This window comes from Thamnophis sirtalis, unplaced genomic scaffold, assembly GCF_051295495.1.
Source record: "Thamnophis sirtalis isolate CommonGarterSnake01/CBP01778 unplaced genomic scaffold, rThaSir2_p1.2 scaffold_11, whole genome shotgun sequence".
NCBI classification, from domain to species: domain Eukaryota; kingdom Metazoa; phylum Chordata; class Lepidosauria; order Squamata; family Natricidae; genus Thamnophis; species Thamnophis sirtalis.
Window position 1 is genome coordinate 5,570,640 of NW_028261391.1, and position 143,494 is coordinate 5,714,133.

At 42.2% G+C, this 143,494-nt stretch overlaps 6 protein-coding genes across 9 annotated transcripts; 1 reads left to right on the forward strand and 5 right to left on the reverse strand.

Annotated features, from left to right (window-relative positions):
* Positions 1-3,583: 3,583 nt before the first annotated feature.
* LOC148043469 (cytochrome P450 2J5-like) lies at positions 3,584-18,014 on the reverse strand. The gene is made up of 9 exons (XM_087725117.1): positions 17,207-18,014; positions 16,380-16,542; positions 13,870-14,019; positions 13,000-13,160; positions 11,004-11,180; positions 10,094-10,235; positions 7,002-7,189; positions 6,009-6,150; positions 3,584-3,801 (listed from the first exon to the last, which is right to left on the reverse strand). Exons 1-9 carry the CDS (start codon positions 17,375-17,377, stop codon positions 3,617-3,619), a joined length of 1,479 nt encoding a protein of 492 aa, XP_087581243.1. The 5' UTR covers positions 17,378-18,014; the 3' UTR covers positions 3,584-3,616.
* A 1,297-nt stretch (positions 18,015-19,311) lies between these two features.
* On the reverse strand, positions 19,312-28,373 carry LOC106552300 (cytochrome P450 2J2). 2 transcript variants are annotated; one of them, XM_087725109.1, is made up of 7 exons: positions 28,224-28,373; positions 26,739-26,899; positions 23,643-23,819; positions 22,259-22,400; positions 20,561-20,748; positions 19,794-19,935; positions 19,312-19,692 (listed from the first exon to the last, which is right to left on the reverse strand). In XM_087725109.1, the coding sequence occupies exons 3-7, from the start codon at positions 23,793-23,795 to the stop codon at positions 19,508-19,510; spliced, it is 810 nt and encodes a 269-aa protein (XP_087581235.1). In that variant the 5' UTR covers positions 23,796-23,819; positions 26,739-26,899; positions 28,224-28,373; the 3' UTR covers positions 19,312-19,507. The 2 variants fall into 2 exon arrangements, with proteins under 2 accessions (XP_087581235.1, XP_087581236.1); XM_087725110.1 differs by having other exon boundaries at positions 23,612-23,819.
* A 12,298-nt stretch (positions 28,374-40,671) lies between these two features.
* On the reverse strand, positions 40,672-56,710 carry LOC148043470 (cytochrome P450 2J5-like). Its single transcript, XM_087726117.1, has 9 exons — positions 56,540-56,710; positions 55,477-55,639; positions 52,195-52,344; positions 51,220-51,380; positions 47,254-47,430; positions 45,072-45,213; positions 42,466-42,653; positions 40,950-41,091; positions 40,672-40,856 (listed from the first exon to the last, which is right to left on the reverse strand). The coding sequence occupies exons 1-9, from the start codon at positions 56,708-56,710 to the stop codon at positions 40,672-40,674; spliced, it is 1,479 nt and encodes a 492-aa protein (XP_087582243.1).
* A 2,259-nt stretch (positions 56,711-58,969) lies between these two features.
* Positions 58,970-70,879, forward strand: LOC148043471 (cytochrome P450 2J5-like). 2 transcript variants are annotated; one of them, XM_087726118.1, is made up of 9 exons: positions 58,970-59,140; positions 60,358-60,520; positions 61,450-61,599; positions 62,271-62,431; positions 63,230-63,412; positions 65,685-65,826; positions 67,042-67,229; positions 67,992-68,133; positions 70,695-70,879. In XM_087726118.1, exons 1-9 carry the CDS (start codon positions 58,970-58,972, stop codon positions 70,877-70,879), a joined length of 1,485 nt encoding a protein of 494 aa, XP_087582244.1. The 2 variants fall into 2 exon arrangements, with proteins under 2 accessions (XP_087582244.1, XP_087582245.1); XM_087726119.1 differs by having other exon boundaries at positions 63,230-63,406.
* A 5,762-nt stretch (positions 70,880-76,641) lies between these two features.
* Positions 76,642-104,049, reverse strand: LOC148043472 (cytochrome P450 2J2-like). Its single transcript, XM_087726121.1, has 9 exons — positions 103,876-104,049; positions 92,711-92,768; positions 92,196-92,330; positions 90,534-90,694; positions 88,000-88,176; positions 83,631-83,772; positions 81,146-81,333; positions 78,608-78,746; positions 76,642-77,221 (listed from the first exon to the last, which is right to left on the reverse strand). Exons 1-9 carry the CDS (start codon positions 104,044-104,046, stop codon positions 77,031-77,033), a joined length of 1,362 nt encoding a protein of 453 aa, XP_087582247.1. The 5' UTR covers positions 104,047-104,049; the 3' UTR covers positions 76,642-77,030.
* A 23,043-nt stretch (positions 104,050-127,092) lies between these two features.
* Positions 127,093-142,647, reverse strand: LOC148043473 (cytochrome P450 2J6-like). Of its 2 annotated transcripts, none has more exons than XM_087726123.1 (9): positions 142,477-142,647; positions 139,482-139,641; positions 138,619-138,768; positions 137,079-137,239; positions 134,392-134,568; positions 131,797-131,938; positions 129,587-129,774; positions 128,053-128,194; positions 127,093-127,296 (listed from the first exon to the last, which is right to left on the reverse strand). In XM_087726123.1, the coding sequence occupies exons 1-9, from the start codon at positions 142,645-142,647 to the stop codon at positions 127,106-127,108; spliced, it is 1,482 nt and encodes a 493-aa protein (XP_087582249.1). In that variant the 3' UTR covers positions 127,093-127,105. The 2 variants fall into 2 exon arrangements, with proteins under 2 accessions (XP_087582249.1, XP_087582248.1); XM_087726122.1 differs by having other exon boundaries at positions 138,619-138,773; positions 139,481-139,641.
* Between the last annotated feature and the right edge of the window lie 847 nt (positions 142,648-143,494).

The following is a 143,494-nucleotide window of genomic DNA, read 5'->3' on the forward strand; positions in this document are numbered from 1 at the left end:
CACTCTTTGTTGATACTGTGTTTTGCCTTATGGCCCAATAGTTCTATTATTCTTTTATTTCTTATCACCAAACTACTGGTTGTCTTGCAGTGTCTCCTTCTGAGCATAGCCTGAAAGCTGCATCTTTGAAAGACTTTTTAAAGCTCACCTCTGCTGTTCCTGGCCTCCAGATCTTTTCATTTTTTTCCCCTTGGGTCTACAGCAGAACTCTAAGAATGACTCAAGTTTCACTTGGTTACCAGGGCCATTCCACAATTACCCCTTCATGAGACTTCCTTTATGGTAATTGGGTGCCAGGCCCATGCTTCAAGGATAAGAATCTGATTTTGCTCCCACCCCACCATGTCCTTGAATTTTTTTAAAAATGACTTCCTCTGCTACTTAAGGATCACATGGTCGGAAGTATGAGAAAGAATGTGGTAATCTCTTGTTGACAATATGCCAGTGCTAATTACACAGATCATTAAAAGACATGTTGAGTTGCATTATCAGGCTGAGGTACTTACATGTGTGGAAGAATGAATAAATTTGAGGCATAGATGATAATTAACACTGGAGGGACTTTACAAAGGTGTTTAAGCATATGTCTGCTAATTATTACGTATAATCAGATACCAGATTCATACTATCACATGTGGTGGACATGCCCAAAGGGAGAAAAATATTGGAGAAAAATACATACATGGTTGGAAAAAGTAGTGGCACAACACATAAATCTTAAACCAGAAATCTTTTTGTTGGGTATTCTACCAGAAAAATATAATAAAATGAATACATATTTAATTTTACATGGGTTAACTGCAGCTAGAATTCTGTTTGAACAACAATGGAAAAATTAAGAGATCTTTACATATGAAAATGTTATTAAAATATTAGAATGTGTAGAAATGGATAGATTAACACTTAAAATTAAGGAGAAAGAAGAAACTGAGTACTTTTGAACATGGGATTTGTTCTATCAATGCTAATTAGTAGAAACAGAAGTTAGAAACCAAAAAGCATAGGGAAAAGATTAATAACACTGAAGATTTATTAAAATGGATATGCAAATATTATTATTATGTGATCATTAATGATATGAACAATACTGTTATTATATACTTCATTCATTAAACATGAAACTCAGCCAACTGAACATTCAAAAATGCATTACAAATACCAGTGACTGGTGCTAATGGTGGAAGTGTGCAGGGTTAATAACCAGCTCAAAACTACCTGTGCCTTCTCCTAAGGGGGGTCACCTCACTCGGTGGAGAGAAAGGAGGGTGACTGAAGATGAAGAGGAGGATTGGAGCTACTCCACTGCCTTGAGTAGCCACACTATGAATTGTCTGAGGGAGTAGTTTGGGGAGGCCAGCTTCCATGACAGTGGGTCTTGTCATCACGAGAACAGAGGGGATAGCCAGTCAGGTAGCAGGAATACATCATGGCCCCCTTCCCAGCCTATCCCTCGCTTCCATCTAGCCAGTCCAAAGTTGAGGTTGGGTGCATCCCAGAAACATACACAGGCCAGTGGCGGGGAGCTGGACCCACAGTTGCCTTCGAGGCTTCCAGCCCAACAGAAAAGGGATCCGCTAAGTGGCGACATAAGTCAATGTTGGCTGCCACAGGTGGTATCTAGTGCCCATCCAGTCTATACTTGGCCAACTGGAAGTGGACAAGGCCAGGCTACAGTGGGTGGTCCTTGGGAGCCTCCCTCCTTAAAGGTCTCTTTCGACAGTAACCCAGACAAAGTAGCCATTTTCTTGGGTCACGTAATAGAGCATATGGACCAATTTGGCCATTTGTACAGTTCACAATGGGCCATAGTGATGGCCATTGTGGGGGTCTTGGAGGGAGAGGCCGCAGATTAGGCCGCAGACCTCTACAGTGAACACAGTCCAGAGTTGCGGCATTGTGGTCTCTTTTTGGATGCCCGAGAATGGTTTGAGGATCCAACATGGGTACAAAGGGTTGAAGGGGAGTTGATGGCATTACATCAGAAGGGATGGCTGGTTGCTGATTATATATGGGATTTCCAGCGGTTGTCGGGAAAACTAAGAGACTGGCCAGAGAGACTGTTAGTATATCAGTTTAAGACCAGCTTAGATAGATCAATGTGGCAGGCATCTGTATATTGATGCCTACAACCCCGCCTGTGGTCGTGGTATCAAGCTGCTACAGAGCTAGAAGTGGAGTTGAGGGACCTTAGACGCAGAGATGAGGGAAATGCTAGACAACGCCATTTCCCGACCGTACCGTGAGCCGTCCTTTGGGATCCTTGACATCGGCGGCAAGGTTAACAGAAAAGACAATAACAAACAGACCTTCCATTATATGTTTCCGGTGTGGAAAACCCAGGCACAGAGCAGCAGACTGAAACATGATGATCCCAGCCGCACAACCTAAGCCAGTCCAAGCGAGTCCGATTCCATCATCGATACCCTGATAAACCTATAGAGGATACTGCTAATAGCGCTTTTTGTCTTCCAGAGTCGTCTCCAGTGGTAGGGGGTGGCATGTCAGCCCTCAGGCTGCCATTCAGGGGGGAGCCCATCCATTACTATGCCTGCTCGGCCATGCCAACACTGCCACGCTGATGTTGACTCTCTGATGTTGGCGGAGTCTGTAGCTGCATGTGGCTCTGTAAGGCTTCCCTCACCACTCTGCAGAGTAACCCTTCTACTTGGGTGCAGCTGCCTCCTCAGAAGTCATTCTTCTTCTTGGGTTCAACTTCCTACTCTGACGTAACTCTTCTGCTTGGATGCGGCTAACCAAGAAGGAGGCTATGATGGCACTGAGTGGGGGTGTGGCTGAGGGTGTGGGTCATTGTGATTGATTATGGTGGTTAGGTGTCATCTGAGTGGAGTTGTGGGTGGAGCTGGGTGGGGTAATGGTATATGTATATGAGTGATGGTGTTAACTTGGTTAGAACTGACTTGGATTTGCTTACCTTTATATCATGGTCATTTAGTGCTGGTTATCACGTAATATTAGATAGAGATAAAGTTTTTCACCAAACAAACTGACCCCCTGTTTGCATTCAACGTGAATGCTGGAACGTGATAAATAGTGGTGTTCATGCAGCTAATTAAAAAAGTGCTGCATGAACATCAATATAAAGGGGTACTTGTCTATTTAGACGATATCCTTATATATACCAAGACCATGGAGGAACCTGTTACTCTTGTACGTCAAGTGTTTAAAAAACTGCTCGATGCAAATTTATACATCAAATTGTCTAAATGTGAATTCCACAGGACACAGCTGGATTACATTCATAGAACTAAAAGTACTAGAGGTAAGGGCATGTTGGCAGAATGTTTTCAGGTGTAGTTCAAGGTGTTGTTTCTCACCTGTCAGCCCTTCATGGCTTGAAACTGGAGCACTCTATAAGCTTCCCAATGCCCTTTTTTGACAAAAAATATGTTTATTGGCAGCCAAAAGGAAACTAAGCTAAAATGTAACAAATTTACTTAGCATATCGTTCACACACAACCACTAGTTGAACTGGTGAAGTGTGTTTGTGAATCCAGCAATAGACTGAAAAAGTTTTAAAGTACAACAAATGAAAGAAAATGATTAAATTAAGCAAAGAAGCATATAGGAAACAGTTTCATGCTTTTTATTGTGCTTTTTATGCCTGTGTGGAAATAGCACACAGTTTGTAAGGGTGTGGGTGCATTGTCATCTTTGCAACAGGTGCTTCATTGAGTTCTTTCACTCCTTCAGGCAACCGGAAACGGAAGGCCCTCAACAGGCTGGTCAGAAAGACGAAGGTCTCAATTCTTGCTAGCTGTTCTCCCACACATACACGTTCACCTGTAAATGAGACAAAGCATGCATAAAGGTGATAATAATCTCTTCTACAGAGTATACCCCATCATGATAAAACCTTTAAAAAACCCTAGTAAGACCACACCTAGAATAATGCAACCAATTTTGGTCACCACATTATAAAAAAAAAGATCTTGAGATTTTGGAAAAAGTTCAAAGAAGGGCAACTAAAATGATCAAAGGCCTGGAGGGGTGGGCTGCTGCAGGTTCGCACGGGTTCGGGAGAACCTCTAGCTAAGAATCTGCCCAGTTTGGAGAACCCACAAATCCCAACCTTAGCTGGTCCCACCCAACCTACCCCGCCTCTCCCAGGAATCCCCATGCAGCCCGTTTGGGATGCCAGGTAAGTACAGGGCCTGTGTGGAGGCTTGGGGAGGACAAGAAACGGACCTCCTGGAAGTTCTGGAAAACTGGAAATGAGAAGCCGAAGCCAAGGGAAGTTGTTTTCACCCTCACGGAGGAACGCTTCCAAAGCTCAGGGAGGTCGAAAATGCCCCCCCCCCTGTCATGGTGCAGGAAGCCGACTAGGCCACCCTCATCATGGTCACGGCCACCCAGCAACCAGGCAGAGAACCCATTGCTAAATTTTTTGAAGCCCACCTCTAGATTAAACCATAATCTGCTGAGCGCTGCCGCTGAGGGCTGCCGTGGCTGAAAATACCACCTCCCCCCAGCTCTGTTTTTGCTGGCTGAGGGCTAGCAAAACAAAGTAAAAACAAAGGAGAAATGTTTCCCCTTTCATATTTCAGCATCCAAGAAGGGACAGGAAAGAAGAAAGGGAAAGAGGAAAGACAAAGAAGGAAAGATGGGAAGAGATCAAGGAAGGAAAAAGAAGGAAAGAGAGGAAGGAACAAGAAAGGAGAATGAAGAGGGAGGGACGGAGGGAGGGCGGAAGGAAGGAAGGAGATTATGAGAAAGAGGGAGGATCTGAGGGAAGTCCTGCCTTAGCACTTGGCCACCACAAGTGCCTGCAGCACGAGTGATGTTGAGCTGGCCCTGGCCACACCCACCCTGGCCATACTCACCCCAGCCCCACAAGGTCAAACACAACCCTGATGCAGCCCTCAATAAAATCAAGTTTGACACTCTATTCTATTCCATTCCATTCCACGAAATCTGAAACATTTCGTAACAGCCAAAATAGATTTCCATGCTTAATCCTACTCTCTTCCAGCAGATTCAATTCTTAGGGGTGTTTCCTCCCATTTATGAGCCGTGCTGGCACAGTGGTTAGAGGTTGCTTCTGGTGACTGCTGGCTGCCAGCTGCCTGAAATTTGGCAGTTCAAATCTCACCAGCCTCAAGGTTGACTCAGCCTTCCACCCTCCTGAGGTGGGTAAAATGCGGACCCAGATTGTTGAAGGCAAATATGCTGACTCTGTAAACCGCTTAGAGAGGGCTGTAGAGCACTGTGAAGTGGTATATAAGTCTAAGTGGTATTGCTACTGCCCTTCCCTCCATCCTTCCTTCCTTCCCTCCCTTCTTCCTTCCTTCCTTCCTTCTGGTTAACTCAGCCTTCCATCCTTCCAAGGTGGGTAAAATGAAAAGCCAGATTGTTGAAGGCAAATATGCTGACTCTGTAAACCGCTTAGAAAGGGATGTAAAGCACTGTGAAGTGGTCTATAAGTCTAAGTGCTATTGCTATTTAACTCTGTTGACACCTATCAGGGAGATGACTTTAACTCAGGTTGTACTAGATGGTGTACCATTTCAAAGGGAAAGCTATGCACCCATGAAAAACATGATCTCATATATTTTTCCAGTGATTGGCTGACAAGAGGGAAGTCACTTTCTCACCTTCTGTCCAGCAACTTATTTTATGATGCATCAGTAAGTAATTCGACCTCATTTGACTTTTTTTTCTTTTTGGCCAGGGATAAATATTATTATTTATTATTATTATTTATTAAATAATATAAATATTATTATTAAATATTCATGCTCATATTGTCAGGAATGGTCCTGAATGTCACGTTTGCTATGGATCTGCCCCAACTGCTGGAAGAAATTAAGGTGCCTTGATTTCCTATTCAGAGCATGATGGCCTCAGAACAACTCGGGCGATGTGGTGGTGGGAATCCGTAAGTTGTAAGCTGCCCAGAATCACTAATGAGATGAGGTGGAATATAAATGTAATTTAAAAAAATTAATGAAATAAGAAATGAGTAAGCTGCTTTGAGCTCACGGATTTACCCATTCCGAAGGGCAGGAACTCTTCTCGGTCAATGAACTTCCCATCCTTATCTAAAAAATGATTTGGATTGAATTCTTCCGGCATCTCCCATTGCTCAGGATCAAGAAGAACAGAGCGAAAGTCTAGGATGATAAAGGTCCCCTGTTAAAAAAGAAAAAGAAAGAGATGATTAAGCAGAACAGTTTCATAAAGTAAATAAGTTTAAACAATATTAACGAGACCTTTGAACACAGCTTCCCTTTACAGATCCATGTTTGTTTGTTTTTTGGAGCAGTTTCTGAGAGCAGAGGATACGTGGTTGTGGTTGTAACTCCCACACAGAAACCAGATCACTGATTTTATACTTCCTCAGTTTCCAATCAATGGAATAAATTGACAAGGTCTGGCTGCCGAGGTGGCGCAGTGGTTAAATGCAGCACTGCACGCTACTTCAGCTGACTGCAGTTCAGCAGTTCGGCTGTTCAAATCCCACTAGGCTCAAGGTTGACTCAGCCTTCCATCCTTCCGAGGTGGGTAAAATGAGAACCCAGATTGTTGTTGGGGGCAATATGTTGACTCTGTAAACCGCTTAGAGAGGGCTGAAAGCCCTATGAAGCGGTATATAAGTCTAACTATTGCTAACTATTGCATTGCTCTTCCTACTGGATGTGGAATGAGGCAATGAGACAGCTTAGCTTCCTTTCTCTTAACTAAAGTCACCTTGTCTCTTGAAGAATGGGACAAAGAAACACGGCTATACTTGACTACAATTCTGATCTCAAGTTCAGCTCCTAAACTCTCATCTTCCTATGATTAAAAAATAAAACGCTTAAGGTTGTAATTTTAAAATCGGAGAGGTGTTTGGGTTTAAACCCATAATTCATCTCTCAAAAATGTTTGCTATTCTTGCTTATTCAGTTTTGCACAACTGATTGGCGCTTCTGTCCAAGTTCCCTATTCTCTTTTTCCATCCATGTTGGGCTACTGCAATTCAGCCTGAACACGTATCTCACCTTCGGAATGTGATATCCCCTCATCTTCACATCCTTTGTACTCAGCCTTGGAATCCCATACATTAATATATATTTTACACGCTGCATTTCATGAATCACGGCATTGGTGTAGGGCAGCTTCTTCCGATCCTGATAGGAAATTGACGCTGATGAGCCAAACGCATCTTCCATCTCTTTCTGGACTTTCTCTAGAAAACAATGATAGAAGCAGAAATTTCGCGTTCAATATTGTGTGTTTTTTTTTAATTCCTTTAGTTTGTTCATTTATTTATTCATTTTCCCATTTCAATCCTCAGAAATACAAATCAATCCTTTATTATGATGACAGACCAGAGTTAAAAAATTAAAACTTTTAAAACAATTAGAACAAGACCAGTGGTGGGATTCCAATAATTTAACAACCGGTTCTCTGCCCTAATGACCTGCTGGGTAGGCTTGGGTCAGTGGTCATGTGACAGGGTGGGCGTGGCCAACTCAACGTCACTCAGGTCAATGTGCGCTTCACCTTAGCTGTTACAATGTAATTTTCAATGGCGTGGTTAACCGGAGAGGCAGTTTCTGTAAGCAGGGCAATAGAGATGAGGCTAGAAACAACACCAGAATATTTCCGCCCTGCCTTCCTTACAGGATTAGCCCTGTAAAGTGGAAAAAACAAAAGGAGATTTCTTCCAACAAACGGTTCTCCGAACTGCTTAGAAAGTTAACAAGCGGTTCTCTCGGGTCGGTGCGAACCGGCTGAATCCCACCACTGAACAAAACATAATATCACATTACGGCTTATGGTGAGATCATCAAGAAGTGGCCTAATTTGACCTTTTTAAAGAAGAATTTAGCTACATTCAAAGAAACCGTGTTATACTGATCCAATAGTAACACCTGTTCATAAAAAAAGATAAGAATTTCCCAGAATATTTTACCAGGTAAGGAGTTTAAAAAGGAGGGCAGAATCTTTATAGAGGGAATAATATAATAGGACCTGGACTGCAGTTTTAGTGGCCCCTTTTCCACCAGGGGACAATGGGAGTTCATAAAGTGGAAAGATCAAGATTTCTCCTGTCCAGTTGTGTCTGACTCTAGGGGGCAGCAATGCTCAACCCTGTTTCTTACTTAAAGCAATAGCAGTAGACTTATATACCGCTTCATAGGCCTTTCAGGCCTCTCTAAGCGGTTTACAGAGAGTCAGCATATTGCCCCCAACAATCTGGGTCCTCATTTTACCCACCTCGGAAGGATGGAAGGCTGAGTCAACCCTGAGCCGGTGAGATTTGAACCGCTGAACTGCTGATCTAGCAGTAGCCTGCAGTGCTGCATTTAACCACTGCGCCACCTTGGCTCTACTTAAGAGATCCAGGATGTCTGAAGACATTTCCATGGCCATGTGGCCAGCATGACCATACACCAAGGCACGCAGAACACTGTTGCATTCCCATCAAAGTGGAACCTATTTTATATAGTATAGTTTGACCATACAGCATGTTTAATGGTGTTGTGGAAAATCATGTCTAAATATTTAAAGATTTTTATTTCTTCAATATTCAGGATGTTTATCCTCCAGCCATGCTGTTAGGTCTCTTTGCAAAAATCAAGATTTTAGTTTTGTTATTGTGAATTTCAAATGCTACCTTGGAGCAATAACTGCTTAGGGCTCATTGGAGTCCAATTAATGTTTCTGTAACGGAGTGAGCTCCCGTGACTTGTCCCATCTTCTGCCAACCTAGCAGTTTGAAACCATGTAAAAATGCAAGTAGCAAAATAGGAACCACCTTTGGGGGGAAGGTAACAGTCTTCCGTGCACCTTTGGCATTTATTTATGCTGTCTACATGACCATGGACACGTCTTCGGACAGCGCTGGCTCTTCAGCTTTGAAATGGAGATGAGCACCGCCCCCTATAGTCAGGAACGACTAGCACATATGTGCGAGGGGAATCTTTACTGTTACCTTTTAATGTTTTTGTGAAAGTACTGCGTTGTCTGCATACAACATACTTGTAATATGCCTGTTTTGGAGAGTGGTTGATAACCAATTCATTTTGGTCACAATTGGGTTAATATATATTATGCATTAAAGAACAGGGGACTAAAAATCTCCCTGCCTCATTCTTTGTGAGTTGGTATCCTGTTGACATGGTGGCCTTGTATCCTGAAGGGAACACTGAATCTAGAGTTCTTGCAAAGATTATGCCTAAGCAGTATTAACCATCTCTTAATGGTGTCCTCAGTATTACAGCAGTCCTTGAGTTACCACCATAATTGAGCCCAAAATTTGGGTTCAACATTTGTTAAGTGACTTTGGCCCCATTTTATGACTTTTCTTGCCACAGTTGTTCAGTGAGTCTGGATTCTCCATTGACTGTGCCTGTTGGAAGCTCACAAAAGGAGATCACATGACACCCCCCCCAAGACACAGCAACCATCATAATTTTGAACCAGTTGCCAAGCGTCTGAATTTTGATTGTGTGACCATGGGGATGCTGCAACGGCGGTGTGAAAAACGGTCATGTCACTTTAATCAATGCCATTGTATCTTTGAATGGTCACTGTTCTGACCCTTCCTCCGTCCAGTAACGAAAGCCGAGACAAGCTTAACTGGAATGTACTTTAATATCAAGAAACCAAAAACTCGGTGGCTGAAAGCCATTCATAACAAACAGATAAAGACCTTGGCAGCAACTCATACAAACCTTGGCAGCAATCCAGCCTGCCAAGTTAGTTACAACAGTTCTCTTTAGTCAATGCGTTGACTTCTGCAAGACAGGCGTGTGCACAAGCAGTCTTTTTTATAGTCTGGAGAGGAGCCTAATGACCACCAGCTGAGCACAATTACCTCCTGTACTTGCGTAACTGTTCCTGATGCCTATTAGCTCTTCGATTCCGGGCATCCAGGAACATCCGTATGAACAAGCTATACTTTCTTTTAATCCTGTTAAGTTCCAATTTAGATAAATTCAGGAATCCACATAGGAAAAATATTATGAAGAATAGATTCAGTTCATCATTCAATAGCCCTTAACACTTCAAATACCTTCAAATAATTCTTCTGTGTTCTAGAACCTGAGACTAGCCCTTGTTCTCACAGCCCAGATTTGCTCACCTTGAATGTCAGGGTGATTTGTCAAGAGAAGCAGGGCCCACATCAGGGTACCAAAGGTTGTCTCTGTTCCAGCACCACAAAAATCGACAATACACTGAGCCAAGTTCTCTTCATCATAGGTAGAGTCAGGGTCATTCCTGCTCTGGAGATTCAAAATGGAAAATGGATATTAAAATGAATTCTCTGTAGCTTTCCTGAGGTTATCTTTGTTTCTGGAGGTTCTCCTAGACCAGTGTTTCTCAACCTTGGCAACTTGAAGATGTCTGGACCTCTGGAAGTTGAAGTCCAGACATCTTCAAGTGACCAAGGTTGAGAAACACTGTCCTAGACTCACAACTCCTGCTTGAACACAAGGTGGCAGCCATGGCTAAGAGAATCTTTGTGCAGCTTCACATGGTGCCTTTTCCTAGATCGTGAGGCTGTAAATCACTGTGAAGTGGTATATAAGTCTCAGTACTATTGCTAAAGCACTTCAAATTGATACATTCAAAAATCATTCTGGGTCTTTCCCCAAAAACATTGTAAACATTTTTATTTTAGGTCAATGCTATGAAAATATCTGTCCTTTTCCAATCATTTCAGGGACTGAGTGGGAATGAATCAAAATCCCTACCCTGTTAATTCTCTTTCCTTCATAATGGAACTTCTTTAGAAAAAGGAGTGGCAGGGGAACATGAGAGGCTAACAAACAGAAGCCATTGATTTCTGTTTCCCCCCACCTTCATGTCTAACAAGAGCAGAAGTATAATATAGTTCCCATTTAAAAGTGTGGGATATATTCACAATGGGAGCTGAATAAGAAAGAAAAATCCAAGCAGGAGAAACACATGATCAATAGCTCTGCTCGTTTATTTACAGAAAGGAATATAATAATTCCTTGCCCGTGTATTGAACCACAATAAACCCAAACCTTTTCCATCTGAAGAAGATAGTAATCAATGAAATCTTGCGGCTCGTGCAGAGAGTGAGATTCCTTGTGTTTCTCTATTTCCTGCTTTATAAATGCAAGGATAAAATCCACAGAACCCAGGGCTTCCTTGTGAGGGCCTGGTAGGTACTTCATTAATTTTGGGAACAAATCATACACCTAACAGAAAAAGAAATGGAACAGTTAGTTATTCCCCGCCATAAGTAAAGCAGGGAAGGGTCAAACACATCATCAGTCAAGAGTCACTGTGTGCCCACAAGAGAATGCCTTAAATGCCTTTCTTTACTCCCACAAATTTCCCTAGACCTTTAGTAACTCAGATTCTTGTAGAGAGCTTAAGCTTGCAATAAATCTTTACACTCATTTGAACTGCCTGAATCTCCTGATTTCTCTGGCACTTCACAGGAGGGTAGGGATGACTTATAGGCTCAAGCTCTTAAATGGATTGAAATAGACAAGTTATAGATTCATGGAAAAAGGACTGTAATACTATTCCAAGATACTGCGTTGGAGAATAGTCCCAATGTAGACCCATACACTTGTGTGGAAAGGAAATATATACGTATATATGTATATATGTATATATGTATATATGTATATATGTATATATGTATATATGTATATATGTATATATGTATATATGTATATATGTATATATGTATATATGTATATATGTATATATGTATATATGTATATATGTATATATGTATATATGTATATATGTATATATGTATATATGTATATATGTATATATGTATATATGTATATATGTATATATGTATATATGTATATATGTATATATGTATATATGTATATATGTATATATGTATATATGTATATATGTATATATGTATATATGTATATATGTATATATGTATATATGTATATATGTATATATGTATATATGTATATATGTATATATGTATATATGTATATATGTATATATGTATATATGTATATATGTATATATGTATATATGTATATATGTATACTGCATACTGCTTCCTTTCTCTGTCTATCGGCTCATCACAAGAGACCATCCAGACGGAAAGACAATATTTTTACTGTTGCCTTTGTTACATTTGTGTTGTATTTGTGGTGATAAATAAATAAAGGGAGACTACTATAGATCAAATACAACATATACATATACATACATACATACATACATACATGTATGCATACACACACACACACACACACACATATATATATATATGTGTGTGTGTGTGTGTGTGTGTGTGTGTGTGTGTGTGTGTGTGTGTGTGATTTTTACAACCCCTGGTAAGCCCCAATTATGGGAGGAAGCTAACTGCTTCCATCATCTGTCAATCGGCTCATCACAAGAGTCCATCACGACAGAAACCCAATATTTTTACTGTTGCCTTTGTTATATTTGTGTGTTTTTTTATTTGTGCTGATAAATAAATAAAGGGAGACTAGCATAGATCTATTTCAAGCTATTTAGCTCTCATCAGCTAGCCATACCCTTACTGGGATTTGAACCTGGGCTATATTACGTGTGTGTGTGTGTGTGTGTGTGTGTGTGTGTGTGTGTGTGTGTGTATATGTATGTATGTATATACAACTCCCCCCCTCTCCCTCCTTCTCTCTAGTCCTCCACAGGGAGACCCACTTTGGTATAGTGGTAAAGACACCAACCTAGAAACTAGGAGGCAGTAAGTTCTAGTCCTAATCAGGCCCTAGAAAGTCAAATGACCTTGAATCAGTCTTTAGGAAGTGGCCAATGCTGAACCACTTCCAAAATCATGACAAGAAATCTGGACAAACCTGTCCAGGCCCTTGCCAGGAATCAAGACTCACTCAAGGAACATACACACATATACTGGGAAGAAGAGTAGATGAGAGGATTTCCAAAACTTACTGCATGCCACCCATTCTTGGATGCCATGAAAATACTGGTGGAAACATAGTTAGTTTGGAGGGCTTTCCCTCCTTAGTAGAAAAAATGACTCACCGCATGAAAAAAGTCACCAAAGAATTTAAAAATAATTTTAAGAGCGTGAACCAGCTTCTGGAAGTCTTCATCTTCTTCAGAAAACTGATGTCCAAAACTCAAAGCACATATGACATTAGCAACCGCATTTAGGACTGAAAGTGAAGGGTCAAATGGTTGCCCTGAAAAGGAAGATATTTTATCATGAATCCAGCCTCACCTGTTAACTGATTTGTACTAGAATCAGAATCATAGAGCTGGAAGGATTTCGGATGTCTTCTCGTTGAATCCCCTTCTCAAGGCAGGAGTTGTATACCATCCCAGCCAAATGGGTATTCTGTCTATTTTGAAAACTTCCAGTGATAAGAGCACCGACAGCCAAGGAGGAAAAGCTCTTCCGTCAGAAAATTATGGTACTCCTTACTTCTAGGTTGGTTCTGTCTTCAACCAGCTTCCACACATTACTTTTTGTCCTGCCCCAGAGAATAAGTCAAATGCCTCTTCTTTGTGACGGCCCCTCAACTACTGCAAGACAGTTATTTTTTATAAAGTTTTTTATTTTATTTTTCCCTTTCAAATTCATTCACAGATATACAGATCACGACTTCTAAGGTGATGTAATGAAATGTGAGAATGACCTTGGAAAACAGGTGGGGGAAGAGCATAGGTTATGATTATATAAAAGTGGGAAGAGTTCAAACTACTCAATAATTTTTCTGTTTCCTGTTACAGTAATATAGTTGAGCAGTAAAACACATGGTGATTGTACTCTTTGTTTGCTCTATGTAATACTTTATATAAATAGAATTTCTAATAATTTTTATTTAAAATACTCAAAATGGGAAAGATTTTGGCAGATGGGGATTTGAATTGTTACCCCAAATGACATACCTTTTGTTTGTTTAAAGATCTCCACCAAAGTCTGAGCCGCATCTTCTATCTGATGCTCAATGCTTTTCTTCCCCAGGCCCAGCTTCCGCAGAGAAGTGATGCCAATACGTCGCTGCTCTTTCCAGGTGTGGCCATTGGAGAAAGCAATTCCTGAGGGCATCAACAGACAATGATAAATGATTCCTGATTATCTTTGTGTTAAAAAAACAAGTCCAGTTTTTGCCAAACATCTCTCTGAATTTCAGGTCAAACCCTTGTTGCCATTTTTGTAAAATTCTGGACATTTTATGTTTCCTTTAAAAAATATCTATTCATTTTGGGATCCACAATGGGACATATATGCTGTAATGACCACAGGTGCAGGGCTTGCCAACTTCTGTCATATGATGGATATCAAAACCTTCGAAGATGATTTAATTCAGTGGTGGGTTCTGGATCTCTCCTTGGTCAGTTTCAGTGGTGGGTTCCTACCAGTTTGCACCTATTCGGTAGAACCAGTTCATCAAATCTACCGAACCGGTTAGAAGAGGTTCCACCAGTGGACCTGGAAAGCAGGCCATACCTACAGAAGAGGTTCCAAAAAATTTTGAAACCCACCACTGGTCCTTGGATATGATTATTCTACACTATCATGCTCATATTTATAAAACTCAGTGCCTCTGTGAAAGGTAAGGATGACTACTGCGTTTGTGGTGCAATCAGAACATTGCGTGTGTTGAAGTTGTTTTAACGCAACCAAAGATGCCTTTTAAAAAACAAGTTTACATCATATTCTTATGCATGCCAGTGCTGTGTGTGAGGTAATTTAAGGTGGTTCTGACAAGTGTCGTCAGCATCTTCACAGAGATGTGAAGATCTCTGTCACACCCACAGAGTAGGTTCGAACAATTTTTGAAACCAACCACTGGTCAGTTTCCATCCATTATTCCTTGTCTGGCCTTTGGGTGCCTTGGAGCATAGCTTGACCTTCTCCTCTCTGTGACAACCCCTCAAATATTGGAACACTGCTATCATGTCTCCCCTGGCTCTTATCTTCACTAGACTAGCCATGCTCAGTTCCTGTAACTATTCTTTATATGTTTTAGACTCCAGTCCCCTAATTATCCTGGTTCCTCTTCTCTGCACTTTTTCTAGAGTCTCAACATCTTTTGAATAGTGTAGTGACCAAAATTGGATGCAGTATTTTAGGTGTGGTCATATTAAGCCTTTTTAGAGTGGTATTATATCATGTCTGGATGACATCTTTTTCCAGATGGACCTAATATCTGCCACCAATTATTGTTGCCAACAGCCTGAGACCATGCCTACTAGCAATCCAACTTCTTTTACCCAAGAAATACTTATCAGGTAATGGGGAACTGCACCAACTGTGGATAAGGTATTCTATCCAGGCCAGCTCTAATCATCATTTGATTGCCATAGAAACCTGGCCCATACTTCATAACCCCCAGATCATTTTACCTGGTTTTCCCCATCCCTTTTCATTCTATCTTACGTAAACCTCACCTCACATCACCAATTTCAATCAAATATTATGCTATGCTCCAACACAATAGCAGATTATAAGAATGTTTAACAGCCACAATCCCATAAAAAGAGCTTTTTTTCTTATGAAAATAAAGAAAACTGGAAATTCAAATTTTATAGAGAAATACTACTGTAATTTTGATTGCCAGTGCTAGATATCTGCGATGGAATAAGAAATAAGTGTTTAAAAAATATTGGGGTTTATGTATCTTAATAAATCCAATTGAATATTATGATTTTACTATGCATTTAATATTACAAAGATGTTGTGAATAACATTTAACCGGTTTTGGGTAACCTGATTAGAGTTGCCGATATTATTTAAATTTTAGATCTTTTAGCACCTTGGAAAAGATCCCAACCACACCTAGTTCTTGTATATGGAAAATACTGAAAGCTTATCACACACACAGACACACACACACACAAAAACACACACACAGATATGCAGTATCTGCAATAAAAATAAATATTTTCCATTCTGCATCAGAGCACTTTTCAAATTATTTAAGGGATAGGTGATTAATAAGTATATATACATGTTGAATATACATGTTTGTGTGGCCAGCTGCTATGAAACTGGGGCAATTGGACATGCTCCTTAAATGGAGAGAATGAGTAAAAATCAAATTCGTAAAAACAGAAATATGAAAGAAGAGGACAGAGATCCAGAAGAAGGGGAAGATGTTGAAACATGTATGAAGTTGATGAGATCCTCAAAAAAAAAAAAAGAGATAGAAGTTTATTGAAAAAGGCAATATCTAAATCAATATATGAACGTAATAGTCCAGATGGAAAGTTATGGATATGTATAATATTTTGGTGTAAATTGGATTAAGCAAAATTTCCTTTCCTGATCTCACTCCTATAAATGTTTTTGTTTGCTACATCTTATTCTTTTTTCCTATGCTATACACAAAATTACCACAAATTGGAAGAGTTTGATGGTTATTAAAATAGAATTTCTTATAATTTGCACTTACCTCTTCCTTTCCCAAAATCCTTCAAGAAAGGATCCTCTGGTCGATATGAGAATTCATCTGGGAAGTCGGTCAGTCCTTCTTTCACAGCTTTGAATCCAGACAGCACTATCATAAGTTGTTGCCCAAACCACAAGCTGTATATATTTCCATATCGTTTTACCGGCTGTCAAGTGAATCAAAGATGAGAAATGTTACAATCAAATACACGGATTATTCCCATTTAATCCTGTATGCCATCTGCTCAGAAAGTTAACAACCGGTTCTCCCAAACTGGCTGAATCCCACCACTTCCCCCACCCTCTCTCTGAAGAATTGGTTCCATGATCAAACATTTATTGGTAAGATTGAACTAGAATCTGCCTTCTTAAAAATTCAGCCCCATTATTTTACATTTGTTCTCTGTGAAGCAACTATAAACAAGACTTAGCTGAATATCGTGGCATGATGAATTATACCCTAATTTTGGTATATAGAAACAATTGAGAATTATCATGATTATTACTGGTTAGAATAGAATCCAAACTCGATTGCAGAAAATACGAATTCAGCAACAGAGTGGTCAACGCCTGGAATGCTCTCCCTGACTCTGTAGTTACAACCTCAAACCCTCATAGCTTCAACCTTAAACTGTCTACCGTGGACCTCACCCCATTCCTAAGAGGTCTGCAGAGGGGGTTTGCATCAGCACACCAGGATGCCCACCGTCCCTGTCCTACTCTCCCCATTTATTTGTATTCATTTCTTCCGTTCATGTCTATGTTTATATTGATACCTGCTATCTTGTACATGTTTGACAAACTAATAAATACAAATACAGAATTAAATACCTTACGGAAGTAATCTTCGCGGAGTGAAAGCCCACCTGCCAATAAGGTCCCAATGAATGGCAGAGGCAAAGGCCCAGGAGGCAAATTTCTTCGGGACCAATGTTGTTTCAGGAAGAAGAAAATCAACAAAACAAGCAGCAAAAAAACCAAAATTATCCCTATCACCGTCATTGTTCTGCTAGTTCTTTTTCTTTGATGCTCACTAGTAGATCCGGAGATGGTTGCATCCTTTTGTCTGATGCTTTTTGCTCTTCCTCCTATTTACATATTCAGTGGATAGCAAATGAATAGCAAGACATCTTTTGATTATATCCTTTGACTACATCAGCGATTACCACTTCGTATTTTGTCAACAAGTTATTGCATTAATCCACTTGACTAAGATTATCTCTGAGCATGCGTCACTCAAATAATAAAGATATTTCTATTAAAAAAAAACTAGGACTGAATAACCCAATAGGTTCCTAAAAAGATACTATGCCAGCATTATTTGAAAATCATGATGAAATCATGATGAAAATCATGGTGTCCCATATGTCCATGAAATCTAACCGAATATACAGAAGAATCTTGTTGGGTCACAGAGATATTATCTCGTCCAAGATTATGTGTCATACTTAGCCTTGGAAGCCCAGCATCGGGACTTTGGCATGAAGAACCTCACTCAACTTCGCTTACAAATATGGGAACGTCTTCATGAAGGCGTCATACTGGTGAGTATGTCTCTGGTGCTGTGCAGCCTTTTACAACTAAAATAACTATAATCTCAATGCTAATAAGGAGACTTGTTGTAATAGATTCTGCAGCAGCTTTTAATGATGGCCTAAATCCAAGCAGTTAATTATAGGTAGAGAGCTGTGTGTGTTTAGAAAAACCTATTTAAAAATGATGTCAACAATCCAACTGATTAACCCATCAAATCTGAAAATGACCCATGGTAAAGCTTTACCTTTACCTTGATAGCCCAACTCTGAAACATCATGAAACCCAATAAGATCAGGGGGCTTGAGTAGCACCTAACCACCCTTTGTTGATACTGTGTTTTGCCTTATGGCCCAATAGTTCTATTATTCTTTTATTCCCCAATTACGCCTTCATAGGACTTCCTTTATGGTAATTGGGTGCCAGGCCCATGCTTCAAGGATAAGAATCTGATTTTGCTCCCACCCCACCCCATGTCCTTGATTTTTTTAAAAATGACTTCCTCTGCTACTTAAGGAGGACATGGTGGAAAGTATGAGAAAGAATGTGGTAATCTCTTGTTGACAATATGCCAGTGCTAATTACAGAGATCATTAAAAGACATGTTGAGTTGCATTATCAGGCTGTGGTACATACATGTGTGGAAGAATGGATAAATTTGAGGCATAGACGATTATTAACACTGGAGTTGCTGCCAGTTCAGATCAGATTGGTGGAACCAGTAATAGCAGTAGCGGGAGGCTCTACCCACCTGCCCGTCACTTCTGCGCATGCGTCCAAACCAGTAGTAACAAAATTAGCAACACCCTACTGATCTATATCTATATCTATTGCTTCTGCTCAGGCAGGAAACCCTATACCATTTCAAGTCCAATCTTTTCTTAAAAACTTCCAGTGATGGAGCACCTACAACTTCTGGAGGCAAATTGTTCCATTGATTAATTGTTCTCACTGTCAGGAAATATCTTCTTAGTTCCAGGTTCAATTTCTCCTTGATTAGTTTCAACCCATTGCTTCTTGTTCCACCCTCAGGGGTTTTAGAGAATAGCTTGATTCAAGGGGTGGGTTTCTCGCCCCGTTCCAACCGGTTCAGTTGGAACGGGGCCGGTGGCGTCCTCGTGCACGCACGCAGTGCACGCATGCGTACTAGCGCCTGTGCGATGCTCCAGCTGCTCCTGGAGGATCGCGCAGGCGCTGTATGCGTCCTGCGCATGCGTGGAAGCGCAGAACTCATCAAAACCAGGTAAGAAATGCGGGCGGGCGGGTGGACCCTTCAGCGTTCCCGGAAGTTAGTTACTTCCGGGTTCGCCAACCAACCGGTTCGCGGGGACCGCCGCGAACCGCCTGAAACCCACCCCTGCTTGATTCCCTCTAAGGCTATGCAAAAAGAAAGATTCTAGAACTATATGGAAAATAATAGGTTTATTGGCACCAAACCTAACAAATTTACTTAGAATATTGTTCATACATCACTGGTTGAACTGGTGAAGTGTGTTTGTGAACCCAGCAATAGGCTGACAACAAATGAAGGCAAAAGATCAAATTCAGTGAACAGGCATACAGGAAAGAGTTTTATCCTTTTTAGGTGTTTTTTAAAATTTAATCCTGTGTGGGAATAGCACACAATTTGTAAGGGTGTGAGTGCATTGACATCTTTGCAACAGGTTCTTCATTGAGTACTTTCACTCCTTCAGGCAACCGGAAGCTGAAGGCCCTCAACAGGCTTGTCAGAAAGATGAAGGTCTCAATTCTTGCCAGCTGCTGTCCCACACAGGCACGTAGACCTGTGGATGAGACAAAGCATGGATGAAGCAGATAATAATCTGTTCTCCAGACCATAAATGAAATAATAAATGAGTGAGCTGCTTTGGGCTCCTGGATTTACCCATTCCGAAGGGCAGAAACTCTTCTCGATCAATGAATTTCCCATCCTTATCTAAAAAATGATCTGGATTGAATTTTTCAGGCGTCTCCCATTGCTCAGGATCAAGAAGAACAGAACGCAGGTCTGGGATGATAAAGGCCCCCTGTTTTTTAAAAAACGATTAAACAGAACAGTTTCATAAAGGCAACAGGCAAAGAAGGTCAAACAATATTGATGAAACCTTTGCTCATAGCTTGCCTTGACGGATCCATGTTTGTTCATTTCTCTGTTTCTGAGAGCAGTGGTTGCTCAACAGCTTAGCTTCCTTTCTCTTAACTAAAGTCACCTTGTCTCTTGAAGAAGGGGACGGTTCCACCACAAAACCGCGCTCGACTAAACTGCGCCCGACTAAACCGCATCACTGACGTCATCAACAGGGTGAGAACAGTGCGGAGACAGAAGCACGCTGTAAACCCTAAACCTAAAATTAACCCCTAAACCTAACCCCCCTAAACCTAATCCTAAACCTAACCCAAACCTAACCCTTAACCTAACCCTAAACTCCCTAATGATTGTAAGCCGCCCTGAGTCCCCTCAGGGAAAAGGGCGGCCTATAAATCCAAATAAAATAAAATAAAATAAAATCAAAAGTTTTTATTATACTGGCTTATTCAGTTTTGCATGACTAATTGGCACTTCCCAAACAGAGACACCTTCTGTCCAAGTGTCTTATTCTCGTTTTCCTTCCATGTTGGGCTACTGCAATGCAGCCCGAACACGTTTCTCACCTTTGGAATGTGGTAACCCCTCATCTCCACATCCTTTGTGCTTTGCCTTGGAACCCCATATAGTAAGACATATTTTACACGCTGCATTTCATGAATCACGGCATTGGTGTAGGGCAGCTTCTTCTTATCCTGATAGGAAATTGACCCCGAACAGCCAAACACATCCTCAATCTCTTTCTGAACTTTCTCTAGAAAACAAGAAAACAAGAATGGAAATGGAAACTTCATATTCAGCCCTTCATGGTATTGGACCTGGGTACTTGAGGGACCGCCTGCTGCCAATCACCTCCACTAGACCTATTAGATCCCACAGATTAGGCCTCCTCCGAATTCCATCCGCAGGCCAGTGCCGACTGGCAACTACCCGGAGGAGAGCCTTCTCTGTGGCTGCTCCGACCCTCTGGAACGAAGTCCCCGTGGAGATTCGAACCCTCACCACCCTCCAGGCCTTCCGCAAAGCCGTTAAAACCTGGCTGTTCTGACAGGCCTGGGGCTAAAGAGCTGTTGCCCCCGTCTCGAATGGTATGACTGTTGTGTGTTTTTAAATTATGTATTGTTATGTTTCGTCTTTTATTTTTTGTCTGTACCCCCCCCCCTTCCCTGATTTGAATTGTGAGCCGCCCTGAGTCCCCTTTGGGGGAAAAGGGCGGCATATAAATATAATAAAATCAAATCAAAATCAATCAATCAATATTGTGGGGTTTTTTAATTCCTTTGTTCATTTATTTATTCATTTCCCAATTTTAATTCTCAGAAGGATCAATCAATCCTTTGTTATGATCACAGACCAGAGTTAAAAATTAAAACTTTTACAACAATAAACAAGACATAATATTACAGAGGTGGCCTAACTTTATCTTTTTACAGAATAATTTAGCTACATTGAATGAAACTGTGTCACACTGAGCCAAATAGGAACACCTGTTTATAAAAGAGATGAGTGTTTCCATATTACCAGGTAAGGAGTTATAAATGAGGTGCAGAATCCTTGCAGACTACAGGGAATAATCTAATAGGACCTGAACTGTAATTTCAATGGCCCCTGGTCCACAGGGGCACAACATCAGCCCTAAAGATCAAGGTTTCTCCTCTCCAGTCATGTCTGCCTCTTCTCCGTTTCTTACTTGAGAGACCACCTCCTGCCAATTACCTCCCTTCGACCTATTAGATCGCACAGATTAGGCCTCCTCCGAGTTCCATCCGCCAGTCAGTGCCGACTGGCGACTACGCGGAGGAGGGCCTTCTCAGTAGCAGCTCCGACCCTTTGGAACGATCTCCCCGTGGAGATTCGTATCCTCACCACCGTCCAGACCTTCCGCACAGCCCTTAAGACCTGGCTATCCCGTCAGGCCTGGGGATAAGGACTACGCCGCCCCACCTGAATGTTGAATGACTGTTGTGTTTTATTGTTATTATTTTGTTTATTCACATATTATGTTATATTGTCTTGCACTCTCCTTCCCATGAATTGTAAGCCGCCCTGAGTCCCCTCAGGGAAAAGGGCGGCCTATAAATAATAAACAATTCTAATTCTAATTATTCAAGAGAGCCAGTTTTGCCAAAAGACATTTCATGTAGAAAATTACTATGTAGATTCAGTTCATCATTCAATAGGGCTTAATATTTCAAATACCTTCAAATAATTGGTCTGTGTTATAGAACCTGAGGCTGGGCCTTGTTCCCACAGATTTCACTCACCTTGGATGACAGGGTGGTTTGTCAAGAGGAGCAGTGCCCACATCAGAGTAGCGAAGGTTGTCTCTGTTCCAGCACCAAAAAAATCAAAAATACACTGAGCCAGATTCTCTTCACTGTAGGTAGAGTCAGGGTCCTTCCTGCTCTGATGTTTAAAATGGAAAACGAAAATTACATTGAATTCTATGTAGCTTTCCTGTGGTTGTTTTTATTTCTGGGTTTCTGGAGGTTCTCCTAGACTCACAACTCCTGCTCGAACTGCAGGTGGCAGCCATGGCTAAAAGAATATTTGTGCAACTTCACACAGTACCTTTTCGTTTGATTGTGAGGCCCGTGTAGTCACTCATGCCCTGGTCAATGTCTTGGTTGGATTATTGGAACATGTTCTACGTGGGGCTACCCTTGAAGAGCATTTGGAAGCAATAACTGGTGTAGAATTCAGTGATGTAGACAGTTCCTGAGGCCATTCAGATGGCCCATGTAACATCTCTGTTGTATGAGCTACACTGATTAGGTGGTTCCTAGGTCCAATTCAAGGTGTTGAATATTTCCTGTAAAGCCCTTTATGGCATGGGTCCAAGGTATCAACCCACTGGGGGTGCCCTATCCCCCTCAATCCAACAGAAGAAACCTACTTCAGATCTCAGCTGCCAAAAAACTACCAGGAGGAGAGCCTTTCCTGCTGTGGTCCCTGCCCTATAGATTATTTTCCCACTGGAAGGGAGGCTGGTCTCCAGTCACCTGATCTCCTGGTAAGGCTAAAAATGTGGCTCTTGTTGGCTGGCCTGGAGCCACAACTGGAGTGCGCTACTTTGGGAGTGACTGATGGTGTAGAAAAAAAATTCCCATCCCTCTATGTCACCTGTCTCCTCTTTATTACTGGGCAGTAAATTGCCCAGAATCTCTCTAACGATGAGATGGGAGGCATATAACTTTAATAAATAAATGTTATGCTGATGAGACTAAGATAGAAAGTAAAATAGGAAGCAGCATTGAACCACTAATATAAAGGTGGAAAATACATCTTCATATATTTAGGAATGGGGAGCAGTATTAAGAAGACTGTATATCTTGAGTGTGATGACCAGACCAATGGTAAACTCATAACTGATGGTATCAAATTAAATAAAGGGACCCAGTTCAGATACTGGACTCTTACTTCTGATTGTGATGCATCGCTGAATTACCATGCCTTGTGACTGTAGAGAAACTAAGACCATGTGCAGAGGTGGGTTCCTACCAGTTCGCACCTATTCGGTAGAACCGGTTCGTCAAATCTACCGAACCGGTTAGAAGAGGTCTAAGACCATGTGCAATAATTGACAAGTTACTTCTAAAAAATGAGTAATCCTTTGCCTGTGTCAATACAACCACAATAAACCCAAACCTTCTCCATCTGAAGAAGATAGTAATCAATGAAATCTTGTGGTTCATGCAGACAGTGAGATTCCTTGTGTTTCTCTATTTCCTGCTTTGCAAATTCAAGGATAATATCCACAGAAGCCAGGGCTTTCTTGTGAGGGCCTGGGAGGGACTTCATTAATTGTGGGAACAAATCATACACCTAAGAGAAAAAGAAGAGGAAAGGTTATTTATTTCCTGCCACAAGCAAAACAGGGAAGGGTCAAATGCATCATAAGTCATGAGCCCCTGCGTGTCCACAATAGTATCCAATGAGAACCTGTTACTTGCTTGAGATGCTGACAAGTATATCACAAGGCTACATTCGAAGCCTTGCATTATTCTCTCTCTTTCTGAAAGGACAAAAAAATCATGGTGGCCATAAGGATAAGAAAACATCTTAGAGAACAGGAGAGTCTTGAAAGGAACACATCCAAAATCTTACATACGGGTAGGAAAAATTTATTATTTATTTATTTATCATTATTTGTTTGTTTATTTATTTATTTATTGTATGCCACCCACTCCCGGAGGACTCCAGGCGGCTCACAAAAGACAAGGGAGAGGGGGGAATGAGACAAAGACAACATATTAAAAATAAAAACCAACTTTCACAATTTCTGTGGAGGTAAATGCTTCTCAGCTCCTCCCAGCCTGCTGGAACAGCCAGGACTTGGTGGCTTTGCGGAAGGCCGGGATGGTAGTAAGGGTCCGGATCTCAACAGGGAGCTCGTTCCAGAGGGCCGGAGCTGCAACAGAGAAGGCTCTCCCCCGGGGAGTCGCCAGCTGACATTGGCTGGCAGATGGAATCCGGAGGAGACCAACCTGTGCGATCTAATTGGTCTGAGAGAGGTAATCGGCAGGAGGCGGTCTCTCAGGTACCCAGGTCCGATGCCATGTAGAGCTTTATAGGTAGCGACCAGCACCTTGAAGCGGATTTGGGGACTAATAGGTAGCCAGTGCAGCTCGCGGAGGATAGGTGTAACGTGGGTGTACCTTGGTGCACCCACAATCGCTCGCGCGGCTGCATTCTGGACTAATTGGAGTCTTCAAACACTCGAAATCAAAGGGATATAAATGCATTATGGGAGATGGTACATGTGAAAATGATCTAGCTGTCTTGTTGGATCATTAGCTGCCTGCAATGTGATGGAGCTCAACAATGGCTTGAACAAATATATTCATGACTCTTCCTCCAAGATATGACTGCTACACCATTCTATGGTCACATTATTACATTTTGGATGCTTGGAAATTGGCTTCCATTCATGACTGGTTGCAGCCTCCTGATTTCACTTCACACTTTACAACTTGCCACATGCTAAATAAACAAACTGTCAGGTTTCCAAAAGATGCCCTAATTGATTCATGAGCCTCGAGTCAAGTTTCAAAAGAAAATCAGTCATTTATGAGGAGCATTTTGTCAATACCTTTTTTTTTGCAGTCAGATCTGATTCTCATTTGAATTATAGCTGGACTTTACCCCCGTTCCTTCCCTCCCCTCAGTCTGTGTCATAAATCACATTCACCAATGAGGCGCACTCCTCACAAACCTGCTGTAGTAATCTGAGATCTGGCTCTGGCCGAAGGTATGCGTGGAATGCGCTCCCCCCACCTTTCCTCACCATGGCAACTTTATGAGTTGACACAAACAAACTTTACAACTTTTCTGTTTTTCAGCAAAAAAAAAAAACATGTCAGGGCAATAATTTAAGAGCTGACCAGCTGCTATGATGATGTAATACTGGGAATGAGTCAGCAAGTTTTGGGGCTGATATCACTTTAAGAGTCTGTAATAAGAAGAGGCCCTGTTTGTATTTAAAGTACAAACCTCTGCTTTCTGTATTTGCTCCTGGTTTCTCACATAGTCACACTGTGCGAGCTCTGACAAAACATCAATCAGATAAGCTGGATTCAAACTTACAAACATGTGATTCACTTAATAACTATTAATAACTTATGCTAATAACTATGCTAATTTGCTTAACAGCCATTGTAAAAATGGTTGTAATATCAAGTCCAGTCACATGATGGCTCAACCTGCAACCACAATGAATTATGATCAAAAATCCAGGCTCAATTGTGCTTGTAAGTCAAAGACTATGCGTATAGTTTCAACAGATCCAGAGAAATCATTCTTCATCTTTCTTCCTCACTATTCAGACGCTACTGGAATATTGCTTCTAGATTTCTACATTGTACTTTAGAAACAGTTTTACAAATTGAAGTGTATTTTGGAAGAGAATAGCTGACATGATAGGGGTCCTGGAAGGAAATTCATAAATTCATAAATCAATTATTAGACCAAGAAGGGAATATTTGTTATCAAAAGGAAGAAAAGGAAAAAAATACTAGAAAATTATAAGGAATTATACAAGCAAGAGACAGTGGCAGAGGAAAAGATAAAACATAAAATATTTCAACTAGATAGAGATAAGAGCCAAGAGATGAGTAAGGAAGGCAAGCCAAAAAAATGACTAAGAATTGAAGTATTAAAACAGGCAAAAGATGACGGATAGAAAGGAAATGGCTTATAAACAAAAAATAGAGAGGATATTAGTGTACACATTTTTATGCAATAGAAGAAAAGCCAGATGGAAAAATTAGAGGTTGAAAGATGGTATTACTATACATGTTCAACTAATATTGTGATTGGCATTAGAGTGGCATACTGAAACACTGAACAATTAAATAATGAAGGATTATATTTTAATACAAATATTTGTATCAACACTAAGATGATAAAAGCTTGAGTAACATAACAAATATTATTAATATCATTGTTCTTTGTATCAAAATGAATGACACAGAGATGCCATACTGTTGATGTATTGATGTTGATGTATATCTAAAAATAAAATAATATATACGTGTCCAGGCTCTCACCAGGAATCAAGACTCACTTAAGGAATACACACACACACAAACACACACACACACACACACACACACAAAAGAAGAGTAGATGAGAGGATTTCCAAAACTTACTGCATGCCACACATTCTTGGATTCCATGAAAATACTGGTGGAAACATAGTTAGTTTGGAGGGCTTTGCCTCCTTAGTAGAAAAAAATGACTCACCGCATGAAAAGAGTCACCAAAGAATTTAAAAATAATTTTAAGAGCATGAACCAGCTTCTGGAAGTCTTCATCTTCTTCAGAAAACTGATGTCCAAAACTCAAAGCGCATATGACATTAGAAACCGCATTTAGGACTGAAAGTGAAGGGTCAAATGGTTGCCCTGAAAAGGAAGATATTTTATCATGAATCCAGCCTCTCCTGCTAACCGATTTTTACTAGAATCAGAATCATACAGCTGGAAGGATTTCAGATGTCTTCTAGTTGAATCTCCTTCTCAAGGCAAGAGTTATATACCATCGCAGCCAAATAGTCATTCAGTCTATTTTGAAAACTTCCAGTGATAGAGCACCCACAACCATGGAGGCGAATTCTTCTGTTGTTTAATTGTCAGAAAATTTCTCCTTACTTCTAGCTTGGTTCTCTCTTTGACAACCTTCTACACATTACTTTTTGTCCTTCCCTCTGATGCCCTAAAGAATATGTCAAATACCTCTTCTTTGTGACAGCCCTTCAACTACTGGAAGACAGTTATCATCTCCCTGCTGATCCTTCTCTTCTATAGACTTACCTAAGGCATTGTTCATATGATTTAACCTCCAGATGTGTTGTCCTCTTTGTTGTTGTCCTCTGCACACATTTCAGAGTCTCAACATCTTTTTTGTATCATGGTGACTAAAATTGGATAGAGTATTCCAAGTGTAATCTCACCAGCATGGCATAAAGCAATATTATCATTTCTTGTTGTTTTGACCCTATCCCTCTGTTGATGCAGCCTATGAGTGTATTGGTCTTTTTGGTAGCTGCAGTACACTGCTGGCTCAAACATAAGATTTAGGACAGCTAAATCTACATCTAGATACTAAAGAACAGGGCTCCTAAATTGATGTAATGGAATGTGAGAATGACCATGGAAAACAGGTGGATGAAGAGATGTTACAGAGGAAATGACTATATAAAAAGGGGGAAGAGCCCAAACTGAGTAATCAGTAATGAGTAGAAAAAGAAACTTCAAAGGGTTCCCATCTAACTTATCAGGCTATAAAAAGAAACTGCACCAGATCCGTATTTTCAATCTTGCAAGATTCAGTTAATGTAACCTTACAATGAATAGAATTAGTTCGTCTTATCATATCCCATGACTAATCAATTTCAGAGACTGAGAGGGAGTGAAAGAAAAGAAATGGGAACTGTCTGTTTTAAAAAAAAATCAAATACATCTATTTTTGTTGGAATACATATTAGAATGTATTTTGTATTGCAACAGCTACAGAATTATTTAATAGATTGCAGTGTTTAGTGTGCATCTATGATTATAGTCTATGGTTTCTTTATGTTCTGAGGAGAGTTTTCTGTTTTCTGTCCTGTTTGTTTGCTCTATGTGATGCTTTATATAAACAGAATTTCTAACAATTTTTATTTGGAATAGTCAGAATGGAAAAGATTTTGGCAGATGGGGATTTGGGGTGTTATCCTAAATGACATACCTTTTGTTTGTCTAAAGATCTCCACCAATGTCTGAGCCACATCTTCTATCTGATGCTCAATGCTTTTCTTCCCCAGGCCCAGCTTCCGCAGAGAAGTGATGCCAATATGTCGCTGCTGTTTCCAGTTATTACCATTGGAGAAAATGATTCCTGAAGGTATCAGCAGACAAGAAGAAAGACTCCTCATTACCTTTGTCTTCAAAAAAAGGTCAAGTTCTTGGCAAACATCTCTCTGAATTTCAGGTAGGACTACCAAACTCTTGTGACACATTGCTATTTTTGTAAAATTCTGGAGATGTTACATTTTCTTTTAAGAGCATTTCAACAGAAAACAGAAATAAAACAGAAATATTAAAGAGGAGGAAAGAGATCCAGAGGAAAGGGAAGATGGGAAACGTGTAGATGAAGTTGATGAGATCCTGAGAAATAAGGTAGAAGTTTAATGAAAAAAGGCAATGTTAAAATCAGTATATGAATGAAAGGAAACTTTCCACATGGAAAGTTAAGTATAATATTTTGGTACAAAATGGATTAAGCAAAAAAAAATTTGTTGATCTCATGCCTGTAAATCAATTTAATTACTACATCTTACTCTTCTTTTTCTTTGCTATGCATAATATTAAAGGTAAATGTTCCCCTCACACATATATGCTAGTCGTTCCCGACTCTAGGGGGTGGTGCCCATCTCTGTTTCAAAGCCGAAGAGCCAGTGCTGTCCGAAGACATCTCCGTGGTCATGTGGCTGGTATGACTAAATGCCAAAGGTACACAGAACGCTGTTACCTTCCCACAAAAGGTGGTTCCTATTTTTTTACTTGCTTTTTTATGTGCTTTTGAACTGCTAGGTTGGCATAAGCTGGGACAAGTAACGAGAGCTCACTCCATTACACGGCGCTAGGGATTCGAACCGCTGAACAGCTGACCTTTCTGATCAACAAGCTCAGTGTCTTAGCCACTGAGCCACCGCATCCCTTATGCATAATATTACTATCACATAATATCACATTGTGGACAGCCCCGCAACCTGTTAGATGTCAAGGTCCTTTTCGAACATGATTGACGAACATCAGTAATATTACTACAAATTGGAAGAGTTTGATGGTTATTAAGGAAGAATTTCTTACAATTTGCACTTACCCCCTCTGGTGTGTACCAAGGACCCGTGGGTAGCCAGAAGAACTGAGGCAGAGACAGGAATAAAAGGCTAACAAGTTTATTCCCTTAAAGTACAAGCTAACACTTCAGAACCGGCTTAGATAGGAACGCGCCCTGCTCGTTTGGACAGCTCCCTATTTATAGAGGAGCTGTCAAACGATCAGCCAATCGGCTGTCGAGCGCTTTCCCGCTCAAACCTTTAGTCAGCGCAAACTCAGAACACAACACTCCTCCCCCCTTAAGTTCGCGCAGGCGTAGTCCTGCAAGTAAGCTGGACGCCGCCTGATGCGGCCTGATGCCCTAGGCCCTTCTGCTTCGCTTGGAGGCTCTGGCTGTTCGACCGAGGACTCTGCATCGGAGGACGGCGATCGCCTGGGCCGCTGGAGAACGCAGGATGGTGCTGGCCCACCAGGTAAGTCGCCGCTTCGGGTTGGGACTGAGGCTGCCGGATCGCGGTTGACCTCCTCGTTTCCTGGCTCTGCGTTGGTTGTCGTGCCCGTCTGGGTTGGCAGGTCGGTTGACTGCTGCTGGCTTGTTGGAGGTTGGTGCCTGCTCCGCAACTGGTCGCAATGGCGCTTCCAGACTCTGCCGTCGAGGAGCCTGACCCTGTAGGAGCAGGGCCCGGTCTGATCGGTTATTATGCCCGGTAGCCACAAGGGATGTCCTACATAATTCCGGGCATACACTGCCTCCCCCTGGCTGAAGGAACGGGGTCCCCCCCGGGAATCTAACGGGGTGGCCACGGAGTAAGTGGGGTGCAAACGGTCTAAGGTTGTCCGCAGTCGGCGTCCCATAAGGAGCTCGGCCGGGCTAGTGTTAGTCTCTGGCGAGGGAGTCGTATGGTGGGCGAGTAAAAAAGCGTCAATCCTTTCCTGCCAGGGAAGGTGGTCTAGCTTGGCCAGAGACTCTTTGACGGAGCGGACAGCGCGCTCCGCCGAGCCATTGCTAGCGGGGTGGAACGGGGAGGTGAGGGCATGTCGGATGCCTTGGGAAGCAAGGAAGGCTTCAAACTTGGCAGCTGTCAGTTGCGGTCCATTGTCGGACACCAACACGTCGGGCAGGCCATGGGTGGCAAATAAGCGACGCAGGGTCGCTATTAGCGCATCTGCAGTGGTAGTGGACATGTGGACGACCTCGAGCCATTTCGAGAAAGCATCCACAACGACAAGGAGCATGTGGCCGTGAATAGGGCCAGCAAAATCAATGTGAATGCGGGACCATGGAGCCGAAGGTGGCTCCCACGATCGCGGCTCAGCTTTTGGTGGCAGCGCCTGGGCACTTTGGCATTTCAGGCAGCCGGCGACATGGTCGGCGATGCCTTGGTCTAGCTTAGGCCACCATACATAACTTCTACCTAAGGCTTTCATGCGGACAATTCCCGGGTGAGCGTGATGAAGCTGCCGCAAGACAGTAGTCCTCAGTGAGGCAGGTACGACAACCCTATGGCCCCATAGCAAACAGCCGCGCTGAACGGAGAGCTCCGCTAGGCGAGATTTAAAGGGAAGGTAAACGGTGTCTACGGGGTCCTTTGGCCACCCCCGCTTAACCCAGTCTAGCACCCGGGAAATTACCTGATCCCTTGCGGACTCCCGGGCGATGTCGGCGGCAGAGAGAGGAAGATTGAGGTCGTCGATTAGGAAGACCGGCGCGGCAGCAGCAGGGTCGTCCACGGCCTCTGGCAGGGGGCAGCGGCTAAGAGCATCAGCGTGGGCGATCTGCTTCCCTGGTCTGTAGTTCAGCTGATAATCGTAGGAGGCCAGGAACACAAACCAGCGGGTCATGCGTGGGGAGAGAACCTGTGGGGCAGGGCGATCTCCTGCCATCAGCCCTAGCAGGGGCTTGTGATCGGTGACAATTTGGAATGGGCGGCCGTACAAGTAATGGTGGAACCGGCGCACCCCAGCCACAATGGCAAGAGCCTCTTTATCAATTTGGGCATAGTTACGTTCAGCGGCAGAGAGCGTGCGGGAAAAATAGGCAACTGGCACCTCTGCTCCGCTGGGTAACTGATGGGACAGGACGGCGCCCACCCCATAGGGTGAAGCGTCACAAGCGAGCACAAGGGGCAAATGCTCGCTGTACTGCACCAGCACATCGTTGGAAACAAGCAGGTGCTTGACTGCTATGAATGCGGATGCTTCCCGGCGGCCCCACACCCAAGGGGCACCCGAGTCAAGGAGGCGATGCAGTGGCTCAGCGACTGTCGCCTTGTGGGGAAGGAAGACAGCGTAAAAATTAAGTAGGCCTAAAAAGGCCTGTAATTCAGCTCTGTTTTTCGGAGTAGGGGCCTCAACGATGGCTTTGGTTTTGGCAGCCGTGGGGTGGATGCCCTTGCCATCGATGAGGAACCCTAAGAATTCTATCTGGGATACCGCAACCTGGCATTTGTCTCTCTTAACCTTCAGGCCCACTTTCTGGAATCTTTGGAGAACCATGCGCAAACGTGCCATGAGTTCCTCCATGGAGGTGGCTGAAACAAGGACGTCGTCGAAATAGGGGACGACGCCTTGTAGTCCTTGGAGCAGCCTCTCCATTAAGCTCTGGAACAGTCCCGGGGCAATGCTGACCCCAAACTGCAGTCTGCGGCAACGGAACGCACCTCGGTGCGTGACAATTGTCTGTGCTTCAGCGGCTTCATCGTCCACGACCAGCTGTTGATAGGCTTGGGCGAGGTCGAGCTTCGCGAACACAGTCCCCTCGCCCAAGGTGTGCAGCAGATGTTGAACCACCGGGACTGGGTATGCGTGGGAAGGCAAGGCACGGTTGATGGAGCAGCGGTAATCAGCGCAAATCCTCACGCTGCCATCCGGCTTGATGGGTAGCACAATGGGTGTTTCCCATCTGGCATGGTCCACTGGCTCCAAAATGCCCTGAGCCACTAACTTGTCCAGTTCAGCGTCCACTTTTGGTTTGAGGGCGATGGGCACCCGGCGAGGCTTCATCCGCACCGGCTGTACGGACGGGTCGAGGTTAAAGGAAACCGGCGTGCCCGTGTACTTGCCTAATCTGCCATCGAAGACTTCGGGGAACTCGTTGACCAGGCAGTCGAGTGCGTTGGAGCTGAGGTGGTGAATTCCATTGATCTGCAGACCCAGGGACTGGAACCAGTCGAGGCCGAGAAGGCTGGGCAGCCGTCCGTCGACTACGATGAGGGGTAGGCGGCCGTCAAACCCCTTGAACTGCACTCTGACCTTGCGGGTGCCAATTATTGGGATCAGGTTGCCCTGATAGTCTCTCAGTGTGATATGGCAATCGTTCAGCTGGCGTTTCGAAAGCTGCGGCACGATGCGTTTGATGGTGCTCCATGACACGATGGATGTGGCAGACCCAGTGTCGAGCTCCATCTCGCAGGGCTTCCCCTCGACCATGACTGTCAGTTGAATTTTCTTCTGAAGTTGGTTGCACGAGAGACTATGGTGAGAGTTACGGAGAATGGAATGGCAGTCCACTCTCGCTTTCTTAGGGCCCTCTGTTCTGGGACGATATGGCCGCGACCTCTCAGTCTGTGACTCGGACGAGGACATGGGCTGTGCGGCTCGGCACACTCGAGCGATGTGACCTTTCCTGCCACAGCGCTGGCAGAGGGCTTGCCTGAATCTGCACTCAGCTCTTTCGTGGTTACCTCCGCAACCACTACATGCAGATTTAGGCCTGCCCTTTTTCCGTTGCCAGCTCTTTCTGCTCGCCTCATCAAGGCGGTTGATGTCCTCATTATCTGCTTCAGCATCGGAATCTTCGCTTTCCGAGTCTGGCTGGCTGGTTACTGTGTTAAAGGCATTGGCAGGCTGCGCGGCGTTGGCGGCCCGGGCTTTCGCGATGGTGGCTAGGGAAGCAGCAGCTATTTCGGAGGCTCGAACTTCTTCGAAGGCCTTCTGGAACGACAAGTCTGATTTTGTTAGCAGCCTCTTCTGTAATTTGAGGTCGCGGAGGCCACACACTAAACGGTCGAGAAGGGCTTCATCTAAGTCCCGGAACTCGCAGTGCAGGGCGGCGGATCGTAGGGCAGCAACGTAGGCACTCACAGACTCCCCCTCAGCTTGGCTGCGCTGATGGAAGGCGTGCCGGCTGGCTATCTTAGACGGGGACGGAGCGTAATGGCTCTTCAGTTTGGCCATTAGCTCAGGCCACGGAACGGCCTTTATCGGGTCAGGAGCTGTCAGAGCTCTGGCTGTGTGGAAAACGTCTGAGCCACACACCGACAAGAAAAACGCGCATTTCCTCTCATCTGTCAGCTCGGTAAGGTCGTGTGCGACCAGGAAGCATTCAAATCGAGCCGTGTACGACTCCCATGTCTCGGCTCCATAGTTGAATGGCGCGAAATTTAACGTGGCCATTCCTGTCAGAACCAACGACGTCTCGTCGCGGTATGATTAAGCGCGGTTCTAGTGACTCAGCGAGTGACTTCAGCTATCAGTGACTTCAGCTTCTCGTACCTCAGTTTGGCAATCCCATCCTCGTCGCCAGTGGTGTGTACCAAGGACCCGTGGGTAGCCAGAAGAACTGAGGCAGAGACAGGAATAAAAGGCTAACAAGTTTATTCCCTTAAAGTACAAGCTAACACTTCAGAACCGGCTTAGATAGGAACGCGCCCTGCTCGTTTGGACAGCTCCCTATTTATAGAGGAGCTGTCAAACGATCAGCCAATCGGCTGTCGAGCGCTTTCCCGCTCAAACCTTTAGTCAGCGCAAACTCAGAACACAACACCCTCCTTTTCCTAAATCATTCAGGAAAGGGCTCATTGCTCGATCTGAGAATTCTCCTGGGAAGTTGGTCATTCCTTCTTTCACAGCTTTGAACCCAGAGAGCACTACCATAAGTTGTTGCCCGTAGAACAAGGAGTAAATATTTCCATATCGTTTTGCAGGCTGTCAGTTGAATCAAAGATGAGAAGTGTTGACTATTGATAATTCCCATTTAATACTATACACCATCTACAAGTTTACTTACATCCTGAATTCTAAGATTTTTTTCACCGTATGCAATTCTCCCTCTTTAGAATTCTTTTTTTCTCTCTCTCTCTCTCTAAGATTCTTGTCAAGAATTTCTTTCTGATTTTCTGAATTATTTTTTTAAGATCACATCCTTTTATTATTATTTTTTTAACCAAGGAGAGAAACAACTAGAATTAAGGACAAATTCAAATCAACCATTGCAACAATTTACCTCCAGAGGTTGTGGGTGCTTCAACTCTTTAGTGGAAGCCACAATACAACTTTCTTTCCTAGGCAGAAGTATGTTACATTGCTCTACCACATACAAAGCAGACATAAGTGTCTCTTAGGAGAAAACTGTTCTATTCCTGCCTTCTCCAATCAGCTACTTGAGTCAGTATCTAAAATAGAAATTACTTTTCGGAACTCAAATGCAAAACATTTTTAAAATTATTTTACAATTCCAGAATTAGAGGGGCCATTTAGATTATAATGTTCTACTTATTGTCAACCATAGGAACATAGAATAAAGCATCTTCAATAGAAGAACATCTAGTATCATTGGAACAAAATGAAGGTGAATCCAACCTCTCTCTGAAGAATTGGTTCCATTATCAAACAATTATGGGCAAGATGGAAACTGCCTTCTAAAAATTCAGTCCCATTATTTCACATGTTTCTCAGTGAAGCAGTTAGAAGCTTGAGAATTGAGAATTATCATGATTAGTATTGATTAGAATTAAATACCTTACGGAAGTAATCTTCACAGAGCCAAAGTCCAACTGACAAGAAGGTCCCAATGAATGGCAGAGCCAAAGGACCAGGAGGCAAATGTCTTCGGGTCCAAAGTTGTTTTAGGAAGAAGATAAGCAACAGAGCAAGCAGCAAAAGAACCAAAATTGTCACTGTTGTCATCATTGTCCTGCTAGTTCCTTTTCTTTGATGATCACTAGTAGATTTGGAGATGGTTGTATCCTTTAGTCTGATGCTTTTTGCTCTTCCTCCTGTATTTCATTGATGGGGATGAATAGCAAGACATCTTTTGATTAACTCTTTGATTACCACTGGTATTTTGTCAACAAGTTATTATATTAATCCACTTGAATGAGGTTCCCTCTGATATGCAGCACTCAAATAATAAAGAGATTTCATTTAAAAAAAACTAGGACTGTATAATCCAATAGGTTTCTAAACTGATACTATGCCAGCATTATTTGGAAAATCATGATGAAATCTTGATGAGAATCATGGTGTCCCATACGTCCATGAAATCTACCAGAATATACAGAAAAATCTTGTTGGGACACAGAGATATTATCTAGTCCAAGATTATCTCTCATACTTACCCTTGGAAGCCCAGCATCAGGACTTTATCATGAAGAACCTCACTCAACTTCACTTACAAACATCGGAACCTCTTCATGAAGGCCTCATACTGGTGAGCACCGTCTCTGGTGCTGTGCAGCCTTTTGTAAAACAATTGTAACCACTCTGCTAATAAGGAAGGGCTGTTGTAATAGATTCCGCAACAGATGTTCCTGACAGAAATGAGTCATAAATCAAAGCAGAAAATTATAGGTAGAGAGCTGTGAGTAGCACCAAGCCCCATCCTTTGTGATATTCTGCTTTGCCTTATGGCCCAATATTTTTATATTCTTTTTAGTCCTTTCCATCAAACTACTGATTGCTTTGATATGTCTCATTCTGAGCATAATTCTCCCCTTGAAATCACCTTCTTGTTCCTATTACATGACTTGTTTCCCCTTACTGCTTACCCCACCCCATGTCCCTGATTTAAAAGAATTATTTTCCTCTGCTACTTAAGGGGCACATGCTCAGAAGTATGAGAATGAATGTGGTAATCTCTTGTTCACAAAATCCCAGTGCTAATTACACCGATCATAGAAAGAAACACTGTTATTAGTTTCCATTCAGTGAAGTAGGAAAAAAGATATAAATAGAAAGAAAAAGGAACAAAACATGAAATAAATATATCGGGCGATACATGATTACAATAGGGGGAGGGGAAATAAGAAAATATCAAAATGTAAATATAGAGGCGGAAAAATGATTGAATTGACATACTGTATATACTCGAGTATAAGCCTAGTTTTTCAGCCCACTTTTTGGGCTGAAAAAAGCCGCCTCGACTTATACTCGAGTCAGTGAAAAAATTTGCCCGAAATGGAGGAGAAAAAGGGGCGGGGCCATGCCGCTGGGTGACACTCGTGAATGGCCCAGCGCCCCTGTGAGTTTCCCCTCCCTCTGTGTCAGTTTGCCGCGCAGCGTGCACCGCACCATCCCCCCTCCTCACGTTCTAATGTAATGCAGGGCTGTCTTACGATTCCCCTTCCTCCCCCTCCTGCCGCTCTGCAACGATGTCCCACCTCCTCCTTGTTATGGCAAGCAGCCACATAGCGATGTCCCACCTCCTCTGGTACAGTGATCCAATGATAGGAATCACTGTGCCGTGTGTCATAGGAGGCGGGACATCGCTCCCGCGGCTGCACTGGACATCATCATCACAGCGGGACATCAGCATCATGAGGTGAGTGAAGTATTTCATTGAATACACCGCTAGTTTACTGTTTTTCTTTGAAATAAATATTCAAAAACATTATTGGTATCTATTTTTATTTTTGAAATTTACCGGTAGCTGCTGCATTTCCCACCCTAGGCTTATACTCGAGTCAATAACTTTTCCAGTTTTTTGTGGTAAAATTAGGTGCCTCGGCTTATATTCGGGTCGGCCTATACTCGAGTATATACGGTATGTTAAATAACAATTATAAGAATGTATATCTAAGAATGAATTTGAAAGGAAAAATAAAAAACTTTTTACAACAAAAAAACCTACTGGAAGACAGTTATCATCTCCCTGCTGATCCTTCTCTTCTATAGATGACCTAAGTCACTCAATCATTCATCATATGATTAAACCTCCAGATGTGTTGTCATCCTTCTTACTGTTCTCTGCACACTTTTGAGAGTCTCAACTTCTTTTTTGTATCATGGTGACCAAAATTGGGTAGAGTATTCCAAGTGTAATCTCACCAGCATGGCATAAAGCAATATTATCACTTCTTGTTGTCTTGATCTTATCCCTCTGTTGATTAATTGTCAGAAAATTTCTCCTTACTTCTAGCTTGGTTCTCTCTTTGACAACCTTCTACACATTACTTTTTGTCCTGCCCTCTGATGCCCTAAAGAATAAGTCAAATGCCTCTTCTTTGTGACAGCCCCTCAACTACTGGAAGACAGTTATCATCTCTCTCCTGATCCTTCTCTTCTATAGACTAGACTTACCTAAGGCACCGTTCATCATATGATTTAACCTCCAGATGTGTTGTCCTCTTTGTTGTTGTCCTCTGCACACATTTCAGAGTCTCAACATCTTTTTTCTATCATGGTGACTAAAATTGGATAGAGTATTCCAAGTGTAATCTCACCAGCATGGCATAAAGCAATATTATCACTTCTTGTTGTTTTGACCCTATCCCTCTGTTGATGCAGCCTAGGAATGTATTGGCCTTTTTGGTAGCTGCAGTACACAGCTGGCTCAAACATAAGATTTAGGACAGCTAAATCTACATCTAGATACTAAAGAACAGGGCTTCTAAATTGATGTAATGGAATGTGAGAATGACCATGGAAAACAGGTGGATGAATAGATGCTACAGAGGAAATGATTATATAAAAAGGGGAAAGAGCCCAAACTGAGTAATGAGCAGAAAAAGAAACTTCAAAGGGTTCCCATCTAACTTTATCAGGCAATAAAAAGAAACTGCAGCAGATCTGTACTTTCAAATTTGCAAGACTGAGTTAGTGTAGCTTTACAATGAAGAGAATTAGTTTGTCATGTCCCATGTCTAATCAATTTGGGAGGCTGAGAGACATTTTGTTTCTCATCCAAGAAGCTGAGCTTGGATAAGGCGTGAAACACCTTAAAAAAAAAAAAGCCCGAAAATCCAGTTGGCCCTTGGAAAAAACAATGTTCTGCATTATTTGAATATTGTGGCAGGATGAATTATACCATAATTTCGGTGTAAAGAAAACAAATGAGAATTAACTTGCATACTACTGGTTAAAATTAAATACCTTAAGGAAGTAATCTTCACAGAGCCAAAGACCACCTGCCAAGAAGATTCCAAGGACTGGCAGAGCCAAAGGACCAGGAGGCAAATGTCGTCGGGTCCAACATTGTTTCAGGAAGAAGAGAGTCAACAGAACAAGTAGCAAATAACCAAAATTATCCCTATCACTATCATTGTTCTGTTACTTCTTTTTCTTTGATGCTCACTAGTAGAACTGGAGACAGTTGTATCCTTCTCGTCTGATGCCTTTTCCTCTTCCTCCTGTTTTATGCATTTCATCGAAGGGAATGAATAGCAAAACATCTTTTGATTAACTCTTTGATTACCACCGGTATTTTGTCAACAAGTTATTATTATTTTTTTTAAAAAACTTTTATTATTAAGAAAGAAAACCTTCAACATGGTGAATCTCTCCACCACACAGCAAATAACACACGTTTCTAGTGAATTCACAAGTTTCCTGTGAATTCAATACACATTGCTACTTGCTGATTATATATACATGCTTAACCTCTTCTGTACGATTGCAATTACAATTATAATTAGGTAATATACTACCTATATTGCCTTATGTTTCAATCTATGCATCCTTGTGCTTATCCATTCCGACTTCCCTTCCTTAAATCTAACCACTGATAAAATCTATCCCAAATCTCATGGTACTCAACAAGTTATTGTAGTAATCCACATGAATGAGGCTCCCTCTGACCCTGCTTCACTCCATACAGAAGTGATTTCATCGAAGGGAATGAAAAGCAAGATATCTTTTGCTTAACTCTTTGATTACCACTGGTATTTTGTCAACAAGTTACATTAATCCACATGATTAAGATTACCTCTGACCATGCGTCACTCAAATCATAAGCAGCAGGACTTTATCACTGAAGAACCTCACTCAACTTTGCTTACAAATACAAGAACGTTTTCATGAAACCCTCAAACTGGTGAGAACTGTCTCTGGTGCTGTGCAACCTTTTGTACCTAAAATAAGTGTAACTACTATGCTAATAAGGAAGGGCTGTTGTAATAGATTCTGCAGCAGCTGTTATTGATTGAAAGGCCTCCTAAATCCAAGCAGAAAATTATAGGTAGATTGTATTGTATTGTACAGGGCGGGGCATAACCTTTTCCTAGGGGGTCACAGCAACACTTGTAATAACAACACAAATAATTCATACACCATTCGAAAGCCCATCAAAAACTGAGTTTATTGACACGATTTAATAGTCAGTATGACCACCATTAGCCCTTCGAACAGCATTCAAACGAGGTGGATAAGAACACAACAAATCTTCAAACAGTTCCGTTCGATTTTCCAGATTTTTCAACACAGTTTCCAAATTCATTCTCAAAGTTTCAACCGAATATCGATTTTGACCTTGCTCCTGAATCATCAGAGCTTCCACTTCATCCTTAATCCTTAATTATGGCCCCAATGTTCTCTGCCGGATTGAGATCTGGCGAATTTCCCGGCCAGACGTCATTGCCCCAAAATTCGACATTGTTTTCCTTTAACAATTGCTGAGTCGCATTTGCATTTCCGAATCGAATTTTCCAGCCATTCTTAAAGCAAATTTAACATTTAATAGCTCATTCAATTCAGTTTTTTATGGGCTTTAAAATGAGGTGTCGCGGAAGTTGTAAACTGCTGTCGATCTTGCTGTGACCCCCTAGGAAAAGGTTATGCCCCACCCTGTATTGTATTGTATTGTATTATTTGTATGCCGCCCTTCTCCGGGAGAACAATTCAAGGGGGGGGAAAGGGAACATAAAAGACAAAATACAAATAATAAAAGTAGACAACAGTCGCACAGCCATACATGTCGAGAGGGGAGGGAACTCATCAACCCCAAGCCTGCCGACACAGCCAGGTTTTGACGGCTTTCCGGAAGGCCTGGAGAGAGGTGAGGATCCGAATCCCTGCGGGGAGTTCGTTCCAGAGGGCCGATCACAGTATATATGTGAGTGTATGAAAATGAAAAATGGAAAATAAAAACATTGTAACAATTGGAAAAAAAAAAAGTAAGATTCTGGGAGTAAATGGAAAGTAACATCTTTATTGGCACCCAAAAAAAGCAAGGTAAAATGTAACAAACTTACTTAGGATATCGTTCACACACAACCACTAGTTGAACTGTTGCAGTGTGTTTGTGAACCCAGCAATAGACTGAAAAAGTTTTAAAGTACAATAGATGAAAGAAAACGATTACATTAAGTGAAGACGCGTATAGCAAACAGTTTCATGCTTTTTATGGTGTTTTTAAAAGTTTATGCCTGTGTGGGAAAAGCACACAGTTTGTAAGGGTGTGGGTGCATTGTCATCTTTGCAACAGGTGCTTCATTGAGCTTTTTCACTCCTTCAGGCAACCGGAAGCTGAAGGCCCTCAACAGGCTGGTCAGAAAGATGAAAATCTCAATTCTTGCCAGCTGCTGTCCCACACAGGTTCGTTCACCTGTAGATGAGACAAAACATGGATGAAGCAGACACTCTCCAAACTATAAATGAAATAAGAAATGAGAAAGCTGCTTTTGTCTCCTGGATTTACCCATTCCAAAGGGCAGAAACTCTTCTCGATCAATGAATTTCCCATCCTTATCTAAAAAATGATCTGGATTGAATTTTTCAGGCGTCTCCCATTGCTCAGGATCAAGAAGAACAGAACGCAGGTCTGGGACAATAACGGACCCCTGGTTTGTTTTTTTAAAAAAAAAGATAATTAAACAGAACACTTTCATAAAGGAAACAGGCAAAGAAGTTCAAACAATATTGATGAAACCTTTGCTCACAGCTTGTCTCTACCGATCCATGTTTGTTCGTTTCTCAGAGCAGTTTCCGAAAGCTGCTCAACAGCTTAACTTCCTTTCTCTTAACTAAAGTCACCTTGTCTCTTGAAGAAGGGGACAAAGAAACATGGCTATAGATGACTACAATTCTGATCTCAAGTTCAGCCCCTAAACTCTTTTTTAAAAAAAATAATTTTTATTAAACATATTTAAACATTAAAAAAAACACCAAAAATTCTACTCATTACAGCATGTCTGTATCAGTATCATTAATATCATTTGTATTTACATAAGCTCTATTTCTATACTTTTTACTTTTATATTATACAGTCATTTAGATTATAATAATATCTACAAATATATACAGTATTGTATAAATACAATTGCCTTGATGGATCTGTTTGTTCATTTCTCTGTTTCTTTTTTTTAAAGATTTATTAAATTTTATTTCTCATATATACATTCACAATTATATGATCTCATAACTGTTATTAATATGTATTTGTAACAATATTTCTCCCCTACAGTTGACAATATAATTGAAATTGCTTTCTTACCATCCCATAAACCCATCTTATTTTACAACAATTCTCCTTCTTTTTCCTTCCTTCCCTCCTTTCTTCTCTCCTTCTCTCCTTCCTTCCCTCCTTCCTTCCCTCCCTCCTTCCCCCTTCACTCCCTCCTTTCTTCTCTCCTTCTCTCCTTCCCTCCTTCCTTCCCTCCTTCCTTCCCTCCTTCCTTCCCTCCTTCCTTCCCTCCTTTCTTCTCTCCTTCTCTCCTTTCCTCCTTCCTTCCCTCCTTCCTTCCCCCCTTCCTTCTCTCCTTCCTTCCCTCCTTCCTTCCCTCCTTTCTTCTCTCCTTCTCTCCTTCCTCCCCTCCTTCCTTCCCTCCTTTCTTCTCTCCTTCTCTCCTTCCTTCTCTGTTTCTGAGAGCAGGGGCTGCTCAACAGCTTAGCTTCCTTTCTCTTAACTAAAGTCACCTTGTCTCTTGAAGAAGGAACTTGGCTATAGATGACTACAGTTTTGATCTCAAGTTCAGCTCTTAACTCTTTTCAACTTCCTAGGATCAATATAAAACATTTAAGGTTATAGCTTTAAAATATGAGAGGTGTTTTGTTTTAAACCCATAATTCATCCCTCAAAATGTTTGCTATTCTTGCTTATTTAATTTCGCATGACTAATTGGCACTTCCTGAACAAGCAACTTCTGGCCAAGTGCCCTATTCTCTTTTTCCATCCATGTGGGGCTACTGCAATGCATTCTGAACATGTTCCTCACCTTTGGGATGTGGTAGCCCCTCATCTTCACATCCTTTGTGCTTTTCCTGGGAACCCCATATAGCAAGGCATACTTTACACGTTGCATTTCATGAATCACAGCATTGGTGTAGGGCAGTTTCTTCCGATCCTGATAGGAAATTGACCCCGAGAAGCTGAACACATGTTCAATCTCCTTCTGGACTTTCTCTAGAAAACAATGATAGAAGCAGAAATTTCACGTTCCATATTGTATTTTTTTAATTCTTTTGTTCATTTATTTATCCATTTTCCAATTTTAATCCTCAGAAATACAAATCAATTCTTTATTATGATTATAGACCAGAGTTAAAAATTAAAACTTTTCAAACAATTAAAACAGATCAAGACATAATATCACATGACAGCTTATGGTGAGATCATCAAGAGGTGGCCTAATTTTACCTGTTTATAGAATAATACAGTTACATTCAAATAAACTCTGTCATACTGATCCAATAGTAATAGAGATGAGCATTTCCCACTATATATTACCACGTAAGGGGTTAAAAAAGGAGTGCAGAATCCTTGCAGACTACAGGGAATAATCTAACAGGACCTCAGGGGTGGGTTTCAACCGGTTCGCGGCGGTCCCTGCGATCCGGTTGGTCGCCGAACCCGGAAGTAAGTAACTTCCGGGAACGGCGAAGGCCCCCCGGTGCCCGCGCGCCCGCGCGCACCCGCACCCGCTCCTTACCTGGTTTTGCCGAATTCTGCGCTTCCACGCATGCGCAGGACGCATACAGTGCCTGCGCGATCCTCCAGGAGCAGCTGGAGCATCGCACAGACGCTAGTACGCATGCGCGCGGCACGCACATGCGCGAGGACGCTGCCGGCCTCGTTCCAACCGAACCGGTTGGAACGAGGCGAGAAACCCACCCCTGCAGGACCTGAACTGTAGTTTCAGTGGCCCCTTGTCCATAGGGGTACACCGTCAGCTCATAAAGTCTAAAGATCAAGGTTTCTCCTCTCCAGTCATGTCTGCCTCTAGGGGGCAGTGCTCATCTCTGTTTCTTAGTCAAGGGAGCCAGTGTTGTTTAAGACATTTCATGTTGGAAAATTACTATGTAGATTCAGTTCATCATTCAACAGGCCTTAATATTTCAAATACCTTCAAATAATTCTTCAGTGTTCTAGAACCTGAGACTGGCCTTATTCCTGAGGTGGGTTCCTACCAGTTCACACCTATTTGGTAGAACCGGTTCGTCAAATCTACCGAACAGGTTAGAAGAGGTTCTACCAGTGGACCCGGAAAGTAGGCCACACCTACAGAAGAGGTTCCAAAAAATTTTGAAACCCACCACTGCCTTATTCACACAGCCCTTGAATGTCTGGATATAAAGATCAAGTATTCTCCACTCCAGTCATGTCTCACTCTAGGGGGCAGTGTTCATCTCCGTTTCTTAGTCAAAGTACCCAATATTTTCTGAATGCATTTCCATGGTTATGTCGCCAGCATGACTCTACACTGAGGCTCACAGAATACTGTTATATTCCCACCGAGGTAGTACCTATTTATCTACTCTCCTTTGCTTGCTTTCAAACTTCTAGGTGGGAAGGAGCTGGAGCAGGTAAATGGGAGCTCACCCTGTCGTGCAGGGCTCGGGTCTCGAACCTAGGTTGTTCACTTTCCAGCTGATAAGCTGAGCATCTTTAACCTCTGAGCCATCATGACCGTGTCAGCTCACAGGGGATTATTTTATATCAGCCCTCCAGAACTACTTTGAGCCCTACAGCATGCTAGTTTTAGTGCCGTTAGACATTAGGAAACCATTCTATAAAATAGGTATCTTGTTGGTTTACAAAGGGCAGACTATCTGCTTAAGAAGATGTTCTGGGATAGAGCAGAAAGGTCCTATTTCACTTACTGTCCTTAATACATTGTTCAAATGTACTGAATGCATGCTGGTAGCCCATCAGTTGAAACACCTCCTTGGAGAGGCCAAAAAGAGGGGTTTTTTATTAAATAGTTCTAACCCTTATTGGTTTATTGTTATCCTCTGTAAGAAAAGAGCTCAACGCTGTGGGAAAGAACAGTAAATTCAGCCAGTGTGCAATGATGTCAGTCCATGCATCAGTTTCAACTTTAAACAGTCCTTTATCCCTCCTTAGTTCAGTGGTTGAAACACAAAGGGCTACCTGAAACATACGCCTTAGAAATTTGAACTGAAGCCATTCGAGAGAGGTCAAGGAGCAATAAGGTCCTAGCTGGGCAATGAAAGTATGAAAATATTCATGACTGGGAGAGACAGTCAGCCAATGGGAGCTTAAACAGATCTGAGTCCTTGTGCAGAGAATTGAAACAGAAACTTAAGAAGAAAGCAGTCTGCTGCTCTGAGAAGTAAACTAACAGTCTATCTGGGCTTGTCTGCTGAAATGAAGCTAACTGCTTGTGTTTGACTGAATTTATGCAACAAACTCTGACGGAAAGTGGTCCTGTTGATCACCCCAGATTGAATCCTGCTATAAACTTAGTTTTCAATATTGTTTTTCATTAATGTATTCATTTTCTAATGGTAATACTCAGTGGTACATAATAATTTAGAACCTGAGACTAGCCCTTGTTCCCACAGCCCAGTTTTCGCTCACCTTGAATGTCTGGATGATTGGTCAAGAGGAGCAGTGCCCACTTCAGAGTAGCGAAGGTTGTATCTGTTCCAGCACCAAAAAAATCAAAAATACACTGAGCCAGGTTCTCTTCATTGTAGGTAGAGTTGGGGTCATTCCTGCTCTGATGTCAAAATGGAAAATGGAAATTACAGTGAATTCTATGCAAGTTTCCTATGGTTACTTTTGTTTCTGGGGGTTTGTCAAGGCCCTGATGATTTAATCGTGGCACGACAAAACCGCGCTCCACTAAAGCGCGCCTGATTAAACCGCATCGCTGACGTCATCAGCAGGGCGACAACAGCAACTGCAGAGAAAAAAGGGCGTTTTAAATAGCGCTTTGATAGCAAGCCGATTCAAGTTAAGGTAAGGGTTAGGTTTAGGGTTAGATTTAGGGTTAGGTTAAGGGTTAGGGTTAGGGTTAGGGTTAGGGTTAGGGTTAGGGTTAGGGTTAGGGTTAGGGTTAGGGTTAGGGTTAGGGTTAGGGTTAGGGTTAGGGTTAGGGTTAGGGTTAGGGTTAGGGTTAGGGTTAGGGTTAGGGTTAGGGTTAGGGTTAGGGTTAGGGTTAGGGTTAGGTTAAGGGTTAGGGTTAGGGTTAGGTTTAGGGTTAGGTTAAGGGTTAGGATTAGGTTTAGCGTTAGGTTAAGGGTTAGGGTTAGGGTTAGGGTTAGGGTTAGGGTTAGGGTTAGGGTTTGGGTTAGGGTTAGGGTTAGGGTTAGGTTTAGGGTTAGGTTTAGGATAAGGTTTAGGGGGGTTAGGTTTAGGGGTTAATTTTAGCTTTAGCGTTTACAGCGTGCTTTTTTCTCCGCGCTGTTGTTGCGCTGTGATGACGTCAGCTACACGGTTTCGTCGAGCGCGCTTTAGTCGAACGCAGTTTTGTGGTGGAACCGATTTAATAGCTGCCAGCTGATGTAAGATTGTAAGAGGTAATTTGTAAGCTGAAGGCTAGGCTGATGAAACAAGGTTGATTCACTGCAGCTATGGTATAGCCCTTTTAAGACTCTGATGGGAAGTCCACATGTCTATATATAGGTGGCTATTAGAGGGTGTTTTTTCTTCTTCTCAGTGTGTATTCAGTTCTCTCCTTGTGTCTGTAGTGAATGGTAAGGGACTTTATTTTCTGCATGTGTTTGCCTGCATGTATTTGTAAATAAACCACTTAATTGTCTTAAAGCTCTGTGTGCTGTGTTATAGCTCCTGGGTGTATCACGAAATATTAGTCATGCTGCCAAAAAGCTGACAGGGTTCTCCTAGACTCACAACGCCTGCTTGAACCCATGGCTGAAAAAAAGCTTTGTGCAACTTCTCATGGTGCCTTTTCGTGGCTCATGAGGCCAATGCAGTCACTCGTGGCCTCATCATCTCTTTGTTGGCCTATTGGAACATGCTCTACATGGGGCTACCCTTGAAGAGAATTTGGAAGTGATAACTGTTGTAGAATGCAGCAGTGTAGACAGTTCATGGTGGCCCATATAACACCACTGTTGTATGAGCTGCACTGATTGCCAGTTTGATTCCAGGTTCAATTCAAGGTGTTGGTTATTTTTCTATAAAGCCCTTTATGGTATGGGTTCAAGGTGTCTAAGGAGACAACTCACCCCAATGGGATTTCCCTATCCCACTCAATCCAGCAGAAGAAGCCCACTTCAGATCTCATCTACCAAAGAAGTTCAGCTGACAAGTTTCAGAGGAAGAGCTTTTCCTACTGTGGTCCCTGACCTATCAAATATTTTCCCCCTGGAGGTGAGGTCAGTCTCCTGATTTCTTAAGAAAAAATGTGGCTTTGTTGGTTGGCCTGGGGCAGAGGTATCAAACTGGATTTCTTGGCGGGCCAGATCTAGTGGTGGGGTTGAGCGAGTTCACACCACGTCGGGAGAACGGCTTGTTATGTTTCTGAGCAGTTTGGTGAACTAATTGTTGGAAGAAATCATTAGAGCAGAGAACCGGTTCTTAAATTATTTGAATCCCACCACTGGATAGATCAGCACTGTAGTTGTCCTCCACAGCCTGGCTGGAGTGGGGAGAGACAGGATGGACACCATCCTGCAGCTCTATGCTGGGCAAAGCTGTAGAGAAACTAAGACCATGTGCAATAATCGACAAGTTACTTCTAAAAAATGAGTAATCCTTTGCCTGTGTCAATACAACCACAATAAACCCAAACCTTCTCCATCTGAAGAAGATAGTAATCAATGAAATCTTGCGGTTCATGCAGAGAATGAGATTCCTTGTGTTTCTCTATTTCCTGCTTTGCAAATGCAAGGATAATATCCACAGAAGCCAGGGCTTTCTTGTGAGGGCCTGGGAGGAACTTCATTAATTGTGGGAACAAATCATACATCTAACAGAAAAAGAAGAGGAAAGGTTATTGATTTCCCACCATAAGTAAAGCAGGGAAGGGTCAAATACATCGTAAGTCTTGAATCACTGCATGCCCACAAGAGAATGCCTTGAATGCCTTTCTTAACTCCCACAAATTTCCCAAGACCGTTAGTAGCTCAGATTCTTGTAGAGGGCTTAAGCTTGCAATAAAACTTTACACTCATTTGAACTGCCAGAATGTCCTGACTTCCTTGACACTTGACAGCAGGGTAGCAATGACTTATGAGCTCAAGCTGTTGGAAGCTTGAGAGGGACAGTCCAAGCTATTAGACTGAAATAGTTAAATTATAGATTCATGAGAAAAAAGGACTCTGTGTGTGTGTACCAGTACCATAAGTTCTCTTTCTTTCTTTCTTCCTTTCTCTCTCTTTTCCTTTCTATCTTTGTCTCTCTTTTTTTCTCTCACTCTCCCTCCATTCCTTCCTTTCTTTCTTGTGTATATCCTTCCCACTTTCTTTCTCACTTCCCTCCTTCCTTCCTTCCTTCCTTCCTTCCTTCCTTCTTTCTTTCCTTTTCTTTCTCTCTTTCTCTGTTTCTCTCTCTCTCTCTCTCTCTCTCTCTCTCTCTCTCTCTCACTCACTCACTCACTCTAAGGTTTGATGAAAGCAGTCACATTTAGGGTGAATTAAGTCTTTCTCCAAAACTTAAACCAGGATTCCAACAAAAACTCTAGGTCAGCATCAAACTCAGGTTTTGACTTTTATCCAGAGTCCACCCCACCAACTTCAAAAGTTCGGGACAGACCACGTCTCTGCAGCCCTCTCTCAACAGAGGGGGAGGAATAAGACACTACCTATGTCTAGTCTACAATGTACCCCTTGTAGCGGTTCCAAGAAGATCCCACAATTTGATTCAGGAGATCCTGAGGGCACAGATCAACCCCCAAGTGGCTTCAATAGCTCTCAGAGACAGTTAGTGAATGACCAGATAGCTGCAAAAAAATACAATCCTTCCATTCTCCCCTTCCCCCCAAAATCTGGTCAGAACCTATCTTCCCCCTACCAACCAGCCTCAACCAGTACATATCCTTCCTCCCCATCACACACACACACACACACACACACACACACACAGAGCCATCACAACTGATGAAGCTTCTTCGATGAGAAGCGAAACATTTTGTTGTTTGTAACTTTGAGACATAAAAGAGCTGTCATGGGGCAAAGAGCTTCCCACTACAGGTGCTGTCTACCTGGCAGCCACGAATGCCTGCAAGCAGCAGCTTCAGGCACCTGCTCGCAGCTGAAGCACGCTGTTTGCTGCAAGGAGGCAAATTGCTGGGAGGCAGAGGAAGTTTTTTTTTCTTCTTTTCTTTCCCAAAAGCTAGGTGCATCTTATACTTCAGAGCGTCTTATATTCCGAAAAATACAGTAACTATCGTGCTGTTGTTGCTCTCTAGCCCCACTTAGTGATAGGAGAGACAGATAGGCCCAACTACATTGTCTGAAGTTGGTTCTGCCCATCAACTCACACTCAGGCTGGGTGTATGCTGGAAAGTCGGACTCCCATTTTCCTTCAGCATTTGGAGAAGACAGATACAGCCATTTTGATCTGTGACACATAGTCATCCGGAGATGGGCCTACATCCCTACATGGAGCATCACTGGTGAGGTTTAAGCTACTTGTGTTTGTTGGTTGTTATGTTTAGCAGTCGCTTAACTACTGCTAAACAAGTGGCCAGAAAGGCCCAACAGAGACGCCACTTCCTCAGGGTTTTGCGAAAAAATAAAGTTGAACAACAACTGATGACTTCCTTTTACCAGTCCACAGTAGAAAGCGTCCCTCACTCATTGCATTACAGTGTGGTATGCTGGCTTGACAGCTGCAGATAGACATTATGTGAATGTAACAGAATGACTGTTAGCTCTCCGTTTGCTAGCAGTTGTAAAACTTACCATAGCTCACGGCACGCAGATCAGATCATTCTGGCTCCCTCTTGTGGCCGATTGAAGAAAACAGCAACCAATCACATTTTACAGTATGATTTAAAGAAACAGGTACAGCATTGTTACATGATTTATATATTGCCAACCCAACCGTTAGAATTATATTCCTAACACAGAGGATGGTGAGCGCAGCCCAAAACATTGTGGGCTGTCCCCTGACACCACTAGATGACATCGCTAGGGCTCGCTGCCTTAGGAGAAGTGAGGAAAATCTTCAGGGACAACTCACACCCTAGTCAGCCCTTCTTTATTGTCCTACCATCTGGAAGGAGATATAGGAGAAAAGTCAACCGGACAAACAGTCTGAAGAACAGTTTTTATCTGTGGGCTGTCAGACTCTTGAATGAAAAATAACCCTGCAACATATTACGATTGACTTGCGGCGTGATTTTCAATAAGTTCACATGGCGCAATAGGACCGGGTGTTCGTTAGTAGGATTTAGCAATAGCAATAGCAGTTAGACTTATATACCGCTTCATAGGGCTTTCAGCCCTCTCTAAGCGGTTTACAGAGTCAGCATATTGCCCCCAACAACAATCCGGGTCCTCATTTTACCCACCTCGGAAGGATGGAAGGCTGAGTCAACCCTGAGCCAGTGAGATTTGAACAGCCGAACTGCAGCTAACAGTCAGCTGAAGTGGCTGCAGTACTGCACTCTAACCACTGCGCCACCTCGGCTCTTCCGGATTTGATGGGCTAGGGATTTTTTTGTCTTTCAATGGGAGTTTTATTGTGTTGCGAGAGTGCATGAAGGGAAGCTCAGCCAAACCCATTGTACACATGTTGTACTCTGACAATAAAGGATTGGATTGAATTGAATTGAAGTTTGAATTGAATTGTAATGCTGTCTATCTTGTATTTGTATCTTATATCTCACTGTCTGCATCCTTATCTTCCTAGTTTCACCATACCCTGTTCTCCCAATAAAGCTTTCAGATTCATACACACAGTCTGTTTCATTGGAGAATAGGTGGGTTTAGCTGCCTGTAGAGCTGCACACAGTCTAACATGCAGTGGGGACAGAACAGTTGTCTTAACTCACATTAGGCTTTTGAACATCTCTATTCTGCGCCGAGGTGGCGCAGTGGTTAGGGTGCAGTACTGCAGGCCACTTCAGCTGACTGTTATCTGCAGTTCGGCAGTTCAAATCTCACCGGCTCAGGGTTGACTCAGCCTTCCATCCTTCTGAGGTGGGTGAAATGAGGACCCAGATTGTTGTTGGGGGCAATATGCTGACTCTGTAAACCGCTTAGAGAGGGCTGAAAGCCCTATGAAGCGGTATATAAGTCTAACTGCTACTATTCTGACAATATTATGCACATATTCATATTTGTGCCAGAAAGTAAATCTGCCTTTGTCTGAAATGGCTGTTTTGAATGCAAAGGGGAAAAAAGCATCTTGAGCCTGTGTTAAATGCCCACCATGGCCATGCCCATCCCAGCTATGCCAACCATGGTCACACCCACTCCAGCCACACCCACCATGGCCATGCCCACCCCAGCCCTCCAAGGTCAATCCTGATGTGGCCCTCAATCAAATTGAGTTTGACACTCCTGCCTTAGTGGAAAACATGACTTATCACATATATGAGTCCAGGTTCTCACCAAGAGTCAACACACACAAACACACACACACACACACACACAAACACAAACACACACAAACACATCAGAAAGAAAAATTGATTAGAGGATTTCCAAAACTTCCTCTGTGATTCCCATTCTAGTGGTACCACGTTCTGGTGGTAATGTAGTTTGTTTGGGGAGGGGACTTTGTTTCCATAGTAGAAAACATGACTCACCACCTGAAAACTGTCACCAATGAAATTCAGAAAAATTTTAAGGGCTTGAACCAGCTTCTGGAAGTTTTCATCTTCAAGATCAAACTGATGTCCAAAGCTCAAAGCACATATGACATTAGAAATTGCATTTAGTACCGAAAATGAAGGGTCAAATGGCTGCCCTGCAAATGAAAACATTTCATAATAAATTAGATAGAGAAGAGCCCAAACGGAGTAATCTGTAAAGAACAGCAAAATAAACTTCCAAAGGTTTAAGGTTTAAGGTTTAATTTTATTTGTATGCCGCCCTTTTCCCTGAAGGGACTCAGGGCGGCTCACAACTCAAAAGAGAGGGGAAATACAAACAGAGTAACAAAAACATAAAAAACCATACATAGTTAAAAAGCATAACAATCATACCATTCGAAGTGGGGTAGCGAGTCTTTAGCCCCAGGCCTGTCGGAACAGCCAGGTTTTAAGGGCTATGCGGAAGGCCTGGAGGGTGGTGAGGGTACGAATCTCCACGGGGAGTTCGTTCCAGAGGGTCGGAGCAGCCAGAGAGAAGGCTCTCCTCCGGGTAGTCGCCAGTCGACACTGGCCGGTTGATGGAATTCGGAGGAGGCCTAGTCTGTGGGATCTAATTGGTCTAGTGGAGGTAATTGGCAGTAGGCGGTCTCTCAAGTACCCAGGTCCAATACCATGAAGACCTCAGCTAAATTATCAGTAAGCAAAAACAAACTGCAAGAGGCTCGTACTTTCAAATTTGCAAGACTCTGTTAATGTAGCCTTACAATAAAGTGAAATTAGTTCCCCTTGTCATATCCTTGCCTAATCAATTTGGGAGACTGGCAGAGGGTGAAGGAGAGAAATTGGAACTGTCCATTTTTGGAACTGTCCCCCCCAAAAAATCAAATACAACTATTTTTATTTAAAATACTCAGAATGGAAAACATTTTTGGCAGATGGGGATTTGAGTCATTACCCTAAATGACATACCTTTTGTTTGTCTAAAGATCTCCACCAAAGTCTGAGCCGCGTCTTCTATCTGATGCTCAATGCTTTTCTTCCCCAGGCCCAGCTTCCGCAGAGAAGTGATAGCAATGCGACGCTGCTGTTTCCAGGTGTGGCCATTGCAGAATATAATTCCTGAGGGCATCAGCAGAACATCATAAATGATTCCTGATTACAATTGTGTGTTTGCTTTTAAAAAGAAAAACCCCACTGAGGTCCAGTTCTTGTAAAACATCTCTCTGAATTTCAGGTGGAAATACCAAAAAACCTGGGACATGTTGCCATTTTTGTGAAATTCTGGACATGCTATTTTTTTTTTCTTTACGAAATATTTATTCATTTTAGTTTAGTTTTGCCTTTATTTGTATGCCGCCCTTTTCCCTGAGGGGACTCAGGGCGGCTCACAATTCAAAAAGGGGAGGGGGAAAGACAAACAATAGACAATACAGCATGTTAAAAAAAGAAAACACAACAATCACACAATTCGAGTGGGGCTAGAATCTCAACCCCAGGCCAGCCGGGACAGCCAGGTCTTTACAGCGGCGCGGAAGGACTGGAGGGTGGTGAGGGTCCGAATTTCTATGGGGAGTTCGTTCCAAAGGGACGGAGCAGCCACCGAGAAGGCCCTCCTCCGGGTAGTTGCCAGTTTGCACTGGCTAGAAGATGGAATTCGGAGGAGGCCTAATCGATGCGATTGAATCGGTCTAGTGGAGGTAATTGGCAGTAGGCGGTCTCTCAAGTACCCAGGTCCACTACCATGAAGGGCTTTATAGGTGATAAGCGCACCCGGAGATCAACAGGTAGCCAGTGCAGCTCGCGGAGGGATTCACATGGACATTGGGAGACATACATGCTGTGGTGACCACTGCTGCAGTGCTTACCAACCTCTGGCATATATGATGGACATCAAAACCTTCTAAGATAGTGTATTTGCTTATGTACAAGAACACATCACCAATATCAATTTAAAAAAATATTGCAAAAAAGACATTTCCTGGTGAAAATATAGGCAACTGGAAATTCAAATTTTGTAGAGAAATACTAATTTTGATAGCCAGTGCTCAAAATCTGTGGTGGAAACAAGAAATAAGTGGTTTTAAAATATTGAGGATTGTGTATTTTAATAAATCCAATTGATTAATTACTATCTTACTATGCATTTAATAGATATACTTTACAATATACATTGGTTAAATGGAGAGAATGAGTAACAATCAAATTTCCAAAAAAGATATGGGAAAGAAGAGGAATGGGGTCCAGAGGAAGGGAGAAATGGAGAAACTTGTAGTTTGAAATGAGATCCTCAAAAAAAGAGATGGAAGTTTAACTTAAACTAAATAATTAGGCCCACAGATTACCACCCATTTCTACTACTACATGTAGGGATAAATCACACAAAAAAGAATTTGAAAATGAACTTCCAGTTTGACATCACAGCAATGCAATTGTAAGGAGAAAAGTGTTGAATACTGCATCCAATTTTGGTCACCACTCTTTAAAAAAGATATTGAGACTGTAGAACAGGCTATCAAATTCACGGCTCATGGGCTAGATGCGTCACATGTTGGCCACACATGTTTGCCTGATTTAGCCAGGGGCCGGAGTCGCAATATGTCCCGTGACACTGCCGTGATAATACAAGTTTGACACGCCCACTCAAGAAAGAGTGCAGAGAAGATCAACCAAGATGATTAGGGGACTGGAGGAATGGTTGCAGGAACTGGGCATGGCTAGCCTAGGGAAGACAAGGACCAGAGAAGACATGATCACAGTGCCCCAATATTTGAGGGGCTGTCACAGAGAGGAGGGAGTCATGCTATTTTCCAAAGGATCAGTAGGCCAGACAAGGAATATTGGATGGAAACTGATCAAGGAGAGATTCAACCTAGAAATAAGGAGCAATTCTCCAACAGTGAGAGCAATCAACCAACAGCTTGTCTTCAGAAGTTGTGGGAGCTTCAACACTGGAAGCGTTCAAGAAGAGAGTGGGCTCAGGGGCTAGATAAGATTTTGTTTGGCGGAGACAAGAAAATGTTATCGAAGATTTATCAATTTTTGACCTGCCAAGATGCTAATGAAGAGATGGATAAAAGCCTTCTAATAGCATGGGAGAGAAACTTTGGCTATGAGATTGAAATGGGCAAATGGTGGGATCTATGGAGTAAGACCATTAAACTTACAATATCTACAGCATTCAAAGAAAACATATACAAGATGGTTTATAGGTGGCACTTCCCCCCAACGAGGTTAGCCAAAATGTTTCCTAGGTTATCTCCACTGTGTTGGAAATGTGGAAGAAAGGATGGCACATTCTACCATATTTGGTGGTCCTGTACTGAGGCCACGAAATACTGGAAAAGGATTTAAAAAATGGCTAAAAGAGGTTACCGGGGCAAGCATGGAATGGAGACCTGAGAACCTTCTACTAAGCATTAAACCAGAAAACATGAGCAATTCAATATGGCATTTGAGCCTACATATAATTGTGGCCGCAAGAATAACTTATGCACAATTTTGGAAATCCACTACCATACCATCGGAAGATGCTATAATTAAAAAGATCTATGGATGTGCAGAAATGGACAGAATGACGGGTTGGCTGAGGGACAAAGGAGAAACGGAAAATTATCTTATCTGGAACTTATGGTATATGTGGGCGACAAGGAGAACAGCAGGTACTTAAAACGGGGAAAGTTAAAAGTGAACGTGGGTATTGTAATAGATCCCTGAATTTTGTAATGAGAAGATGTGGCTTAGAGACCTAACAATGAGGAAGGAAAAAAAAGTTGGGCTGTGAATGACTGTCACCGCGGCGGGGGGGGGGGAGTTGTACGTTTAAAATTGTATTTGTATTTGTATGTTTTACCCTTAAAAAAATGTATAACTAATAAAGATTACTTTATAAAAAAAAAGAAGAGAGTGGGCTGCCATCTGTGGGAAACGGTGTAGGGTCTGCTTGGCAGGATTAGACTAGAAGACCTAAACGGTCCCTACCAACTTTATTAATCTACACCTATATCTGTATCTGAAAATGGCAATGTCTAAATCGATATCTGAATGTAACAGCTCGGATAGAAAATTATGGATGTGTACAATATTTTGGTACAAAGTGGATTAAGCAATTTTTCTTTTGCTTGTCTCGTGCCGGTAAATCATTTGATTTACTTTGACTTAATCTTTTTTTTTTACTGTGCTATGCATATTGTTACCAAAAATGGGAAGAGTTTGGTGGTTAATAAGGTACAATTTCTTACAATTTGCACTTACCCCTTCCTTTTCCAAAATCATTCAAGAACGCAGTCTCTACCCGAACTGAAAATTCTTCTGGGAAGTTGGTCATTCCTTCCTTCACAGCTTTGAACCCAAACAGCATTATCGCAAGTTGTTGCCCATACCACAAGGAGTAAATATTTCCATATCGTTTTGCAGGCTGTCAGTTGAATCAAAGATGAGAAGTGTTGACTATTGATAATTCCCATTTAATACTATACAGTACACCATCTACAGGTGTTCTTAGATCCTGAATTCTAAGATTGTCACCATATGCAATTCTCCCTCTTTAGAATTCTTTTCTCTCTCTCTCTAAGATTCTTGCCAAGAATTTCTTTCTGGTTTTCTGAATTATTTTTCTAAAAAAAATCAAAGCCTTTTATTTATTTTTAATTTTTTTTAACCAAGGAGAGAAACAACTAGAACTAAGGACAAACTTCCTAACAATGAGAACAATCAACCAGTGGAACAATTTGCCTCCAGAGTTTGTGGGTGCTCCAACAAAATAGTGGAACCCACTATATAACTTTCTTCCTTTGGCAAACGTATGTTACATTGCTAAGAGAACATGGAGCTGGAGAACTTATAAATTAGACTTTATAAGTACTGATATCTAGGTCATACTCTACCACATACAAAGCAGATATAAGTGTCTCTTAAGAGAAAACTGTTCTATTCCTGTCTTCTCCAATCAGCTACTTGAGTCATTATCTAAAATAGAAATTACTCTTTGGAACTCAAATGCAAAACATTTTTAAAATTATTTCACAATTGCAGCATTAGAGGGGCCATTTAGATTATAATGTTCTACTTATTGTCAACCATAGGAACATAGAATAAAGCATCTTCAATAGAAGAACGTCTAGTATCATTGGAACAAAATGAAGGGGAATCCAACCTCTCGCTGAAGAATTGGTTCCATTATCAAACAACTATGGGTAAGATGGAAACTGCCTTCTAAAAATTCAGTCCCATTATTTCACATTTTTCTCAGTGAAGCAGTTAGAAGCTTGAGAATTGAGAATTATCATGATCAGTTAGACTGGTTAGAATTAAATACCTTATTGAAGTAATCTTCACGGAGCCAAAGTCCAACTGACAAGAAGGTTCCAATGAGTGGCAGAGCCAAAGGACCAGGAGGCAAATGTCTTCGGATCCAAAGTTGTTTCAGGAAGAAGATAAGCAACAAAGCAAGCAGAAAAAAACCCAACGTTGTCCCTATTATCATCATTGTCCTGCTAGTTCCTTTTCTTTGATGATCACTAGTAGATTTGGAGATGGATGTATCCCAAAATTTTGAAACCCTCCACTGATCTGGAGGTGGTTTTATCCTTTTGTCTGATGCCTTTTGCCCTTCCGGCTGTTTTACGCATTCATCGAATAGCAAGACATCTTTAGATTAGCTCTCTAATTACCACTGGTATTTTGTCAACAAGTTATTATATTAATCCACATGAATGAGGTTCCCTCTGATCTGCATCACTCAAATAATAGAGATTTCTTTAAGAAAACTAGGACTATATAACCCAAAATATCCTTAATATGATACTATGCCAGCATCATTTGAAAATCATGATGAAATCATGGTGTTTCATATATCGATGAAATATACAGAAAAATCTTGTTGGGCCACAAGCAGGGGTGGGTTTCAACCGGTTCGCGGCGGTCCCTGCGAACCGGTTGGTCAGCGAACCCGGAAGTAAGTAACTTCCGGGAACGGCGAAGGGCCCGCCCACCCGCCCACGGTCCTTACCCGGTTTTGATGAGTTCTGCGCTTCCACGCATGCTCAGGATGCATACAGCGCCTGCGCGATCCTCCAGGAGCAGCTGGAGCATCGCGCAGACGCTAGTACGGATGTGTGCACTGCGTGCGTGCACGAGGACGCCGCCAGCCCCGTTCCAATCGAACCGGTTGGAACGGGGCGAGAAACCCACCCCTGGCCACAAGATATTATCTAGTCCAGTGTTTCTCAACCTTGGCAACTTGAAGACGTCTGGACTTCAACTCCCAGAATTCCCCAGCCAGCACTGGCTGGGGAATTCTGGGAGTTGAAGTCCAGACGTCTTCAAGTTGCCAAGGTTGAGAAACACTGATCTAGTCCAAGATAATGTCTCATAATTACCCTTGCAAGCCCACCATCAGGACATTATCATGATTTTTTAAAAATTCTCAACTTTACTGACTAATAAGGGAATATCTTCATGAAGGCCTCATACTGGTGAGCCCCGTCCCTGCTGCTGTGCAGTCTTTTGCAACTAAAGCAAGTGTAACTACTATGCTAATAAGGAAGGGCTGTTGTAACAGATTCCTCAGCAGCTGTTCTCAATAGAATGGTGTCCTGAATCCAAGCAGTAAATTATAGGTAGAGAGGTATGGGTGTTTAGAAATACCTATTTAAGAATTACATCACCAATCCAGCTGCCTAACCCATGACCACATCTGGAAATGATCTCTGCTAAAGCTCTATTAGGAATAATTGCCCAACTCTGAAGCATCATTAAACCCAAGAGAGGTCAGGTGGTTGAGTAGCACCAAGCCCCACCCTTTGTGATATTTTGCTTTGCCTTATGGCCCAATACTTTTATTTTTTATTTTTTATTACTTATCACCAAACTACTACTACTAAGAGCTGAGGTGGCGCAGTGGTTAAATGCAGCACTGCAGGCTACTTCAGCTGACTGCAGTTCAGCAGTTCGGCTGTTCAAATCCTATTAGGCTCAAGGTTGACTCAGCCTTCCATCCTTCCGAGGTGGGTAAAATGAGGACCCGGATTGTTGTTGGGGGCAATATGCTGACTCTGTAAACTGCTTAGAGAGGGCTGAAAGCCCTATGAAGCGGTATATAAGTCTAACTATTGCTATTGCTACTGATTGCCTTGATATGTCTCACTGGGTGCCAGGCCCATGCCCGCAGGATAGGAATTTCCCCAATTCTCCCCTTGAATCACCCTCTTGCTTCTTATTAATGTAATCGTTTACTTCATGTAGAAATTGTCTCATTCACCAAAGTGATTGTAGGTGGTGTACAACAGTGGTCTCCAACCTTGGTAACTTTAAGACTTGTGGACTTCAACTCCCAGAGTTCCTCAGAGTTCAAAGCTGGCTGAGGAACTCTGGAAGTTGAAGTCCAGAGGTCTTAAAGTTGCCAAGGTTGGAGACCACTGGTATACAATACATGGCTTTGTTTCCCTAACTGCTTTTACTCTCACACTCCCTCCAGGTCCTTGATTTTTTTTTAAAAAAAAAAACACCTCTCTTCCTCTGCTATTTAAGTGGCACATGGTCAGAAGTATGAGAATGGATGTGGCAATCTCTTGTTGATCAAATTCCATCGCTAATTACACAGGTCATCGAAAGAAAGACACGTTGCTATTATTTTCCAATCAATGAAGGACAGAAACCAGGAAGGAAAGCAAAAAGTGTTAGATAAAAGGAAACAATCACCTCAGGATCAACTTGGAAGCATCAGAGAGAAAGTTCTAGAAGGACAATGGTGACAGTAGGGATAATTTTGTTCGTTTTGCTGCTTGCTCTGCTGATTCTCTTCTTCCTGACACAATTTTGGACCCGAAGACATTTGCCTCCTGGTCCTTTGGCTCTACCTTTCATTGGGACCTTGTTGGCCAATGGGATTGGGCTTCAAGAAGATGTTCTGCTCAAGGTATTTCATTCTAAATAATCAACCATAGTTTTAATTATTTTCTTTGTACTATAATTATGGGTTTTATTAACCTCATTTATATTATCTTAAGGCAATATTCTTGCATGATGAGGAATTTAATGAAGTGATAGTGATGATACTTGATTGTTTTCCTCATCATGCCAGAATATTCAAGCGGCGACCTGCTTTCCATCGTTTCACAGGGCAGGAGGTGAAATAATAGGGCAGGAGGTGAATTTTTGGCAGGCAGATTCTGGTTCAATCTTACCAATAAAAAATTGATAATGTATCCAATTTCGCTAGATTGAGATTGTCTTGGCAACATTTCGGCGAGGTCTCACTCAACATCCTCAGGCTGGTGGTTGGAGCTTTAAGCCAAAAACACCACCCTGAGGATGGTGAGTGAGACCTCGCCGAAACATTGCCAAGACAAGAAACGTTGCCAATACAATCTCAATCTTACATGGGAAAAGACCCGAATACAAGACCAGCATATATATATAGCTGATGAGCTAGCTGATGAGAGCTAAAATAGCTTGAAATAGATCTATACTAGTCTCCCTTTATTTATTTATCAGCACAAATAAAAAACACAAATATAACAAAGGCAACAGTAAAAATATTGGGTTTCTGTCGTGATGGACTCTTGTGACGAGCCGATTGACAGATGATGGAAGCAGTTAGCTTCCTCCCATAATTGGGGCTTACCAGGGGTTGTAACACTAAATATATATAATCTATATATATATAGATTTTTACATATATATATATATATATATATATATATATATATATATATATATATATATATATATATATATATATATAGAGAGAGAGAGAGAGAGAGAGAGAGAGAGAGAGAGAGAGAGAGAGAGAGAGAGAGAGAGAGAGAGAGAGAGAGAGAGAGAGAGAGAGAGAGAGAGAGAGAGAGAGAGAGAGAGAGATGTATGTATGTATGTATGTATGTATGTATGTATGTATGTATAAATTATATATATATATATATATGGAGCCAAGAGATAGGAGATGGTGTGTATTAAAAGTAGATAGAGAAGGGCTTGGCAGGAGAGAGAGGGGGGGAGGGAGAGAGAGAGAAGAATTCTGAAGAGCAGAGAATTGCATAATTCAGGGTTTAGGAAAACTGTTAGTAGCATATCAGTTGCACATACCCAGTTTTGTTTGATTGGAATATTTCTCATCTTTGATTCACTTGGCAGCATGTAAAACGATATGGAAATATATATTCCATGTGGCTCGGACCTTACCTTGTGGTAGTGCTGTCTGGATTCAAAGCTGTAAAAGAAGAAATGACCAAGTTCTCTGAAGAATTCTCTGATCGGCCAGATGATCCTTTCCTGACTGCTTTAGGAAAAGGAAAGGGTAGGTGCAAATTCTAAGGAATTGTATCTCAAAAGCCATCACACTATTATAATTTGTGATAATATTATTCATAACAGAGGGGAAAAAAGAGTAAGACATAACAAACGCATGCACAGAAACATACCAGCAATGGCAGAAGAGACTGGGGAACTGATTCAGGGGCATGGCCAGCCTGCGTCGCTGCATGTTCTGTGACCCAGGCCAGATCACCACTATCAGTTCAGCAAACTGGGCCAAACTGGGAGCAACCCACCTCTGACCTATCCATCCTGAAAATTCCCTCCATTTGTTTTACAAATTCACTCATATGTGTATGGCTTGAAATAATCCCACATAACTAAACATTCCAAAAAATATTTTAAGGGGGAAAATAATCTCTTATTTCATTTGGTTTATGAAAAGTAAATCCACGAAATGAAGGACAGGACTAGGGGAGACATGATAGCAGTGTTTCCATTTCTCAGGGGCTGCCAGAAAGAAGAGGGAGTCATGCTATTCTCCAAAGCACCTGAGGGTAGAACAAGAAGCAATGGGCGGAAACTAATCAAGGAGAGAAGCAACTTAGATTTAAGTTTTAGTTTCCTGACAGTTAGAACAATTAACAACTGTTGAACATCTTGCCTCCAGAGGTTGTGAATGCTCCAACACTGGAAGCTATTAAGATGATGTTGGATAACCATTTGTTTGAAGTGATATAGGGTTTCCTGCCTAAACAGGGGGTTGGACTAGAATACCTCCAAGGTCCCTTCCAACTCTGTTATTCTAGTCTATTCTAATAAAGTTATTACTGACTAGAGAAAATAACCATTGCTTGTGATTAGATATTTCCACCTGAAATCTAGAGAGAGGTTTGGCAACAACTAGAGCTAAGCATATTTTAACATGAATATTATCAGGAATAACTTATAACTGTCTGCTGATGCCCACAGGAATTATTCTCTCCAATGGCCACACCTGGAAACAGCAGCGACACATTGGCCTCACTTCTCTGCGGAAGCTGGGCCTGGGGAAGAAAAGCATTGAGCATAGAATAGAAGATGTTGCTCAGTCATTGGTAGATGTCTTTAGAGAAACAAATGGTAAGTCATTTGGGGTAATGACAATGGCTCAAGTCTCCTATCTGCAGAAATCATTTCCATTCTGAGCAGTGGTGGGATTCAAATTTTTTTACTGCCAGTTCTGTGGGCATGGTTTGGTGGGAATGACATGGCTTGGTGGGTGTGGCTTGGTGGGCGTGGCAGGGGAAGGATACTGTAAAATCCCCATTTCCTCCCGATCAGCTGGGACTTGGGAGGCTGAAAATAGATGGGGCGGGGCCAGTCAGAGGTAATATTTACCGGTTGTCTGAACTACTCAAAATTTCCGCTACCGGTTCTCCAGAACTGGTCAGAACCTGAGAATTGTGGTACAGTGATAGTAAAATACATAAATTTTCTTTTTTGATTAAAAATGTACAATTCAATATGTAAGGATTGTGGAAGAAACGCACAAAATGTATTTGTAACCAATCGACACGCTTTCTACAAGATGTAACGAAAGATGATTCTTTTTTTGTGTTTTTCTTTAATTAAAACAATAAAACTTTTTTTTAAAAAAAAGAACCTGCTGATTCTGAGCATTTTAAAAAAGAAACCCTGTATATTTGATTTGATTTTTCTATTTTTCAAACAATTAGTTCCAAATTCTTTTCCTTCATCCCCTTAGAAGTCCTGTTCCCTAAACATTCAGTATAAAATGTCTTCATTTGCAGGAGAGCCATTTGACCCTTCATTTCCAGTACTAAATGCGGTTTCTAACGTCATATGCGCATTGAGTTTCGGACACCAGTTTGCTCCTGATGATGAAAACTTCCAGAAGTTAATTCAATCCCTTGGTATTATTGTGCAATTCACTGGCGGCTTTTTTCACATGGTGAGTCATTTCTCTACAAGAGAGACAAAACTCCCCCACCACCACCCCAAACCTATATTTCCATCAGTATTTTCATGGTCATGTAAGAACTTGGAAGACTTGTCGTCACTTATAAAGCCCTTCATGGTATTGGACCTGGGTACTTGAGAGACCGCCTGCTGCCAATTACCTCCACTAGACCGATTAGATCCCATAGATTAGGCCTCCTCCGAATTCCATCCGCCGGCCAGTGTCGACTGGCGACTACTCGGAGGAGAGCCTTCTCTGTGGCTGCTCCGACCCTCTGGAACGAACTCCCCGTGGAGATTCGAACCCTCACCACCCTCCAGGCCTTCCGCAAAGCCCTTAAAACCTGGCTGTTCTGACAGGCCTGGGGCTAAAGAACTGTTGCCCCCGTCTCGAATTGGTATGACTGTTGTGTTTTAATCATGCATTGTTTTTTTATGTCGTTTTAAATTCTTGTTTGTATCCCCCTTCCCTGGTTGAGTTGTGAGCCGCCCTGAGTCCCCTTCGGGGGAAAAGGGCAGCATATAAATAAAATCAACATTCAACAACATTCAACATTCAAGAAGACTTGCAAATCATCTAACGTACTCTTCTCCCAAATATGTGTAAATGCCCTCAAGAAAGTCTTGAGGGCTTTTAAGATTTGACGCTACTATTTATTGTTTACCATGTTTTAATCTGTTTATAATATATATATTTGTTTGATTAGATTACTTCTGTTCTATCAGCTGCTGAGAGTCTTCTGTAATTGTGGTGGGAAATAAATAACTTTTCCTCTTCTTTTCCTGGAAGGTCTATGATTTGTTCACCCCATTAATGAACTACCTCCCAGGCCCTCACAAGAAAGCCCTTGCTGCTACAGCCTTTACCCTTTCCTTTGCACAGCAAGAAATACAGAAGCACAAGGAATCCGGCTCACCCCATGAACCACAAGATTTCATTGATTACTATCTTCTTGAGATGGAGAAGGTAGGGGTTTACTGTAGTTCAATACATGGGCAAGAAAACAAGGGAGCTACCATATTTTTCGGAGCATACAGATGAAACTCAAAAAATTAGAATATCCTGCAAAAATTCATTTATTTCAGTATGTAATTATGACAAATCACGGCTAGAACTGTCTTGCTTTGCATGTAATGAGTCTATCTCACATATTAGTTTCACCTTTTAAGTTGCATTACTGAAATAAATGAACTTTTGCATGATATTCTAATTTTTCGAGTTTCACCTGTAAGACGCTCCAAAGTATAAGACACACCTAGCTTCCAAAGCCAAACCTCTCTTTGATCTGGCTTACTTTAACACAGAGTCTTACTAAGTATAAATCTACCACTATAATTATTACTCTCTTACATTGTTTTTCCTATACAACTACCAAGAACATATTTATGCTCATGATTTGCGACACAGAAGCAAAAATAACCAAAGAAAAGCTGCGTAGAATTCATCATAAATTACATATGTAGCGGTTTGATAGGAATTAATTGGATATGAATGGTAAATGGTGACTATGAAAGGATGATTAGAAATTTTGTTATGACATAAAAGCTAATAATAAAAAATTAAATTAAATATAGTTAAACTTTGAGTATTAGGTCAAAAAAAATGTTATGATAATGGCCATAATCAAATAAATGATTGATAATGATAATAAATGATAATAATGATAATAAATGATAATAAAGTGTGTGTGTGTGTTATATTTAAGTCACAACCCCTGGTATGCCCAAATATGGGAGGAAGATCACTACTTCCATTCTCTGTCCTTCGGCTCGTCACAAGAGACCCTTTATTTATTTATCAGCACAAATATAACATGTGTGTGTGTGTGTGTGTGTGTTGTATTTGTGCTGATAAAAAATGTATGTATGTATGTATGTATGTATGTATGTATGTATGTATATGTATATGATGTGTATGTATGTATGTATCTATGTATGTATGTATGTATTTAGTGTCACAACCCCTGGTATGCCCAAATATGGGAGGAAGCCTATTTATTTATAAGCACAAATACAATACAACACACACACACACACACACACACACACACACACACACACACACACACACACACACACACACACACACACACACATATATATATATATATATATATATATATATATATATATATATATATGTTACATACCTCTTTCCCTGGCTCAGCTGATAATAGGAGGAGAGCCTGTGGCTTAGTGGTTAACACATCTGCCTAATATGTAATACAGCCCAGGTTCAAATCCCAGTAAGGGTATGGCTAGCTGATGAGATCTAAATAGCTTGAAATAGATCTATACTAGTCTCCCTTTATTTATTTATCAGCACAAATACAACATATATATATATATATATATACATACATACATACATACATACATACATTCATATTACATACCTCTTTCCCATATATATATCTCTGTGTGTGTTTGTGTGTGTTTTATTTGTACAAATAAAAAAACACACACAAAAACACAAAAACACAAATATAACAAAGGCAACAGTAAAAATATTGGGTTTCTGTCATGATGGACTCTTGTGACGAGCCGATTGACAGAGAATGGAAGCAGTTAGCTTCCTCCCATAATTGGGGCATACCAGGGGTTGTGTCTTTATATATATATATATATATATATATATATATATATATATATATATATATATATGTGTGTGTGTGTGTGTGTGTGTGTGTGTGTGTGTGTGTGTGTGTGTGTGTGTGTGTGTGTGTGTGTGTGTGTGTGTGTGTGCTTAATAAAAGGAAATTGGATATAAATTGTAAACAGTGATTTTGAAAGGAAGACTAGAAACTTGGTTACTAAATATTATTGATTTTTATTTAGAATAGGTCATAAGGATTTAATGTTAGAGTTAGGGGTAGGGGTAGGGGTTGGGGTAGGATTGGATGATATTGGAAATAGATAACAAAATGCCATTATGTGGTTATGTTTTAAACTTTGGAATATTCTATGCAAAAGGACGTTAAAACAATTATAGTCAAATGAAAATTGAGGTATGATGATAGTAATATCTATAAATGTATTTGATTTAAAATATAGGATTTGATATGAATTATAGGTGATGACTTTGGAAGAGATGCACAAAAGCTTTTTGTAACCCATTGACACACTCTCTATAGTATGTAAAGAAAGGGGATTCTTTGTCTTGTGTTTGTTTGTGTTTATGCAAAAATAAAAAAAAATAAAAAAAGAATTCATCATAAATTTTACTTTCACATTTTAAACGTCAGAACAAGAATGACCCCGACTCTACCTACAATGAAGAAAACTTGGCTCAGTGTATTTATGATTTTTTTGGTGCCGGAACAGACACATCCTTTGTTTCTATGAAGTGGGCACTGCTCCTCTTGGCAAGTCATCCTGATATCCAAGGTGAGAGAAATCTGGGCAGTAGGAACAAGAGCCCCCCGCAGGATCTAAAACCCACGATTGTTATGTATTCAATATATATTGTGTTAAGCCCTGCTAAAGTGAAACTAACCTTTAGATGACCCTAACTGTTAATTGTTTTGGAGGGAAACTTAGAACATTTACATTTGGGCGGGCTTTTTCAAGTATTACGATTGCTTAAGACCCTGTGGCAGTGGTGAAATTCAATTTTTTTTTACTACCGGTTCTGTGGGAGTGGTGTGGTGGGCTTGGTGTGGCTTGGTGGGCGTGGCTTGGTGGGCGTGGCTTGGTGGGTGTATCAGGGGAAGGATACTGTAAAATCCCCATTCCTTCCCCACTCCAGGGGAAGGATACTGTAAAACCTCCATTCCAGGATTAGTGGAAATCAAGAATAGATGATAGATGATAGATAGATAGATAGATAGATAGATAGATAGATAGATAGATAGATAGATAGATAGATAGATAGATAGATAGATAGATAGATAGATAGATAGATAGATAGATAGATAGATATAGAGATATAGACTACTCACTACTCCTGGAAACACCAAACCTGAAGTAGTCTGAAGCAGCCTGAAGATGACGAATGAGACTTCGTCGAAACGTCGCCAAGACATCTCCAATTCTACGCGGGAGAAAACCCGAACAACTAGAGACCTACATACTAACACCCGCGAACAGTGAAAATATTGGGTTTCTGTCGTGATGGTCTCTTGTGACGAGCCGATAGACAGAGAATGGAAGCACTCTGCTTCCTCCCATAGTACTTGTAGTACTTAGTACTTGTTCTCAGGACTTGTTCTTGAATGTAGAAAGCCAAATTAGCGTATGACAATCAACAGAAGAGGGCTGGTGCAAAAAATTGGTTGCGAATATTTTCAAGACAGCTATTGATTTTTTTTTTAACTGAATCAGATTTCCAAACTGGTTGTAACTGGATTCTGACAACTGAATTGACTGAAGGAGATTCAATGAAGTAAATCAACCATTTGCATCCATTTGGACCATTTCTAATCATTGCTAAGAAAATGCATTTTTAATCCTTCTTCATGACACTCAAAAGGAGAGTGAAATTACATTTAAAGGCCTCAAAGGTTATTCTACATTACTACTGAGGATTAATATTAGGAAATAAATAACTGAACCACAATATACTGAAAATGAAGCTTTTATCTCCATCATTTTTTTCCCTAGAGAAAGTCAAGAAGGAGATTGAAGATGTGTTTGGCTTCTCACGGTCAATTTCCTATCAGGATCGGAAGAATCTGCCCTACACCAATGCCGTGATTCATGAAATGCAGCGTTTTAAGTATGCCTTGCTATTCGGGGTTCCTAGGCAAAGTAAAAAGGACGTGAAGATGAGGGGATACCACATTCCAAAGGTGAGAAATGTGGTGAGGGTGCATGCCAGTACTCCAACATAGAAGGAAAAGCAGAATAAAGGAAGTTCTCAACTTATAGTCACTTAACAACTGTTCAAAGTTACAAAAGACCATTGGTGGGATTCAGCCAATTCGGGCCGGTTTGGACGAACTAGTTGTTAAATTGCTGGCTGGCCCCACCCCTTCCAGGAGTCCCCCCCCATCACCCATTTTTGCTCCCAGGGGGGTGCAGGAGGCCGAATGCTGCCTGTCACACTCCCTGGCCACACCCACCATGGCCACGCCCACCCAGCCGGTCATTAGGGCAGAGAACTGATCGTTAAATTATTTGACTTTCACCACTGCAACATACTCCCCCTCTCCCAAAGCTACTTATGTCTCAGTGTCAAAGTTACAGTCACTACAGCACCCCCACAGGCATTTGTCCTTATGACCAATGTCAGAGACACTGAAATGCACCTGTCTATTCCCACCACCACCACCACCATCTTTCCCTGCCAGTACCGACAAACACTGGGCCTATTTTACCACCCCACTGAATTCCACATACTCCTCACCACTTCCTTTTAACCATACACCTCCTTCTGGAAGCTCCACAGATTATGCTAAGGAAGAGAGCACGCTTCCCTTTCCCGTAAGTGTTTTAGACAAATATGGATCCATAAAGGCCAAACTAGGAGCAAATATTTCATCCATATTCTTGGAACTTCTCTGCTGTTTCCCTTATGGAACTGCTCTGTTTAATCAACTTTTTTTTTTCAGGGGACTTTTATTGCCCCAGACATGCGCTCTGTTCTTCTAGATCCCGAACAATGGGAGAAACCTAAGGAATTCAACCCAAATCACTTTTTAGACAAGGAGGGGAAGTTTGTTGAACGGGAAGAGTTCCTAGCATTCGGAACAGGTAAATCCAAGAGTGCAACACAGCTGATAACAAACAGATTCCCAATCATCACCCCTGAGTTGTTCTGAGATCATCATGGTCTGAATAAAAAATAAACAGCATTCCTAACTCCTTCCAGTTCCAAAACTAAGAGCCTGAAATTCCCCTTAGGGAATTTGTGATGTACGAAGAAATACTCATTTTATTTCTTTATTGTATCCCATTTTTATTATTTTTACAAATGACTCGAATGGCGAATATATCCAATACCCTCCTCCTCCTATTGTCCCCACAACAACAATCTTGTAAGGTGAGCTGGTGTCAGCATTCCAAGTATCATGTAGAATTAAATCAGAGTCCAAGGCAAAACGATCCTTAAAGTTCCAATTTAATAAATTAGACATCTTAGCACATCTGTGTAATCCCAATTCTGGAAATTACATCAGAATCCAGTTAAAAGTTCATGATCTTGTCCCCACACCCACAATCCATCACATGGTCCAATCTTCTTCTTCCACGCTGTCATCTGCACCCAGCTACTTCCGGTCAGGTGTAAAAGTGCGGAGACAAAAGATGACCTTGGCTTCTAGAAAAGAATGACAACAACACATTCCACAATCCTACTCCTGTCTATTCCCCCCTCCCATCAACTATACTAATGAAACAGCATAATGAAATAAGAGAAAGTGTGGCAAGCCAAAATCCTAAAAGGAATATAATTGCAGGCCTGATTTCTGATTTATTAAATTGGAACTTTAAGGATCGTTTTGCCTTGGACTCTGATTTAATTCTACATGATACTTGGAACGCTAACAGCTGGACTGCGAGAGAGGGACTGACCTAAGAACACCCAGCTGGCTTTCATGACTAAGGCGTGACTAGAACTCAAAGCCTCTCAGTTTCTAACCTGGTGCCTTAACCACTAGACCAAACTGGCTTTCTTACCCAGTAGAACTTTGTAAGAAATGTACAAGACTGTATAATTATCTTCAGTGCTTGGGGGAGAATTGCTAGATAAATCCAAAGAAAATTAGCCAAGTTACAGCTTCTTACTGATGGAACTGGACCACAGGGTTATAGTGCCAGACAGGGAGGATTATTAAAGACCAATATGGGTCCCCAAAATACAATGTGCGTGCCTCCCTGTGCATGCCCCCCTGCCCCCCATGATGTGCATGACCCCACCTGCACACATCCCACCCACACACACACATGCATGCATGACCCCCCCGAATGCACCCCCTGCGCATTCTGCAGGGGCACAGGGCATGCAGGGGGTGTCATTGCTTTGCCAAAAACCCAGGAGGTCACTGTTTCAACTTCCGTGTCAATATCTGCAGTTATTAAGTGAATCACATGACTGTCCTCCTTTTCCCCTTCATGGGCAGCCTTTGAGTTCCATGGGCCCCAGAACAATGTACCGGCTGCACACTCTCCTTAGGCCTGGTGCCAGATGCATTAAGCACCACCATTTTAATGAATGCAGAGTTCGTGCCACCACAGTGCTTCCACTCCTGTCTGTTACTTCATGTCAGCTCCGGCCAGCTCAGAGGCCTGGAGTCTGCCATTCAGGGGAGAAGACCGGGCCAGTGTATACCAGTGAATCCTTCTCCACTGATGGTATGGATAGCAAAGGGCATAAAAACCATAGCTTCAACCATGGTAGATTTGAAAACTTATGACTCTTGCTATCTGCTGTCCCCTCAACACCCACAATTCCAGAAATCCTATCCCAACTCATTGCCATCCCCATTTGCCACTGCTTCATGAGTATCCTCTCCTTTCATTCCTCCATAGCCAACCCAGTTATTATAAGCAGGAAGTGAGCCCCTACAATAAGAATCTAAAAGTCATTCACTTATTTACCACTCCTGCAACCCAGAGGTGAAATGCTACCGGTTCGGACCGGTTCGCCCGAACCGGTAGCAAAGATGCCAGCTGTTCGCCCAAACAAGTAGTTTTTAAAAATGCTACCAGTTCAGGCGAACTGGTTTTTGCAACGATCAGCTGTCTTTGTCTTTGCTTGCCTTTGAAATGATGTACCATCTAGTACAGGGGTGACAAACTCAAGGCCCGCAGGCCAGATTCGGCCCGCGGGGTGTTTAGATCTGGCCCGTAGGATCGCCCTGGAAACAGTGAAGGAATGGCCCACAGTGCCTCTGCCAGAGAAAACAGAGCACGGGAATTTTTTCACTGGCAGAGGATTGCAGGAGTCCATCGCCACCAAAAACTGAGCTTGCAAGGGTCCATGTGCAGCCCTCCTGAACTCTGTTTTAACTGGCAGAGGGTTGCAGGAGACTGTCACAGCCGAAAACAGAGCTTGGAAGTGCTTGGACCACAGACACCCCTGACACGAGTGACATTAAGCTGGCCACGCCCGCCCCCCTCAGCCATGCCTGCCATCCCCCACCGAGGTCAAACAAAACCCTGATGCAGCCCTCAATGAAATCAAGTTTGATACCCCCCCCATCTAGTACATCTTGAGTTCAATCCTGCCAAGGGGATTTCCTTGCTTATGGGGTATACTCTCGAGAACAGATTATTATCCCCTTTATGCATGCTTTGTTTCATTTCATCTACAGGTCTCCGTGCATGTTTGGGAGAGCAGCTGGCAAGAATTGAGATCTTCATCCTTCTGACCAGCCTTTTGAGGGCCTTCAGCTTCCAGTTGCCTGAAGGAGTAAAGGGATTCAACGAAAAACCTGTTGTAAAAATAACATTGCCTCCCCAACCTTACAAGATATGTGCTATTCCCCACAAATCTTAAACTTATAAAAACATCACACAAAGGATTAAACTAGCTACAGTACACGTTCAATGGCTAAATGCTTCCTATATGCCTATTCTCTTAATTGGAGCTTCTGCCTATTCTACACATCTTTAACCTACCGTATTTTTCAGAGTATAAGACGCACATTTTTCCTCAAAAAAGAGGCTGAAAATCTGGGTGCGCCTTATACATTGAATACAGCATTTTTTGCCTTTCAAAGCCCCTCCTCTTCACCAAAATGGCCTTGCATACCCTTATGGAGGCTTTCAGAGAGCTCCTGTGGGCTGGGGAGGGCAGAAATGAACAAATAATTGGCCGTCCACCCCCCAGCCCCCAGCAGCACTCTATAAGCCTCCATAAGGCTATGCATGCAATATTTTTTTTGATGAAAAACGGGCCCATTTTTGCGAAAAACAAGCCGTTTTTTGCTCATCCCCCCCCCAGGAGCCCTCTGCAAGCCCCCCCTAGGCTATTCATACCTTTTTTTGAAAAAATGAGGCCATTTCCGTGAAAAACAGGCCGTTTTGGGGAGGTTTGCAGAGTGCAAAAACCTTTTTTTTTTCCTTTTGGAAAGCTCTTTAACTGACTGATGAGAATTACATTGATCAAGTGCTGTGCCAGCAGAAACACCTAGCTATCTATTTATTTCTCTCTCTATTTCTCTCTTTCTATCCCTCTACCTACCTAACTACTCTCTCTCTCCCTACCTATCTACTGTATTTCTCTCTCTCTCTATTTCTGTCTCTCTCTATCCCTTTACCTACCAACCTACCTACTCTCTCTCTCTCCCTACCTATCTACTGTATTTCTCTCTCTCCCTTTCTATTTATCTCTCTCTATCCCTCTACATACCTAACTACTCTCTCTCTCCCTACCTATCTACTGTAGTTCTCTCTCTCTCTCCCTTTCTATTTATCTCTCTCTATCCCTCTACCTACCTATCTATACACTCTCTCGCTTCCTACCTACCTACTGTATTTCTCTATTTCTCTATCTCTCTCTATTTCTCTCTCTCTATCCCATTATCTACCTACCTAACTACTCTCTCCCTGCCTACCTACTGTATTTCTCTCTCTTTCTCTCCCTCTCTATCCCTCTATCTACCTACCTACTTTTTTAAAAAAAAATGCCTCTTCAAAATCCTGGTGCGTCTTATACTCCGAAAAATATGGTATTGCTGGGTTCACATAACATAGGGACCAGTTCACATAACACAACTTAACCAGATCAACAAAAGACCTGGAAGTTATGGCTGAACAATTGCTAAGTAAGCTTGTTTAGTTTTGCCTTTGTTTTGTTTTGAATGCCAATAAAAGATATTCATTTCAATTTACTCTTAGTATTTTTTTTTTACTTTTAATACATTTCTTCTGTTGGCTTCAGCCAGAACAGAAGGTAACATTTCTTAAAATTACACTTTTAAATCATACGTCCCTCAAAGAGAAAAGAGAAGCATTTTCATTGCAGATCATCTTGGTAAAGTACGTGTGCTATTTTATAAAGCATCCAACTCAGAGTCTTTCTTAAATTTTACATTGGCTGCTTTTACAAGCCACTTAAATTGCAGTTAGTCTAAAACACAATGGCCCATGTTAAGGGGATGGAGGCTAAAACATATGAGGAACGGTTGCAGGAACTGGGTATGTCTAGTTTAATGAAAAGAAGGACCAGGGGAGACATGATAGCAGTCTTCCAATATCTCAGGGGTTGCCACAAAGAAGAGGGAGTCAAACTTTTCTCCAAGGCACCTGAGGGCAGGACAAGAAGCAATAGGTGGAAACTAATCAAGGAGAGAAGCAACTTAGAACTAAGGAGAAATTTCCTGACAGTTAGAACAATTAATCAGTGGAACAGCTTGCCTCCAGAAGTTGTGAATGCCCCAACACTGGAAGTTTTTAAAAAGATGTTGGATAACCATTTGTCTGAAGTGGTGTATGGTTTCCTGCCTAAGCAGGAGATTGGACTAGAAGACCTCCAAGGTCCCTTCCAACTCTGTTATTCTATTCTATGTACTAACTGTACCTATCCAACTGGCCCTACACTGACTGCCACTTATTTTCTGGATGTAATCTAAAGAGATGGTTTTGACCTCTAAATCCCTTTATACTGGAATGCCTTAAACTCACAGAATTGCCTGCTACAAGCAGGATTATTTCAATTTATTAGGGTCCTCAGAAGAAAATGTCTTGTAGTGTCTCACTTTCCAGAAATTAAAAGATCTTGAAATGAGGATAGTCTGTTCCTCACTTGCTGTGCCAGTTTTCTGGACAGACTCTTGGTAGATAAGTAAATTTATTGTTAAAAGTCTGTAGAGATTCTCTGACATCCAGGTCATGGTTGTCCCAAAGGTGCTTTTTCTGGAGGCAACTGGACTTTCTTGTTGTTGTTGTTTTTCTTTGAAGACATTTTGCTTCTCATCCAAGAAGCTTCTTCAGCTCTGACAGCATAGTGGGGTATGGAAAGATTTATAAATAAATCAGGAGCACCATAGGTGACTCTGAGGATGCAGATAAATCTCCAAGTTTTTCAACGACCCTCTAAAAGGATGCAAATGACCAGCTGTCTGCAAGGAACATAAATCCTTCCATTCCCCACTATCCTGTCAGATCTGAAGAAGTTTCTTGTATGAGAAGTGTCCCTAGCAATGACAAATGAAGCAAAAATGTAAATCTGTAATCCAGACATGTGTTTATGATATTTTAGATTTTATATGTCATATTTTGGATCTTTATCTCTTGCATTTTTATCGAATTGTGTGATACGAATGTACAATATACGATTATACTGTTCTAACCAAAGGTTATGATTTATCATGTGCCATAAAATAATAGTAATATATGGTAAAATAAGGCGATAAATGGGCTTTATGGCTTTAAATATTGCAAGTGCCCAGAGTTGCCTTGAGGCAAGAGGAGTGGCAAACAGAATAATAAAATAAAAGAATAAAAGAATAAAAGAATAAAAGAATAAAAGAATAAAAGAATAAAAGAATAAAAGAATAAAAGAATAAAAGAATAAAAGAATAAAAGAATAAAAGAATAAAAGAATAAAAGAATAAAAGAATAAAAGAATAAAAGAATAAAAGAATAAAAGAATAAAAGAATAAAAGAATAAAAGAATAAAAGAATAAAAGAATAAAAGAATAAAAGAATAAAAGAATAAAAGAATAAAAGAATAAAAGAATAAAAGAATAAAAGAATAAAAGAATAAAAGAATAAAAGAAATAAAGAATAAAAGAATAAAAGAATAAAAGAATAAAAGAATAAAAGAATAAAAGAATAAAAGAATAAAAGAATAAAAGAATAAAGAATAAAAGAATAAAAGAATAAAAGAATAAAAGAATAAAAGAATAAAAGAAAATAATAATAAAAATAAAATAATAATAAAAATAAAATAATAATAACATAAAATAATAAAAAAATAATAACATAAAATAAAATAATAAAATAAAATAAAAAAGTGTTCATGTAAAAAGGCTAGATAAAAATTAAGCCAGCACTACAGCTAAAAACTTAAATATGCCCTCAAAGCCCTCCCTTTGTCTTAATCTTTAACATTTTTAATCATTCTTGCCTCTTTTTAAATTTTAACTTTTATACATTGTTTTTATATTTTAATAAATATGATTTTAATAAATTTAATTTAATTTAATTATTTAATTTAATTATTTAATTTAATTATTTAATTTAATTTAATCTGGCAGTTCCTAAATGTGATTGATAAAATAAATAAACATTTTCCTCCCCCAGAGAAGAGGCCAGACCCCATTCTCCTGGCTTTTAGGAAATGTTTGAAGACTTGGCTCTGCTGAATCATTTTGGACCTGCTGAGGTACGTGCAGCCAGGCGATTGTCTAGCACCTTGAAGGTGCTCCCTTGTTTTTTTAATTCTGAATTAAAATGTTTTCTTCTTGTTTTCATCTGCCTTGCATTTTATATTTATATCTTTCATGTTTTAAGAAAGCATGCTGGCTTGTGAACACCCTATTTGTCTTCCTCAGGTTTTTCATAGAAGACAAATATGGCTGCTGGGTGAAAAGAAGGATGGACAATTGCTACGTTAAGTGTGGTGGGTTCCTTGAGTCAAAAAAGACTGGATGGAACCCAGACCCAATGAGACGTCAAATGTCCTGGATGCCACCTCTTTCCCCTTTTATCTCTTTCCATTAGATTGGACAAAATTAAATTTCCTTCATTACAAATGAAGGAAGTTGTATCAGAGGTGGGTTGTTCCCGGTTCGGCCCGGTTCAGCCAAACTGGTAGTGGCGACAGCGAGAGGCTCCACCCGCCCTGACGTTTCTGCACATGCCCAAGTGAACCAGTAGTAAACCGATTAGCAACCCTCCACTGAGTTGTATGCTTCTCTTCATTTTACAGACCACATTTCTGGGATTGTATTAAACTGACAAAATCTATTCAGCTCTTCTCCTCATGACCAAATATAATGCGCATTTACATTCTCCTCTTTATTTATATTGTTGTGTTCCCCTACTTTTATATTTTATACTTTTATTGTGTTCTAACTTTTAGATTTTTATTTATTTATCCCAGCTTTATTGTTTTTATTGATAATTCAAGGTGATGAAGATGCCTAATACTCCATCTTCCTCCTATTTTTCCCACAACCAGCACCCTGTGAGGTGATTTAAGCTGAGAGGGATTGACTGGCCCAAAGCCACCCAGCCAGTTTTCATGCCTAAGGCTAGATTATAGCAATAGCAGTTAGACTTATATACCCCTTCATAGGGCTTTCAGCCCTCTCTAAGCAGTTTACAGAGTCAGCATATTGCCCCCAACAACAATCCGGGTCCTCATTTTACCCACCTCGGAAGGATGGAAGGCTGAGTCAACCCTGAGCCGGTGAGTTTTGAACAGCCGAACTGCAGAACTGCAGTCAGCTGAAGTAGCCTGCAGTGCTGCATTTAACCACTGCGCCACCTCGCCTCCTAGAACTCCCAATCTCCTGGTTTCTCATCCAGCACCTTAACCACTACTCCAAACTAGCTCTGTTGTATTAGAAAGCTTGTTTTTATACCTGTTTCCTCAGAAACATTGCCACGATTCTTTGCTTGTTTCTATTTTAGTCTCTGTGCTCTTTCTTCATACTTAATATACTTTTACTATAATATTTACAACTGTCAACACATAGTAAAGTGAATTTTGATTAATCTCGAGGCTTAATTATGCATTATGTTAAAAACAAAACAAAACACTTTTTCCCTTTTCCTCATCTTTGGAGATGCCTTTTCTAATTATTTCCAAAGTACTTCCATTCTAGTTGTTATTATTGTATTTTTGTAAGGTGTGCACCGCCATTGAGGGTGTATGTGTCATAGTAAGACTAAGACGGTATTACTTTTATTCTTCTCTTCCTTCCTAGTACCTATCTCTTCCCACTTGTGACTATAACCATGTTGCTTTATCTTTAAAATTTATATTGTTCTATTTGTTTCCTAGTATAAGTTGATTGCTTATTAGTAACCTATGACTATCACTAAGTGTTGTATCTTATGATTCTTGATGAATGTATTATACTGTATTTTTCTTTATGTACACTGAGAGCATATGCACCAAAGACAAATTCCTTGTGTATCCAATCACACTTGGCCAATGAAGAATTCTATTCTATTCTATTTTATCGACGTTTTCTGAAGATAGATTGCTCTTAGTATGTAAACCTCAATGTGATCTACTAATCGACTTGTAAAAAAGAATGTACCATATCCTGAATGCTACAATTTATTTAATAAACTCCCGCAAGATTTTTTTCAAAGAGACCAAGAGAATTTATTGCTATATATTACAATACAATTAGTGCACCAACAGATACCTGAGAGAACAGGTTAGGGATACATTAATTATCATGGAGAAAATCTATCTTTCTGGTCACTCGAGTTAAACATGACTTCATGGCACATAATCAAAAAGTGCTATGCACTGCAAAGAAACAAATATTACACATTGAAGTAGTAACGTCTAACAAGGCAGAATGTGTCAGGCAATCTCCACCAACTCAGCAATCCAATCCTTCAAAGAGGCAACTCGTTCTGCGAATTTCTACTCAAGATTGAAGTGAGCAAGTTGAGATTGAACCTCACAGTGGGGGAAAGCTACTATAAAATCAGAATGTGCCATTGATAATTGGAATTTATGATGTCTTGCGGTGAGGAACAGCACAGATTTTATAAGAATGGGGACACGTTGTCCACCCCATTCTTGGTTCTTCGCTGGTTTTCTTCCCTCCTTCTGGTAACTGGAAGGTGAATGTCTTGAGCAGATTTATAAAGAAGGTAAAGGACTCAGCTCTTGCTAATCTATCCTCTAAAGACCCATCTGACTCTGTGGAGGAAAAGGGAAGCGTCATTACAAAATAATCATGAAGCAACAATTCATGACGACATTGAGAAAGGAAGGTAGCTGAGGTTAAAGGTTAAAAAGCCAAATTTAAATCCAGAGCAAAATCCTGTCAATAATTATTATATGGTTTGATTATTAAGCTAGCATTTCTGTAGCCCAGTTCATGCAGCACTAGGCTCAGTGGTGGGTTCCAGCTGGTACGGTGCCATAAGGGCATACTGGTAGTAGTCAGAAGCAGCTGACAGCGTACCGGTACGGTGGCTTGTTTGTCCCACCCGCCCGTCCCCATTCTATACCTGTTTTTAAAACAACCAGCCTATTGCGCACACGCGCACAGCATGTGGCGCCTACGCAACCTCTGACAAGCAGCTGGGTGTCACAGGAGCAGTGGAGTGCATATGCGTGCACAGGGCACATGCACAAACAGGACTCTCGGCCCCCTGAGCAGCGCACCAGTAGCGACAGGGAGAGGAACCCACCCCTGACTAGACTATAATGGCACAAATTTAATTCCAGCTTACTGCGCATAATATTAAGCCACATGTAGAATAATTTGTAAGTTGTACTTATATAGTAGTTTAGTGTGTTGTTGAAAATCTAGCCAACTAGCGTATGACTCATTCAGTGAAAAATAGTTTAGCATGACTCATGAACCTTGTCCTGTCCCTGTTTTTGCAACACACATACAAAAAATGTACTTTCACTGGCCAAGTTATAGAATGTTTACAAATTTCAAGTTGTATATAAGAGACAGATAAGACAGGGACTCGCAACTGATCGCCAAGTCTTGCGATATGATCTAAATGTGCTTTTTGTTTTTGAAAACAAGACATAGCTTTCCTATCTATCTATCTATCTATCTATCTATCTATCTCGTGTGTGTGTGTGTGTGTGTGTGTGTGTGTGTGTGTGTGTGTGTGTGTGTGTGTGTGTTCCAGCATAACTCTGGAACGCCTAAAGCAATTTCAACCAAACTTGGTACACAGATGACTTACTCTCTGGAAAAAAAATACTGTGGGGATAAGACGCCCCTAACACCCCTCAGAGTGTGTGTTCTGTTAAGATGCAGCCTGTTGTGCCTTAAAATGGCTTCTACCATACTGCCATAAAATGGCTTCTACTGTTTAGCACAGTGGAGTTGCCATGGTAATGGCTTCACAGTACTCCACAAGGGGGCTCCCTCTGGTAAGGGGGAAAATCCAACATTAGAAATTACATACATTTGGTCTGGACATTTTCAACAACATCAGGGCTTTTCCTGTCTAACACAGGATTAGGATAAATAAATACCTGGCCAACACTAGGCTATCAGCTAGTTTAAAATAAAATCACATCATCTACATGACAATAAATCACTTTTATATTTACCACCAGCAAGGAGCTGATATTCTTTTTTGGCAACAAATTCTCCACCATCCAAAAAATGACTTGGGTTGAATTGTTCAGGTTTCTCCCATAGTTTGGGATCAAGCAACACTGAATTCAGATCTGGGTTAATAAAAGTTCCCTGGAAGTAATTAGAAAAAAGTTGACTCAAAACATCCAAAAGATCCCATTTCAAATCACTTCCTCACTTTCCCAGGACCAGTTTTTGAGCACTTTCACACATATGTGTGAAAACTTCGTCAATTTGAAAACTAATCATTACCCTAACTAGGTAACATCATCAGTGCTAGCATCATGTATAAGATAAAGATTCCCCTCTCACATATGTGCTAGTTGTTCCCAACTCTAGGGGGTAGTGCTCATCGCCGTTTGAAAGCTGAAGATCCAGCGCTGTTGTCTCCATGGTCATGTGGCCGGCATGACTCAATGCCGAAGGCACATGGTACACTATTACCTTCCCACCAAAGGTGGGTCCTATTTTTCTACTTGCATTTTTACATCCTTTCGAACTGCTAGGTTGGCAGAAGCTGGGACAAGTCACGGAAGCTCAATCCGTTATGCGGCGCTAGGGATTTGAACCGCTCAACTGCAGACCTTTCTGATCAACAAGCTCAGTGTCTAGCCACTGAGCCACCACAACCCTCTCAACTTCATGTATAAAGTAATATTATACTTTTCCTGGGTTTTTTTTTTAATCTCACGAAACCCACGAATTATAGGTGGCCACTGTTGAAAAGAAAAAAGAAGCTACATGGAAATTTCAGTACAGCTTCACTGGAAGTCTTCAAACAAAGTTTGAGGATCATCTATCTGAGATCCTTCTATGAATGCTGCACTGAGAAAGGCTTGGATTAGATGTCTATAGTTGGCCTATAGCAGTGGTAGGATCCTACCGGTTTAACAACCGGTTTGGTGATTGCGTGTTTTGTCTGATGTATGCTCTGCACGTGTGCACAGTTTTAACAAAGCTTCCCTTCCATATTCCTTCTGGGGAGTAACACAGCTGAGGTGTGGCAATCCACTCTGCTGCACAAATCAGCTGAGAGGATATAGGTAAGTAAAGCACAGGGGTGGGCAGGTGGGCTCATCTGATCGTTGGAGCGAACCGGTTCGCTCCCAACTGATCATCGGAGCTACCAGTTTGCCAGAACCAGTCTGAACTGACTGAATCCCACTCCTGGCCTATGGTACTTTATACCTCTGGGATTCTATGAAAAGAAGAAATCAGCAGCTGTTCATGAACTATTTTAGAAAGTCTTTGAAAAGTATCACTGTTTCTTCTTGACATGAATCTCATTAGTGATTCAATAGCCGCTATGAATAGTTATTTACTTAGAATATCTTGAATATCACCCATTCTACATGCCATAATCTTGTAGATTAAAGATCAAAGGCCATAAAATTATATCAAAAACGCCCAAAACCCCAAAGGCAAACACTCCTCCATCTTTCAAGCTTCAATTGTGATTGCCCTACCTCACTGTAGGTGGAAAGAGCCAACTTTTTAAGGCCTTCAAGAAAGATAGGAGGATTAGAGGCCTACTGGATCTTGGAGAAGGAATGTTTCACAGAGCTGCAGAGTCACCGGCAGAATATAGAATAACAGAGTTGGAAGGGACTTTGGAGGTCTTCTAGTCCAACCCCCTGCTTAGGCAAGATATCTACACCACTTTAGATAAATGGTTATCTAATCTCTTCTTTAAAACTTCCAGTGTTGGAGAATTCACAATTTCTGGAGGCAAGTTGTTTCCTTGATTAATTTTCTAACTGTCCAGAAATTTCTCCTTAGTTCTATGTTGTTTCTCTCCTTGATTAGTTTCCACCCATTGCTTTTTGTCCTACCCTCAGGTGTTTTGGAGACTACTTTGACTCCTTCTTCTTTGTGGCAGCCCCTGAGATATTGGAAGACTGCTATCATGTCTCCCCTAGTCCTTCTTTTCATTAAACTAGACATACCCAGTTCCTGCAACCATTCTTTATATGTTTTAGCCTCCAGTCCTCTAATCCTCTTGGTTGCTCTTCTCTGCACTCTTTCTAAAGCAGTGATAGTCAACCTGGTCCCTACCGCCCACTAGTGGGCATTCCAGCTTTCATGGTGGGCAGTAGGGGTTTGCTGTAACTCTGCTTTATAAATTTTATAAAGTAAAGTTACTTCCCTACTTTATAAATCACGATTACTGTGGAACTGGTGGGTGGTTAGAAAATTTTACTACTGACAGAGATAACAAAAGTGGGCGGTAGGTATAAAAAGATTGAGTACCCCTGTTCTAGAGTCTCAACATCTTATTTTTATCGTGGCGACCAAAATTGGATGCAGTATTCCAAGTGTGGCATTATAAAGTGGTACTAACACTTCATGTGATTTTTTTAACACTTCACGTGTTAAGCAATTTCTACTGTGGGAACACTGGAGGCAGGCCTGAACACCCAATGGCTTTCAGGTCTGACAATATGATGTTTATGTGATATATAGGAGCCATGTAGTCATTCACTCATTGCTATATCGCCATTCTTCTATACCTTGGGAGCAAGAAAACCAAAGATATTCAGGTCCTTTGCACATTGTTTGATGATTCTGAATAAGAATGCATGTTTCGTGCGCTGGATCTCGTGAATCACAGCACTGGTATAAGGTAGCTTCTTCCAAACTTGGTGGCTAACAGCATTTTCAGAACCCAAAACATCTTCTATCTCCTTATGGACTTTATCTGGAAAAAAAAATGAGAGTGGAGGGTGGGGGAGAACATTTTACTTTGGGAAATGCTTGTGGCTATGTCACATTTGCAAAGTAAGTCAGGCATAGTTAGGTTTCTCCCCATAACAACAGCCATAGAAGGTTGGACTGAAAGAACCTCACAGAGCAATGTCAGTGAAGGTGGATTTGAACCTGGGTCTGTTGGGTCTAGAGGTGGGTTCCTACCAGTTCGGACCGGTTCGGCCAAGTACAGTATTTTTTGGAGTATAAGACGCACTGGAGTATAAGATGCAGCAAGGTTTTGAAGAGGAAAATTTAAAAAAAGGTTTTGCACTCTGCAAACCTCCCCAAAACAGCTCGTTTTTCGTGAAAATGGGCCTGATTTTTCCCCCAATAAAGGCACAAATAGCCTTTAGAGTGCTACTGCAGGGGGGGGGAATGAACAAAAACTAGACATACCAAGTTCCAGCAACCGTTCTTTATCTGTCTTAACCTCCAGTCCCCTAATCATCTTGGTTGCTCTTCTCTGCACTCTTTCTAGAGTCTCTATATATTTTTACATCGTGGTGACCAAAACTGGATGCAGTATTCCAAGTATGGCCTTACCAAGACATTATAAAGTTGAATTAGTTTATCTGGTTATAATTCCAGTCTGATCCAATTGATAAGGCTGACAGACAGCCTGAGACATCCCATCGAGTTCTTGGTTTAGCCTGTATTTATAAAAGATGTGGCTACTTTCATAGGTAACTTTCCAATGTCAGGGGTGAACAACACATGAAGGGTCCAATTTAGGCTGTTTTGCTCAAACTGATGCATAAGGACTTTCTCAGACTAACAGTTTGCTCCTGGGTAAAACTCTAACAAGGTTCAATGGCATTCAAGGGGGATTGGACTTCAACCTATATAGAGACTCTAAGCTAATTCCCTATTTGACTCTTCTCCCCAACTCTGCACTGCCAGATAGGTTAGTAGTTTTGGTTTGTTCTTAATCTATTATGTGAATCCAATCCAATAAGCTAAGGTGGAGTCGGCTATATTATTCAAACCCAGAAAAAGAATTAAATTAGTGTGTGGTGTGAAAGAAACTCTGGGCTCCCATTCTGTGGAGCTACAAGTATCTCAGAAGAAAAATGAGACCAGAAGGAATTATTAACATTAATCAAAAGTTCTCCCATTAGATAAAGTCCCCCAAAAGTTGGTAAAGAATTTCTGTTCTTATAAGAGGTGAGTGAAAATGACAACATTTTAAGGTGGTGGGGAATTATGTAGAAAGGTAAAGGTTCCCCTCGCACATATGTGCTAGTCGTTCTCGACTATAAATGGTGGTGCTCATCCCCGTTTCAAAGCCGAAGAGCCAGCGCTGTCCAAAGACGTCTCCATGGTCATGTGGCCAGCATGACTCAATGCCAAAGGCGCATGGGACTCTGTTACCTTCCCACCAAAGGTGGTTCCTATTTTTCTACTTGCATTCTTACATCCTTTCAAACTGCTAGGTTGGCAGAAGCTGGGACAAGTAATGGGAACTCACTCCATTATGCGGCGCTAGGGATTCAAACTGCCCCACTGCTGATCTTTCAGCTTAGCCACTGAGCCACAGCATCCCTCTTATGTACAAGGAGATCGCCAAAACTATATTTACTATTTCTTCTGCTCTTTACACATACGCAAAATAGCTAAGCCGTTCCTCCAAGTTGCGGCTTGTCTGTGCTCTAATACTCATGTTCAGGGTTATTTCGTAAAATCACTCCAGGAACAACTCTTCGGAAGCTACCAGAGCAATCATTTTCTCATCAAACGCCACTCCACCCTCTAAGAATGCTGCTGGGAGCAAGTATGTGTTTTCACTCGCTGCAATTCCCTGCGAAGTTTAGGCTGCCAAGCCCAGCTCAAGCACTATTTAGAGCAACGGTTTCCCTCTTAATTATTATTATTATTTTCAAAGTGGAAGAGATTTCGCCGTCTTTGGGTGCTGCGTTGAAATGAAACCCCTCCCCTCTGATCTACCTGGGATCGATAGCAACCTTCTTCTATCGATCCCACCTTGAGCCAAGGTGGCGCAGTGGTTAAAAGCAGCACTGCAGGCTACTGCTAGATCAGCAGGTCAGCGGTTCAAATCTCACCGGCTCAGGGTTGACTCAGCCTTCCATCCTTCCGAGGTGGGTAAAATGAGGACCCAGATTGTTGGGGGCAATATGCTGACTCTCTGTAAACCGCTTAGAGAGGCCGGAAAGGCCTATGAAGCGGTATATAAGTCTACTGCTATTGCTATTGCTATTGCTATCTTCCTGTGGTCTACCCCTCTCTCACCTTGAACTTCTGGATGAGACGCCATCAGCAGCAGTGCCCACTGGAGAGTGATTGCAGTTGATTCTGCAGCCGTGATAAGGAAGTTAAAAATACATTCAGCCAGGTTCTCTTCATTGTAGGCAGCATTCTGGTCACCTTTGCTCTGATGGGGCAAAAGAAAAGAAAATGTCCTTTAAAAGGTATCGGCCTGGTTTTCCAAACTTTGCTATATCGTCTGTGCTGCTCCCTGTTCTACAAGATGATACGTTCATTAAAAATGTACTGTGATCTTTGGTGCTCTCTGAGCTTGGTTGGTGGGTTGTTGTTTTTTATTTTATTTTTTTGCATTTTTGCAGATTTCATTCATTACCCAACTAGGTAACATCATGAAATATCAGCAAGCCAACAACCAAACTCAAGAGCACCAAGGATTCCACAATCTTCAGCTCTCTAATGCATCTTTTTCCAGAATCCACATTAATCAACACAAATCAGATTAACAGAGTTGGAAGGGACCTTGTAGGTCATCTAGTCCCACTCCCCACCCAAGCAGGAGGCCCTGCCTACATTGTTTCTGACAAATGGCAGTCCAACCTCTTCTTGAAAGCCTCCAGGGATGAAGCTCGCACAACTTCCAAAAGCCACTTCTGTTCCATGGGTTGATTGTTCTCACTGTCAGGAAATTTATCCTTATTTCTAGTTGGAATTTCTCCTTGATCAGTTTCCATCCATTATTCCTTGACTGGCCTTCAGGTCCCTTGGAAAATAGCTTGACCCCCTCCTCTCTGTGGCAGCTGCTCAGTTATTAGAACAGTGTTATCATGTCTCCTCTGGTCCGTCTCTTTACTAAAGTAGCCATGCCTAGTTCCTGCAACCATTCATTGGCCGAGGTGGCGCGGTGGTTAAATGCAGCACTGCAGGCTACTTCAGCTGACTGCTAGATCAGCAGTTCAGCGGTTCAAATCTCACCGGCTCAAGGTTGACTCAGCCTTCCATCCTTCCAAGGTGGGTAAAATGAGGACCCGGATTGTTGTTGGGGGCGATATGCTGACTCTGTAAACCGCTTAGAGAGGGCTGAAAGCCCTATGAAGCGGTATATAAGTCTACTGCTATAAGTCTAATGCTATTGTACGTTTTAGTCTCCAGTCCCCTCATCATCCTGGTTGCTCTTCCATGAACTTTTTCTAGAGTCTCAGGGTGGCATTTGGGGGTTTGCCAAACTGGGCAGAATCCTAGCTACAGGAACACCCGAACCCGTGCAAACCCCCAGCAGCCCACCCCTGCTGAGTATGGATGTAGTTATTCATACCTGACCAATGTGATGTAACTATCTTTGGCTATGGGCCCCTCGGTTCCTAGATTGTTTGGTAGGAACATTATATCCAGATCCCTCCATTCCCTCCTCTTTTGTTGACCAGCTTTGTTCTCCTCCTCCAAGTGCTTCTTTGCATCTTACAAAATGGATCCTGGGCTGTAACATTAAATCCGTATCTATCTGGTCATAGTTACGACATAGCCAGCAGCCAATTAGTGGCAGAAACCTTGGATGAAGCACCTATAATTTGGATATCTTGTGTTCTCCTATGATTACAGCTTGATTGAGAACATCGCAATGAGTAAGCGAGAATGACCTTGGGAGACAGGGGAAAGAGCCACAATCAGGGAAGAATCAGATAAGAGGCAGCTGGATCCAGAGAAGAAACGCAGACCTGACAAACATCTCAGAAGGGACCTTCCTTAGTTTCCTGGACTGTAAAGGCAAGGGAGGAAAAATGTACTTTCAACTTTTCAGGATTCTGTTCAGTGGCGGGATCCTGCCGGTTTAATAACAGGTTCGGTGACTGCTCGCGCACACGCCTGATGGGCACTGTGCGCGCATGCATAGTTTTTTAAAAAAAAATTACTGTCAGGCCTGCAGCCATCTTTCCTTTTGGATCTTTGGCCTGCAACACTTTCTATTATTCTATTATGCCATTTCTATTGTGCGAAAATGGGAGCGGGGATTGTATGGAGTGAGATGCTATGTAGCCAAAACAAAATTCCTTTTAGAAAGCCAAGGTCATCCTTTGTCTCTGCACCTGACCGGAACTGGATGGGTGGAAATGCCAGCATGGCAGTGGGAGATTGGACCATGTGATGGACTTGTGGGTGTGGGGGAAAAGATCTTGAACTTTCAACTGGGTGGGGAAAACCGGGAAGCTTCAGATTCGGGTTTTCCCACATGTGCCAACATGGCTCTCTTCATAAATTGGAACTTTGAGAAATACTTTGCCTTAGACTCTGATTTAATTTTGGATACTATTTGGAACCCTGACACTTACCTTCCCCGTTACTCCTGGGGAGTAACACAGCTGACTCATGGCTATCCACTCTGCCACGTGAATCAGCTGAGGAGATATAGGTCAGTAAATTTCAAGGGCAGGTGGGCCCACCTGATCATTGGAGGCAAACTGGTCCGAAATGGCTGACTCTCACCCCTGATTCTGTTAAAGCCATCTTACGATAAAATAGAATTAGTTCTTTCAGGTGTGTTTCCTGTCTGGACTACCTTACAAAGGTTAACAAGTGTGTGTTAACTCAATCACATCACATTTTAGGAAATACGGCAGTGGCAAGGGGAAAAACACTTTCTGCAAGTGTGCAATGTTAAAAAAACGCTTCCACCACAAAACCGCGGACGACAAAATCGCGGTCGACGAAAGCGCGTATGTGACGTCATCACAGCGCGACGAAAAAGATAGAAAAATGTAAAAATAAAGCTAAAACCTTCCCCTAACCCCCCCAAACCTAACCCTAAACCTAACCCTAAACCTAACCCTTAACCTAACCCTAAACCTAACCCTAAACCTAACCCTTAACCTAACGAAAAACCTAACGCTAACCCTTAACCTAACGCTAAACGTAACGCTAACGCTCTAAACCTAACCCTAACCCTTAACCTAACGCTTACCTTTATGTGAATCGGCTTGCTGTAATTTAATTTTTATTTCAATTTTTCGATCTTTTTTGTCGCGTTGTGATGATGTCACATACGCGATTTCGTCGACCGCGCTTTTGTGGAACGCGGTTTTGACGGGTCACGAAAAAAACAGCATGACTAAATGCTTTAGTTCTCAATAAAATCCTTAAATACCAACCAGCTGTCATTTAAACTTCTTGGTTGTTCAATAGCATTCACAACTCCTGTTCTTCAATGCCCTTCTCAGGTATCTACAACTTTTGATGCTTTCCCCAAGTATTTCCAATCCATGTTTATTTGTGAGTAATCTTCCATTGTAATGGCAAAGAGAAATGTGGGAAAATATAACAAGCAAGAGTTCCCAAAATAAATGTAATATGGAGAAGGTCAGATGACCTATTTTGCATTTAAAGAAACTCAGTGTACCAAGGAATGTATCGATGCCTTTGACTAGCCCCTTTTGCAAAATACACAGTAGTAAGAAAATAAGAACAATGGAATAACAGAGTTGAGACCTTGTAGGTCATCTAGTCCAACCCCCACTCAAGCAGGAGATCCGATGCCATTTCAGACAAATGGCTGTCCAATATCTTCTTTAAAAACCTCCACTGATGGATCACCCACAACTTTTAAAGGGAAGTCATTTCATTGATTAATTGTTCTCACTGTTGGGAAATTTCTCCTTAGTTCGAGGTTGCTTCTCTCCTTGATTAGTTTCCAACCATTGCTTCTTGCTCTGCATTCAGGTGCTTTGGATAATAGGTTGACCCTTTCTTCTTTGTGGTAACCCTTTAGAGATTGCAACCGCTATCATTTTATCCCTCGTCCTAAGGGACCTTGGAGGTCTTCTAATACAATCCCCTACTCCAGCAGGAAACCCTATATCATTTCAGACAAATGGCGGTCCAATCTCTATTTAAAAGCCTCCAATAATGGGGCACCCACAACTTTTAAAGGCAAGCCATTCTACCAACTAATTGTTCTCACCATCAGGAAATTTCTCCTAAGTTCTAGGTTGGTTCTCCCCTTGATTAGTTTCCATCCCTTGTTTCTTTTCTTGCTTTACTAGGGCTTTGGAAAATAGGTTGAACCCTATTTTGTAGGGTTGTAGGTCATCTAGTCCAACCCCCACTCAAGCAGGAGATCCGATGCCATTTCAGACAAATGGCTGTCCAATATCTTCTTTAAAAACCTCCACTGATGGATCACCCACAACTTTTAAAGGGAAGTCATTTCATTGATTAATTGTTCTCACTGTTGGGAAATTTCTCCTTAGTTCGAGGTTGCTTCTCTCCTTGATTAGTTTCCAACCATTGCTTCTTGCTCTGCATTCAGGTGCTTTGGATAATAGGTTGACCCTTTCTTCTTTGTGGCAATCCCTCAGATATTGGAACACCGCTATCATGTCGTATCTAAGTAACTGGCACTTACTTTCTCCATTTGTGACAAGTAAAAATCAGTGAAATCTTGTGGCTCCTTCCCTGCCTTTGCTTCTTTATGTTTCTGTATCGCCTTCTTTATAAGGGAAAGCACCATCTCCTTGTTGGACAGGGCATTTTTGTGTGGCCCTGGGAAATATTTCATGAACCACGGGAACTGTTTATGTATCTACAGAGAAAACATAAGAAAAGTAATGTCACTATCAATGTTTGAATGTTTGAATGTTTATTTTATTTATATGCCGCCCTTTTCCCCCAAAGGGGACTCAGGGCGGCTCACAACTCAACCAAGGGAGAGGGATGCAGACAAAAATTAAAACGACACGCAACAATACATAATTTAAAACACACAAGAGTCATACCATTCGAGAAGGGGGTAGAAGCTTTTTAGCCCCAGGCCTGTCGGAATAGCCAGGTTTTAAGGGCTATGCGGAAGGTCTGGAGGGTGGTGAGGGTTTGAATCTCCACGGGGAGTTCGTTCCAGAGGGTTGGAGCGGCCATAGAGAAGGCTCTCCTCCGGGTAGTCGCCAGTTGACACTGGCCGGCGGATGGAATTCGGAGGAGGCCTAATCTGTGGGATCTAATCGGTCTAGAGGAGGTAATTGGCAGCAGGCGGTCTCTCAAGTACCCAGTATCAAGGGTCCCATGCCTGGGACCAGCCCACCCTAGGCCACAAATTTCTTAATAAGAGCTCATCCAAGTCATGGTTGTCCAAAGGGAAACATCTTCAAGCAAAATCATCCATGGTTGTCCCAAATCAAAACCATGGTTGTCCCATAGCAAAACATATTCAAGAAAAACCATCCATGGTTGTCCCAAAGAAAAACCATGGTTGTCCCAAAGCAAAGATCTTCAAGCAAAACCATTCATGGTTGTCCCAAATCAAAACCATGGTTGTCCCAAAGCAAAGATCTTCAAGCAAAACCATTCATGGTTGTCCCAAATCAAAACCATGGTTGTCTCAAAGCAAAGCTCTTCAAGCAAAACCATTCATGGTTGTCCCAAATCAAAACCATGGTTGTCTCAAAGCAAAGCTCTTCAAGCAAAACCATTCATGGTTGTCCCAAATCAAAACCATGGTTGTCCCAAAGCAAAGATCTTCAAGCAAAACCATTCATGGTTGTCCCAAATCAAAACTCTTGGGTTGTCCCAAAGCAAAACATATTCAAGAAAAAACATCCATGGTTGCCCCAAAGAAAAAACATGGTTGTCCCAAAGGGAAACATCTTCAAGCAAAACCAAGAAAGTCCAGTTGCCTTTTCAAAAAGCACCTTTGGGCAACTGGACTTTCTTGGTTTTGCTTGAAGATGTTTTGCTTGTCATCCAAGAAGCTTCTTCAGTCCTGAGGTACCTTTGGGATTCTCTGATGAAGCTTAAATGAAGGAGAGCAATGATAATCATGAACTAGAAAACGCCTTTTCTCCTCCTCCCTGTCCTTCTGCTGTCTTATTTCCTCCTCCTTTTTCTTTTTCTCCCTTTTATTCTCTTGTATACACATTTCTGTCCACTGATCTATATCTACCCTTACATCTGGGCCCATGTCTAGATGGAATTCTGTCACTCCACATCTTCTATCTGCCGATCTTTATGAATACGATCACACACCAATGAATATAGGTAGTCCTCAACTTACAACTCATATTTATGATGGTTGCAGTGTCCTGTGGTCAAGTGAGCTCCCTTTAAGACCATCTGAGAAACAAACTTGAACATGTTATACCTTCTCTTCTACAAAGTCACCAGGGAAGCGAGATTTATTTAATGTTGTGGCCCGCCAGCGGCCAGCAGAGCTGGCAGCATTCAGACAGTGAGGAGGTTGGGGAGGAACATGGGCCAGTTCTGGAGCCTGGTGATGGCTTTGCATCGGAGGCAGAGTGAGGGCCAGAGCCGTATGCCAGTTATCAGCTGCCTTCGGAGTCAGACATCAGTGGGGCAGAAGAACAGCTGGAGCCTGTTCCCAGTGTGCGCATACGCAGAGTTGCCAGACAAAGGGAACAGCAAAAAAACAGAGGTTGACTTGGGAGTAAGGCCAAAAATGAATGGCCCCTCAGAGAGGAATTAAAAGAGGAGCAAAAGGGGAGTGGAGTTTGCAGGAGACATTTAGTTCGCTTAATTGGTTTGTGACTCTCCAAGATTCCTTGCAAGGTTTTGCAGATATCAGCCTGTCAGCTCTCCAGGCCAGAGAAGGTCTGTGGCTGTAAATCCTCCCTTGAAAGACTTGGCTGGATGTGAAGGAGCAGAATTCACTGTAAATTAATAAAAGGGGGTTTCGTCTGCCTCAATGATGTCCAACTCTGAAGGCAGCTCATAACTGTCAGACGGCCCTGGCCCCCTCTCTGCCTCTGATGCAGAGCCCTCATCAGAGCCTTCTCCAGACTCCAGGACTGGCCATGTTCCTCCCCAACCTCCTCACTGTCCGAATCTGCTGCCAGCTCCACAGGCCATTGGCGGGCCACAACAGCAGTGGCTCTCCAAAAGTTTTATAGGGAATGGTCTGTCTCAGTAATAAAGCAAAGAATAACTTACACTGTAAACAAAGCTCCCTCCAGATTTTACAGCAGATTCAATGGCGTCCATCAATTGTTGGCTGTCCTTGTCTTCAAGAGGGGAACGGTCGCTGAAACTCAGAGTCCAGATGATTTTGCAAAGGGAAGCAGTGGTGGCCTTCAAAGGGTCAAATGGCTGCCCTATAAATGAAATGATTGATCAATATTTTCCACTTTCTTCTTAATACAGGGAGTACCCCCATTACATCTGCAACTGAGCCCAAAGTGTCTGTTGTTTAGTGAGTCAGTTGTTAAGGGAGTTTTGCCCCATTCTGCCCCATTCCTACCTCAGTTGTTAAGTGAATCACTGCAAGAATAGAATAGGAATGGGAATGGGAATGGGAATGGGAATGGGAATGGGTAGGGAAGGGAAGGGAAGGGAAGGGAAGGGAAGGGAAGGGAAGGGAAGGGAAGGGAAGAGAAGAGAAGAGAAGAGAAGAGAAGAGAAGAGAAGAGAAGAGAAGAGAAGAGAAGAGAAGAGAAGAGAAGAGAAGAGAAGAGAAGAGAAGAGAAGAGAAATAACAATAGAGTAGAGTAGAGTAGAGTAGAGTAGAGTAGAGTAGAGTAGAGTAGAGTAGAGTAGAGTAGAGTAGAGTAGAGTAGAGTAGAGTAGAGTAGAGTAGAGTAGAGTAGAATGGGAGTGGGAGTGGGAGTGGGCGTGGGCGTGGGAGTGGGAGTCGAATGGAATGGAATGGAATAGAACAGAACAGAACAGAACAGAACAGAACAGAACAGAACAGAACAGAACAGAATAGAATAGAATAGAATAGAATAGAATAGAATAGAAAATATTTATTGGCCAAGTGTGATTGGACACACAAGGAATTTGTCTTTGGTGCATATCCTCTCAGTGTACACAAGGAGAATAAAATACATTCATCAAGAATAGAAAGAGACAAAACTTAGTGATAGTCAAGGTATCAAATTGTAGTAGGAAACAAATAAAAACAATATAAATTAAATGATACAAGCAACATGGTTATAGTCATAGGTGGGGAGCAAGAGATACTAGGAAGAATGAGAAGAATAATATTAATGCAGACTTAGTAAATTATTGACAGTGTTGTGGGGATTATTTGTTTAGCAGAGTGATGGCATTCGGGGGGAAAACTGTCCTTGTGTCTAGTTGTTGTGGTGTGCAGTTGTTGTGGTGTGCAGTTATAGTGTGGAGTGCAGTGCATGTATATTTGTATATTTGTATATATGTATATTTGTATATTTGTATATTTGTATATTTGTATATTTGTATATTTGTATATTTGTATATTTGTATATTTGTATATTTGTATATTTGTATATTTGTATATTTGTATATTTGTATATTTGTATATTTGTATATTTGTATATTTGTATATTTGTATATTTGTATATTTGTATATTTGTATATTTGTATATTTGTATATTTGTATATTTGTATATTTGTATATATGCATATATGCATATATGCATATATGCATATATGTATATTTGTATATATGCATATATGCATATATGCATATATGCATATATGCATATATGTATATGTATGTAGAGAGAGATTAGAATATAGATGTACCACATTTTATTTCAAAGCATGTGGAGACTCCATGAACCCTTGAGTAGGGCAAAATAAGAGCCAATGTAACCTCCTAGTTCTACTTACCATTTACACGCGCGAAAGTCTCCACCAGACGAGGGGCCTCCTCTTCCACCAGGCTCTCCACTCCTTTCTTTTCTTTCTCGTGCTTTAACAACATAAGCTGCCCAATTTCTTTTTGCTGCTTGCGTAGTTCGCCACCTAAAAATACCAGATTAAAAGAAGTAAAGACATGACTGATAGCGAAAATCAATCAATCAATCAATAATGCAATGTATTTTGTTAACCCCCCCAAAAGCTAGTTCATATCCAGGACAAAAGAGTCTGTCAGTTAAATTTTCTCACAAATGTTCTGTCTTAAATTTATATTTCAACTCCCGGAATCCCGCAACCAGCAGCGTTTCTCAACCATGGTAACTTGCGGATGGGTGGACTTCAACTCCCAGAATGTCCGAGGCAGTTTCATAATGGCTGTGGAATTCTGGGAGTGGAAGTCCTCACATCTCCAGATGCCAAGGTGGGGAAACACTGATCTAATGTTTCCAAAGCACAAAATACTTCCATATTTTATAAACACTTACCATTGTCACTGAAAGGAGTCGTGGAGGTCTTAGAAGTGCCATTTTCATCTTTCACCTGCTGTTTGGGTCAAGATAAAAAGAAAGTTTTAGTCTTGGATGTTGTTGTTTTTTGTTTTTTTAAGTAAAAATTTTCAGCTTCTCACGCTGCGAAACTTTCAGTCCTCCTCATCCCTTCCTCTCTGTCCATAGCAACAAAAAAAAACTTATAAAGGTATGAAAATATTATTTCCTAGTTTAAGTTTTAGAGAACAAATAAACACGATTGCAGGATATAACAGAATAACAGAGTTAGAAGGAACCTTTGAGATCTTCTAGACCAACCCCCTGCTCAAGCAGGAAGCCCTGTACGATTTCGGGCAAATAGCTGTCCAGTCTCTTCTTAAAATCCTGCAGTGTTAGAGCACCCACAACTTCTCAAGGAAGCAATTCCACTCACTGACAGACACTCACTGTCAGAAAATGTCTCCTTAATTCTAGTTGGTTCTTTCCTTGATTATTTTCCGTCTGTTGCTTCTTGTCCTGCCTTCAGGAGTCTGGAGAATAGTTTGACTGCCTCTTCTTTGTGGCAACCCCTGAGATATTGGAAGACTGCTATCATGTCTCCCCTAGTCCTTCTTTTCATTAAACTATCCATGCCTAGTTCCTGCAACCCTTCTTCATATGTTTCAGCCTCCAGTCCCGTAATCATCTCTGTTGCTCTTCTCTGCACTCTTTCCAGAATCTCAACAAGGCAAGAAAGGTTTTCCCATGTTCATTTCATACAGCAAATTCGGCAGATTAATTTACTTAGTTGACTCTTTTTCAACCTACCAATAGATATCATATGAGTACCAAATATTTTAATTACTGCGACAGGTTCTTGAAGGCAGCTTCAAGAAAGCCCATAATTCATCTTCCTCTCCCACCTAATAGTTTGTTCATGCCCCTGTTTCACTAATAGTGGTACAAACTCAAAGGCACCTCATGACCTATTAGGTACAAGGAGGCAATAGAATTATAGATAGCATTAAGGATTTATTTTGGCGTTCCCTCTTAGACAAAGAGCAGCCAGAGAGGTAAACAAAGTTAATTCTATGCCTTTCTTCCCTGGAATCCATCCACACGTTCACTCTGCTCCAGGCAAGATATAAATACTGGACTTTGCCTTTCTCTATACTAGTACTTCACAATGTCAGCACATTGTGTGGACTTCAACTCCCAGAATTCTTCAGCCAGCCATCGTTGGCTAGGGAATTCCGGGAGTTGAAGTCTATAGATCTGCATAAAAATTCAGAAGTTAATTGATTGTTACCGGTGGTGGGATTCAGCTGGTTTGGGCCAGTTCGGGAAAACTGGTTGTTAAATTGTTGGCTGGCCTGCCTCTTCCTGCCTTGCCCCTTCCAGGAGTCATCCCCCCATGGCCTGTTTTTGCTCCCAGGGTGGGTGCAGGAGGCCGAGTGCTGCCTACTACACCTCCTGACCATGGTCACCCAGTCAGTTATTAGGGCAAAGAACCTGTTGTTAAATTATTTGAATCCCACCACTGATGGTTGCTCAGCTGACTCACACAAATGCTCAGGTGCACAAACAGAACATTTCCAGTTCCAGCATTCAGGTTGATGTAACTTTCAGATGGTGAAGAGAAGACGGATCAAACTGGAGCACGAAAGACTCACAAGCTTCCTCTTCTCCAGCCCTAGGAGCTATGGGTTATAAATCCACACCTTCAACCCTATGCTAGCCCTTCAAGTATGTAAAAATTGCACTCCGGTCTCCTTTTAATATTCTCTTGTTTAAGCTAAGCAGTCCCCACAGTATTGATCATAGAAAGCTATCATCTAGTGCAATAGAAGCATTGAATGGATTGAGTCCCACGGCAAAATATGGCATAGTTTTTCCTATATGGGAAGCCAGCCACCCCTCCTAGAAGAATGAAATATTCTCAGGAATATTTCTAAAAAGGCAGAATATCATATTTCCTTAAAGGAGAAATGGAGAAACGTGCTCTTGGAGGCAGGAAGCAGCCCCCACTCTCCTTAATAGCCCACAGCAGATGTCAGCACTTAAGAGCTTATTGGAAACTAGATAGCTCTATTCAGAGGCGAAGCAACTACTGCAGCCCTCTAGACATCCATTCCATTTTGAAACTCCCTGCAGCAAAGTCTGAACAGAGTGATAGGATTAGCCCTCACTCAAGGTCCAACCCAGGACAAGGCCATTAAGCCACAATAGGAATTGCCCAATACCCTTTCAGAACACAAGTCCCTTCATTACATCATCCTCAGAAACTTTTTAACCAAACTTAGCTCAGACAAACAGCTAGGATTTGTACTTTGCCTATAGAGCCAGCTAGGACTCCTACATAGTCCCTGCATGGCCCCATGGGAGCCTGACAACAGCCAGTAGAATACATGTTCTTACACAGGAACAGGAAGTTCAAGTGCAAAGCCCAAGAGAAAGTATAAAAACTCCCCACTCTAGGAGAGGAGAGGAACAGACAAGGAACCCAATGAGAAACAAGAAGCTAATAATGTAGAAAAAGAAATGGAAAATAAAACTCAGTTGGACAATGCTATTGAGATTTATAGAGGCACAGAAAGAGCAGAGAGGAAGAAAGGAAAACGGTATCCAAAAAAGAAACTAAATAAAGAGAGAAACAATGTGAAGTGGAAAAGGAAAATTGTGGGGAGAGCCATCCAAACAAACTATCGAAAAGTGATAAAAGAAAAGATGTAAGACATATAAAAAGAAGAAAAAGAGGAAAAAATCCAGGAACAGGAAATCAGTAAAATGAAATGAAATATATTAATCATGGCAATAGTATGTACCTAATTAAGATGTGAGTGAAGTATACTAATGCTTTTAAATGTGCAAATTAATTATGTAAAAGGTTTATGACATACAAAATTGAATTTGAAGACACATATTACTTATAAATAAAATGAAATAAAATATATTTGGCCATAGTATGTACCTAATTAAGATGTGAGTTAACTATACTTTTAAAGGTGCAAATTAATTATGTTAAATGTTTACGACAAAAAAAATTAAATTTGAAGACACATATTACTTATAAATAAAATGAAATAAAATATATTTGGCCATAGTATGTACCTAATTAAGATGTGAGTTAACTATACTTTTAAAGGTGCAAATTAATTATGTTAAATGTTTACGACACAAAAAATTAAATTTGAATACATGTTCCATAAAGAAAATGGATGGAAAGGAAAGGAAAATTTGGTTAACCTCCAAAGGGAAGAAAAAGTGACACTGTTTATGTATATAATAAAAATTCAAAGTTGGAAAATATGAGAAGAAAAGAAATACAGCTAAAATTGGAAACGGAAATATAATGTAAAACGAACTATGTATATGTGAAAATGTTACAGGGGGAAATCTGGACAACACTCTGTTTACAAAAGAATTTTAATTATGTAACAAAACATTAAAAAAACTTAGTTTAAAAAAAAAACCCTCCCCACTCTCGACTTCATTTTGTCAACTGCACCAGAACCACAAACATCTTGTTCTGTTCATCAATAAATGGACCCTTGTTTCAATCAGCCTCCAGCCTCCATTTTGTCTCCAGTACCTTTCTCCCGGCTTGGAACTGAACCAGATGGATATTTCTTCCACACTATCTTTCTATCCACACTATCAACTTGCTTTTATTTCTCAACTTGACAAACTTAGCGTTTGGAACAACTCGAGACTGCGTTCCTATTCACAGCAGCATAACATCTTAGCCAACAGTAACATTTAGCATCCCCTGACTTTGGAAGGAACCAAATTAAAGTATTCCCAATACTAGTAAAGGAGAATATTTCTAGCTCAGGGTTGAAATGCAGGATCCTTGGTGCTCTCTGAGCTTGGCTATTATTATTATTTTTTGCAGACATTTCATTACCAAAACTAGGTAACACCATCAGTCCTAGTACCCTGTTTCCCCAAAAATAAGACCTCCCCAGATAATAAGCCCAATCGGGCTTTTGAGTGCATGTGCTAAAATATGCCCTCCCCAAAAAATAAGCCCTCTCTGAAAATATTGCAACACAGCAGCAGCCATGAGGTGACCATGCTCGCTGCCTCCTGCACCTCAAAATAATAAGACCTCCCCGAAAATAAGCCCAAGCGCTTATTTCGGGGGTCAAAAGAAAACAAGATCCTTATTTTGGGGAACAAACTTAAAAATGACACTACCAGTTTTACAGATGGCACCTGACACCAACAAGGTTAGCTAAAATCTTAACAAATACCTCCCCAAAATGTTGGAAATGAGAATCAATACACAGAACATATTACCATTAATGGTGGACCTGTGAGGAAGCTAAACATTTTTGGAAAAGGATCAAAAATTGGCTGGAGGCAATAACAGGGGTTAAAATAGAATGGAAACCTGAAGTTTTTTTATTAGGAATAACGTCTGTGAAACACAAAAAAGAAATCCAGTATTTAATACTACATATAATTACGGCGGCAAGGATTGCCTTTGCCCAGAAATGGAAAAACAAATTAATCCCAAGCAAAGATGAAACAATAAGAAAGATTATGGACTGTGCCGAAATGGACAAACTAACTAAAGAAATCCAGGGAAAAGAAGAATCTGAATTCTACCAGATATGGGATAAATGGTATAGGTGGATGGAGGAAAGAAACAAGAATCAATGAAGGAATATAACAAAACTCAAAAAATAATAGTTATGAGTAAAATAAGAGGGTTAAGAATGGTGAAATCCAAATGAAATACAATAGAAGGGGAAATAATATAAGGTGAGCGGTATCGATTGATAATTGCTATTAGAAAGAACAGGAAGCTTCTGTTCATATTGTATTGTGTAAATGTGGTATACGTCTAGGTTTTGTGTGTGTGTGTGTATTTTACATGTTTGTTAATAAAAAATAAAAAAAATTAAAAAGAAAGAAAATAAGACGCTGTCTTATTTTTGGGGAAACACAGTACTGAAGAAGCTGAAGAAGCTTTTTGAATGAGAAGCGAAACGTCTTCAAAAAAACAAACAAAAGTCAAGTTGCCTCTTGAAAAAGCACCTTTGGGAAGACATGAGTGGATTTAATATTATGATGCAGCATTATCTAGAGCATATTGTGTAATGAGATGTTGCAAACACACAGAGATAAAAATCTGGGCTGGCTGTTGTATTATTTGTTCTATCTACTAAGCTTAATAGAATGGCTGCTTCAATGATATATAAGTCAGTCTTGGGAAAAGTACTCGGATAAACAAAATATTATCGTCCTCTGATTGAGGTTTTAGCCACAGCTTTGGAAATGCTAGGGCAGTCATATGTTGCCATAGATAAATTTAATAGAGGTGTTAATAAACTTATCATAAGGAGCCAAGTAGCTGGGTATTAGAGGGAGAAGATGAAAATATATATATATATATTTGCTAAGAATGTGAAATCATTCTCCCGAAATGACAACCAGTAAGTCTTCTTGAGATGCAATGGCTTCTGTGCTCTTATCTTAAGCGAGATGAGAGGAACCTTCTTGGATGAGAAGTGAAGGGTCTTTAAAAAAACCAGAAAGTCCAGTGGCCTGGACTGAAATGATGTAGGCAGGGTCTCCTGCTTGGACAGAGGGTTGGACCAGATGACCTACAACAAGGTCTGTTAATCTGTAACCTCAGTAGGAAGTGGGGTTTGCTCCAGTGGTGAGATTCAAATTTTTTTACTACTGGTTCTGTGGGTGTGGCTTGGTGGACGTGGCCAGAGTTCCTGAGCCAACATGACGGGAGGAGGAATTCTGGGAGTTGAAGTCCACAAGTCTTAAAACTGTCAAGTTTGAACACCCCTGGGGTTTTTTCTAAAGGGTTAGGGGTGCAAGGGTCTTGTAACTTGACAGCTTTAAGACTTGCACACTTCAATGCCAGAGTTCCTGAGCCAACATTTTGGTTGCTAAGCAAGAGCGTTGTTAAGTGAGTTTTGCCACATTTTACAAGTTGGCCACGCCCATCCGGTCATATGGCTGGCAAGCCACTCCCACAAAGCAGGCCACACCTATAAAAGAGGTTCCAAAAAATTTTGAAACTCACCACTGGGCAGTCAGAGGTGCTATTTACCGGTTCTCCGAACTACTCAAAAGTTCCACTACCGGTTCTCCAGAACTAGTCAGAACCTGCTGAATACCAACTCTGGTTTGTTCCCTGGTTAAATACAAGGAAGGGACTGTACAGCCATGCTCAGAGAGCACCAAGGATTTCTCATTTCAACCGGAGGTGGGTACTGGCTGCTGTTACTGCTGGTTTAGTCAGGGAAGCACTGCGCACGCGTATGCACAGTACAGTGGTGGGTTCTGGATCCCGTTGCAACCAGTATGATGCAATGGGGCTGAGCGTCCACCACTTGCACACACGCAGCACATGTGTAGCACGCGCGCAGCACATGCATGCATACTTATCACCCACGATGCTCCGCGACACTCCAGCTGCTTGGAGGAGCATCGCACAAGCGGCATATGCTCTGTGCATGTGCATGGAAGCTCCGATCAGCTGAAATACAGGTAAGGAAGTCGTGCGGGCAGGTGGGCCCTCCAGAGCACCGTACCGGAATGGTACCTGGTGCTCCCAGCGGGCACCGGTACACCCGTACCGGGGCATATTGGTCGTATCCCACCACTGGCACAGTTACTAAAAAATATGCTTCTGCTCATGTGCAGAATGGCCGATAGCGCCGCCAAGAGAACCGGTTTGGGGGCGGGTGGCAGACCGAGTTACTACCTATTCAGCCGAACCAGTCCGTACCGGTAGGAACCTACCTCTGATTTCAACCCTGAGCTACAAATATTCTCCTTGATTGGAATTATCCATTTAGAAAGGAGTTCAGCAAGTCATACTGGTATCTTTTTGTGGGAATGAAGAACATGCAAGAATGACACAGAATCAGACACAATGCTTAATGAATTATTCTTCAACACAAAGTGCTAAAACTGGATTTGTTCCCTTCAGCTTGGTTGCCTGGGGCTAATAATCAAGGCTAATATTTAAGTCATACATTCTCTTTTTAGTTGCAGTTTGGAATTGGTTTGCATACCAAATATTGATTTTGAGCCAATTTTGCAATAACGCTCTTCTAATTAAATGATTTTGAAAGTATTTGTGCGTTTTATTTTTATCATCCCATAGGAATGTATGACAGCCTGCTTGCAAATCATGGCCTTCTAAGGTCAAAATTATTTTATTCTTTTATTCTATCCAATCCTTCACCCATGTTATTGTTACTGCTGATGTGTATAATTCCCAATTTGGTAATGCTAAATTGGGAATTATACACATATACACATAATTACAATAATTAGATCAGCTTTGGAATCTTTGCTCATTCCTAGATGTTGGTATCATTTTTAACATCTTCTTAGTTGCTCAAAGTCACCTTAATAAGATGGGCGGCCACATAAATCTGTGTTTTTCAAAGTTGGCAAGTTGGCAAAGTTGGTGGACATCAACTCTCAGAATTCCCCAGCCAGCCATGCTATTGACCTCAATTTTAAAATGGAAATTCCATATTGCTCAGATTGTCCCAAAAGTACTTTTTTCAAAAGACATTCGTTTCGCCTTGAAGATGTTTGGCTTCTCATCTAAGAACCTTTCTTCAGTTCTGATCAATTGACCAGATAACTGCCAGGAATATAAATCCTTCCATCCTCTATCATTCAGTCAGAACTGAAGAAGCTTCTTGGATGAGAAGCGAAATGTCTCTCAAGGAAAAACCAAGTCCGGTTGCCTTTTGAAGAAAGCACCTTTGGGACAACCATGACCTGGATGATGAGAATCTCCATAGGCAGCTATATGACAATTTTTCCTACAGCTTTACATTATTTGTATTTATGTATTTGATTGCTTACATTTGTATCTGCAATCAGAAGGTATTCATTTGAATTCAGAAAATTTAATTGACTCTTGATGGTTCACAGCTCAGCATCTTCCTCCTTAGAATGCATTTTAGGCTGGGTATGTTTCTCTTTTACCTGATCAGTTATGTGTTAGTCTACAGCCTCTTCAGATAGTAGAATATAAATCATAATTGTTCCTGAACTCATGTTCTATCAAGAAATAACTGAATTGGGCCCTTCTTGAAGTATACCTGATAAAATATTTGTCCAAAAGTCCTCTGCTCCCAATATTGTGGCCCGCCAGTGGCCAGCAAATTCGGACAGTGAGGAGGTTGGGGAGGAACATGGGCCAGTCCTGGAGTCAGGGGAAGGCTTTGATGTGGGCTCTGCGTGAGAGGCAGAGATGGGGCCAGGGCCATCTGACAGCTATCAGCTGCCTTCGGAGTCAGACCTCAGTGGGGCAGAACAGCTGAACCTGATATGCGCATGTGCAGAGTTGCCAGACGAAGGGAACAGCTAAGGAACAAGGGTCGACTTGGGAGTAAGGCCACAGGTGGATGATGAATGGCCCCTCCCAGAGGGAATAAAAGAGGAGTGAAAGGGGAGTGGAGTTTGCAGGAGACAATTAGTTCATTCCTGCATTCTTGCCAAGTATTGCGGTGTCTGATAGATATGGGCCTGGCCACTCTCCAAGCCTGAGAAAGGTTGGTAATTGGGAGCTACCTTGAAAGATGGTGGGAGAGGAAAGGCTTTGCTGGAGAGGAATTCACTGTCAATTAAATAAAAGGCGTTTATCGGAACGAGGACTCGGCTTCGTGCTGCTGGGGAAGTCTCGGTCAGAATACCCAGACTCTACCTGGTTCCAAATGTCTGTCAAAAACCTTCTCTATCCCAGATGACATAAAATGTTTTCATTTAACACCTAATATAACATCTGAGCCACAAACATCTGGAGGAGGACCAAGAGAGTTTTATGTATCTCTTGGCTGCCATCTAGTGGGAATCTGGAGTATCCCACATGGAAATGAGCTAGCACTAGAATGTCAGACTAGATTAGGAGCGAGACTCAAATTTCGATTCTACCGTGAAACTCAAAGGCTAACCTTGGTTGTGTCCTTCTTTTGCAACCAGGCCTCTGTTACAGCAGTTGGTGTGAAAACGGGGCTGTGTTTGTCCAAGATAGCCATAGCAATTAAAGACATAATGGCTGCACAAATATTATAGTTGTGCAATACACGTTGTCCTCATTTTGCAACCGCAATTGGGTTCGGCAACTGCTGCTGATTGCTGGCTAACAGCAATTTGGCAGTTCAAATCCCACCAGGCTCATGGTTGACTCAACCATCCATCCTTCCGAGATCAGTAAAATGAAGATTCAGATTGTTGGGGGCAATACACTGATTCTGTAAGCGGCTTAGAAAGCACCATGAAGTGGTACAGAAGTCTAAGTGGTATTGCTATTGCTAGTATCTCCCACTCATTTCCCTTAATGACCAGTTGGTCAGATTCTTGTAGAGAGCTTAAGCCTGCAATAGGTCTTTATACTCCTTTAAGCTGCCTGAATCTCCTGATTTTCCCGTCGCTCTCGCCAGTTTTCCTCCTGAGGACCCTTGCTACAGAGTACATGTCCCCAGGGATCTTCCTGTAAAGATAATTATAACTTACACATCACCTCTTCCCCTGCCCAGATGCATTTGCTGCACTGGTGGGCTCCTACCAGTTCGAACCAGTTTAACCGAACTGGTAGTAGTTTGGCGACTTGGATCGCTGGAATCTAGCAGCGCCCCAGGGCTGCCACACACCCCAAACTGGTTCTGCTGGCAGCACCATAGGCAGCGCCATCTTGTTTTTGGCTTCTGTGAATGCGCAGAAACATTTTATACTACTGTGCATGTGCGTGCATCGCACTGCACGACCACGAGCGAACCAGCAGTAGCAGCTGCCAGAACCCACCCCCTGATTTGCTGCAGTATCTCCTTCTCCCCCATTCTTACTCCATAGCACTTGTGGATCCCCTTGGCCTGCTTGGGATTCACCTAGGACTTGCCACTTCCTGCTGACTTCCTCATTGACTTTGCTTGTGGAAAGCCTTCAGGAAGTCATAAGCTATGGTCCTGTGACATCCTCACTTAGTGAATCATGATCTTTCCTTAACAAAAGCATGTTAAGTGGGTGAGTGGGTGGAGAAAACCCTTCCTTAAACAGAAGGTATAAATAGATATTGTAATTAAGGAGGATCAAATGAGTGAAACAGGAGGCCTTCATTTCTGAAGACATCCATGTATAAAATTAGAATAAAGCTGTAACAGATCTGAATTTTGAGAGACCCTTCTAAGAGGCTCTAAACTAGGGGTGTCAAACTCAAGGCCCTGGGGCCGGATCCGACCAGAGGTGGTATTCTACTGATTCGGACCAGATTGCGGACCAGCGGAAATTGTGGGAAGCTCCACCCACCTGCGCCCGGCTCTATGGCATCCCATTTAGGCCCTTTTTTCACCAAAAGCGAATGCATGGAGGTGGCACGTCTGAGCGAAGTGAACCAGTAGGGAAAGTAAATGTATACCACCCCTGGATCTGACCCATGTGGTCCTTAGATCTGGCCCATGAGGGCACCCTGGAAACAGAAAAGGACTAGCCCACAATGCCTCTGCCAGTGAAAATGGAGCTCTGGAGGGCCACAGGTAGCCCTCTTGAACTCCATTTTCAATGGCAGAAGGCTGCAGGAGGCCATCGCGGCTGAAAACGGAACTCAGGAGTCCATTTTCTCTTGGAGAGCACTCAGGCCACCACAGGTGCCCCCCACACAAGTGACTTTGAGCTGGCCATGCCCACCCTGGCCACACCCACTCTGCCCTCCCCCGACATCAACCCTTCCAAGAATCCCCCCGCAGCCCATTTTTGCTCCCTGGGGGGGGGGGTGCAGGGAGGCCTACTATGCCCAAAACAGGCCACAGGGGGATGCACCCCATCTTGTGGCCCATTTTTGCTCCTGGGGAGTGCAGGAGAAATTGAGTTTGACGCCTCTGCTCTGAACTGTAGCTCATTTACTCTACGCCTACATCTGGCTTTGCCAGTACAACTGAAAGAACAATTCTGAGATCAGGTCTGATGGCATCTCTGCCCGTCTCTCTCTCTTTCTTCTTTGAAGATTGCACTCCAAGAAGTTTTGACGGAATTCCTTTCCCGGGATTTACATCAATATGCCCAAAGATGGCCCACGCCATTTTAACCAACATTACTTTTCAATGGAACACGATTCACGGTTCTCTCCCCAAATCCTTTTAACTCGTCAAATGCAACAGATTTAAATTTAGCAATTAATTCAGAAGGGTTACCTTAGACCGAGTCTCTTGATAAAGCCTGATGCCAGCTTGCCATAAGCTTCCAGTGGCAGGCAAAGGAAGCCATCCCGAAGGATAACGACTGCGAAACCAGAATTGTCTTAGGAGGTAGAGCATCAAAAGACCCAGAAGAATGGCAACCGACAAGAGCTCTATTATAGACATTCTCCCTTGGCTTCTTTTTCTTTGTCAGGACTTGCCACCTTTCTTTCTCCGGCCTCACAAATCTTTCCAGTTCTTTCAGCCAGCCCACAGCTCCTTTTAAATGAAGTACAAAATCACTCACATCGTTAGACTAATAAGCAAGCCTGCAAGGTCAGCTGCCTAACATTAAAACCATTAAGATTCAAACAATTTAATGCTTACCACACCACCCACATGTACTTTGGTTAATTCAAGCATGCATTGCTCACATAATTGAAGGAACTGGGAGATAACAACAGAAAAAGAAAGGATGAGAGGAAGAGGAGGGAAAGAAGACAGAGGTAAGGAGAGGAGGGTGGAAGGGAGAGAAAGAGAAGGAAAGAGGGTAGGAAGGGGAAGAGGAAGAGTAGGGGAGAGATAAGGGAAGGAGTAAGGAAAAGGAGAGGAGGAAGGAAGTAGAGAAGGGAGGGAGGGAGAAGAGAAAGGGAAAATAAGGTGGTGTTATAACAGGTGGAAGGGATGGTAAATAAAGAAACCCAAATTATATATTATAACCTATTAAATGAAACAACAAATGTATAAGAATGGCAAATGTAAAGAAGAATGTATACTTACAACTGTATGTAAGAGAATAAAAAATTAAAAAAACTTTTCAGAAAAAAAAGAACACATTTAGAAAGATTACTGATCTATTTTCTAGGTTTGTAGCAAGGGTGGGTTGCTAATCCCGTTCCAACCGGTTCGGTTGGAATGGGGCCGGCAGCGTCCTCGTGCACGCGCGCAGTTCACGCATGCGTCTTAGCGCCTGCACAATGCTCCAGCTGCTCGCAGAGACTCACGCAGGCACTGTATGTGCCATCCAGCTGCTCGCGGAGAATCGCGCAGGCGCTGAATGTGCCATGCACCTGCGTGGAAGTGCAGAAGCCTTCAAAGACCGGTAAGGAGCACGGGCGGGCGGGTGGGCCCTTCGCCATTCCCGGAAGTTACTTACTTCCAAGTTCGCCGACCAACCGGTTTGCGGGGACCGCCGCAAACCGGTTGAAACCCACCCCTGGTTTGTAGATTCCTTGTATGTATGTGTGTGATTAGAGAATGTGGGAATTAAAAATGAGATAAAGAGCTTTGGGAAATGTTTAAGAACAATGATTCAATAGAAAGGAGGGGAAAGACAAAAATCATATTTTTCCTCTTTTTAATTTTTTTTCTTTATTCCTTATGTCTTTGTTTTCATATATATATAACAGCTTTTTGAATATTCATTCTCTTTCAGGTCAGTTCTTCTTACTACCTCAGTGTAAGTAAGGATGGTTGTTTGAGATTCAGAAAGTTGAATCATTTTTGCATAGGCTGCCTTTGGTAGTTTCGAATTCCTGCAAAGAGTTTTTGTGACTGCTAAAAGTAGAGATTTCATGCCAGAGGAATAGTAATGAGAGTAGTAACTACATTTGATTTTTAATTCATGGGATAATAATGCCTAGTCTATATTGCACCATATTCTATATTTGGACTGTTGGAATTAGAATACTGGGATATTCTTCATTGGCCAGGTGAGATTGGACACACAAGGTGTGTAAGCTCTCAGTAGACATACAAACAACATAGTGGTGAATCATAAATCATAAGGTGCAATCATAAATCACAAGATACAAACAACGTGATAATCATAAAGAAACTAATAGGGTAAGGTGGTAAGAAAGATGAGAATAGCAATAGCAATAGCAATAGCAGTTAGACTTATATACCGCTTCATAGGGCTTTCAGCCCACTCTAAGCGGTTTACAGAGTCAGCATATCGCCCCCACAATCTGGGTCCTCATTTTACCTACCTCGGAAGGATGGAAGGCTGAGTCAACCTTGAGCCGGTGAGATTTGAACCGCCGACTGCAGATAGCAGTCAGCTGAAGTGGCCTGCAGTACTGCACTCTACCCACTGCGCCACCTCGGCTCAAGGAGAAGGATACCGTGTTTCCCTGAAAACAAGACAGGATCTTATTTTCTTTTGACCCCCCCCCCAAAAAAATTAGCATTTGGCCTTATTTTTGGGGAGGTCTTATTATTTTTGAGGTGCAGGAGGCAGCGAGCGTGGTCACCTCATGGCTGCTGCTATGTTGCAATATTTTTCAAGGAGGGCTTATTTTGGGGGGAGGGCTTATTTTAGCGCATGCATTCAAAAGCCCAATTGGGAGGTCTTATTTTGGGGCAAATAGGTAATAGTAATACAGCCTACTACATGGGTAAATATATTTAGGCATAAGACAGTGCTGTGGGAATTAGGTATTTAACAGAGTGATGGCACGGGGCAAAAACTGTCTTTGGGTCTAGTTGTTTTAACATTTATTTGTAAATATAAATTATTATTTTATTTACACACACACACACATACAAACACACACACACACACACAGCTGTATTTGGCAGATGCCAGAAGTGGCCCTTCCCCTTCCCCTTCCTTTTTTCCTTCCAACAGATGTGTTGCTATCCATAAAACAAGTAGAGAATCAATGTGATTCATACAACCAAGTGAGTTCCCAGTTCATTTTCTAACAATTAATTCCTTTGAACTAAACCCTTTGAGACGGGTAAAATGAAAGAGAATTCAGCAGTCCTTGCATTTGTGCATGCACGGATGTGACATAAATGCAGGGTGCATTTTGTTAGGTAACCCAGCTGTAAGCAAGTTAAAGGGGAGGCACAGAAAAGCATCTCAAAGACTGAACTGCATCTGCACTAGATATTCTAATTAGGGTTTACTGGGAAAGAAAACTCAGTTTCAAGCGCTTTTGTGGCCAGATTTGCATATCCAAGTCCTTGCAGGCAAACACCGCATGCTGTGTTCCCTTGAAAAATGAAACCGGCCAATAAAGCATTGTAAAGCCTGCCTGCCTGCCTGCCTGCCTGACTGACTGACTGACTGACTGACTGACTGACTGCCTGACTGACTGACTGACTGACTGCCTGACTGCCTGACTGCCTGACAGCCTGACAGCCTGCCTGCCTGCCTGACTGCTTGCCTGCCTGCCTGCTTGCCTGACTGCCTGACTGCCTGACAGCCTGACAGCCTGACAGCCTGCCTGCCTGCCTGCCTGACAGCCTGCCTGCCTGACAGCCTGACAGCCTGACAGCCTGACAGCCTGACAGCCTGACAGCCTGAAAGCCTGACAGCCTGCCTGACAGCCTGACTGCCTGACAACCTGCCTGCCTGACAGACAGACAGGCCAGCGGGTCAGCCAACCAGACAGACAGGCAGCCAACTAGACAGGCACAATTCAGATGCTCAGCAACCGGCATGTATGTCAACTCATGAAATTGCCATAGTGAGGAAAGGGGGGTGGGAGAACACATTCCATGCATACCTAAGGTGACCAGATTTTCAGATTGGTAAAGAGGGACACCATTGACCGGGGGGGGGGGGTTGATTAAAAATGTTATATTTTGCCAAAAGGTCACAAAAGGTGATTACATGACCCCAGGACACTGAAACCATCTTAAATACGAATCTGTTGCCAAACATCAAAATTTTGATCACGTGACCATGAGGATGCTGCAACGGTCGCTAAGTGTGAAAATGGTCGCTAAGTGTGAAAAATGGTCATCAGTCACTTTTTTCAATGCTATTGTAACTTTGGTCACTAAACCCATTATACCACCTTTCTTGCCACAGTTCTTAAGTGAATAACTGCAGCTGATAAGTTAGTAACATAAGTGAATCTAGTTTCCCCATTTGGCTTTGTCAAAAGGTCACAAAAGGCGATTACATGACCCCAGGACACTGAAACCATCATAAATACGAATCTGTTGCCAAACATCAAAATTTTGATCACGTGACCATGAGGATGCTGCAACAGTCGTTAAGTGTGAAAATGGTCGCTAAGTGTGAAGAATGGTCATCAGTCACTTTTTTCAATGCCATTGTAACTTTGGTCACTAAATGAACTGTTTGAAAGCTAAGGCTAGCTTGCATTATAATGCCTTATGCTAGCTTACATTTTCAAGAGAGAGAAGCTAAACTCCTTGTTAGAATTGAAATAGAAATGAATAGAGTAGAGTAGAGTAGAGTAGAGTAGAGTAGAGTAGAGTAGAGTAGAGTAGAGTAGAGTAGAGTAGAGTAGAGTAGAGTAGAGTAGAGTAGAGTAGAGTAGAGTAGAGTAGAGTAGAGTAGTTTATTAGCCAAGTGTGATTGGACACACAAAAAATTTGTCTTTGGTGAATATGCTCTCAGTGTACATAAAGAAAAATAAAATAGAATACATTCATCAATAATCATAAACTACAACACTTAGTGAGAGCCATAGATTACTAATAAGCAATCAAATTATACTAGGAAACAAATTATTGGATTTTTAAATTATTGGATTTTCTTTCAAAGAAACTCAGTATGTGCTTCCTGATTATTAAAAGTGCAAATTCAGTGTCAATGACTCCTGACTATTTAAAAAAAGATTCTATCCAAAATAAATTGACATAAACCATTTTTAAAAATTATATGCACAATAGTTTGAAATGTATTGTGCATAGAATTTTTAAAAATGGTTTATTTCAATTTATTTTGGATAGAATCTTTTTTTAAATAGTCTAAGACAATTTAAAAAAATAATCCACACAGAATAAATTGAAGTAAAACTATTTTTAAAAATTCTATGCACAATACATTTCAAAGTATTTAGACCTACAGGTAGTCCTTCACCTCAATTGAGCCTTTAACCTCTGTTGTTAAGTGAGACATTTGTTCAGTGAGTTTTGCCCCATTTTATGACCTTTCTTACCACAGTTGTTAAGGGAATCACTGCATTGGATAAATTAGTAACCCAGTTATTCAGTGAAACTGGCTTCCCCATTGACTTGGCTTTTGAGAAGGTTGCCCAAGGAGATCAGATGTGACCTTGGGACACAGCAACTGTCGTAACTATGAACCAGTTGCCAAGCATCTGAATTCTGATCACGTGACCAGGGGGAAGATGCTGCAAAGGTCATAAGTGTGAAAAATGGTCATAAGTCACATTTTCCGTGCCGTTGAAACTTTGAATGGACCCTAAATGAACTGTTGTAAGTCGAGGACTACCTGTATCTCAATATGGAGCTTATCTATGACCTCCCAAGCGACAACCTAAGATTGTCCAAAGGTATAATTACCTTTACAGGAAATGAGGTGCAGGTTAAGCTGCCTGTGATTGGCTATAAATAAATAATTCCTTAGCTATCAAGACTAATCTAGCTGTTCAGGTGATCACCACTACACACAAGATAATACTTTGAGGAGTCAGCAGGGCAATTACCACCCACTCTTTTCCAATGCCTAATCAAGATAAACTTATTGTATTGTAGAAAAAACAGGACACGCAAGCCAGCTCTTCAGGGAAGGGATAGTTTATTTGCGCAGGTTCATAGCAAAGAATAATTGGCCCGAACATTGAATGAAATTCAGGAACTTCCTTATATAGTTTATCACTTTCAGCTAAAGCCATCTGTTAGTTTTGGAAACACCCCTCAAGATTTGCCCTTGAGTTACAGGAAGTTACAGGAAGTATACATGAGTCAGCTAGCTCGTATTTTGAGGAACTGACAATATATGTCTACCAAACAGGTTTACAGTCAAGCCAGCAGATAGATTAAAATAAATACTTTGCTTCAGCAGATTTCATGTGCAGACTTCCTTCTAACCCGTGACAACCCATGTTTTAAAAGCAGACTTTGCAATTTCTATATATGAACAGTTAAGGCTTAATATCATGAGACCCTAGTTTGGTTCAGGCTTGAGGCCTACCTTGGTTCAGCCTGCCACCTCAGTCCCCCCCCCTTTGTGACTCATCTTCATTTGCAAGAAGAGTCACATAATTTGATTCAGGCTGAAGGGTAGTATATTCAGATTCCTGGTGAACATACCACATAGTCATTACCTGAGCAGTTGCTTTCCTTTTTGCTAGTAGTGATGAACTGTTTGAGGTATTTCTTATAATGATTGGCAAAACACATGGGATAAGGACACATCCAGCTGCTAATTAAACCAATTAATGCTACTATGGCTTGTAATCCTGGGAGTTTGGGAAACCAAGTGCTAAATGTTGAAATCAACTCCATTCCATACCTGGTCAGGATTGTGTGTGAGTTGTTGCATCCCTGTTGTCAATTGTTTGATTACCTTCCCAGTTTCATCTATTTGTAGACAACAGTTTGAGAGATTGAATATCCCACAGACACCACTTTCTTTCGCCAACAGATAATCCAGGGCTAGCCTATTCTGATATACAGCAGTTCTGATTTTGTCCGTAGCTTCCGATAAAACATTAAGAGCTTTATCTATTCTTTGTCCAGCCAAATCCAGAACTGCCTGTAGTTGTATAATACGATTTAACATGTATATAGGGGTTCAGTATCCCCAGGACACATCCTCAGCCCAAGTAGCCCTTCCATATGTGCACACAATTCTTTCAGAACTCCACACATCACTTCTTTCATATTCAGCTAATTCCTTACATGGGAAGTTCGAGAACGCGGTTTCTGTCTCACGTTTTTTCCTCTTTTGACCTATCTGCTCATACAATGCAATCCCTAATACCTGGCGAGCCTTCATAGGTAAACGGGAAAATGATGGTTTTATCCATCCCAACGCACATGGTCCCAGACCAGTTTTTAGGGAGAATTTCATATGCTAATTTGCCACAAATCCAATACATGTTTTTAGGAGCCATGGATGCATCGTCTATGGATGCTGAGTGTAAACAGGATAGATATATCATATTGATTTTACCTGGTTCAATAGCATTAACAGCTCCTGTTCTCACAAAACAGTGGGCCCATGAGAGGGTGGTATTTATGATTAGCCTTATATCAGTGGCGTGCGGTGAGCTTCATGGCCGGTGAGGCAAGCGCGAAAGCCTCGCCTTCCATGCCTGCCGACTTCACCTGATGCCCAGAAAGTGCTTGCAGGCAGGCAGGCAGGCAAGCAGGTAGGCAGGCAGGCAGGCAGGCAGGCAGGCAGGCAGGCAGGCAGGCAGGCAGGCAGGAGCTCAATAGCTTAACATTAGACTAACAGCTGCAGATAAAAAGGACACGGTGGGGATTCTATGAATGTCCTCGGAAGGGAAGGCGAAGGGGGGGTTATGTGTTCAGGATTTGGATGCGTCTCCATTGAACAAAACTGCAAGCTCCTTTTAAAGCGAGGTTTGGGGGAGGGGGCGGAGGGGCGAGCCAGCCAGCACTGCAGTGGAGCTATGCAGGAGCCTAGCAAAGAGGGAAGCCATGGCGGCTGTCCCTAGCTCAGCAGGTTCCTCACCGGCTCACCTCTCTGTGCCCCCTCCAAGCCTCTGTTTGTGGCCGGCATCCCCCACCCACCCCCATTCCTACCCCTCCTTTGGCCAAGGAGCTGAAGCCTTTGATCTGCTTGCTGACACACACACCCCGACTCGGTTGCGATTGCTCCCCTCAGGTGAGAGCAAAGGACGAGGAAGGCGGGGAGGGCTCCCGGGGGCGCCTCTGGCTTTGCAAAAGGAAAAGGCAGGAGAACCGCAGCCCTTACCTTCCACAGCCATTCTCTCAGAGCTCGCTTAGTGTATGCATAATTCGCCTGCCCAGAGATGCTTCTCCTCCTCCTCCTCCTCCTCCTCCTCCTTCCTCTCTTCTTCCCCCACCTCCTTCTTTCCTTCCTTCTCTTTCTTCTCCCTTCACGGTTTTCTCTCTCTCGCTCATCTGCAACCGAGAAGTTCAACCTGCAGCGAGGAAGGCTTTAGCTCGCTTTCCCTCTGCAGCCTGGAAAATGGAGTCTCTGCCCTCCCCGCTCAAGCGGCGCAAGGCATGATTTGCTGCTCCCAGATCAGGAGGCGGGAGAATCACGTGCCTCTTTTGCATATGGAATTTTTCGCTTTTTAACCCTTGCTTAACTCTTAAAAGGCGAAAAATTCCTTATGCAAAGGAGGCCCATAGTTCTCTCGCCTCCCCCTACAGTTAACACTAAGCAGACTCAAAGTCACTGTGACTTGGAGTCTGGCAGCAACTACCTTGGCCTTTTTAATTATTTTAAAAATTCTTTCCTTTTCCTCATGAGACTGGTGAGGCCCCGCCTCCCCTGCCTCCAGTGACTGCACGTCCCTGCCTTATATGCTTCAATCCACTTTCTATCCCCACATGTCCTACTCTTTTCTTTTCTTGTGGCTGTGCGTGCATCAAATGTCAAAGTGAGTGGCTGTTTGCCCTGTTGTAACTGTAACGTGTGATGTAGAAAATACAAGTTACCTTCTCCTTCTGGGTTGTGGCGTATTCCCAACTGCGGTAGGCCAGTCCACAAGCTCACATTAAGACATACAGGTGTATTGGGATCGTAACGGTCCACTTTCCACCACTCCATCATCATCTACAATAGCATATCCTGCTACCCTCTTCCCTTCCCGAATGTAACTAGGGCCATCTGTATACCAATTATAATCCACTTGTGGCATGGGTATATCTGACAAATCAGCCTGGGTAGAATACACACTTTCCAACACCTGCACACAATCATGTTCCAATTCCACTTCCCCCACAGGCACGGGTGCATTAACGCCCGGCACTAATGGGAGCACGGGCACATATGGAGGAGGCCTCAGGAGTTCTTCCTCATCTTGCACTAAAACCTTTTTCTGCCCTTCACGTTCCCTAATCTCAGGCACCCTCACTTCCTTAACTCTTTCAGCCTTCAAGCTCTTTCCTTTTGGTCTGGCCACACCGAGGCACACCATTTTAGCTTGGCTTTGCAACAATTCATCAGACTGTTCTGCCACCGTATCTCCCCACTGATCTATATATTGAAACTGGTTTGGATATTATTCCTCATTAGCAGCTATCAAGGAAGTTAGGTCATCAATAGTTTAAAATTTGAATGTACCCTCCGGGGGCCAACTAACACCCATGTGGGGCCATTGCTGTTGACACAGGTATTGTAGTCTCTCCCTAGCCTCCCTGGGATATGACACCCTATGGTCAGTATGATTCAAGTAATCAGCAAAACCTTTCAACATACATTCCAACAGCGTGCGGGGCACACTGCCATTACCACCCATCCTAACACATTACCAGCGACCTGAGGCCCCAGAAGCCGGAACTCAATGGCCACCTGCAGGAACTGAGCTGGTTTAACCACCCATACAATCTATACAGACTTCATTAGGAACGCCATCCCGAGTCCAGGGAGGTGATCAAGCCCCCTCTTCTATCTTCAAATGAGATAGGTACAATACCAGTTACATATACTAGCCTGAGACGTCTTCACAAAGCCCCTTCCTGGCCAGAATACAGTTCAGACCTCCTTTCCTTCCCTTAAGGGATTTTGGACTAGCCCTCAGCACTGTTGACCCCAATGAGATACCACAGCCGTCTCCCGGAGGCTCGATCCCCCGTGGTGCCTGGAGAATGTTTCGAGATGGTTCCCTGCAGGGTCCAAAGGGTCAGGTTGCCCTCAGCGAAACATTGCCTCACTTAGTGTCCCGGAGGAGCCGCCAAAAACTGTTGTAGAAAAAACAGGACACGCAAGCCAGCTCTTCAGGGAAGGAATAGTTTATTTGCGCAGGTTCATAGCAAAGAATAATTGCCCTGAACATTGAATGAAATTCAGGAACTTCCTTATATAGTTTATCACTTTCAGCTAAAGCTATCTGTGAGCTTTGGAAACACCCCTCAAGAGTTGCCCTTGAGTTACAGGAAGTTACAGGAAGTATACATGAGTCAGCTAGCTCGTATTTTGAGGAACTGACAATATATGTCTACCAAACAGGTTTACAGTCAAGCCAGCAGATAGATTAAAATAAATACTTTGCTTCAGCAGATTTCATGTGCAGACTTCCTTCTAACCCGTGTCAACCCATGTTTTAAAAGCAGATTTTGCAATTTCTATATATGAACAGTTAAGGCTTAATATCCGGTTTGTGGGAGGGACTATATATTCCATGTGGCTTATCTTGGTACATCAGGATTATACTGTCCAACAGGGAGGCAACGTGCTCCTCCATTCCCAAACAGACTAGAGACAAACATCTACTTGCTCCTCTCATAATTAGTCCTTCTTCTAAGGCAGTGCCTCCCCCCAACCGTTTTGGTCATCAGAGACTGGTTCTGTGGAGAGAGATTTTTCCGTCGACCAGAGGGGTGTGGTGGTTTCGCAGGCTGCCTTCATCCCGCAGATGGGACTTTGCTTGTTTGTAGGGCCCAGTTTCTGGCATGCTGCATGCTGGTTCATGGACTGGGGGTTGGGGGCCCTTGTTCTAAGGGTCAGACACCCGAGGTTTGGATGCCAGTGCGCATATGCATACTGGAATATTGTTGTTCCAGGTTTGGGCATTCCCGAGCACACAAAGGGCAGCAAGGCCGCACATCCAAGGGGATGGTTTTACATGCCATTTCCGGCATGCAGGTCAGCACACGGTGACATAAAAGGTTAGTCAATGCTGGTAATAAAGATGGAATAAACCAAAGGAAACATGGAATAAGCCACAAAATATATGGAATCAACCAACAGCCCAAGGGGGGAAAGGAGTCATCTTCAACATAAAGTTTAAGTATTGTAACAACCACTACGTGGGAAAGCACGCAGAAGATTAGCAGAGTGCATCTATGAACACCAACTAGCAGGCAGAAGATATGTTGAAAAGCCCTTAATCTCACAAGAATTGGACAGACTCAACCACAGTTTCACCTGGGAAACTATGACCATCATAGACTAAGCTAAAACCAAAAATGCTAGGGAATTCCTGAACTCTTGGCACTCAGACCAATCAGCCATCAACAGGCACATACACATAAACTACATTTATACACTATTCAAAAGAGACAATGAAAAAGCCAATAAGGAAACAAAAAAAACCAGCAACTAATACCCACATAAGCAGGTATTACCACCAGACAAACAATCACACAGAAAACAATTCCCTAATCAAAGAACTGCCAAAATGGCCTAATGATATAAACAGGGAGCACTGCCACTGTTGATGTTGCCTAGTTGGGTAATGAAACAGCTACAAGGAAACAACCAAACTCAGAGAGCACCAAGGACATCGAGAGGCCACGTGTATTGCCACAGCTTAGGCCATAAAATAGCTTGGGGCAAGTCATCCATTTCACAATGAGTCTCCTCTATTTGCCTTCTCACATTGCCTCCCTTGTCATATAAGCGCCTATTGTCCTAGATTTCATGGAGCTCATTTTGCCTGGAGAAGATACTAAGAAAAGATTGCATTTACTACACTGGGGAGTTCAACAGAGCACTGACAGAATATCTCTAGTAGAATTAAGGGTCAAACTTTGCAAAGCTTTTTGAAATCCTGCCCAATCCGGCCGGCTAGTAATTCTTTAAAAAGGCAGGAAGAACAGTTTGTTCATCAGTGTAAGACATCTTTAATTAGAAAGTGATCTGTTCATGGCAACAGCGAGGCTGTGGAACTCAAGCCATAGAAAGGCTTATTGATAAAGATGTGATGATGTTCAGGGGTGGGTTCCTGCCAGTTCTAACCTCTTCTATAGAAGAGGTTCCACAAATCTACAATGCCATTTAGATCCGGTTCCAGCTCCCTCCCCCCGCCCGTCCGCACATCATCAAGATGAAGAGCGAGAGGAGGAATTCTGGGAGTTGAAGTCCACAAGTCTTAAAGCTGTCAAGTTTGAACACCCCTAGGTTTTTTTTTTCTAAAGGGTTAGGGGTGCAAGTGTCTTGTAACTTGACAGCTTTAAGATTTGCACACTGCCAGAGTTCCTGAGCCAACATGTCTGGTGGAGGAATTCTGGGAGTTGAAGTCCACAAGACTTAAAGCTGTCAAGTTTGAACACCCCTACGTTTTTTTTTCTAAAGGGTTAGGGGTGCAAGGGTCTTGTAACTTGACAGCTTTAAGACTTGTGTGCTTCAAATGCCAGAGTTTCTGAGTCAACATTTTGGTTGCTAAGCAAGAGCGTTGTTAAGGGATTTCACCACATTTTACAAGTTGGTCACGCCCACCCGGTCACATGGCCAGCAAGCCACTCCCACAAAGCAGGCCACACCTACAGAAGAACTTCTAAAAAATTTTGAAACCCACCACTGATGATGTTATAGTCGTATCTGACTCCTGGCAATTCTGTAAGCCAGGTCTTTCCACATCTTTGATCTTGCACTTCTTTTCCTAGACCAGGCCAAGTCAAAAAATGCCAGGGAATTTCTAGAAGCTTGGCACTCTGACAAATCAGACATCGATAGACACATAGACGTTAACAACATCTACAGACTATGCAAAAGAGACAATCAACTCGCCACAAAGGGGAAAGGGCTCCTCAGTCCCTGGGACTGCAAGACAATCCAACCGGTCAGTCCTTGAGGAGATCATCCCTAACTGCTCTCTAGAAGGTCAGATCCTGAAGATGAAACTCAAGTACTTTGGCCACCTAATGAGAAGGAAGGATTCCCTGGAGAAGATCCCGATGCAAAAGAAGAAGGGGATGACAGAGAATGAGGTGGCTGGCTGGAGTCACCGAAGCAGTAGGTGTGAGCTTGAATGGACTCCTGGGGATGGTAGAGGACAGTAAGGCCTGGAGGAATGTTGTCCATGGGGTTGCGATGAGTCAGGCATGACTTCGCATCTAACAACAACAACAACCTCTCCACCAGCAATGAGCACCTAGATCAGCATAGGTTAAACTCCAAGGTCAACTTCAGACCAACAATTAAGTAAACATTATCCCAATCAAGAAACTGCCAAAGAACCATCAGTAGACAACCCAGCCAAAGAATCTCTTAGATCGTCCCCACCCACACAAACAGGCAAGGCGCTCCTTACTAGCACTGATGATGTAACTTAGTTGGGTTATGAAATGCCTACAAGAAAACAAGCCAGGTCAGGGAGCACTAAAGACCCTTAATTTCTTCTTTCAGTTGCTCTCTACTCTGGCTGGTGGGCATCTTTTATGGTGTCCAGTCATTGTGTTCTTTGGTAACCTGGTTTGCTTTTACTGCTAAAGCCAAGGTTCTGATTGATAAACCCAACCAAAAGCAAGCATGGATAACACAATCCAATCTCTTAATGCAAAACTTTAATGAGTACATCATATCAGCAAAGAAGGAGAGCCTTCTCGGTGGCTGCTCCGACCCTCTGGAACGAACTCCCCGTGGAGATTCGAACCCTCACCATCCTCCAGGCCTTCCGCAAAGCCCTTAAAACCTGGCTATTCCGACAGGCCTGGGGCTAAAGAGCTTCTGCCCCCCTTCTCAAATGGTATGGCTGTTGTGTGTTTTTAAATTGTGTACTGTTATGTTTGTTTGTTTTTTTACCCCCTGTTTGTACCCCTTCCTTGATTGAACTGTGAGCCGCCCTGAGTCCCCTTCGGGGGAAAGGGCGGCATATAAATGAAATAAATCAATCAATTAAATCAATCAAAACCAGATCTAACTATTTCCCACGCAATCCCACACAGTTAAAGTTCAGGTTTTGCCTCCCCCCCTATTAGGCCAGGTCACATTGTCCAATGGAGACATCTGGTATGGTTTTGAGAAAGTCTTTTTTTTAGCTCTGGTAAACACCTGCCGAAATGTCCTTAGATCCCATGGCTGGCATCTTGATATCTGGAGCTTCGCTCTATCTACAGTTCATTTTAGTGACTGTCCAAAGTTACAACATCACTGGCTGACAGACAAAATCCTCTCCATTTTTTAATTCTTTAAGGATTGTCTGCACATATTGACACATTTAGGTTAGTTAAAGGGGAGAAAGTGCACGCGAGGTAACAAAGAGGGGGAAAAATACTTCCTTCTTCTGGAGAATATTTATTTATTTACTTATTTATTTACTTATTTTGTCAAACATGTACAAGATAACAGGTTTAATTATGAACATGGACATGGACAAAGGAAATGAATACAAGTAAATGGGGACAGTAGGACAGGGATAGTAGACACACTGGTGCGCTTATGCACGCCCCCTTTACGGACCTCTTGGGAATGGGGTGAGGTCCACGGTAGACAGTTTGAGGTTGAAGCTGTGCAGATTTGAGGATGTAACAACGGAGTCAGGTAGAGCATTCCAGGCGTTGACCACTCTGTTGCTGAAGTCGTATTTTCTGCAATCGAGTTTGGAACGGTTTACCTTGAGTTTGTATTTATTGTTTGCCCCTGTATTATTGAGGTTGAAGCTGAAGTAGGACGTTGAAGCAGACAATTTTATGTACTATGCTTGGGTCAGACCAATAGACGGCATAGTTCCGGGCTGTCCAAGCCCAAAATTTCGAGCCTGGTGGATTGGAAGGGATTCTATTGTGAGCAGAAGAGTGAAGTACTAGTCTCGTGAAGTACCTCTGGACCCGCTCCATTGATAAAATTGTTTCCCTACCTTGGCAGGCTTTCAAGATATTTTATTCTTGTCTTGCAAGACACGTGCTAAAGCCCCTGATCTCAAGCCCTCTTTTGTATCTTTTCCAGCTCTGATAGGCTTTTACAAAGGCAGTGGCTCTTTGAGCTATATTCCAAGAGTGATGCCCCACGGATTGGTAAAGGACTTTGAAGTGCTGGCATGTTACATCCACTTCTTAAAAATCCCTAGCGTGGACCTGCAGAGCAGCTGAACAATGAGTCAACCTCTCCACTGAGCTGAAAACTCAAGACCAGGGGTGAAATCCAGCAGGTTCTGACAGATTCTGGAGAACCAGTAAAGGAAATTTTGAGTAGTTTGGAGAACCGGTAGCAGAAATTTTGAGTAGTTCGGAGAACTGGCAAATGCCACCTCTGGCTGGCTTCAAAGTGGGGTGGGAATGGAGATTTTGCAGTATCCTTCCCCTGCCACACCCACCAAGCCACACCATGCCCATCAAGCCACGCCAACAGAACCGGTGGTAAAAAAAATTGAATTTCGCCTCTGGAAAGGATCCCCCCCCCAATAAGAGATCAGGTGCAGAGGTGAAATCCAGCAGGTTCTGACAGGTTCTGAAGAACCGGTAGAGGAAATTTTGAGTAGTTCGGAGAACGGGTAGCAGAAATTTTGAGTAGTTCGGAGAACCGGCAAATGCCATCTCTGGCTGGCCCCAGAGTGAGGTGGGAATGGAGATTTTGCAATATCCTTCTCCCAGGAGTGGGGATGGAATGGGGATTTTGCAGTATCCTTCCCCTGCCACTTACACCAAGCCACACCATGCCCACCAAACCACGCCCACAGAACTGGTAGTAAAAAAATTGAATTTCACCCCTGCCCAAAACCTGCTTAATTAGAAACAACTCGGATCCTATCCTATCAGTGTATTGCCAAGATTTCCATGATTAAAGTAGAGAACCTTAGATCTATGGGTCAATTCATCTATCCTTACTGAATGGTTGGCTATATTTTTAGGGGGGAGACCTGTGTGAAACCATCGGAAGGCTGCTCCTCAGTGGCTTTCCTTCCATAACATTTGAATCGGGAGAAGCTGGGATGTGTTGGCCTTCGATGTAGGCAAGTCCAGGAAACAAGATCAACAGGTGTTTCAGGAATACTCTTTACTGTGGTTGGTTATAATAACTGAATCTTGTAATCTTTTCAGAACTTCTCTTCCCTACATCTTGTACCAAACAGAATCAAGGTGGGATTATTTTAAGCATCCTTCTTTCTCCAAATTGATTTACGTTTTCTGAACCTTTTCTCCCATTTAACAGTTCATTCATCCTTCACCCATTCCATCACATCATGGTCTGAATTTATGTTTCTAGGCTGTCAGACTGGCCACAGCCTGGTCCCTAGGAAGAACCGACTCCTGACTCTATAGGTGTTAGAGAAAAGGTACTGTTACTAGAGGTGCTGAGTGCAGCGTAAGCGAGGCAAGATCTGAAGGTCGGATCTAAGCCTAGTACATAAAACTATCTACTACAATGTTCCATCTCTCAATGACTACTTCACCTTCAACCAAAACAATACATGAGCACACAATAGATACAAACTTAAACTGTGCTAAACTTGATTGCAGAAAATACAACTTCAGCAAAAGAGAGGTCAATGCCTAGAATGCACTACCTGACTCTGTGATTTCTTCCCCAATCCTCCAAAACTTTAACCTCAGACTGTCTACTGCTGACCTTGCCCCATTCCTAAGAGGTCTATAAGGGGCATGCATAAGTGTACCAGCGTGCCTACTGTCCCCGTCCTAACAACCCCTTGTATTCATATCCATTTCATGTATGCATAATCTTGTATGTACTTACGTCTATTATCTTATACGCCCTTGACAAAACAAACAAATGAATAAACAAATAAATAAAAACTACGCAAAAATCATAAATGGAAAACAATCCCTAATATCCGAAACGCTCCCCCTGTCCCTGTGAAAGTAGCCCAATTAGGTTCTATTCTGATGTTTTGGGAATCCAGTGCCTCAAGCACCACTGTATATTCCCTTCCCAGAGCCAGCGTCCTTGAAGACAGGGAGGTGTGGCTTGGTTTGGCATTTCTGGTTCCTGTTAGTGTCCATACTCCCCAATTCCCCACAACATTCTTTCACACCTACGACACTCTTCCCCTCCCAAATGCTCCCTCCCTCCCCCCCCCCCCCCCGGTTCTGGCATTTGGTTGAGTCAAAGAAAGCGAAGAGATGCGCAAATAGATGGTTGATAGTCCATATACTTTGACGGTCTATGGAGATTGTCAATCATCCATGTCAGGGCAGTCCCAATGGTGCTTTTTCAAAAGACAATCGAACTTTTTTTGGTTTTCCTTGAAGACAGTTCGCTTCTCATCCAAGGAGCTTCTTCAGTCAAAACTGCCGTGAAGTGAACCATCTTCAAAGAAAAACAAAGAAACTCCAGTTGCCTTTTGGGGAAAAAAAGCATCTTTTGGATAAACTTTGATTGCTTGCTTGATTTCTGACAAGAAGAAGAATTGAAAGACTCAAAAGTGCGTTGTCAGGAGGCAATTGAACTTTCTTGGTGTTTTTTTTCTTTTGAAAATGTTTCACTTCTCCTCCAAGAAGCTTCTTCAGCTCTGACAGGATAGTGAGGAATGGAAGGATTTATATTCCTTGCAGACAGCTGGTCATTTGCATCCCTTTAGAGGGTCGTTGAGGCAACTTAGAGGTTTGTCTATGTCCTCAGGGGTCACCTGAGTAGTGCAAATGGTTCCTGTTGTCTGCAATTTTTCTCTGAATTGAAAGATTCGGAGAAAAACCCCAAGAATTAAAAGACTGAATTCTGACAAGATAAAGATCTTAAGGGCAGGTGATTCCTTACTGTGAGAATTTGAGAATTTAGCTATTCTAAATCAGATTAAAATCCGCTAAGAAGAGTAGGTAAATAGCTTGGGAACTTAAGATCTTAAGATCATCATTGTCCAAGTGACTCCTATGACTAGACATGCCTATTCAATGTTTTAGAATATGCTGCGGTTCTAGAATTTGGAAAATATTAACATCTTCTAGTGTACTAATGTTAGTTATAAACCTCCTTCTCAGTAGGGCACCATTAGTGGAATTTTCTGTTATCTCTTCATTGCTATCTACTGGACTTCCAGCTAGATTTGACTGGACCTGAAGGAGGAGTAAAGCTGGTGGATCATGAGCCTGGATAAGCAACCAGTTTTACCTCTTGAGATACAACTTGCACATTTAAATCACTTAAACATGAGCCAGAAGTATGTGGCCACATCCCAAATAGATAATACAATTCTTGCTTGAATAAACAGAGGCATAAATCAAAATCAGGTGAAGGATTAGTACTGCTTTATAAAGCCTTAGTAAGACCACACCCGGAATACTTCATCCATTTTTAATCACATTACAAAAAAGGTGTTGAGATGTTGGGAAAAGGGCAGAGAAGAGCAACAAAGATGATTAAAGGCCCGGGGACAAAAACATATGAAGAACAGTTGCAGGAATTGGGTATGGTTAATCTAGAGCAGGGGTAGTCAACCTTTTTATACCTACCGCCCACTTTTGTATCTCTGTTAGTAGTAAAATTTTCTAACCGCCCACCAGTTGCACAGTAATGGTGATTTATAAAGTAGGGAAGTCAATTAAATTTAAAAAAAGGGAAGTGCTTCAGTATCGGACAAAACCCCTACCGCCCACCATGAAAGCTGGAACGCCCACAAGTGGGCGGTAGGGACCAGGTTGACTACCCCCTGATCTAAAGAAAAGAAAGGGGTGACATGATAGCAGTATTCTAGTATGTTGAATGTTTGTTTATTTTATTTATATGCCGCCCTTTTCCCCCGAAGGGGACTCAGGGCGGCTCACAACTCAAACCAGGGAAGGGGGATACAAACAAAAATTAAAACGACACAAAACAATGCATAATTTAAAACACACAACAGTCATACCATACGAGACGGGGGCAACGGTTCTTTAGCCCCAGGCCTGTCGGAACAGCCAGGTTTTAAGGGCTTTGCGGAAGGCCCGGAGGGTGGTGAGGGTTCGAATCTCCACGGGGAGTTCGTTCCAGAGGGTCGGAGCAGCCACAGAGAAGGCTCTCCTCCGGGTAGTCGCCAGTCGACACTGGCCGGCGGATGGGATTCGGAGGAGGCCTAATCTGTGGGATCTAATCGGTCTAGTGGAGGTAATTGGCAGCAGGCGGTCTCTCAAGTATTTGAGGGACTGCCACAAAGAAGAGGGTGGTTCAACCTATTTCCCAAACGACCAGAAGGCAAGGCAAGAAACAATGGATGGAAACTAACCAAGGAGAGAAGCAACCTGGAATTAAGGAGAAACTTCCTAAAGTGAGAACAATTACCCAGTGGAACAACTTGCCTTTAGTCATTGTGGGCGTTTCATCACTGGAGGTCTTTAAGAGGAGACTGGACAGTCACCTATCTGAAATGGTATAAGGTCTCCTGCTTGAACAGGGGGCTGGACTAGAAGATCTCCAAGGTCCCTTTCAGCTCTATTCTGATTGACTGGTTTTGAGGTTCGTTCTCATTTCGCCTAAAGGATTTTCGCCATTTGCACCTCACAAGGACACAGATGTGTCTTGCTGACTTTTTTTTTCCCCTGGTCCTCAGGACATTGTCCTCATCACTTCTGCAGCCCACGAGTAGACAATTTTTAATCATCATACTGTGAAAAACATCATTTGATTAACCCAATTGGGCAACCATTCTATTCCTACTTAGATATAAGAACGGGGGGGGGGGGATAAGCAATTCTATGTGGTATCATCTTCTGCTTTTTCCTTTTCACTGGGACCAGTTCAACTAGTTGCTCTGGATTATTATATGTCATAATGGATTGTCTGGGAAAATAGCCGCTTCTTTAAATAAATGTATGGAGTCACACTGCCCTCTAGCAGCACAAACTATTTATGCAGGGATCCAAGAACAGAAAGTGAAACCATTCTGCCCCAAGTGGAATGTACAAGGGAATCTACAGGGAAAGTAATGATCTCCTTAAAACATTAACCAGCAACACTTGCTGCCCTCAACAAATACTGTTTTGGTATATAGAATGGATTTGTTCTGAAATTGAAGCTAGGTGCTAGCTTTGGCTTAAGGTTTTCCATCAAAGACATATTCAGTGAAAAGAAAAACTTGCTTTCCATGTCTTACAATTGCATCATTGAGTCAATACAATGCAATACAATACAATAACAGAGTTGGAAGAGACCTTGAAGGTCTTCTAGTCCAACCCCCTGCCTAGGCAGGAAACCCTATACCGTTTCAGACAAATGGCTATCCAGCATCTTCTTAAAGACTTCCAGTGTTGGGGCATTCACAACTTCTGAAGGCAATTTCTGTTCCACTGATTAATTGTTCTAACTGTCAGGAAATTCCTCCTCAGTTCTAAGTTGCTTCTCTCCTTGATTAGTTTACACCCATTGCTTCTTGTTCTACCCTCAGATGCCTTGGAGAATAGTTTGACTCCCTCTTCTTTGTGGCAACCCCTGAGGTATTGGAACACTGCTATCATGTCTCCCCTAGTCCTTCTTTTCATTAAACTAGACATACCCAGTTCCTGCAACCATTCTTCATATGTTTTAGTCTCCAGTCCCCTAATCATCTTTGTCAATACCATTTTTCATCAATACCATTTTTCATCAATACCATTTTTCTCACCTTTGGCAACTTTAATGTGCGTAGAGTAGACGTCAACTCCCAGAGGCTGGGTAATTCTGGAAGTTGAAGTCCACAAATCTTAAAGTTGCCAAGGTTGAGAAAAACTGTATTTAATTCCTGAAACATCGTTTTCCATGAAATAGATATGCTCCTCATCAGATTTAGAAGCCTCAGAATGTCTTGGGAGAAAAAATTACCGAAAGGTTTCATCCACAGAGTCATCACTCTAGTTTTGAAACTTGAACATTGGGCTCTATCTAACAAAATGAAATTCAATGGTGAAAAAAGTAAGGTTCTACATTTAGGCAAGAAAAACAAAATGCACAGGGACAGTATAGGTGGTACCTTGCTCGATAGTAGTAACTGTGAAAGGGATCTTGGAGTCCTAGTAGACAACCATTTAAATAGGAGCCAGCCGTGTGCAGCAGCTGCCAAAAAAGCCAACACAGTTCTAGACTGCATAAACAGAGAGATAGAATCAAGATCACGTGAAGTGTTAATACCACTTTACAATGACTTTATAAGGCCACACTTGGAATACTGCATCCAATTTTGGTCACCACAATGTAAAAAAGACGTTGAGACTCTAGAAAAAGTGCAGAGAACAAGAAAGATGATTAGGGGACTCAAGGCTAAAACATATGAAGAACAGTTGCTGGAACTGGGTTTGTCTAGTGTAATGAAAAGAATGACTAGGGGAGACATGATAGCAGTATTCCAATATCTCAGGGGTTGCCACAAAGAAGAGGGGATCAAACTATTCTCCAAAGCACCTGAAGACAGGACAAGAAGCAATGGATGGAAACTAATCAAGGAGAGAAGCAACTTAGAACTAAGGAGAAATTTCCTGACAGTTAGAACAATTAATCAATGGAACAACTTGTTTCCAGAAGTTGTGAATTCTCCAACACTGGAAGTTTTAAAGAAGATGTTGGATAACCATTTGTCTGAAGTGGTGTAGAGTTTCCTGCTAAGTAGAGGGTTAGACTAGAAGACCTTCAAGTTTCAACTCTTTTATTCTATTTTATTCTATTTATTTTCCATTTTTTCCTTTTAAAATAGTCAGCTGCAATAAGACAAATTTTAAACTTTCCACTTTTATACATGATCTCATCCAAATGATGATAGATCCAGTTCTGCTTACCTTTAATTCCAGATGTGTGATCAAAGCAAAGCTGTATGCTACCCGCAGCTAAGATTGATTTTATGTTGAGAAATTGCAAAACCTGAGGACTTTCACTTCAGGGTGTTCTTCCGTCAATTCATAGGATAGTGAGGATGACACCTCTATTAACAGAATGACAAAGTTGGAAGGGACTTTGGAGGTCTTCAACCCCCTTCTCAAGCAGGAGACCCTATACCGTTTCCGACAAGTAGCTGTCCAAGCTCTCCTTGAAAACTTCCAGGGTTGGAATATCCGTAGCATCTGGCATGAGCCATGGTGGTGCAGTGGTTAGAGTGCAGTACTGCAGGCTACTTCTGCTGACTGACTGCTGACTGCAGTTTGGCAGACTGAATCTCACTAGGCTCAAGGTTGACTCAGCCTTCCATCTGTGGTAGGTAAAATGAGGACCCAGATTGCTGGGGGCAAATAGGCTGATTCTGTAAACCACTTGGAGGGGGCTATAAAAGCACTGTGAAGCAGTATATAAGTCCAAGTGCTTTTGCTATCTGAAGCAGAGCAGTTCCACCAACAAATTATTCTGACTCTTAGGAAATTTCTCCCTAATTTTAGGATGCTTTTTTAGTTTCCATCCAATGTTTCTTGTTCTGCCTTCAGGAACTTTGGAGGATACACTGACCCTTTATTCTAGTTTTTATAGTTATTAATAAATCGGTTTGATATACAGATACTATGAAATGAGTGGGGGGAAAGAATTAGAGGTGTCTAGAAATTCTGAGACTGTTTTTACTTCTGTACCAGCAGTGCCAATAGATCATAAGGTATGGATTATACAACAAAAGATAATATTTCAAATGTATTGGACTCTGTTATGCCTCTATAGAACATGATTTTGAATTTGAATTTGAATTTACTTTATTTGTATGCCGCCCTTTTCCCTGAGGGGACTCAGGGCGGCTCACAATTCAAGGGAGGGGGGGAAAACAAACAAAGTTACAGAACAAAAAGACCATACACAGCTAAAAACACAACAATCATACCATTCGGAGTGGGGCTGCAAGTCTTTAGCCCCAAGCCTGTCGGAACAGCCAGATTTTAAGGGCTGTGCAGAAGGCCTGGAGGGTGGTGAGGATACGAATCTCCACGGGGAGTTCGTTCCACAGGGTCGGAGCAGCCACAGAGAAGGCCCTCCTTGATTGCTCAAACAGCATTTTGTTGGAGATATAATAAGGATAATGCTACTTTAAAAACATGTGTCTTAACAATGCCCTTTACTTACTTTAGGAGAAAGTTAGTAGACTTTTAAATGTGACTTTGCATTAAAAAAATTAAAATTTTCAGACGATAACGTCCTTTTGAAATACATGCTTAGCATTTGGAATTTGATAACTCAGCAACGTGGCATTGAAAAAGAAATGAAAAATAAAATTCCACAAAAGTAAAAATCCATAGATTATCAAAGAAAAGAAAAAAACCCTGAAAAGTATATCTTTTTTTTAAAAAAAAGTGAACTCAAAAACCACAAAGGGGGAAAAGTACAATATATTTTAAAGGTAAATAGTTATAGTTCTACGTAATTGTCTAATGCAATTATCATTCACATACGTACATACAAACATACATACATACATGCATACATACATTATATATAGAGTGGCCAATGGCCCTTCTACTAAATCACAGAATTTCCATTGTTCTATTTCTTGTTCTGTTTGTTCTGTACAATTTTGCATTAATATATTTACAGTTTAACTGAGATCGTTTTACAGCAGAGTGAACTACCATGTTCTGTATGCCACTCTCATCTCTTTTTAGGAAAAAGAACAGCATGAAAATAAAACAAGTGGTAAGGAATAGCGATATTTCTTAATGTTCGAAGAAACCTCGAGGATGGGCAAATCTGAGCAATGCGCTCAGGGTAGAATTTCAGTCTAAAGGTAAAAGTCAACCGGTCAATTTTGCAGCCATCATCTTGATTTTACGGGGTCCTGCAGTGAGGCACAGCACAAAGTTTGTAAGGACGAGGGTGCAGCGATAATCCCACGATGGGTTCTAGACTGAGTTTTTTGACTCCTTCTGGCAGCTGAAATTTAAAGGACTTCAGCAGGATGGTCACGAAAAGGAAGAGCTCCATCCTGGCCATTTGCTCACCCAGGCACACTCGAGGCCCTGCGGTGCAAAGATAAGGAAAGGAGAAGGGGTTAGAAGTGATTGACAGCTATTCGCCAACGCTTCTAGGTAGTTTTAGTCCTAATTGGGGGATTTGATTGGTAGGCTGGATCTCATCATTTAGAGTGGCCTGCTCTAAAATTCTACTGTTGGAATCACTATCTTCTATATTTGCCTTTAAGCTCTTGGTCACCAATAATTATGCCCAATAATTATGACTGGCAAAAGTAATAGAATAAGAGAGTTGGGAGGGATCTCCTCAAGCAGGAGACCTTACACTGTTTAGATAAATGGCTGTCCAATTTCTGATCACCTTTTGCCACTTTCTGACTAGCAAAATCAAAAGGGAAAGCCAGATTCATTTAACAACCTTGTTAACAACTTAACAACTGTAGTGATTCACTTAGCAATTTTGGCAAGAAAGATCACAAAACGGGGCAAAACTTGCCAAGCAACTATTTTGCTTTGAAATGGAAATTTGGGCTTAGTTGTGGGCATGTCTAGGACTACCTATATAATATTTAAAATAATGAACAAGACTGGAGAAATCAAACAGGTTGGTCTGCAGGCCAGGAGGAAAGCATATCAATAGGGACTTGGGTGAAGGAGTGTCACCACCCATGGTTAAGGTCTTATGCAGCCTCTCCTTATTACTGTTATCTCAGCATCACCCCTGGTGGATGAATCACAAGAAAATGGCCATTCGCCCAGGGAAATTATTTTAATTATTTCAGGAAGTGGGTGTTTCAGATTTACCTGCTCCAAATGGCAAAAATTCTTCCCTTGATACAAAATGCCCATCCTTGTCCAGAAAATGGTGTGGGTTGAATTTTTCAGGGGTCTCCCATCTCTTGGGATCATAAAGGACCGAATTCAGATCTGTAACAACCAAAGTCCCCTGAAGGAGGAAGAAATGCATTTCAAAATACAGCTGGTGAAGTTTCTAGAGCCTACTTATCTATTTATTATTAATTAATTTATTTATTTTCATCCCACCTTTATTATATATAACTCAAGAGTATCAACATATTTAATACTCCTTCTTCCTCCTATTTTTCCTGTGAGGTGATGTTGGTTGAAAAAGAGTAACTTGTCTCAAAGTTACCTAGCTGACTTTGATGCCTAAGGTGAGACCAGAACTCCCAGTCACCTGGTGATTGTCCCACCAGGCTCAAGGTTGACTCAGCCTTCCATCCTTCCGAGGTGGGTGAAATGAGGACCCGGATTGTTGTTGGGGGCAATATGCTGACTCTGTAAACCGCTTAGAGAGGGCTGAAAGCCCTATGAAGCGGTATATAAGCCTAACTATTGCTACTATTGCAAAGTCATCATCCAGCTTTCGTGCCTAAGTGGGAAAAACACAATCTCCTGGTGATTTGCTCAAATTCATCTAGGCAGCTTTCATGCCTAAGGTGGCAGTAGAACTCATAGTTTCCAAATTTCTAACAGGGTGCTTTCACCACTAGATCACACTGGGTATCTTCCTAGCACATTTCCCTTAGTTGCGTAAAATTAGGCAATTAGGCATAATTGCATAGAAAGATAATAACTACCTTCAGTTTGATTAAAATGCAAGTGAAACCACTTCCTGCATTCCCATTCATGTTTGAAGGTGTTTGTTCCTTGAAAGTCAGCTGAAAATCCATTACCCACCATTTTTACAGGGGGGAAATGAATGTATTTGTGAAATAGAGGAACACAGAGGTAGTAAACCTGCAGAGAACTGGAATTCTCCTATTGAAGAGCATCATTATTGACCACAACATCTCATGAACTGTGTTCATACAAGACATTTAAACCAGATCAGCTACAGGCTTAGTGGCTGCATTCACACAACATGCAATACCTAGCCTGTCTTAACCATGGTTAGATTTGAGGATTCTTAAGAGTGATGTGGAAACCTAGCCTGTTTTGTCACTTGTGAGTGAAAGGAATTGTACAAAGACAGAAAATGGATTAAGTCAATAACCAAGTTAAGTGAATCTAATGCCGCTCTCATCAAATATAGAAGCAGGTTTTGGTTAATCTTGATCACTAAAATGTCAGAGTATATGATTGAAAAATTGTGCTGCTTAAACTGCAATACACTTTTTTCAAGTTACTGGGGAAAAACACAGGCCAAATGTTTTGTGTTTCCCAGAAATTGAATCATTGCTTGCATTGAATACATGAATGTCTTGATTTTCAGTTTAAAATAATAATAAGGGTTTCGATGTCTCCATTGCGCTAAATCCCTTACTAAAGGAAGTGTCCTCTGGTATGTTAATTGTTCTTGTATCAACTTCCGTACCTTTGGAATGTGATATCCATTGAGGTCCACATCTCTGGCACTTTGCCTGGGGACACCAACAATTAAGACATATTTCAAACGGAGGATCTCATGAATCACAGCACAGGTATATGGGAGCTTCACCCGATCTTGATAGCAGACTGACTGGGTGGGATCCAACTTATCTTCTATTTCCCTGCGGACTTTCTCTGAAGACCATAACAGAAAAGGAAAATTATAACGGAATAACAGAGGAACAGAGTTGAAAGGGACCTTGGAGTTCTTCTAGTCCGACCCACTACTCAAGCAGGAGGCTGGTCTATACCATTTCAGGCAAATCTCTTTTTACATTGTCCAATCTCTTCTGAAATTATCTCAGATACTCCACTACAATTGATGCAGTCAGTGAAGAACATGGGACATCATTCCCAAAGAGCCTGAGTTATGATGACAAAGCCTAAAGTGGTGGATCTCCGTGACCCGACAAATGCGCGAACGTCAAAAGCGCGCCGACAAAACCGCAGCGCTAAAACCGCGATGTCAAAAGCGCGCCGACAACAGCGCGCCGACAAAAGTGCGCCGACAGAAGCGCGATTTAAGTTAAGGTAAGGTTTAGGGTTAGGTTTAGGGTTAGGTTTAGGGTTAGGTTTAGGGTTAGGTTTAGGGTTAAGTTTAGGGTTTGGTTTAGGGTTAGGGTTACAGTGCGCTTCTGTCGGCATGCTGTTGTCGGCGCGCTTCAGCGCTCATTCGTCGGCGCAGTTTTGTTGGCGCGGTTTAGTCACCACGGTTTAGTCAGGCGCGCTTTTGTCATTCGCGCATTTGTGGTGGAAGCGTGGATCTCCCCATGGGGAATGTCTATGGAGATTCTCATCAACATCATCCAAGTCATAGTTGACCCAAAGGTGCTTTTTCAAAGGGCAACTGGACTTTTTATTTTATTATTCCTTAAAGATGTTTCGTTTCTCATCCAAGAGGCTTCTTCTGTTCTGACTGAAGATGCTTCTTGGATGAGTCACAACTGAAAAAGCTTCTTGGGTGAGAAGCAAAACATCTTCAAGAAAAAAAACAAAGAAAGACTAGATGACTTTTGAAAAAGCCTCTTTGGGATTATCCCTGGGGAGTTTGCAAACAGATGGGCTTCAATTCCCAAATCCATTTCCTCCCAATGGACGGTTTTTGCCAAAAGCGTTGGAAACCAAGCAAAAAAATAATAATCACAAAGCATGGTCAGAGGATTGCATGACACATGAGCTGGCATGGACTTGCAGTTCTGGGATCATGTTTTGTGTGCTTACTCTTACGAAGGGCCACTATATTTGGTCGACAAAATCCAGACAACTGATAGATGGCAGCTCAGATGGAGTGGCCCATTTGTTACGAGAACAAGAGAAAAATCTGATGTAGGAGGGGGGGAAAAACCAGGCGACAATACATATTCACGTCAAACGTATATCAAAGACATTGAATTCAGTTTGCTATCTTTAGACCAGTGGTTCCCAATGTGGGGCCCATGCCAATTTGATTTTTAATGGGGGCAATTTGAACCTTGTTTAAACCAACTTAATGGCCTTTTAGGCCTCCTCCGCGTGAGTACAGTTAACGTTTGGAGTAAAGTAAGAATTATATGTCACGGGGAGGGGGGGATCAGGATTTTAAAGGTGCTTAGGTGGGGCATTCTGTTGCATTAAATAGCATTTTTTGCGGGTTCTGGATTTCCTCTTGCTTGTTAGAGATGAGCCATTGGATTGGATTGGATTGGATTTATTACATTTATATGCCGCCCTTTTCCCCGAAGGGGACTCAGGGCGGCTCACAATTCAAATCAGGGAAGGGGGTACAGACAGGGAATAAAAAAGACGAACATAACAATACACAATTTAAAAGCACACAACAGTCATACCATTCGAGGAGGGGGGCAAAAGCTCTTAGCCCCAGGCCTGTCGGAACAGCCAGGTTTTAAGGGCTTTGCGGAAGGCCTGGAGAGTGGTGAGGGTTCGAATCTCCACGGGGAGCTCGTTCCAGAGGGTCGGAGCAGCCACAGAGAAGGCTCTCCTCCGGGTAGTCGCCAGTCGGCATTGGCCGGCGGATGGAATTCGGAGGAGGCCTAATCTGTGGGATGAGCCATTATTCCTCCTTATTCCTTATTCAAGCTGGGAATCTTGGGAACTATCGCTAAAACAAAAGCAGGATCAAGAGAGGAATTTCGTGCCCGTGTAATGTAGGAGTCTCACCTTGGATCTCCGGGTAAGCCACCATGAGTAGCAGTGCCCATTGTAGGGTGGTGGCCGTGGTTTCTGTCCCTGCGATAAAAAAATCAACAATGCACTGAGCTAGGTTCTCTTCATCATAAGCAGACTCAGGGTCACCTTTGGTCTGTTGTAGACAATAGAAAATATGAAATCAACTTAACAATCCCAATTTGTCATTTACTGCTGTGTTGGAGGAAAGTCCTCCTTGTGTAGATGACCTCTTTTAACAGCCAGTCCTCAACTTACAACCACAATTGGGACCAGCTTTTCCACTTGAGAGACCGCCTGCTGCCAATTACCTCCCACAGACCCATTAGATCTCACAGGGTTGGCCTCCTCCGGGTGCCATCTACCAGCCAATGCCACCTGGCTATTACCCGGGGGAGGGCCTTCTCTGTGGCAGCTCCAGCCCTCTGGAATGAACTCCCCGCAGGGATTCAGACCCTCACCTCTCTCCAGGCCTTCCGAAAAGCCGTCAAAACCTGGCTTTGCCGGCAGGCCTGGGGGTGATGAGTTCCCTCCCCTCTCGACATGTATGGTTGTGCGACTGTTGTTTACTTTTATTATTTGTATTTTGTTTTTTATGTTCCCCCTTTTCCCCCTTGAATTGTTCGCCACCCTGAGTCCTCCCGGAGAAGGGCGGCATACAAATAATAAAATTCTATTCTATTCTATTCTATTCTATTCTATCGATATGCAAAGCAGGTTATAAAGTAAGTCAAAACCCGACTTTCAAAACTTTTTTTTTCGTCGCGGTCACTAATCAAATCGCTGTGCTTCTTAAGGGAATCCTGGACTCATTGGAGCAAATCCTGCTCCCCTTCGTTGACTTTGCAGTTGTTAAATGAGTAACGCGGTTGTAAAGCGAATCCTGCTCCCCCAATGGCTTTACTTGTCAGAAGTTCCCAAGAGGTGATCACATGACCTCAGGACACTGCAATCATCGTAAATATGAATCAGTTGTCAAGCGCCTGGATTTTGATCGTGTGGCCAGGAGGATGCTGTTGTATGTGTCTTTTTTTTCCAGTGCCATCGTAATTTGCAATGGTCACTAAACAAACTGTTGTAATAGCAATAGCAATAGCAGTTGTTAAGTGAATCACTGGCAGTTGTTAAGTTAGTGACGTGAACTATGGTTTCCCTATTTCCTTTGCTTATCAGAAAGTCGCAATATTATATGGCCCCAGGACACTGCAACCCCGTCATAAATACGAGTCAGTTGCCAAGCATCTGAATTTTGATCACGTGACCATGGGGATGTTGCAACAGTTGAAGGGTGAAAAATGATCATGTCACTTTTTTTTCAACGTCTCTGTAACTTCAAATAGTCATTAAGCAAACTGTTGTAAGCCAAGGAGTAACTGCACATGCGAACAATGCAGCAAGACACTCACAATCACCCATGCCTTAGTCACTTCCCATCTTGACTATTGAAACACGCTCCACATGGGACTGCCCTTGAAGAGCATCCGGAAGCTCCAGTTGGTGCAAAAGGCAGCGGCCCGCATGGTTTTGTCCAGACCCCGGTGTACACATGTATCACTTCTGCAGGAGCTGCATTGGTTGCTGATTTGCTTCCAGGTGCAATTCAAGGTGCTGGTTGTCACCTTTAAAGCCCTTCATGGCTTGAGACCAGGTGATACCCCACCCAGATTGGGAGGCAGGGAATGCTGTGAGTCCCTGTGACCCGACAAATGCGCGAATGTCAAAAGCGTGCCGACAAAACCGCGACGCTAAAACCGCGATGTCAAAAGCGCGCCGAGAACAGCGCGCTGACAAAAGCACACTGACAGAAGCGCGATTTAAGTTAAGGTAAGGTTTAGGGTTGGGTTTAGGGTTAGGTTAGGTTTAGGTTTAGGTTTAGGTTTAGGGTTAGGGTTAGGGTTAGGGTTAGGGTTAGGGTTAGGGTTAGGGTTAGGGTTAGGGTTAGGGTTAGGGTTAGGGTTAGGGTTAGGGTTAGGTTTACAGCGCGCTTCTTTCGGCGCGCTGTGGTCGGCGCGCTTCAGCGCTCATTCGTCAGCGCGGTTTTGTCACTGCGGTTTAGTCAGGCGCGCTTTTGTCGTTTGCGCATTTGTGGTGGAACCGTGAGTCCCATCCCCGAGGGAGATACACCTGGTGGGACCCAGAAGAAGGGCCTTCTCTGTAGTAGCTCCCTCTCTCAGGAACATCATCCCCCTCCACCCCGAGATTAGAATGGCCCCCATTCTCACACTCTTCCGGGAGGGGCTGAAGACCTGCTTCTGCCAGGGGGGGCTGGGGATCCCAGAGTGGGATGGAGCCCATTCAATGACTCGTGTGATCTGATGTCCCCGGAGCAAGGGTGAGTGAGAGGCGGGAAAGCTGATTTCTGTTATATTGTATACTATATTGATTTAATTGCTTCTTTTTGTTAGTTGTTACTGTTTGAAATGTGGTTTTATATTCTGCAAGCCACTTTGAGTCGCCGTGGGCAAAGAGGCGGCAATATAAATCCAATAAATAAATAAACAAATGGCTCAGTGCGTTGGCCTTAGCAAAACAGGATGCCATTTTGAGTTCTGGAGACCCACAAAAATTCCTTTCCCGCAAGACACTTACTTTCTCCATCTGAAGAAGGTAGTAATCAATGAAGTCTTGTGGGTCGTGCCGTGATTGGAGTTCCCTGTGCTTCTCTATCTCTTGCTTGGCAAACGAGGTGACATCTTTTAAAGCACGGAACACTCTCTGATGACGGCCTGGGAGGTATTTCATCAACCATGGAAACTCCTCATACAGCTAAACGAAAAGATGAAACAAAAATCCTATCACAATGACGTTATCAGCCAATTACTTGAGTTTAGCGCTTCGATAATATTGTCTGATGGATTCATAATTCTCCAGGCTATGCGGTTTGTATATATTTGGTAAACTGCTTCTGGATGGCAGCAGGCAAAACTGAATGATAGAAGTGCTCCAAGATCTAAAAGAAGAGGGAGTCGAGCTATTCTCCAATGCACCTGGGGGTAGAACAAGAAACAATGGGTGGAAACTAACCAAGGAGAGAAGCAACTTAGAACTAAGAGGGAAATTTCCTGATAGTTAGAACAGATAATCAGTGGAACAACTTGCCTCCAGAAGTGGTGAATGCTCCAACACTTGAAGTTTTTAAGAAGGTGTTGGACAACCAGTTGTCTGAAGTGTGTAGGGTTTCTTGCCTAAACAGGGGGTTCAGGGGTGGGTTTCTCGCCCCGTTCCAACCGGTTCGGTTGGAACGGGGCCGGCGGCGTCCTCATGCACGCGCGCAGTGCACGCATGCGTACTAGTGCCTGTGCGATGCTCCAGCTGCTCCTGGGTAAGAAACGCGGGCGGGCGGGTGGATCCTTCGGCGTTCCCAGAAGTTACTTACTTCCGGGTTCGCTGACCAACCAGTTCGCGGGGACCATCGCGAACCGCCTGAAACCCACCCCTGAGGGGGTTGGACAAGAACAGTGGTTCCCAAACTTAGCAACTTTAAGACTTGTGGACTTCAACTCCCAGAATTCTCCAGCCAGCAGAGCTGGCAGTTGAAGTCCACAAGTCTTAAAGTTGCCAAGTTTGGGAACCACTGGACTAGAAGACCTCCAAGGTCCCTTCCAACTCTGTTATTCTATATTCTATATTCTATATTCAAATTTGGTAAAAAAAAAAAAAAAAAAACTCTGATCCGAATAACAGAATAACAAGAGCTGGAAGGGACTTTAGATGTCTTCTAGTCCAACTCAAGCAGAAGACCCTATACCCATGATAGCGAGCCTATGGCATGCGTGCCACAGGTGGCACACAGAGCCATTTGTTAGGGCATGAAAGCGGGCTGTCCAGCTGACTTCGGCCTTGTTTTGAGGCCGTTTTTCGCCCTCCAGAGGATTCTTTGAAGCCTCCGGACCGTGAAAAACCGGCCCTAAGGGCAAACCGGAAGTTCGGGAACAGACTCCCAGTTTGCTCTTATGGCCGATTTTTGACCTCCGGAGCCTTCAGGGAAGACTCCTGAAGGTCCTTGAAGGTTCCGGAGGTCTAAAATCGGCCCTATGGACAAAGCGGAAGTCACCATTCCCGAACTTCTAGCTTCCCCATAGGTCTGTTTTTCGCCCTCCGGAGCCTTCAGAGAAGCTCCTCCGGATGGCATCCAGAGGGGGAGGCTCTTTTCATCCTCCCCAGGCTCCTCTCTGGAGCCTGGGGAGGGCGAAAATACTGTGCCAAAAGTGTTTGTGTGTGTATGTCGCGCCCGCCCGTGTACACTCTTCCTTGCCTCCCCCCGCTTTTGGCACAGGAGCCAAAAAAGGTTCACCATCACTGCCCTATACCATTTCAGACAACGTGGCACGACAAACCGCCCTCGACTAAAGCGCGCCCGATTAAACCGCATCGCTGACGTCATCAACAGGGCGACAACAGCGAGCGCGGAGAAAGAAGGGCGCTTTAAATAGCGCTTTGAAAGCAAGCCGATTCAACTTAAGGTAAGGGTTAGGTTTAGGGTTAGGTTTTGGGTTAGGTTTTGGGTTAGGTTAAGGGTTAGGGTTAGGGTTAGGTTAAGGGTTAGGATTAGGTTAAGGGTTAGGTTAAGGGTTAGGTTAAGGGTTAGGTTTAGGGTTAGGGTTAGGGTTAGGTTTAGGGGGGGTTAGGTTTAGGTTTAGGGGTTAATTTTAGGTTTAGCGTTTACAGCATGCTTTTTTCTCCGCACTGTTGTCGCGCTGTGATGACGTCAGCTACGCGGTTTCGTCGAGCACCCTTTAGTCGAACGCGGTTTTGTGATGGAACCTTCAGACAAATGGTTGTCCAATCTATTGACTCCCTCTTCTTTGTGGCAGCCCCTGAGATATTGGAAGACTGCTATCATGTCTCCCCTAGTCCTTCTTTTCATTCAACTAGACATACCCAGTTCCTGCAACCATTCGTCATATGTTTTAGCCTCCAGTCCCCTTGGCCAGTTCATCTTTTACATCTTTTGCCTGGAGGGTCACACTCATATTTTGAATCCACAATAGTGAACTGTAACTTTCACTTTATAGGATTGTACTAAAAGACTAAACAACAAACTTGAATGATTACAAATATGATAGATGGGTAGGCTATGGAGCTATTCACGGAGGGCTCTGCAAGTCCTTGAAACAGTTGTTTCCTGATACCATGTAGTTTCCGTCCACGGCTAAAACTCTTCTTAAAATTCTTGTCCCTCTCTATAATCCAAATAATCGGTAAGAGGATGGAGGATGGAGTCAGGATCTCTCGAAGACTTGTCTGACTCAGTAAGCCAAAGGAAGACCACTCACCAGGTAAACAAAGCTGCCTCCAAATCTCATGTAGCAATTCAAGTTTATCAACATTTTCTGGAATTTTTCATCTTTGGCAGAAAATCTATATCCAAAAACCATAACGCATATCAAATTGGAGATTGCAGTAGTGACAGGCAACGAAGGATCTAGTGGCTGTTCTGGAAATTTAAAAAAAAAAAAAAGCCCACCATCAGACTGTTATTATTGTACTTTATTTATATCAGGAGTGGGATTTCAGGACAAAAGGAAAGAGGCATGGATAGTACATGTACACAACCGTACACAGTGGTGATCAGAATTCCCGTTGCTAAGCAAGGCGGTTGTTAAGTTACTCCCGCCCAGTTTTGCCACAGTTGTTAAGGCAATCACTGCAGTTGTGAAGTGAACCATACAGTCATTAAGTGAACCCAGCTTCAGCCATTGACTTTGCTTGTCGGAAGCCAGCTGAGAAGGTCGCCAAGGAAGATCACATGACCCTTGGGACACGCCAACCATCATCAATGCATGCCGGTTGCCAAACACCCGAATTTTGATCAAGTGACCACTTGATCAAGGTTTTTTTTAAGTGTGAAGACTGGTTGTAGGTCACTTTTTCAGTGCTATTATAACTGATTATTTGCTAAACCCATGGTAAGTCAAGGAGTACCTGTGGTTGGGAATCCATCAAGCAGATTTATTTTCTCCGTTTTCAAAGTCTTTTTTAAATACAACTTTACACATATTATAGAAATAAGGTCTTCCCTTTTATATCTTCTCATTTACATAATCCATTTTGCATCATATCTTGGTTTTCACTTTCAGCCAAATTACTTTCTTCCACTATTTTCTCTTATTTTCTCACTATTTTTTTCTTAGTACATAAACCATATATTCAATTGTCCCTTCAAAAATTTGCTCCAAATTATCATTTCATATTTCTCCATTGGTCTATTTTACTATAAACAATATATATCCTCTAGTTACGTTTTGACATAGAGAGCATTTCTTTCCATTTTTTTTCTACAATTAATAGCAATAGCAATAGCAGTTAGACTTATATACCGCTTCATGGGGCTTTCAGCCCTCTCCAAGCGGTTTTATAGAGTCATCATATTGCCCCCAACAATCTGGGTCCTCGTTTTATCCACCTCGGAAGGACGGAAGACTGAGTCACCCTTGAGCCTGGTGAGATTTGAACTGACAAATTGCAGGCAGCTGGCAGTCAGGAGAAGTAGCCTGCAGTATTGTACTCTAACCACTGTGGCAATGGATGGAAACTGATCAAGGAGAGAAGTAGCCTACAACTAAGGAGAAATTTCCTGACACTGAGAACGATTAATCTGTGGAACAGCTTCCGTTCAAAAATTGTGGGTGCTCCAAAACTGGAGGCTTTTAAGAAGAGACTGGACAGCCACTTGTCTGGAATGGTATGGGTTCTCCTGCTTGAGCAGGGGGTTGGACTAGAAGACCCCTAAGGTCCCTTCCAATTCTGTTATTCTGTATTAATGAAACACTAGATATATCATTCCGAGACATATAGAGATTGTAGACAACATACCTTTTGCATGAGCAAAGATTTTAACCAAGCTATTAGCCTCCTCTTCTATTCGATTCTCCATGCCTTTCTTCCCGAGTCCAAGTTTTCGCATAGTAATTAGACCAAACCGTCTTTGTTGCTTCCAGTTTGGACCGTTTGAAAATATAATACCTAAAGCCATCAGAAATCAGTGAGTAATTATGCTCATAAAAAATGATCAATTAGGTAGCTTAGATCAGGGGTCTGCAACTTGACAACTTCAAGACTTGTGAACTTCAAGTCCCAGAATTCCCCTGGCTTAGATGAAATGTGTTCTCATGCAAATTCTATTTGGCCAACTTGGAGTTCCTCTCTTTTCAGGAAGAAAACAAACAGGACCAGGGATGCCAAATCAGCTTCTGCCTGTTCCAATGGTTACAAGTGGTTACCAGAAAAGGACCGGATCTGTTCTGAAATCTCATGCATTCTATTGAATCTCATCAGTGGTGAGATTCAAAAAATTTTCACTACTGGTTCTGTGGCCGTGGCTTGGTGGACGTGGTGTGGCTTGGTGGGCGTGGCTTGGTGGGCGTGGCAGGAGAAGGATACTGTAAAATCTCCAATCCCTCCCCACTCCAGGGGAAGGTTACTGCAAAATCCCCATTTCCTCCCGATCAGCTGGGACTCCGGGTGGCAGAGAATAGATGGGGGCGGGGCCAGTCAGAGCTGGTATTTACCAGTTCTCAAAATTTCCGCCACTGGTTCTCCAGAACTGGTCAGAACCTGCTGAATACCACCTCTGAATCTCATGCGTTAGATTGAGCAGAAGCAGAAACAAACAGAGGAGAGAATGGAATTCTCTATTTTAACAGAAAAATTACCCCTTAAGCTTCATGAAAACCTACCCTTGTTTTTAAAGGCCTCTTTAAAAAAAGGAGTCATTTGTCGCTCAGCAAAGTCTTCAGTTTGAATGAGGGCTTCTTTGACAGCCTGGAATCCAGAGAAGACCACTATCGGGATGTGTCCCGACCATATTGTGTAGATGTTTCCATATCGCTTAGCCAGCTGCCGTTGGAATCCAAACAGAAAATGAAAATATTACATTCAGTGTTGGTTGCCGATTATAAATCACGGGACAAATGAAGTCTTTTCCAGAGCTGCAGAATCTGATTCAGAGGTATGCAAAATGCCTACATAGCAGGGAGCCAGGTTACCTACGGAACCGTGTTTTCTCCATTACATCGGCCTCTCTTACTTCATCGGGGACAGTAGGTTATGTTAAAGAGTTCCGATTGGTGCAGGGGTGGGTTTCAACTGGTTCGCGGCGGTCCCCGCGAACCGGTTGGTCGGCGAACCCGGAAGTAAGTAACTTCCGGGAACGGCGAAGGGCCCACCCGCCCGCCCGCGCTGCTTACCCGGTTTTGACGAGTTCTGTGCTTCCACGCATGCGCAGGACGCATACAGCGCCTGCACGATCCTCCAGGAGCAGCTGGAGCATCGCACAGATGCTAGTACGCATGCGTGCACTGCGCGCGTGCACGAGGACGCCGCCAGCCCCGTTCCAACCGAACCGGTTGGAACGGGGCGAGAAACCCACCCCTGGATTGGTGGGTCCAGGAGGACGGTCTACGATACTTAGGCACCGCCTCCTTTGCCCCCAGGCACTCAGCTCAGCCTATTTACAGCCAGCTTTCCTCTTCCGCTGGCCCTCCCTTGGCCATTCTCCATGGATAATGGACCCTTGACCAGGGATGGTATTCACTTACCTTCCCTACCAGTTTGCACATGTGACCTGTTGTGTCCTGGCCAGCAGATGGCGCGCATGCTCTTTGGCTTTAAAAAGGACCATAGAACCAGGGCGGGTGGGCGGAGCCACCGGCGATTTCCTCTACCGGTTCGGGCAGAATGCCACCTCTGCCCCTAACCCGCCACCTCTCGTCCTTCATCCCTGCCCATTTGCCCAGGCACTGTTCGTCCTGGGCCTTTGGCTGCATGGGACAAATAGCCGCCAGCCAATCAGCTTTTAAACAGTCGCTAAATGGAATGTAATCAACACTACCTATAATTGCACCCTATTGCTTCCCTTATGCCTGAATGTTTACTTGCAGTAAATAGCATCAGATAAACCATCAGGAAAGAAACAATGCAAGAAATTATTAAAGAAGAAATCAAGATAAGCAGGACAATCATAAATTAACAACCAGCAAATTACACCTTCCCTGCACTGTTGATGTTCCTAGCCTGATGATGCCATCCGACTGCAATCTGAAATATTTTTATTAAATTTTGCCAATAGGTTGAGTGATTATTGCATAATGTTAAAGTAAGCACGTATATTACATTCCTTTTTTTTTTTTTTGGGAAAAGACCTTTGATTCCCTCTTTAGAAGAATAGCTAGCCACATTGAAGGTATATACCCCAAAGCCTACATAATGTGATGGAAACTAAAGAAGCAACTTAGAACTGAGGAGAAATTTCCTGACAGTTAGAACAAGTAATCAGTGGAACAGAAATTGCCTCCAGAAGTTTCAAATGCTCCAACAATGGAAATTTTTAAGATGAGATTGGACAACCATTTGTCTGAAATGGTATAGGCTTTGTTGCCTGAGCAGAGAGTTGGACTAGAAGACCTCCAAGTCCCTTCCAACTCTGTTATTCTATTAATTCTAACTTTGAATTTAAAAAGTAAATCCTACTCAGAATTTAAGTTTGGATGAAAACCTTCATAATATTAAGCATGCAATTGGGTCATACCCCAAATTTGCTTTTAAAGCTTGTATTTTAACACTACAAATGAATAGAATTGGTAGAATTGTTTACTATTTCTAGTTTTAAACATTTGAATAATGTTAATGAAATATATTTTTTGTTTAAAACCCAACAGGGATACTGCCTTTTCATTAGCAAAAGAGTATAAAAATGCTATACACTTCTGATAAAGAATCTGGATATATTAGTATCATGAAATTTCAGTGTTGCTATTTATCCACTTGTATTTTGTATTCTCTATTTGATTTTTATCTACTTATTTCTTGTACATAATAAAGAACTAAATAAAACTTAAAAATCAGTTCCTTCAGAAAGAATCTTTGCATTGGTCCACAACTTAAGGATAATGCAAATTACATTTCTGTAATTTCTGAGAGAAATATTTGAAAAGTAAAGGCCAAATGAAGAATTAAGTCACAGAAAAATAAAACACCTTGATGTGTTTTATAATCTCTTTTAATCTGAATGCAACATCATGTCATGCTGTTCTAGTTATGGTTAAAGGATTAGTAAACAGTGTGAAAAGCACAACCTTAAATAGTGCAATCTTGTCTTTAATACTTTAATAGTATTTCATTCATTCATTCATACATTCATTCATTCATTGAGACATGATAGATTATTAATCTTACTAATATTCTTCCAAACTTATATGGACACCAATCTTAATCAAATAACTCTGCCTAGCTAACCAACAGAAAAACCGAAAACCAACATGTAAAATTATTAAACTATAAAATCAAAATGGCAGGATAAAATTGAACAAAATAAGTTTACACGTGTTTACGAAAAGTTACTACCATTTGAATATACATGTTAATCATAGCAAAATATACTGCCAGTTGTTTTGTTGTTCTGTTAAAAAAAATAGTGATTATTGCTAGACAGGTAGAGTAGCAGAAAAGTCATTATATACGGGTGGGAAGACAATCATGATTGAATATAGTTGAAAAGATACTTAGCTATTTTGATCATATTGGCATAGTATCTAGAAAATGAAACAGGAGGCATTTCTGCAAAGCCAATTTCCAACACTACGTTCCACAAAATGCTATTGACCTGGCAGGAAACTAATATTCTCTTTGCTAAACAACATCATGACTTAAATCACAGGTTTGGAGAGACAGTACCTCGATTAAGAGTGTCGGAGTTAGTCGGATTCCCGTCTGCCATGCGACTCCAATGAAAGGAAATGGAAAAGGCCCAGGAGGATAATTTCTACGGGACCACAGTTGTTTCAGGAAATACACCATTACTGCCGTCAGGAACAAAGTAAGCAACCATTTTGCAACTTCCCCCATATTATTTCTGCCTTTTTCAAATAGCTCTTGGTCTACCTCAAGCTGGCTAAGCTGGATCTCTTTTCCCCAGTAGATTTTGTCTTCCTGAGAGAGGACTCTGTTTTTCAGCCTTTTATATCCTCTACATTACAAATGTAAACAATACTTCTTACACCATATTCAATTATGATAGGAATGGCTTGCCTCCAAACCTGTTATAATAGAATATGATCACCAACGAGCATGCTTGGGTGACCTGCATTTGCATAATTGAAGGGAAGAGACTTTGGCAGCATGATTCTACATGCCAGGAACAGTTGGCAGAGTGATGAGATGCTATATTTATCCAGACCAGAACAGTCATGCCACCTGATCTGCAAATGGACCGAAATGGCAGCTAGGTGGTCAATCCCTCTTGGTTAAAGACCACTGAGTGAGCAGTGGATTTGTGGTCTTCAAGTATGAAAGAACGGGGTGAGTTGAGAACCATCAACCTCACCAGGGGGATGTCAAGCACCGGGAGAAATCAGGAGATACAGGGAATTCAAATGAGTATAAAGATTTGTTGCAAGCTTAAATTCTCTACAAGAATCTGAACTACCAATGGTCAAAGGAAATTAGCGTGAGTTAAAAAAAGGAATTCACCGTGGGCTAGATTTAGATCTCTTATGGGAGTTCAGGGACTCATGACTGATGATGCATTTGCCTCATCATCTCCTACATCAGACCAGACCAGGAAATCAACTTCACAAGATGTCTGAAACTATTATCAAGACTGGCTACCAGTGGAGCATGGTAGCCTAGTGGTTTAGATGATTGGCAGTTTTGATACCCAAGCACCACATGATTGGGTGAGCTCCAGGGTTGA

What these genes read in the sequence shown, in the direction of transcription:
- LOC148043469 (XM_087725117.1), bottom strand. Translation starts at nt 17,377, where the DNA reads ATGACGGTGATAGGGATAATTTTGGTTTTTTTGCTGCTTGTTTTGTTG. An exon ending in AAATCACCCTGACATTCAAG is followed by an intron (nt 7,190 to 10,093) that starts GTGAGCAAATCT and finishes ATTGTTTTCTAG; the next exon opens with AGAAAGTCCAGAAAGAGATG. An exon ending in GTTCCTGCCCTTCGGAATGG is followed by an intron (nt 3,802 to 6,008) that starts GTAAATCCGTGA and finishes TCTCATTTACAG; the next exon opens with GTGAACGTGTATGTGTGGGA.
- LOC106552300 (XM_087725109.1), bottom strand. Translation starts at nt 23,795, where the DNA reads ATGAAGTCCCTCCCAGGCCCTCACAAGAAAGCCCTGGCTTCTGTGGAT. An exon ending in ATCTTCTTCAGATGGAGAAG is followed by an intron (nt 22,401 to 23,642) that starts GTTTGGGTTTAT and finishes TTTAAACATCAG; the next exon opens with AGCAGGAAGGACCCTGACTC. An exon ending in AAACCACCCTGTCATCCAAG is followed by an intron (nt 20,749 to 22,258) that starts GTGAGTGAAATC and finishes CTTGTTTTCTAG; the next exon opens with AGAAAGTTCAGAAAGAGATT.
- LOC148043470 (XM_087726117.1), bottom strand. Translation starts at nt 56,710, where the DNA reads ATGATGATAATAGGGACAACGTTGGGTTTTTTTCTGCTTGCTTTGTTG. An exon ending in GATCTTTAGACAAACAAAAG is followed by an intron (nt 51,381 to 52,194) that starts GTATGTCATTTA and finishes TTTCATTTGCAG; the next exon opens with GGCAGCCATTTGACCCTTCA. An exon ending in TTGGTGACAGTTTTCAGGTG is followed by an intron (nt 47,431 to 51,219) that starts GTGAGTCATGTT and finishes TTTTTCTGTTAG; the next exon opens with ATGTATGATTTGTTCCCACA.
- LOC148043471 (XM_087726118.1), top strand. Translation starts at nt 58,970, where the DNA reads ATGGTGACAGTAGGGATAATTTTGTTCGTTTTGCTGCTTGCTCTGCTG. An exon ending in TGCTTTAGGAAAAGGAAAGG is followed by an intron (nt 60,521 to 61,449) that starts GTAGGTGCAAAT and finishes TGATGCCCACAG; the next exon opens with GAATTATTCTCTCCAATGGC. An exon ending in GTTCCTAGCATTCGGAACAG is followed by an intron (nt 68,134 to 70,694) that starts GTAAATCCAAGA and finishes TTTCATCTACAG; the next exon opens with GTCTCCGTGCATGTTTGGGA.
- LOC148043472 (XM_087726121.1), bottom strand. Translation starts at nt 104,046, where the DNA reads ATGTCTATAATAGAGCTCTTGTCGGTTGCCATTCTTCTGGGTCTTTTG. An exon ending in GACTCCTTTCAGTGACAATG is followed by an intron (nt 92,331 to 92,710) that starts GTAAGTGTTTAT and finishes TGGTATTTTTAG; the next exon opens with GTGGCGAACTACGCAAGCAG. An exon ending in ATATCAGCTCCTTGCTGGTG is followed by an intron (nt 77,222 to 78,607) that starts GTAAATATAAAA and finishes TTTCCTCCACAG; the next exon opens with AGTCAGATGGGTCTTTAGAG.
- LOC148043473 (XM_087726122.1), bottom strand. Translation starts at nt 142,647, where the DNA reads ATGGGGGAAGTTGCAAAATGGTTGCTTACTTTGTTCCTGACGGCAGTA. An exon ending in ACCTTCTTCAGATGGAGAAA is followed by an intron (nt 131,939 to 134,391) that starts GTAAGTGTCTTG and finishes TGTCTACAACAG; the next exon opens with ACCAAAGGTGACCCTGAGTC. An exon ending in ATTTTTGCCATTTGGAGCAG is followed by an intron (nt 127,297 to 128,052) that starts GTAAATCTGAAA and finishes TTTGCACCGCAG; the next exon opens with GGCCTCGAGTGTGCCTGGGT.